Here is a 137,017-nt window from a genome sequence, read left to right on the forward strand (position 1 = left end):
TGTACAAATTCACTACTGGCATTTATGATCAACAGCAGCACAGACATTTTTCTGATATTATTTGTTTATGTTATTTAAAAGTACATTATGATAAATACTTTGATTGTTACATAATGTAAGAGATCGACTGAGCCAAGTTGAAGTGAGACGAACCCAAGTGCAGCTTTATTGAAATAAATTCAGAATGTGAACAAAACGATAACTAAACTGAAGATGAAACTCAGGAACAGCGGTAACAGGGAACAATATGAGACAAGAGATAATGGGAACATGAGGGCTATATAGACACATGGACTAATCACTAAACAATCACTAAACAAGATAGATGAGACACAATCAAGACAATATATTAATGACAACATAGGACACATTACCTGTCTAGCTAGGTATATTTATGCTAACCTAATAAAATACATAATTAAGTATGTATTGGCTTAAGTGATTGTTTCACACTTCAGAATTTCTATCAAGGGAACATAGGCTGCATCTGAAATGGCATATTTCCCTACTATATGGAAGGAAAACAGTATGTGACAAAAGTAGTATGTCTGAATTCACAGTACTACGAAGGCAGAGAGAGCTCAACGTGCTGCAACTGAAGAAAACACATGCAAATAGAAAAACACCCGCAAATACTCCAAATACTCACAACAGAACCAAATACAGAAACGTGCTGCAAAAGTTCTCAACACAACGGAAATGTTTCCAGAGGACCCCAATAAGTGACGTTTTCTTCAGTTGCAGCGCGTTGAGCTCTCTAGGCCACCGTACAGTAGGCTACTCATAAAAGAGTAGGCAAAAAATACTGCATGACCTACTATTTCTGGCAAGATTCTGAAGAGTGCATACTGGAGAGGATTTGTGAATGCCAGTGAAGCAACACAACATGATAAGGACAACATGGCAGATGTAGTATGTCATCCATACTACACACATTCATACTATATAGAACATAAGTACTTATTTAGAATAAGTACTTACTCAAGAGAGTATGCGATTGTGGAAGCAGCCATAGTAAGCATCGATGCTCTTGGTTTTCACAGCGCATTGTAGGACTTTTCAGGGAACGAAAGTTTCAGGGCACTGGAAGGATTTTGCCATTGAGACAGACTCCCTGATCAGTGCCCTGACTTTTGAATTAGGGAACTGATTGAGACGCACCCAACATACACTAGACTCATTAGGCTGTCAAACGGTATATTGGCCAGGTTAAATATAGTTCCAGTGACAAAGTAGCCTACTGTAGCCCTAACCATGGCCGCAAACAAGTGTGCTGCTGTTGTGCTCAGTACATCTCGTCCTGATCAACTTCTGTTGCTGTATTCCATTGAGTTTGATATAGAGTTTGATGTTCAATATTTTCATAATGTAGGTGTCACAGTAATGGTAATGCAGCCCGTTCTCATCCCAAGGCGTCATATACTGACGCTTTTGACATTTCGTCTACATCCAACGCACATGTCACCCTTTAGCGTCAATATGAGACGCAGATAGATATGGGCCAGAAGGCGCCTCCTAGTGGTCTAACCCTAACCCTAACCCTACCCCAGACCTAAACCTACCCATAACCGAACAAAGCTATCTGCGTCTTGTATTGACGCTAAAGGGTGTCATGTCAGTATATGACGCCCTAGGATGAGAATGCGTTGGAATGGAGCCTGTTTAAGAATTCCTAAAGCCTAGTTCACACTACATGATTTTAAGCCCGATTTAAGCCCGATTTGCAAATCGTTGAGCTTGCCGACAGGTCGGGGTGTTATCGCATGCAAATCGCGGGGGATTAGCGGGCGATGAACGCTCGCCAATCTGTTAGTATGAAAGAGCCAACAACGCATCAAAGACGCTCGCAGACGCCTCGCCTCGCCCAGAAAAATATCTAGCATGCTAGATATCCAGAGCTGTCGGCCGACTCAACCTCACTGATGTCATGAGCTACAGCCAATCAGAGCAAGGCATGGGTTGAGGTCACCGGGTAAATACGCGGTTTTCAAATAAACACAGAAGAAGAAGACGAGTTTACAGAAAGGATTTGGATTTCAGGATTTGGAGCAAAATTTAATTGAACTGTGGCAGGAGCATGAATGCCTTTATGATGTTGGACATGAGATGTACCACAACCGCTCCGAGAAAGAGAAAAGGTGGACGGAAATTACAAACGCTCTCAAACAGCCAGGTGAGCAAAATGTTATTTTTACATTATCTAAATGTTATAGGTTGAAATGTAAATTAAATCTTTTTACTGCGCTGTTTCGCGTAATTTCCGGTTCGTTTATCGCGTGATTTTTCGTGTGATGTGATTGTAGATTTTGCAAGTTCAACATGGGTTTTAGGTCGAAAGTTGAATGAACGAGTACTTATGTCGTTTTGATTTCTTACAGGTTGAGTTGTTGTTGCCCATAACACGCTAGCATTCTGCTAATGACGTCAGCATTCTGACGTCATTGACATTTTGAAAGACTTTTTTAAAGCAAATAAGTGACTCTAAAAAATCTAACACCCAGCAATGTGTAATTTCTTTGCATCTCCTTTCGAATACAACATTCAAATTACTAGACAAAAAATTATATCCTGAGAAAAGTGGATTTTGAGGGGTATACTGCCATTGACCTCCATTCATTCTGCACTCGTCCTGTGAGCGCCCTCATATGGAATCAGAGTGGAACTGCAACCAGTTCAGAAGCCGGAAGTGTAGTGAGAGTGAAACTTCTCGCCATATTAGACATTCTCTGATAGAATCGTTGGGTGACAGAATTGTTGTCAACTCGTGTAGTGCGTTACCTCCTGTTGTGGATCAATCACGTTGTGTCGTGTGGTGTGAACAGCTCAACAACTTGAACACTCCTGATTTCACAGAGAGCAAGTCATGTAGTATGAACTGCACAGTTCAGCCCGACGTTTTAAAGTCATGTAGTGTGAACTAGGCTTAATGTGTGTTTCTAATTCATTCTATGAATTCATTCTGTTCTGTCTTAATTATCTCGTTAGCTCCTTGGTTTGCCAGTGTATTTAAGTGTATTGTGGTTGTGTTTGTGGTTATTCTCCTGATCATTGTTTTGATTCTTGGACTAAGTATTTATTTTGAGTATTTCCTTCGTTGTGCACTTCATTACACAACATTTTTTTTGGGGATGTTTTTTAAAGCTTATACAAAAGAAAGTGACTATAATTTGTAATTTATACCATTTTAAATATTTAATGTGGGAAATATCCCTTATGAACCCTTATTTAACAACTATAAATATTTAAAATACTTAAAAATAAATATTTAGTTTATTAACATTTACATTTCTACAGGCTTATCGTATCTCATTCTCCAATATTTGGAATTTATTTCATGTGAACAAAAGTATACATACCAAACAATCACATCCTGTTCATTCTCGTGACTTTAAGTACACATTGAGTGACAGTAAAGTATAAAAGCAGGGCTCTTTTTGGAACTTCACAAAAACTTCCTCTGAGATTCAACTATCTTAAAATCAAGGTGAGTTTTTGGAACAGAAACCTACTGAATAACATTTTTAAAGTATCTTTTTGCTTTGTCTTTAAAATGCATTGAGAATCCACAGTGTTCAGCATATGAGTACAGACATTTAACCTTTCCTGCTTATTCATTTTAGGTTCATTTCAGGTTCATGATGGCAATGCTGAGAAGTCTAATTCTTCTTTTCATTATCTTCTCCATGGGAAATGCAGAAGGTAACCTTTACAACCTTAAACATTTAATTGTAAAACCCTTATAGGTAATAGAGCATTTTGGAAATGTACAACATTCCATTTACTATTATTTGCATGATTAATGAGGGATTTACAGTGTCAAAGTACAATTAATTTCAGCACATGATCACACAAACATAAAATAAGCTACATAAAATAATACAAATTAAAAACATTCTTTTCTGTGAGTATTACAAAAGCCCTATAACATTTATGTACTGGATGCACAGTTAATTTAGTTGAAAAATGCCCCTATGGATGGACAAATTTTGGACTCCGGTGCTACAAGTACTTCTCTCAGTCGGTTACCTGGATCACAGCAGAGGTAATGTATTAGTTACAACAAGGTGATGTGGACAACACTTTTTATTAGGTGTCTTTACATCTAAATAAATAAATAAATAGTTTGGTACAATGCACTTAATGTGTTGATGTAAAACACTTTTGCTGCTATTGAGGTGGGATATGGGTTAAGGACAGGTTAGGTTAGGGACAGGTTTGATGGTATGGTTAGGTTTAAGGTTGGGTTAAGGTGTAAGGGACGGATCAACAGTGTAATCATAGATCTAATTACAGAAATTAATTACAGCTGTATTAATTGGATGCAATTTTTTTAAATATAAGTACAATGCAAAAACATGTATGTACACAATAAGTGCACTGAAACAAATGATTATTTTAAATGTTAGTATTAGTTAAAGACACTTCATATAAAGATTTTTTTTTAAGTAAAACTTTCTTTTCTGCAAATAAATAATACAGAAAACTGATACTGATCAAATAATCAATCAGAGCAGACTTGTTTACTAAATTACTAAAATGTAGTTTAAAAGTTCACTTATGCTTTCTGCTAAAAAGATTATATTTTATATTGACAAAAAAAATCTTTCTCTTCAGAAAAACTGTCAAACTCTTGGTGCAAATCTTGCATCTGTGCATAGTAAACCGGAAAATGATTTCCTGCTGAGTCTGTTGCCTTCTTCTTCCACATTATTGTGGGTTGGTGGTCATGATGGTGTACAAGTAAGTTAAAGTGTGCCCTAAAGAGACCCATTTGTTTGTCTAAACTAAATTCCTGCTTGAAACAGTAAATGCAATGTTTCTAATGAAGATGGTTTGACTTCAAAGCCAAAGTTAATTAGCTTCTTAAGTCTGACTACAGTAGTGCACTTTTTGTATTCATTCTCTTCACTCATTAGGAGGGACAGTGGTTGTGGAGTGATGGAACTGTGAATGACTTTACCAACTGGTGCTCTGCAGAACCTAACAATGCCGGTGGTTCAGAGAACTGTTTGGAGATCAACTGGACCTGTGAGAATACACTGTTTTTTTTTTATTTAATATAATTTACAATTTGATATTATACGGTAACATGAAATGACTCATTTGGATTTCACAAAGTACTTTAAGTTGAACATTCTATTTTATTTTGATTCTAACACCACTATAATGATCAGAATAACTTATTTCATTATTCCACCCTACAGCTAACCGTTGCTGGAACGATGCAACCTGTTCAGGCTCAAAGAACTATATTTGTGTTGCGGACGTGTGAGATCATATGCAGTCATCCTGCTCCACATGTACTTTGATTGTACTACATTTACTTTTTCTGATCTTATATTTACAAAAATGTTATTCTGAAATCAAATCTCTTCTAAACTTTAATCTCTTCTCAATATTTTCTCTGTAACACTCCTCAGTTTAATAAAAGCATTGATAAAGCAAATCATGTGCATTGTGGACAATCAAATTAATGTATATAAAAATATAAGTATATTGCATAGCAAGGTTTGAGGATATGGTTAGTAGAATGGCATTAAATGAAGTCATCATCAGGATAGGGGTTAAAGCAAGCTGCACACAGCTGCTTCATCATTGACAAACACTAAAGACGTCTGTTTCCGACAATGAATTGTAAGCAAATTTGGACTTCATCCAGGGCTCTTTTTATTTTCTGTCTTATAAAATATCCCATTACTTACAATATCTCACAAAAGTGAGTACACCCCTCACATTTCAGCAAATATTTTAGTTTATCTTCTCAAGGGACAATACTATAGAAATAAAACTATATTTTAGAGTAGTCAATGTGCTGCTTGTAGCAGTATATATTTACTGTCCTCTGAAAATAACTCAACACATACAGCCATTATTGTCAAAATAGCTGAGAACAAAAGTGAGTTTTGTGTGTTTGTGTTTGTGTGTGTGTGTGTGTGTGTGTGTGTGTGCTCCAACGATTCAGTTTCAATTCAGTTCAGTTAATCTTTATTAATTTCGCGAAGGCAATTTGGTTGCAGCATACAAGCATGTCTCACAAGACAACACATACACACAATACAGGGGAAGAAAATAAAAAATAAAATAAATAAAAAAACATTTTCCTTACTAAAAAGAATTTTCCTTTAATATAAGAACTTTACAGCTAAGGGGATAAATGAATGTCTAAACCAATTTGTTTTACTATTAGGAGTTCTATACCAAATACCTGAAGGGAAGAGTTAAAACTCGTGATATGTGGGTTCGGAATCATCTAACAATATGCTCTGGGCTTTACCCAAAACCTGTTTGTGATATAGCTGGGCCATAGTCATTTGCTTCTTACCCGTTATTTCACTTTCCTGGTTTACAATCCTCTCAAGACAATTCTTGTTTTTCGCATTTAGAGAATTAAACCAGCATAACAGTGAAAAAGATAACAGCAACTCAATATAGGATCTGTTGAACATACACATCAGTGTTTTATCCACGTTAAATGACCTTAGTTTCCGCAAGCAATAGTCTTTGCTGCCCCTTCTTACACAAAGCTTCAGTATTTGGAAAAAAAGACAATCTGTTATCTAAGACAGTACCCAAATACTTGTACTGTTCAACACTCTCAATACCCACTCCATTAATACTTGTTTGCTTATACTGAATAGATTTCCTCCTAGAGCTAAAATCAATAGTCATCTACTATTAGATAGATTTTGATGCTATCATAGTCGTGCCCCTAGCACTCCCATTCAAAAGGCAATTTGACCGAAAACAAAAATATGGTCAAACTTAAAAGTGGCGTTTCCATTCTAATTATGCTTTATCTCAATCGATTTGGTACATTTCTCCAAACTCAGGTAACAGCTCTCAAAACAGTTAACACAGCAAACTAAACACACTCTTATGTTGGCGAAACAGTTAAAGGATTAGTTGACCCCAAAATGAAAATGTCCTAATAATTTACTCACCACAATACTATTTGAAGTACTATTCATATTCATCAGAATGTTATTCATATACTATTCATATTCACTGAATACTATTACTATATACACTCACCTAAAGGATTATTAGGAACACCATACTTATACTGTGTTTGACCCCCTTTCGCCTTCAGAACTGCCTTAATTCTACGTGGCATTGATTCAACAAGGTGCTGAAAGCATTCTTTAGAAATGTTGGCCCATATTGATAGTTATTGATAGCATCTTGCAGTTGATGGAGATTTGTGGGACGCACATCCAGGGCACGAAGCTCCCGTTCCACCACATCCCAAAGATGCTCTATTGGGTTGAGATCTGGTGACTGTGGGGGCCATTTTAGTACAGTGAACTCATTGTCATGTTCAAGAAACTAATTTGAAATGATTCGAGCTTTGTGACATGGTGCATTATCCTGCTGGAAGTAGCCATCAGAGGAAGGGTACATGGTGGTCATAAAGGGATGGACATGGTCAGAAACAATGCTCAGGTAGGCCGTGGCATTTAAATGATGCCCAATTGGCACTAAGGGGCCTAAAGTGTGCCAAGAAAACATCCTCCACACCATTACACCACCACCAGCAGCCTGCACAGTGGTAACAAGGCATGATGGATCCATGTTCTGATTCTGTTTACGCCAAATTCTGACTCTACCATCTGAACGTCTCAACAGAAATCGAGACTCATCAGACCAGGCAACATTTTTCCAGTCTTCAACTGTCCAATTTTGGTGAGCTTGTGCAAATTGTAGCTTCTTTTTCCTATTTGTAGTGGAGATGAGTGGTACCCGGTGGGGTCTTCTGCTGTTGTAACCCATCCGCCTCAAGGTTGTGCGTGTTGTGGCTTCACAAATGCTTTGCTGCATACTTCGGTTGTAACGAGTGGTTATTTCAGTCAAAGTTACTCTTCTATCAGCTTGAATCAGTCGGCCCATTCTCCTCTGACCTCTAGCATCAACAAGGCATTTTCGCCCACAGGACTGCCGCATACTGGATGTTTTTCCCTTTTCACACCATTCTTTGTAAACCCTAGAAATGGTTGTGCGTGAAAATCCCAGTAATTGAGCAGATTGTGAAATACTCAGACCGGCCCGTCTGGCACCAACAACCATGCCACGCTCAAAATTGCTTAAATCACCTTTCTTTCCCATTCTGTTTGGAGTTCAGGAGATTGTCTTGACCAGGACCACACCCCTAAATGCATTGAAGCAACTGCCATGTGATTGGTTGATTAGATAATTGCATTAATGAAAATTGAACAGGTGTTCCTAATAATCCTTTAGGTGAGTGTATATATAATAGCAAACAATACTATTTGAACTATCCTCCTACGTACGGTCGCATTGTAAACAGTGGGGCGGTACTTCTGCCGGCGCCGGCGTGACCTTTCAACGTGATGACGTAGTTCCCTGTCCGTTTGTTGATCAGCTCAATCCGAACTATTGAAGGTAAAAAGTCTATACATTTTTTTTTTTTTTTTTAAATGACCTATCGTTTCGCTAGATAACAACCTCTTCTTCAGCTGTGATCGCATAAAGCCCGTTTAAACACTTCAAAGACTTTTGAAACTGCATTGATTTGGACTTAAAAACAATGGTAACCAATGAAGTCCATTGTTAGAAGAAAAATCCAGAAATGTTTTCCTCAAAAAAACATAATTTCTGTCCCACTGAGGAAAGAAAGACATGGATATCTTGGACGGCATTGGGGTGAGTAAATTATTAGGAAAGTTTCATTTTGGGGTGAACTAATCCTTTACAGTTTTTCTCGATTGCTTAAACTCATTTCTTGAAACTATGCCTCGTATTCTCAAAACTATAAACACAAATCCATAACGTCTCACCCAATTCCCCAAACATCCTATTTTCAGGTCAAAATGAAGCTCTACACTCAAAACCATTCACTCTTGCTGAAAAACCAAACTTTGCCCTCAGACAGGAGGACACACAAGCCCTCAAAATCACACACACTACAACATTGTCTAAGACACTGGTGCAATAAATTCAAAACAACATTTCCAAAACTGGTAAGTTATGTTGCTTGTGGTTCCCCCCATCACAAACCTTTTCACATGATGAACACAAAAGACACAACCAATGGATACATTGGCACATTTTTATCCATTCATGTACTACACAGTACAAGACACACACACAATTTTTTTTTTTTCTGTTTTACTCTTTTTTTCTTCTTATATTTACGTACAGTAAGATGTGTGTGACCATCATATGACAGTAAAAGAGCACACACAAACCATATTCTAATATGGAATTGTATTGGAATGGTAAAGAGTGTTGTTACGTGACAGGAGTGCCTCCACTCAAGGAGACAATATGATGAACACGTCTAAGAATGTTCCACATATGGTTGAAATACCATCATTGGCCTAGAAAGATAACATTCTGGGAGTCAAGACTATACAGGATGAAGGATGCCCTCCCTTCACTGTCACACTCTGCAACCACTCTGTGTGACTGTACGACTGCTGACCTTTTCTTGCAAGAAAATACACCTCATCAAAGACTATTGGAAATGTTTGTCTCTTACAGTTTTTCTGAATTGCTAAAACACATTTCTTGAAACCATTACTCACTTTCTCAAAACCTTAAACACAAAACCAAATTTTCAAACCACATTCACAGAACCTCTGACTCTTCTGGCAAAATCAAACAATTGCCTCAAAACCATTTCATCTGTGCTCAAAATCAAACAATGCTCTCAGATCATACACACAGCGAGTCAAAATTATAAACACTACAGATCATTCATTAGACACTACATCAGAAAATGGAGAACACAGAATCCAAAGCATGCAATTACAGAAAAAAAAGTATATTGTAACAAAGTAAACAAATTTTGCAATTACGTAAAAAAAATAGTAATGACAACTTACAGTAGTAAGTTGAATAAATTGTATACTGTATTCACTGCAAGTATAGTATTGTACTGAATATTGAATAGTAGGCCTTATCGCATGTTTGTATATTCACCACTTGCAAACTGTGAAAATACTGTGACCCAGCTGCAAAAGCCAAAAAGGTTACAGTAAAAAACTCTAAATGAAAAGCATGTTACAGTAAAGTACACTCAGAAGAGTTGTGCAACTGCAAAATCAAGGTCAGTGAGAGAGATTTTATTCTGCTTCATGTCTTCATGTTGGTCCGGCCGGTGGAGTTTCTCCAAATCTCAGACAATGTCATCTCTGCAGGCAAAGGGGAAAACCCTAAAGCCAGATCCAGCCTTGACAACATTCTCCACACCTGCTCTTCCTCGTCCTCATCCTCCTCCTGCTTGTTCACCTCCTCTTCCTCATCCTCTTCCTTCTCTCCCTCTTATATTGTTTCCATCCATTGTTGGTATCAACATTCAGTGCAACATTTTGAGTAAATGTTGGGACTCTGAACTGACTTGTATTATGCACAGTTGGTTTGGTCACATTAGAAATAAGTGTGAACAATTTTGAGTCGTTGTGTGTAAACGATGACCACTGTGTTGCAGTTGTGCTTAACTTTCGCCTACCTGTGTTTAGCATTTTGAAACATAAGTGCATCACAGTGCAAAATGTGTTTTAGTGAGTGAGAATGTGTTTAGAGTTTTGAAAAAAAAGTGAATGAGATTTGCAAACAGTGTTGTAACTACCTGAACTTGTTTAATGTTTTACAGAAAGAGTGATTTATTCGACAAATTGGTTTAGACTATTGAGAATTTGGTTCAGAGAATGGGGTTTAGTGTTTTAGCAATTCAGAAAAACTGTATTCAGTGATAGAATTTTGTTTGCCACCACACCTCCCTGAAGGTTCTCGAGGTGACGGTAAAGTGACTCAAATTTGGCCTTACTTGTAGCCCAGCTTCCCTCATAGTCATACCATTGACAAAGACATGGGCAACTAGAGTGACTTGAATTTCATCTGAGACTGCTTGTCTTCTTGTCCTTGCCCTTCCTCCTCCTCATTCTTATCCCTCTTCCTTTATGTCTTTCTGGATCCATTGTTCCAAAACTCAATAAACTGATTTGGGCCCTTTTATATATCTATTGAAGGTTCTGATTGATGTGTGTTAAATTTTGACTCTTAGTGTTTCCACTTGGGTAATTGTGTGCTAACTGAGCTGAAGCTGGGCTGACTTGAGTGAACAATTTTGAATGCTAGTGCTGAGATGCTAGAGATGCTAGAGATGACAACGAGAGACAGCTGGGTAAACAGATTACAAACACCTGGGTGCAATAACACAGACTGGAATTGTGGGAAAGATAGTTCCTGTGAATGACACCGTGGGGGAAGGAGGACATCTAGTGGATACCCGGGGAAACACAACCAGACACTGTGACACTCATTGTGTAGCCTACTAAAGCACTAAAACATGTGTGAAATGTTTTCAAACTTGTCTATAATTGTTCAGACACTACAATCAAAAAACCTTAATCATAGAAATTTTACTTTGAAAGGGAAAAAACTGTTTTTTGCACTAAAATGTGCTTAACTCTCATGCCATGTGTCTCTCTTCTTTGGAGGATGAGTAAAAGTGATTGCTTTTCAAAATGATGTGGTCACATGACCAATTCTTCTATGGTTTTCCAGAAACAAGGGGTGGAACTACTTACCACCTGGCACAAATCACCCCACTCTCCCCTAAACAGTGAATACTGGTATAAGTATAATCAGCAAGGTTAAAGGGCATTGGAGAAATAAAGCAATATAATAATATACATATATATTCTCTATAAACGGACACGGGCACACAGCAGCCATTGTAAGTGAAGAATGATGAATGAAAGAATGAAAGAAAGTGAAAGAAAGAATGGGTAACATTTTATAATAACGTTCAGTTGTAAGTCATTTATAAGTGGTTAGTTAATGATGAACTTATCATTTCCAAAACATTCATAAATGATATACTAACATTTTAACAACAAAGTTATTAGTAAATAATTTACTAATTATTTACGAAACATGACTTTGCCTTTCATAAATGATTAATAAGTGATATGTTTATTATTGTATGTATGTTTTGTATATTCAGTTATAAGTCATTTACAATTGATTAGTTAATGATTAACTAATCATTTACAAAACATGAATATGCGTTTCATAAATGTTACATTTTTTTAATATATTTTTTTATATATGTAGCAATTAGAGGGTGCAGAAAGTGTTGTAAATGCCTTGTATACGTACAGATAATTTAAGTAACAGTGTTCAACACAATGATGTGTAAACGCATGAATAAATCATTTACAACACTTTCTGCATCCCCTAATCTAAAGTGTAAACTATTCATCACTTGTAAATGTGTTACACATCATTCGTAGATTACCACTTCAAGAATCAATAAGGCATAAGATCAACGAATGATGTGTAACACAATCAGAGCCGGACAGTAACGGAGTACATTTACTTGAGTACAGTACTTAAGTACAATTTTGAAGGATCTGTACTTTACTCGAGTATCATTTTTGGGGAGTACTCATGACTTTACTCAAGTACATTTGAGAGGCAAATATTGTACTCTTTACTCCACTACATTTCTATCCATAACTGTGAGTACCCGTTACTTCTTCAAAAAAAAAAAGGAAAAAAAAAAAAAAGGAAAAAAGAAACATCTCGGAAACCCTCTCAAATGTGATTGGATTGTGCAGGTGCCACTGATTGGGACAGCCTATCAGCAATCACCTTCAGCTTTCCGCCAAAGTCAACTCCATGGTCAGATTTAGATAAGAGACGAAACCATGGACGAAACAATGGATGAAGACGCAGCAGGTCCATCCCGGGAGCGATATTTTTTTTCCCAGGATGGTAGGGGAAGACCCCAGTGATGCTGTCACTGGGGTCTTCCCTGACCCCTACCATCCTGGGAAAAAAAATATCGCTCCCGGGATGGACCTGCTGCGTCTTCATCCATTATTTAGGGGCGGGGTTATGGAGGTCATAAGACCCCCAGTGATGGGTAGGTTTAGGGGTGGGGTTAGGGGTAGGTCATCAGACCAATCAGGGATGACTTCCCTAATGAATATTCATGAGTCTTCCCCTACCATCCTGGGAAAAAAAATATCGCATCCCGGGAATGTGCCAAACCGTGGCCCCATCTCGCCAGACTATTTCAATTTTCTGAACAAGTTAATGATAGTTTTCGCTTCAAGTGTTTGCTGTGTTTACCAATGTAAGCACTGTGGCAGCAGTAATGCAAATTTTAGAAAATGTACTCTTGTACTCTTGCACTTTTAAAAACAAGTACTTTAGTACTTTTACTTAAGTAGACATCTGACTGTAGTACTTTTACTTGTACTTGAGTAAAATTTAGCAAGGGGTATCTGTACTTTTACTCAAGTAATGTAGCTTTGTACTCTGTCCGCCTCTGAACACAATTACAAGTGATGAATAGTTTACACTTTAGATTAGGGGATGCAGAAAGTGTTGTAAACTAGATGTACCGCATGGCGGTACAAAATATGACCGCCGCTCAGGCCTGCACTGGCTTTCCATAAAAATAAATGACGTGGAGCAATTTGGCTGTATTGCGTGTTTATGTATATACCTAAAAAAAGTAGTAGTATGTGCATGTCTGTCTGTGTGTGTGTGTGTGTTTGTGTGTGCGCATGTGTGTTTGTGTGTGTGTGTCTGTGCATGTGGATTTGTATGTGTGTGTATGGGTGTGTGTCTGTGCGTGTGGATGTCAGTGTGTGTGCGTGCTTGTGTTTGTTTGTATTCCTGCACGTGTGTGTGTGACAGTATCATCCTAAACCAGCAACCCTTCGCTCAACAGCACCATCTACAGGCCGATGAGTGTACAGTCACTAAATGTGCACATAAATGAATTTATTTTTTACCCCCCCATGGATGAAATTCTACGAAACTTTGCATACCCCCAGAGGATGTCAAGTTAATCATACACATGAAATATGGTGCAGTTCTGAACATCTCCACTGAAGATAGGGGCGATTAAAGCAGAATAATATTGCATTTTCATTTTTTATGGGAGGGGCGCAAATCACAAATGAGTGATTATGGGCTAGGTTGATGTGGGCCCTTAAGACCAACATACCATAAAAATGTCTTCATCCTCGGTTCCACGGTTCAAGTAGTTATTTAGGAAAAACTGCATTTTTTGGGTTTGGGGGGGCCCAGCGCGGGGGGGGAGTGGCCCCCGGGGACCAAACGAAATTTTTCCGTAAAAGTCTAGTGGGGCTAAATGCTCACCAAATTTCATGTTCCCCGGTGTTTCAGTGTCCCTGGTATCGTTGACGGAAAATTCAGTAGATTGACAAAAAAAAAAAAAAAAAAAACTTTGACAATCCCTATATGACCGCTTTCGCTAGCGGCGGTCATAATGATTTATTCATGCGGTCACACATCTATTACAGGTGTTGAACACTGTAGTGTGTACTGCAGTGTAAGTGCTGACTGGTGAGGGTATAGACAGCTGTCTTGTCTGAAACACATGGAGTCTTTAACCAGTGTGCACCTGATGTGAGCAAAACATAATTTTTTTTTTAACAATTTATTAAACATTTATGAAACGCATAGTCATGTTTCATAAATGATTAATCATTTACTAATCATTTGTAAATGACTTGTAACAGAATTTACAAAACATACACAAAATGTTAGTATATAACTTGCTAATCATTTATGAATGTTTTGTAAATGATTAGTTCATCATTAACTAACCACTTATAAATGACTTACAACTGAACGTTATTATAAAGTGTTACCCCATAGAAGGCCAGAAACTTTGCGTGCCGACACATTTTGCAAATATTTAAACATCTGTTTTTAAACTGCCTGTAAACTATAACAATGTAATCTCTATTATCAGTGATTGTCATGGATCACACATAAAACAGGTTTTGTTTGTCTTGTGCACACCTTTTCTCAGTTCCCTTGTATTGTAAGAGAAAACACATCTCCAAACATATTTGTTTTTAGATTATATCATATAGCGGCAGCCAATAGCCGCTGAGAGGCTAAGCCTGTATAACATTTAAACTTAAGCTCTCTCTACCAGGTAGGGATACACCAAAATGAAAATTATTGGCCGAAGTCAAACCAAATATGATGAAACACTTTTTTGCAGAAATTATTTAACACTGAACTTCTTTTTTTTTTTTTACATTCCAGCAGACATTATACCAACAAAGCACAATATGACTTAAAATAAATAAATGAGTAAAATAAAAATATTTTTATTTGGCCATCTTCGAGTCCCCCTTCTTGAATAGCCTATATTGGGCCTATACCTGCTGAAAGAACGTAACTGTATAGGCCAACATTACAGTATTTATTAATCTTTGTTAATGTAAGTTAATGAAAATACAATTGTTCATTGTTAGTTCATGCTAGTATAAGTGCATTAACTAATGTTAAGATTCAACTTTTGATTTTAATATTGTATTAGTAAATGCTGAAATTAACATTAAGAGTAAGTTGGACATCTTTTTCACAGTGCACATTCTATAATTCTAATCTTGAAACAATACTACCCTTTTTTTTATGTTAACGATTCTTTTCTTTTATTCTTACCACTAATATTTTTGGACAGGAGACCTCAGAATTTGGGAAAAAGAACAAAAAATGTTTTCCGCAAAATAAACTGGAATGGTAAACAATTTGTTTTCAATTCCTGCTTTGAATTGTGTTCTAAGTCGCAGAAATCACAATCTATGTGCAAAGAAAATATTTTCATACGAAGAATGATCACTGAGCAACATGGGAATCATTCAGCTCCCTAGGTCATAAATTCAGGCACTAGTATTGACACTGACTCACTACACACTGGGAAACTGATGGCTCTATGTCCAGTGAAATGGCAATGTCCTCGTTGTACAAATTCACTACTGGCATTTATGATCAACAGCAGCACAGACATTTTTCTGATATTATTTGTTTATGTTATTTAAAAGTACATTATGATAAATACTTTGATTGTTACATAATGTAAGAGATCGACTGAGCCAAGTTGAAGTGAGACGAACCCAAGTGCAGCTTTATTGAAATAAATTCAGAATGTGAACAAAACGATAACTAAACTGAAGATGAAACTCAGGAACAGCGGTAACAGGGAACAATATGAGACAAGAGATAATGGGAACATGAGGGCTATATAGACACATGGACTAATCACTAAACAATCACTAAACAAGATAGATGAGACACAATCAAGACAATATATTAATGACAACATAGGACACATTACCTGTCTAGCTAGGTATATTTATGCTAACCTAATAAAATACATAATTAAGTATGTATTGGCTTAAGTGATTGTTTCACACTTCAGAATTTCTATCAAGGGAACATAGGCTGCATCTGAAATGGCATATTTCCCTACTATATGGAAGGAAAACAGTATGTGACAAAAGTAGTATGTCTGAATTCACAGTACTACGAAGGCAGAGAGAGCTCAACGTGCTGCAACTGAAGAAAACACATGCAAATAGAAAAACACCCGCAAATACTCCAAATACTCACAACAGAACCAAATACAGAAACGTGCTGCAAAAGTTCTCAACACAACGGAAATGTTTCCAGAGGACCCCAATAAGTGACGTTTTCTTCAGTTGCAGCGCGTTGAGCTCTCTAGGCCACCGTACAGTAGGCTACTCATAAAAGAGTAGGCAAAAAATACTGCATGACCTACTATTTCTGGCAAGATTCTGAAGAGTGCATACTGGAGAGGATTTGTGAATGCCAGTGAAGCAACACAACATGATAAGGACAACATGGCAGATGTAGTATGTCATCCATACTACACACATTCATACTATATAGAACATAAGTACTTATTTAGAATAAGTACTTACTCAAGAGAGTATGCGATTGTGGAAGCAGCCATAGTAAGCATCGATGCTCTTGGTTTTCACAGCGCATTGTAGGACTTTTCAGGGAACGAAAGTTTCAGGGCACTGGAAGGATTTTGCCATTGAGACAGACTCCCTGATCAGTGCCCTGACTTTTGAATTAGGGAACTGATTGAGACGCACCCAACATACACTAGACTCATTAGGCTGTCAAACGGTATATTGGCCAGGTTAAATATAGTTCCAGTGACAAAGTAGCCTACTGTAGCCCTAACCATGGCCGCAAACAAGTGTGCTGCTGTTGTGCTCAGTACATCTCGTCCTGATCAACTTCTGTTGCTGTATTCCATTGAGTTTGATATAGAGTTTGATGTTCAATATTTTCATAATGTAGGTGTCACAGTAATGGTAATGCAGCCCGTTCTCATCCCAAGGCGTCATATACTGACGCTTTTGACATTTCGTCTACATCCAACGCACATGTCACCCTTTAGCGTCAATATGAGACGCAGATAGATATGGGCCAGAAGGCGCCTCCTAGTGGTCTAACCCTAACCCTAACCCTACCCCAGACCTAAACCTACCCATAACCGAACAAAGCTATCTGCGTCTTGTATTGACGCTAAAGGGTGTCATGTCAGTATATGACGCCCTAGGATGAGAATGCGTTGGAATGGAGCCTGTTTAAGAATTCCTAAAGCCTAGTTCACACTACATGATTTTAAGCCCGATTTAAGCCCGATTTGCAAATCGTTGAGCTTGCCGACAGGTCGGGGTGTTATCGCATGCAAATCGCGGGGGATTAGCGGGCGATGAACGCTCGCCAATCTGTTAGTATGAAAGAGCCAACAACGCATCAAAGACGCTCGCAGACGCCTCGCCTCGCCCAGAAAAATATCTAGCATGCTAGATATCCAGAGCTGTCGGCCGACTCAACCTCACTGATGTCATGAGCTACAGCCAATCAGAGCAAGGCATGGGTTGAGGTCACCGGGTAAATACGCGGTTTTCAAATAAACACAGAAGAAGAAGACGAGTTTACAGAAAGGATTTGGATTTCAGGATTTGGAGCAAAATTTAATTGAACTGTGGCAGGAGCATGAATGCCTTTATGATGTTGGACATGAGATGTACCACAACCGCTCCGAGAAAGAGAAAAGGTGGACGGAAATTACAAACGCTCTCAAACAGCCAGGTGAGCAAAATGTTATTTTTACATTATCTAAATGTTATAGGTTGAAATGTAAATTAAATCTTTTTACTGCGCTGTTTCGCGTAATTTCCGGTTCGTTTATCGCGTGATTTTTCGTGTGATGTGATTGTAGATTTTGCAAGTTCAACATGGGTTTTAGGTCGAAAGTTGAATGAACGAGTACTTATGTCGTTTTGATTTCTTACAGGTTGAGTTGTTGTTGCCCATAACACGCTAGCATTCTGCTAATGACGTCAGCATTCTGACGTCATTGACATTTTGAAAGACTTTTTTAAAGCAAATAAGTGACTCTAAAAAATCTAACACCCAGCAATGTGTAATTTCTTTGCATCTCCTTTCGAATACAACATTCAAATTACTAGACAAAAAATTATATCCTGAGAAAAGTGGATTTTGAGGGGTATACTGCCATTGACCTCCATTCATTCTGCACTCGTCCTGTGAGCGCCCTCATATGGAATCAGAGTGGAACTGCAACCAGTTCAGAAGCCGGAAGTGTAGTGAGAGTGAAACTTCTCGCCATATTAGACATTCTCTGATAGAATCGTTGGGTGACAGAATTGTTGTCAACTCGTGTAGTGCGTTACCTCCTGTTGTGGATCAATCACGTTGTGTCGTGTGGTGTGAACAGCTCAACAACTTGAACACTCCTGATTTCACAGAGAGCAAGTCATGTAGTATGAACTGCACAGTTCAGCCCGACGTTTTAAAGTCATGTAGTGTGAACTAGGCTTAATGTGTGTTTCTAATTCATTCTATGAATTCATTCTGTTCTGTCTTAATTATCTCGTTAGCTCCTTGGTTTGCCAGTGTATTTAAGTGTATTGTGGTTGTGTTTGTGGTTATTCTCCTGATCATTGTTTTGATTCTTGGACTAAGTATTTATTTTGAGTATTTCCTTCGTTGTGCACTTCATTACACAACATTTTTTTTGGGGATGTTTTTTAAAGCTTATACAAAAGAAAGTGACTATAATTTGTAATTTATACCATTTTAAATATTTAATGTGGGAAATATCCCTTATGAACCCTTATTTAACAACTATAAATATTTAAAATACTTAAAAATAAATATTTAGTTTATTAACATTTACATTTCTACAGGCTTATCGTATCTCATTCTCCAATATTTGGAATTTATTTCATGTGAACAAAAGTATACATACCAAACAATCACATCCTGTTCATTCTCGTGACTTTAAGTACACATTGAGTGACAGTAAAGTATAAAAGCAGGGCTCTTTTTGGAACTTCACAAAAACTTCCTCTGAGATTCAACTATCTTAAAATCAAGGTGAGTTTTTGGAACAGAAACCTACTGAATAACATTTTTAAAGTATCTTTTTGCTTTGTCTTTAAAATGCATTGAGAATCCACAGTGTTCAGCATATGAGTACAGACATTTAACCTTTCCTGCTTATTCATTTTAGGTTCATTTCAGGTTCATGATGGCAATGCTGAGAAGTCTAATTCTTCTTTTCATTATCTTCTCCATGGGAAATGCAGAAGGTAACCTTTACAACCTTAAACATTTAATTGTAAAACCCTTATAGGTAATAGAGCATTTTGGAAATGTACAACATTCCATTTACTATTATTTGCATGATTAATGAGGGATTTACAGTGTCAAAGTACAATTAATTTCAGCACATGATCACACAAACATAAAATAAGCTACATAAAATAATACAAATTAAAAACATTCTTTTCTGTGAGTATTACAAAAGCCCTATAACATTTATGTACTGGATGCACAGTTAATTTAGTTGAAAAATGCCCCTATGGATGGACAAATTTTGGACTCCGGTGCTACAAGTACTTCTCTCAGTCGGTTACCTGGATCACAGCAGAGGTAATGTATTAGTTACAACAAGGTGATGTGGACAACACTTTTTATTAGGTGTCTTTACATCTAAATAAATAAATAAATAGTTTGGTACAATGCACTTAATGTGTTGATGTAAAACACTTTTGCTGCTATTGAGGTGGGATATGGGTTAAGGACAGGTTAGGTTAGGGACAGGTTTGATGGTATGGTTAGGTTTAAGGTTGGGTTAAGGTGTAAGGGACGGATCAACAGTGTAATCATAGATCTAATTACAGAAATTAATTACAGCTGTATTAATTGGATGCAATTTTTTTAAATATAAGTACAATGCAAAAACATGTATGTACACAATAAGTGCACTGAAACAAATGATTATTTTAAATGTTAGTATTAGTTAAAGACACTTCATATAAAGATTTTTTTTTAAGTAAAACTTTCTTTTCTGCAAATAAATAATACAGAAAACTGATACTGATCAAATAATCAATCAGAGCAGACTTGTTTACTAAATTACTAAAATGTAGTTTAAAAGTTCACTTATGCTTTCTGCTAAAAAGATTATATTTTATATTGACAAAAAAAATCTTTCTCTTCAGAAAAACTGTCAAACTCTTGGTGCAAATCTTGCATCTGTGCATAGTAAACCGGAAAATGATTTCCTGCTGAGTCTGTTGCCTTCTTCTTCCACATTATTGTGGGTTGGTGGTCATGATGGTGTACAAGTAAGTTAAAGTGTGCCCTAAAGAGACCCATTTGTTTGTCTAAACTAAATTCCTGCTTGAAACAGTAAATGCAATGTTTCTAATGAAGATGGTTTGACTTCAAAGCCAAAGTTAATTAGCTTCTTAAGTCTGACTACAGTAGTGCACTTTTTGTATTCATTCTCTTCACTCATTAGGAGGGACAGTGGTTGTGGAGTGATGGAACTGTGAATGACTTTACCAACTGGTGCTCTGCAGAACCTAACAATGCCGGTGGTTCAGAGAACTGTTTGGAGATCAACTGGACCTGTGAGAATACACTGTTTTTTTTTTATTTAATATAATTTACAATTTGATATTATACGGTAACATGAAATGACTCATTTGGATTTCACAAAGTACTTTAAGTTGAACATTCTATTTTATTTTGATTCTAACACCACTATAATGATCAGAATAACTTATTTCATTATTCCACCCTACAGCTAACCGTTGCTGGAACGATGCAACCTGTTCAGGCTCAAAGAACTATATTTGTGTTGCGGACGTGTGAGATCATATGCAGTCATCCTGCTCCACATGTACTTTGATTGTACTACATTTACTTTTTCTGATCTTATATTTACAAAAATGTTATTCTGAAATCAAATCTCTTCTAAACTTTAATCTCTTCTCAATATTTTCTCTGTAACACTCCTCAGTTTAATAAAAGCATTGATAAAGCAAATCATGTGCATTGTGGACAATCAAATTAATGTATATAAAAATATAAGTATATTGCATAGCAAGGTTTGAGGATATGGTTAGTAGAATGGCATTAAATGAAGTCATCATCAGGATAGGGGTTAAAGCAAGCTGCACACAGCTGCTTCATCATTGACAAACACTAAAGACGTCTGTTTCCGACAATGAATTGTAAGCAAATTTGGACTTCATCCAGGGCTCTTTTTATTTTCTGTCTTATAAAATATCCCATTACTTACAATATCTCACAAAAGTGAGTACACCCCTCACATTTCAGCAAATATTTTAGTTTATCTTCTCAAGGGACAATACTATAGAAATAAAACTATATTTTAGAGTAGTCAATGTGCTGCTTGTAGCAGTATATATTTACTGTCCTCTGAAAATAACTCAACACATACAGCCATTATTGTCAAAATAGCTGAGAACAAAAGTGAGTTTTGTGTGTTTGTGTTTGTGTGTGTGTGTGTGTGTGTGTGTGTGTGCTCCAACGATTCAGTTTCAATTCAGTTCAGTTAATCTTTATTAATTTCGCGAAGGCAATTTGGTTGCAGCATACAAGCATGTCTCACAAGACAACACATACACACAATACAGGGGAAGAAAATAAAAAATAAAATAAATAAAAAAACATTTTCCTTACTAAAAAGAATTTTCCTTTAATATAAGAACTTTACAGCTAAGGGGATAAATGAATGTCTAAACCAATTTGTTTTACTATTAGGAGTTCTATACCAAATACCTGAAGGGAAGAGTTAAAACTCGTGATATGTGGGTTCGGAATCATCTAACAATATGCTCTGGGCTTTACCCAAAACCTGTTTGTGATATAGCTGGGCCATAGTCATTTGCTTCTTACCCGTTATTTCACTTTCCTGGTTTACAATCCTCTCAAGACAATTCTTGTTTTTCGCATTTAGAGAATTAAACCAGCATAACAGTGAAAAAGATAACAGCAACTCAATATAGGATCTGTTGAACATACACATCAGTGTTTTATCCACGTTAAATGACCTTAGTTTCCGCAAGCAATAGTCTTTGCTGCCCCTTCTTACACAAAGCTTCAGTATTTGGAAAAAAAGACAATCTGTTATCTAAGACAGTACCCAAATACTTGTACTGTTCAACACTCTCAATACCCACTCCATTAATACTTGTTTGCTTATACTGAATAGATTTCCTCCTAGAGCTAAAATCAATAGTCATCTCCTTGGTTTTAAGAACATTAAAGGGTAACTCTCACCAAATTGCAACCTAGGCTATTTTTGTTAATCTACCCGAGTCAAACATTCGTGTAAAAGCATAATTAGAATGGAAACGCCACTTTTAAGATTGACCGTATTTTCGTTTTTCGGTCAAAATGCCTTTTGAATGGGAGTGCTAGGGGCACTACAGTCATAGCATCAAAAGCGCTATTTTTAAAACACTAAAGAGGCTCGACACAACATGAAACTGTGCTTGAAGTATCACCAGGGGCTCTACACATGAACTCGAGCATTCACGACATTGTTTGTGTACACAAAGTTTACTAAAAAGAAAGGTTTTGTACGAATCACTTTATCAGTTAGTGTTTCCGTCCGCCGGCATTTTGTCAGTCAAAATCGATCTCCGAATGCAACGTAACAGGGAGGAGAGTAAAGATGGAAAGCTCCTAAAGCTTAGTTCCATATAAATTCACGGATAATTAGTTGTTTTGTCGTTGAAGTGAAAATCAATATTGACCTTGTATTTGAAAAAGGATCCTCATATAAGAAACAATACTAAAATTCAGAGTCAGTTCATTCGCATTCATAGATCGACTATTTTTGACTGTCAAAATGCCGGCGGCTGGAAACAACAACAGTTGTTCAAAACCTTTATTTTTAGTAAACTCTGTGTACACAATGTTCTCAATGCTCGAGTTCATGTGTAGACTACGAGCAAAGTTTCATGTTGTGTCGAGCCTTCTTAGTGTTTTAAAAATAGATTTTGATGCTATCATAGGGGTGCCCCTAGCACTCCCATTCAAAAGGCAATTTGACCGAAAACAAAAATATGGTCAAACTTAAAAGTGGCGTTTCCATTCTAATTATGCTTTATCTCAATCGATTTGGTACATTTCTCCAAACTCAGGTAACAGCTCTCAAAACAGTTAACACAGCAAACTAAACACACTCTTATGTTGGCGAAACAGTTAAAGGATTAGTTGACCCCAAAATGAAAATGTCCTAATAATTTACTCACCACAATACTATTTGAAGTACTATTCATATTCATCAGAATGTTATTCATATACTATTCATATTCACTGAATACTATTACTATATTATCTCACCTAAAGGATTATTAGGAACACCATACTTATACTGTGTTTGACCCCCTTTCGCCTTCAGAACTGCCTTAATTCTACGTGGCATTGATTCAACAAGGTGCTGAAAGCATTCTTTAGAAATGTTGGCCCATATTGATAGTTATTGATAGCATCTTGCAGTTGATGGAGATTTGTGGGACGCACATCCAGGGCACGAAGCTCCCGTTCCACCACATCCCAAAGATGCTCTATTGGGTTGAGATCTGGTGACTGTGGGGGCCATTTTAGTACAGTGAACTCATTGTCATGTTCAAGAAACTAATTTGAAATGATTCGAGCTTTGTGACATGGTGCATTATCCTGCTGGAAGTAGCCATCAGAGGATGGGTACATGGTGGTCATAAAGGGATGGACATGGTCAGAAACAATGCTCAGGTAGGCCGTGGCATTTAAATGATGCCCAATTGGCACTAAGGGGCCTAAAGTGTGCCAAGAAAACATCCTCCACACCATTACACCACCACCAGCAGCCTGCACAGTGGTAACAAGGCATGATGGATCCATGTTCTGATTCTGTTTACGCCAAATTCTGACTCTACCATCTGAACGTCTCAACAGAAATCGAGACTCATCAGACCAGGCAACATTTTTCCAGTCTTCAACTGTCCAATTTTGGTGAGCTTGTGCAAATTGTAGCTTCTTTTTCCTATTTGTAGTGGAGATGAGTGGTACCCGGTGGGGTCTTCTGCTGTTGTAACCCATCCGCCTCAAGGTTGTGCGTGTTGTGGCTTCACAAATGCTTTGCTGCATACTTCGGTTGTAACGAGTGGTTATTTCAGTCAAAGTTACTCTTCTATCAGCTTGAATCAGTCGGCCCATTCTCCTCTGACCTCTAGCATCAACAAGGCATTTTCGCCCACAGGACTGCCGCATACTGGATGTTTTTCCCTTTTCACACCATTCTTTGTAAACCCTAGAAATGGTTGTGCGTGAAAATCCCAGTAATTGAGCAGATTGTGAAATACTCAGACCGGCCCGTCTGGCACCAACAACCATGCCACGCTCAAAATTGCTTAAATCACCTTTCTTTCCCATTCTGTTTGGAGTTCAGGAGATTGTCTTGACCAGGACCACACCCCTAAATGCATTGCAGCAACTGCCATGTGATTGGTTGATTAGATAATTGCATTAATGAAAATTGAACAGGTGTTCCTAATAATCCTTTAGGTGAGTGTATATATAATAGCAAACAATACTATTTGAACTATTCTCCTACGTACGGTCGCATTGTAAACAGTGGGGCGGTACTTCTGCCGGCGCCGGCGTGACCTTTCAACGTGATGACGTAGTTCCCTGTCCGTTTGTTGATCAGCTCAATCCGAACTATTGAAGGTAAAAAGTCTATACATTTTTTTTTTTTTTTTTAAATGACCTATCGTTTCGCTAGATAACAACCTCTTCTTCAGCTGTGATCGCATAAAGCCCGTTTAAACACTTCAAAGACTTTTGAAACTGCATTGATTTGGACTTAAAAACAATGGTAACCAATGAAGTCCATTGTTAGAAGAAAAATCCAGAAATGTTTTCCTCAAAAAAACATAATTTCTGTCCCACTGAGGAAAGAAAGACATGGATATCTTGGACGGCATTGGGGTGAGTAAATTATTAGGAAAGTTTCATTTTGGGGTGAACTAATCCTTTACAGTTTTTCTCGATTGCTTAAACTCATTTCTTGAAACTATGCCTCGTATTCTCAAAACTATAAACACAAATCCATAACGTCCCCAAACATCCTATTTTCAGGTCAAAATGAAGCTCTACACTCAAAACCATTCACTCTTGCTGAAAAACCAAACTTTGCCCTCAGACAGGAGGACACACAAGCCCTCAAAATCACACACACTACAACATTGTCTAAGACACTGGTGCAATAAATTCAAAACAACATTTCCAAAACTGGTAAGTTATGTTGCTTGTGGTTCCCCCCATCACAAACCTTTTCACATGATGAACACAAAAGACACAACCAATGGATACATTGGCACATTTTTATCCATTCATGTACTACACAGTACAAGACACACACACAATTTTTTTTTTTTCTGTTTTACTCTTTTTTTCTTCTTATATTTACGTACAGTAAGATGTGTGTGACCATCATATGACAGTAAAAGAGCACACACAAACCATATTCTAATATGGAATTGTATTGGAATGGTAAAGAGTGTTGTTACGTGACAGGAGTGCCTCCACTCAAGGAGACAATATGATGAACACGTCTAAGAATGTTCCACATATGGTTGAAATACCATCATTGGCCTAGAAAGATAACATTCTGGGAGTCAAGACTATACAGGATGAAGGATGCCCTCCCTTCACTGTCACACTCTGCAACCACTCTGTGTGACTGTACGACTGCTGACCTTTTCTTGCAAGAAAATACACCTCATCAAAGACTATTGGAAATGTTTGTCTCTTACAGTTTTTCTGAATTGCTAAAACACATTTCTTGAAACCATTACTCACTTTCTCAAAACCTTAAACACAAAACCAAATTTTCAAACCACATTCACAGAACCTCTGACTCTTCTGGCAAAATCAAACAATTGCCTCAAAACCATTTCATCTGTGCTCAAAATCAAACAATGCTCTCAGATCATACACACAGCGAGTCAAAATTATAAACACTACAGATCATTCATTAGACACTACATCAGAAAATGGAGAACACAGAATCCAAAGCATGCAATTACAGAAAAAAAAGTATATTGTAACAAAGTAAACAAATTTTGCAATTACGTAAAAAAAATAGTAATGACAACTTACAGTAGTAAGTTGAATAAATTGTATACTGTATTCACTGCAAGTATAGTATTGTACTGAATATTGAATAGTAGGCCTTATCGCATGTTTGTATATTCACCACTTGCAAACTGTGAAAATACTGTGACCCAGCTGCAAAAGCCAAAAAGGTTACAGTAAAAAACTCTAAATGAAAAGCATGTTACAGTAAAGTACACTCAGAAGAGTTGTGCAACTGCAAAATCAAGGTCAGTGAGAGAGATTTTATTCTGCTTCATGTCTTCATGTTGGTCCGGCCGGTGGAGTTTCTCCAAATCTCAGACAATGTCATCTCTGCAGGCAAAGGGGAAAACCCTAAAGCCAGATCCAGCCTTGACAACATTCTCCACACCTGCTCTTCCTCGTCCTCATCCTCCTCCTGCTTGTTCACCTCCTCTTCCTCATCCTCTTCCTTCTCTCCCTCTTATATTGTTTCCATCCATTGTTGGTATCAACATTCAGTGCAACATTTTGAGTAAATGTTGGGACTCTGAACTGACTTGTATTATGCACAGTTGGTTTGGTCACATTAGAAATAAGTGTGAACAATTTTGAGTCGTTGTGTGTAAACGATGACCACTGTGTTGCAGTTGTGCTTAACTTTCGCCTACCTGTGTTTAGCATTTTGAAACATAAGTGCATCACAGTGCAAAATGTGTTTTAGTGAGTGAGAATGTGTTTAGAGTTTTGAAAAAAAAGGTGAATGAGATTTGCAAACAGTGTTGTAACTGTTGTAGTTTTGATTTCTGTTTTAGTGTTTTCAGTGTTTCTGTTATCGTTTTCCTCTGTCTTCTGTTGATTTTGGTTTAGTCCTGTTTTTCCCGGTCTGTTTAGTTCATCATCAGTAGTTCAGTTCTGTCACCTGTGTTTAGTTAATTAGTCTTTGTTCATCATCACCGTCACCTGTCATCACTCGTTATCTTCTGTGTATTTAAGTTCCTGTCTTTCACCTTTCAGTTGTCGGTCAATGTTTATGTTATGCTTTCAGTCATGCTCTGAGCGCACGCTCCCTTTTTGTTTGTATTTGCTAATATTGAGAATTAAAACCTTTGCTTCTTCATCCTTGAGTTTGCCTCCTACTTCATTCACCCAGAAGCCTAACAGTAACTACCTGAACTTGTTTAATGTTTTACAGAAAGAGTGATTTATTCGACAAATTGGTTTGGACTATTGAGAATTTGGTTCAGAGAATGGGGTTTAGTGTTTTAGCAATTCAGAAAAACTGTATTCAGTGATAGAATTTTGTTTGCCACCACACCTCCCTGAAGGTTCTCGAGGTGACGGTAAAGTGACTCAAATTTGGCCTTACTTGTAGCCCAGCTTCCCTCATAGTCATACCATTGACAAAGACATGGGCAACTAGAGTGACTTGAATTTCATCTGAGACTGCTTGTCTTCTTGTCCTTGCCCTTCCTCCTCCTCATTCTTATCCCTCTTCCTTTATGTCTTTCTGGATCCATTGTTCCAAAACTCAATAAAGTGATTTGGGCCCTTTTATATATCTATTGAAGGTTCTGATTGATGTGTGTTAAATTTTGACTCTTAGTGTTTCCACTTGGGTAATTGTGTGCTAACTGAGCTGAAGCTGGGCTGACTTGAGTGAACAATTTTGAATGCTAGTGCTTTCTAAATGACAACATGGTCTAGGCAATGAGAAATGAAGGGATTTGTGTGTAAAGTTTTGCAGTGACAGTTCAACAAATCTGACTTATGTGTCAAAACAGGGAATAGTGTTTATAGTTTAGGGAAATGGGTGTGCTTTTTGATAAATGGCATTATGGTTTTGAAATTTTAGTTCAAAAGCCTGGTTATAGTGTTTAAGCAATCGAGAAAAACTAAGTATTCATTGCACAATGAAAACACAGCATTTTATTCTAGTAATGCATTTATTAAATTTCAATATTAACATCAAAACTAAAAGTGTGTTCTCTGTTGATTTGACAACAAATTCAGCTGAAGATACACAAAGAAATAAATGAAAATACTTGTTTTTCATTAAGTTCTTTAATGAAGAGTTCAGGGGCCCGTTCTTCGTACGTTGCGAACCTGTTGCTATGACAGCAAGTCCAGGATGAGCTTCGAAGAACCAAACAATCCAAGATCATGCCAAATCGCCAACAATCAAATCCAGCTAAGTGAGTTAGCGACGTACGAAGAACGGGCCCCAGGTGTATAACAATGAGTAGTCACCCCACAAAAAAAATATTATGCAAATAAGTACATAGGTAAATAAAAAAAAAATGTACTGCATTCATTGAATCAATTAATTTATTGATCATGCCTCTCAATTACACGTGGCCAGAGAATTTCATCAACATCACAGCAAATATTTTCACGAGTCATGCATCGTGGGAAAAAGTGCCTTGAATGCTGTATCCATCCTTGACATGCTTGTGCCCCAATATCTCCACAGGCCTCTTCCATCACTTGAAGACTTACTTGGTTGTAAGGGTTGCGATTACTTTCCATCTCCAAGAGGAGAGAATTCCTCAACTGGATTCAGGAAAGGAGAAAATGGTGGAAGGAACACCATCCTGAAATGTGGGTGATTCTCAAACCACTCTTACACTGAATGAATAAAAATATGCCAATGTATCCACTGGTTGTGTTCATCATGTGAAAAGGTTTGTGACGGGGGGAACCACAAGCAACATAACTTACCAGTTTTGGAAATGTTGTTTTGAATTTATTGCACCAGTGTGTTAGACTATGTTGTAGTGTGTGTGATTTCAAGGGCTTGTGTGTCCTGTCTGAGGGCAAAGTTTGTTTTTTTCAGCAAGAGTGAATGGTTTTGAGTGTATAGCTTCATTTTGACCTGAAAATAGGATGCCTGGGGAACTGGGTGAGACGTTATGGATTTGTGTTTACTGTTTTGAGAATACGAGGCATAGTTTCAAGAAACGTGTTTAAGCAATCGAGAAAAACTGTAAACAAAGGACCATGCATTGAGTCCTCCTCACCCAATAGGCTAACAATTACAGAATCATCAGCAAATTGTATAATATGCCCATTTCTAAAACTACACCTACAATCATTTGGGTTTTGTACATTTGTGTACAAGATAAATAATAAAAGGAGAGAGGACACATCCTTGAGGTTACCCAGTAGATGACACCAACCATTCAGAAAAACAGTAATTTACTTTAACTCTCTGCATTCTCTGCAAAACGAAATCTAAAATCCATCCTACAAGACTAAAATCCAACTTAAATTCATTGATGAGTTTCTGAACTAAAATATGTGGCTGAATGGTATTGAAAGCGGATGAATTTTTGTTTTGTTTTTGGCTTATCCGAATGCTGAAATGCTAGTGTAAGAATGTTACTACTGCACCTAGACCACACGCTCAATCTAACTTGTTGCATTTTCCTCGTTTTCTCAGGGATGAATGTAAACCATCGTAACATAATACTGAGGAAACTCCTGAGGCAAATACTGAGGCCTTAGCGCCACAGACAACAACTCTCAATTTCATGCACACTCTCCACTTGACAGACACAGATTTGCACCAGTTCTCTCCATGCGAACAAGCACTCCGAAATCATCTAGTCATTATAGCATTTGAATCCCCTTCGGAGAGGATTCGAAGTCTCGAAGTTCGAAGTCTCCGTGCGCACAATCCCACAAATGTTCCTGTAATAATGCTGGAATTTCACCATACTGTAGCTTGAAGCTCATCCGTTTTTTTTTTCCGAAAAGACTGCACATTTGCCAGAATAATTGTAGGAAGAGGAATTTTTAAAAGACTTAGATTTTTCAGTCTCTGGCAAACACCTCCTAATTTTAAATGTTAAAGCTGCATTCAGTAACTTCGGGATTTCTTCGCTGTATTCTCGCTTTTTGCTCGCAGGTTTCTCTCTAGAGCTCCCCCACAGCTTCGGAATAGATATTTGACAACACTGTTGTAAAAACTCGTTGGCTATTCTCAGACACCAGAGGCTAGTAGATCAACGACATCAAAGCAGATGGGACATTCTTTAAAACGTCTTCTTCATTCGGGTTCGAACAGCGTGAGGGAGCGCAAAAATGACAGCATTTTAGCAGATTTCTTTTGGCCGTAAAGCAATTGTTTACATCGCGAGACCTGATATCACGCGAGACTTCCTGAGGCGGCCCGCCGGCTCAAAGTTGCAAGTGCGAATTTTCCGCTCACGGGCACCAGGGGGGTGCGAAACGACCACCATTCAACTCGAAATAAGTAATATAACCATTCAATGACTCCGAAGCTGTTCAGTTAAGGTAAAAGGTTACTTAGTTCACCTTTAAATAATTTTGTCTAGAGCGATTTTATTTTTGCTTGAAAGGCGAAAAAGTTCCCAGATCAGGGTACAGACGTTCCACAGTTTGTTTCACGCTGTAGGGCTTATACCATTGTAACAGAAATTCTGAGAATATTGAATTCTTGCCGAGTCCTGAGGTGATTTGAACAAACACAAACTCAGTTGGATCACAGTCAATATAACAATTACCCCCCATTTTCTCCATTTACTCCCCTTTGAATTTCTTCCAGGTAGATATAAGGCAAATCTCCGCATTAAACAGTATTAAGAAAGTCTTTAAAGGTGCAATGTGTAATATTTCTGAGGATCTATTGACAGAAATGCAATATAAGTTTCATAACTATGTTTTCAGTGGTGTATAAAGACATTACTTAATGAACCGTTATGTTTTTATTACCTTAGAATAGTCATTTATATCTACATAACCGCAGGCACCCCCCTTCTATGAAGGTTGACATATTGTGACGTCATGTTTCATGTTTTGTGACGTCACAGCGCTACTGAGCGCGTTTCGTCACTAACTTGAATGAGAAGCAGCAGAAAAAGACGCAGCAGAATAATCAGGTTGTCCCTGACTCTGCAAACGTGGAGAAAAACATGCTGTCTGAACGACGCCTTGGACATCGTAACGTTAGCTATTTCCCCATACCTAGCTGCTTTGATGCTCTTATCCATAGCTCTTATCTTATACTAACTAGCATGGAAACAAGCTATGGTAAAGTCAGTGAATAAAAGACTAACACAATGATGAACAAGTAAAAATAACAATCGCAATAACATGTGGTTTTACTGAATAATTAAGTAAATATAATTTAATATAAAATATAATATAATATAAAGAAACCTCATTGCTTGACTTGCTACTCTCTGCTGACTCAGACGACGACATCTTCCAATCCTACGTTGCCCACCGTAGCTTCTCCTTCGAGTTTGCAAAGGGAGGGATAGGCAGTGAGTGACTGGCTGTTTGCAATTCGCAAATCTCACCACTAGATGCCGCTAAAAATTACACACTGCACCTTTAAAAGTCTTTAAAAAAAAAAAAAAAAAGCATGCCAACACCAGTAGATGCGAGTCGCCACTTGCGCAGCATTAATGGATCTTGTCTGTAAGACAAAGACTCAAAGTTAACAATATAAGTCTATCTCATCTGCTATTAACGATCTCAAGTATTGTGTTTCTGCCATAAATGCAAATAAGCCCACGTGTTCGAGTTTTACATCAGTTTTGGTCATTGCGTCCAAGCCTGAACGTGACAGTATCATGTAGTGGAACAATGTACTGTCTACACACTGCAGGACATACAGATAGTGCACAAAATTAAAAGGTGTAAAGTTGCTGTTCACTCTTTTATCTTTTCTGGTTCAGAGTATTGAATGGCTACAGGATGTCCGGTTAGAACATTACGTCTCACACCAGGGGGTACTTGTAGATAATTTATTGTGCAAATGTCATGTGGTACTGTAAACATAAAACAATATACAAAATATAAATAAACCTAATTGTACAAATCAAAGATCTATAGGGGAATATAGTCAGTTTTTACTCAGAGTGGCTTTAAAGTGAGGCCATGGCAGTAATGCTTTCAACTTAAGGATGTACATATATTTCAGGATGTGGTGCATCCCTGAGAACAATAACTTTGGATCTGAAATAAATTGTTTCAGAAATATAGCTTTTGGGAAAAAAGTGGTCTCATGGCACAACTTGCCCCTGGTGCGGGGGAAGTTGTGCCTTTGGGGGAATACATTGGGGTAAATTGTGCCAGTGATTTCTGAAGTAAAACAGAACATTTTAATGTTATGAACCGTAATGCTATATGAAAGCAAGATAAATTCAATACAAAATTACTCATTTAAGGTTTATTTACGTAGATATTGTCACCCTGGAATACCATAGCATGCGTTTTTCCTACTATGGTCAATTGCATAGGGATGTTTTATTGAACATAACTCTGGATTACAGTGTCATAGAGACAAGGGGGCGGGCTCATTTTACTCAGACGACCAATCAGTCTTTCAGGATCATTGTGAAGCTATCAAGCTACGCCCTAGCAACCATTTAGAGCACCATAGCAACAATATATGATATTTGTGAATCATTTCAGGCAAAAAGGCTTTGGCAATAGATGCCTGTTGACATAGCGCTGTCTGTCAGTTATGTAACATATAAGAATAAAGTGACTAGGCTAATTTCTAAACATCCTATTGTGACATATAGGCCACTTAAATACGGAATAAAACTTCCCTTTAATAACATAGTGCAAACTCAAAACTGAAATCAGTGTTAGCTAAATTAAACAAATAGAAGGCAGGCCTAAGTCAAACAATGATGAGGCATGCCCATCTCCTCACTTCTCAAGATTATCCCCTGCGTGAGTATGTAGGTCTAGGTGGTCTGGATCTGGCACAACTTAACCCAGGCCCTTTGGCACAAATCACCCCAGACCCACAAGTTTGAAAAACTAGCATGATCCAGCAGTTAAGAGCTAACATCATGCTAACTGTATAGACTCTCTGTCACGGTTCCGCTCAAGGAAGAGAGCGAGATGGATCCAAAGTGCAGTAAAGTGAGGTTTATTAAAGGGTAATCCAAAGTCGTGATCAAAAACAGGCAGGGTTCAATATCCAGTCAGGCAGTACAAAAACAATAAACAGGCTCAGGTAGGGAACACAGGAAACCAACGCAGTGTGACATTAACAACGATACACACAGAACATGGAACAAACAGGGCTTTAAATACATGAACATACGAGATGACAACGAGAGACAGCTGGGTAAACAGATTACAAACACCTGGGTGCAATAACACAGACTGGAATTGTGGGAAAGGTAGTTCCTGTGAATGACACCGTGGGGGAAGGAGGACATCTAGTGGATACCCGGGGAAACACAACCAGACACTGTGACACTCATTGTGTAGCCTACTAAAGCACTAAAACATGTGTGAAATGTTTTCAAACTTGTCTATAATTGTTCAGACACTACAATCAAAAAACCTTTATCATAGAAATTTTACTTTGAAAGGGAAAAAACTGTTTTTTGCACTAAAATGTGCTTAACTCTCATGCCATGTGTCTCTCTTCTTTGGAGGATGAGTAAAAGTGATTGCTTTTCAAAATGATGTGGTCACATGACCAATTCTTCTATGGTTTTCCAGAAACAAGGGGTGGAACTACTTACCACCTGGCACAAATCACCCCACTCTCCCCTAAACAGTGAATACTGGTATAAGTATAATCAGCAAGGTTAAAGGGCATTGGAGAAATAAAGCAATATAATAATATACATATATATTCTCTATAAACGGACACGGGCACACAGCAGCCATTGTAAGTGAAGAATGATGAATGAAAGAATGAAAGAAAGTGAAAGAAAGAATGGGTAACATTTTATAATAACGTTCAGTTGTAAGTCATTTATAAGTGGTTAGTTAATGATGAACTTATCATTTCCAAAACATTCATAAATGATATACTAACATTTTATGTATGTTTTGTAAATTCCGTTACAAGTCATTTACAAGTTATTAGTAAATAATTTACTAATTATTTACGAAACATGACTTTGCCTTTCATAAATGATTAATAAGTGATATGTTTATTATTTTATGTATGTTTTGTAAATTCAGTTATAAGTCATTTACAATTGATTAGTTAATGATTAACTAATCATTTACAAAACATGAATATGCGTTTCATAAATGTTACATTTTTTTAATATATTTTATTATATATGTAGCAATTAGAGGGTGCAGAAAGTGTTGTAAATGCCTTGTATACACGTACAGATAATTTAAGTAACAGTGTTCAACACAATGATGTGTAAACGCATGAATAAATCATTTACAACACTTTCTGCATCCCCTAATCTAAAGTGTAAACTATTTATCACTTGTAAATGTGTTACACATCATTCGTAGATTACCACTTCAAGAATCAATAAGGCATAAGATCAACGAATGATGTGTAACACAATTACAAGTGATGAATAGTTTACACTTTAGATTAGGGGATGCAGAAAGTGTTGTAAACTAGATGTACCGCATGGCGGTACAAAATATGACCGCCGCTCAGGCCTGCACTGGCTTTCCATAAAAATAAATGACGTGGAGCAATTGGGCTGTATTGCGTGTTTATGTATATACCTAAAAAAAGTAGTAGTATGTGCAGGTCTGTCTGTGTGTGTGTGTATGTGTGTGTGTTTGTGTGTGCGCATGTGTGTTTGTGTGTGTGTGTCTGTGCATGTGGATTTGTATGTGTGTGTATGGGTGTGTGTCTGTGCGTGTGGATGTCAGTGTGTGTGCGTGCTTGCGTTTGTTTGTATTCCTGCACGTGTGTGTGTGTGACAGTATCATCCTAAACCAGCAACCCTTCGCTCAACAGCACCATCTACAGGCCGATGAGTGTACAGTCACTAAATGTGCACATAAATGAATTTATTTTATACCCCCCCCATGGATGAAATTCTACGAAACTTAGCATACCCCCAGAGGATGTCAAGTTAATCATACACATGAAATATGGTGCAGTTCTGAACATCTCTACTGAAGATAGGGGCGATTAAAGCAGAATAATATTGCATTTTCATTTTTTATGGGAGGGGCACAAATCACAAATGAGTGATTATGGGCTAGGTTGATGTGGGCCCTTAAGACCAACATACCATAAAAATTTCTTCATCCTCGGTTCCACGGTTCAAGTAGTTATTTAGGAAAAACTGAATTTTTTGGGTTTGGGGGGGCCCAGCGGGGGGGGGGGGGGGGGGGGGGGGGGGGGGGGGGGGGGGGGAGTGGCCCCCGGGGACCAAACGAAATTTTTCCGTAAAAGTCTAGTGGGGCTACATGCCCACCAAATTTCATGTTCCCCGGTGTTTCGGTGTCCCTGGTATCGTTGACGGAAAATTCAGTAGATTGACGGGAAAAAAAAACGAAAAAACGTTGACAATCGATTATGGGCTAGGTTGATGTGGGCCCTTAAGACCAACATACTTTGCAAATTTCTTCATCCTCGGTGCCACGGTTCAGGTAGTTATTTAGGAAAAACTGCATTTTTTGGGTTTGGGGGGGCGGCCCCCGGGGACCAAACGAAATTTTTCCGTAAAAGTCTAGTGGGGCTACATGCTCACCAAATTTCATGTTCCCCGGTGTTTCAGTGTCCCTGGTATCGTTGACGGAAAATTCAGTAGATTGACGAAAAAAAAAGAAAAGAAAAACTTTGACAATCCCTATATGACCGCTTTCATAATGATTTATTCATGCGGTCACACATCTATTACAGGTGTTGAACACTGTAGTGTGTACTGCAGTGTAAGTGCTGACTGGTGAGGGTATAGACAGCTGTCTTCTCTGAAACACATGGAGTCTTTAACCAGTGTGCACCTGATGTGAGCAAAACATAATTTTTTTTTTTTTACAATTTATTAAACATTTATGAAACGCATAGTCATGTTTCATAAATGATTAATCATTTACTAATCATTTGTAAATGACTTTACAAAACATACACAAAATGTTAGTATATCACTTGCTAATCATTTATGAATGTTTTGTAAATGATTAGTTCATCATTAACTAACCACTTATAAATGACTTACAACTGAACGTTATTATAAAGTGTTACCCCATAGAAGGCCAGAAACTTTGCGTGCCGACACATTTTGCAAATATTTAAACATCTGTTTTTAAACTGCCTGTAAACTATAACAATGTAATCTCTATTATCAGTGATTGTCATGGATCACACATAAAACAGGTTTTGTTTGTCTTGTGCACACCTTTTCTCAGTTCCCTTGTATTGTAAGAGAAAACACATCTCCAAACATATTTGTTTTTAGATTATATCATATAGCGGCAGCCAATAGCCGCTGAGAGGCTAAGCCTGTATAACATTTAAACTTAAGCTCTCTCTACCAGGTAGGGATACACCAAAATGAAAATTATTGGCCGAAGTCAAACCAAATATGATGAAACACTTTTTTGCATTTTTTTTCTACAATTTAAAATAATTATTTAACACTGAACTTCTTTTTTTTTTTTTTTACATTCCAGCAGACATTATACCAACAAAGCACAATATGACTTAAAATAAATAAATGAGTAAAATAAAAATATTTTTATTTGGCCATCTTCGAGCCCCCCTTCTTGAATAGCCTATATTGGGCCTATACCTGCTGAAAGAACGTAAGTGTATAGGCCAACATTACAGTATTTATTAATCTTTGTTAATGTAAGTTAATGAAAATACAATTGTTCATTGTTAGTTCATGTTAGTATAAGTGCATTAACTAATGTTAAAGGTGCATTGCGCGAGAGTCTGAGTTTTCGCAGAACTACGCCCCCTCTGGCGGCAAGCGAAACTGCAACCAGAGGTGTGCACGCTCACGGACCACACGCACACGCACGCTTGCACGAGCTCGAGCTGGTCATAACCCAAGGAGCATCAGCCGCACAAATCTTTTGTTTACAATCATAATGTCTTCAGAGGTAATAAAGTTTTAAATCTGCAAGTAATTTAAAATATGTGAAAGGAAAGGCAATTGAGTAAATAACACACTTATGTGTGAGGGAAAAAATGGGGGTAGTAGAAAACTTCGTTTTTTATTCCCATCTATCTCCATGTTGAACTGTGTTATGTGTTTACTGTATCCACTTATGACTATTATTATGGAAACACGTTCATGAACAATATAACTTATAACTTTGTAAAAGCTCAAAATTGTAATCATGATACCATACCATACACAGTCGGTCAACAAAGTACACCCAAATGTCTCAAGGTAATAAACAATCAAGTGGCACTATGACGTTACCATAAAAGCCAAACAGGCTAATCCGCCGAAGATTTGCGGGGGTTTAGCCTGTTTTATTGATCAGCTAAGTAGCATATTCCAATAGCAATACATCGTAATTAAGCAGTAATTTGCTCAAAATTTGTGTCTAAGTATCTAACTTATATATCAGCATTTTATATCACAATCATTCTGAACCTGATCACTGACAATGGTAAGTTAGTAAAACCTATTCCGATTGTACATTTATCTAGCTTACGCTAAAGCATTACACATTTTATGGATCGTCATTTATTGTCATTATTGGCCGTATCAGACATTAGAGAATGGGATATATCTTACCTTTTTATCAAGAAAAAAGCCAACTGAGGATCCCGTTTGAGCCCTAGAGCAGACCGGAGATCTCTCCATTTGTTGAAAGCCTTCCCTATGTTTACTCTCGTCTTACCCCGACGCCTGTCTGACTCCAATTTGGACCTTTTGGTTGCACTAGACAAAAGTTCTCTCTTTTTTTTTATCTTACGTGGAGTTTGCGTTGGTGTTTGAAATGAACTACAAGCCGGTCTCTTAGAATCCATTTTCTACGGAGAATGGCGGCGTCGGCGCATACACAAACCTGCCAGACATATGAGCGTGCCGTGAACGCGCATGACGTCACGCCCAGTCTCAGATTCCGACCCGAATCCCTCTTATTTATTTTACTGTACAGGATTATAGAGGCAATCGCAGTGATCAGAGAAGGGCTCAGTCAGCCCATCAGGCAATTGTTTAAGCATGTATGGGTTAGAAAACGGGTATTTTTAACATGAAAAGTTGCGCAATGCACCTTTAAGATTCAACTTTTGATTTTAATATTGTATTAGTAAATGCTGAAATTAACATTAAGAGTAAGTTGGACATCTTTTTCACAGTGCACATTCTATAATTCTAATCTTGAAACAATACTACCCTTTTTTTTATGTTAACGATTCTTTTATTTTATTCTTACCACTAATATTTTTGGACAGGAGATCTCAGAATTTGGGAAAAAGAACAAAAAATGTTTTCCTCAAAATAAACTGGAATGATAAACAATTTGTTTTTAATTCCTGCTTTGAATTGTGTTCTAAGTCGCAGAAATCACAATCTATGTGCAAAGAAAATATTTTCATACGAAGAATGATCACTGAGCAACATGGGACTCATTCAGCTCCCTAGGTCATAAATTCAGGCACTAGTATTGACACTGACTCACTACACACTGGGACACTGATGGCTCTATGTCCAGTGAAATGGCAATGTCCTCGTTGTACAAATTCACTACTGGCATTTATGAACAACAGCAGCACAGACATCTTTCTGATATTATTTGTTTATGTTATTTAAAAGTACATTATGATAAATACTTTGATTGTTACATAATGTAAGAGATCCACTGAGCCAAGTTGAAGTGAGAAGAACCCAAGTGCAGCTTTATTGAAATAAATTCAGAATGTGAACAAAACGATAACTAAACTGAAGATGAAACTCACGAACAGCGGTAACAGGGAACAATACGAGACAAGAGATAATGCATGGGAACATGAGGGCTATATAGACACATGGACTAATCACTAAACAAGATAGATGAGACACAATCAAGACAATATATTAATGACAACATAGGACACATTACCTGTCTTGCTAGGTATGTTTATGCTAACCTAATAAAATACATAATTAAGTATGTATTGGCTTAAGTGATTGTTTCACACTTCAGAATTTCTATCAAGGGAACATAGGCTGCATCCGAAATTGCATATTTCCCTACTATGGAAGGAAAACAGTATGTGACAAAAGTAGTATGTCTGAATTCACAGTACTACGGAGGCCGAGAGAGCTCAACGTGCTGCAACTGAAGAAAACACATGCAAACAGAAAAACACCCGCAAATTAAGAAAACATCTTCATCAGTTTCACAACACATGTGTGCTCCAAATACAGAAATGTGCTGCAAAAGTTCACAACACAACGGAAATGTTTCCAGAGGACCCCAATAAGTGACGAACCCAGCTGGGACATGCTTATTGCTCGTGAGTATCCCTATGCCCTTCTACTCCCTAAGAAGGGCAGAGCCCTTGAAGTGGGGACTTTGGAGTGAACAGGGCACTTGTGTGCCATTATGTAGCCGTTTGGAATGCACTTGATGAAGGGAGCAACGAAAGACAACATAATCTCCTCATTATTTTCACCTGGGTTGTTCCCGTGACAACGCAGCATTGCTGTTAACATAACTGTTGCAAATAAATACATTTTATGTATATTTATGTATTTAATATATAAGTGTCTCAACTTTAAATCTTGCCGTCTCATCTTTGGACCCTGCGTTACCTAACATTTCTTATGAAACTTATTTAAACTTCACATGACAAAATTTGTACAGTGTAACTGATGTATAGATTAATACCTTTCCCTCATGTTTTTCTTCCTCTATCTTTTTTAGTTAGTTAGTTAGTTTTCAGCTCATTGTTCTTTTCTCATTTGTATTCTGATGACATTGAAGATATTATTAATATACTTTAGATATTGTACACAAAGTTGTATGTCATAAACATGTAATCTCTGTATGTTTTGCATAAATAATAAATAAATAAATAAAGTAGACATTGAGCTGTAAGCACATCCCAGCCAGGTAGTCACTTATTGGGGTTCGCTGGAAACATTTTCGTAGTGTATCTCTATTTGCAGCGTGTTTCTGTATTTGGTTGTGTTGTGAGTATTTGGAGCACACATGTGTTGTAAAACTAATGAATCTTAATTTCTTAATTCTTAATTTGCGGGTGTTTTTCTATTTGTATGTGTTTTTTTCAGTTGAGCTCTCTCGGCCACCGTACAGTACTCATAAAAGAGTAGGCAAAAAATACTGCATGATCTACTATTTCTGGCAAGATTCTGAAGAGTGCATACTGGAGAGGATTTGTGAATGGCAGTGAAGCAACACAACATAAAATACTCAAGAGAGTATGCGATTGTGGAAGCAGCCATAGTAAGCATTGATGCTCTTGGTTTTCACAGCGCATTGTAGAACTTTTCAAGGAGTGAAAGTTTCAGTGCACTGGAAGGATTTTTGACATTTAGACAGACTCCCTGATCAGTGCCCTGACTATTGAATTAGGGAACGGATTGAAACGCACCCAACATACACTGGTGGACTTGTTAGGTCATCAAATGGTATATTGGCCAGGTTAAATATCGCTCCAGTGACAAAGTAGCCTACTGTAGCCCTAACCATGGCTGCAAACAAGTGTGCTGTTGTTGTGCTCAGTACATCTCGTCCTGATCAACTTCTGTTGCTGTATTCCATTGTGTTTGATAGAGAGTTTGATGTTCAATATTTTCATAATGTAGGTGTCACGGTCGTGGCTGTAATGAAGTGCACGACGAAGGAAATACTCAAAATAAATCTTTAATCCAAGAATCAAAACAATGACCAGGAGAATAACCACAAACACAACCACAATACACTTAAATACACTGGCAAACCAAGGAGCTAATAAGAAAATTAAGACAGAACAGAATGAATTCATAGAATGAATTAGAAACACACATTAGGAATTCTTAAACAGGCTCCATTCACAAAAAAAGTTTTGGATGTTTTTAAAAGCTTATACAAAAGAAAGTGACTATACTTTGTAATTTATACCATATAAAAAATTTTATATGGGAAATATCCCTTATGAACCCTTATTTATCTACTATAAATATTTAAAATACTTAAAAATAAATATTTATTTTATTAACATTTACATTTCAACAGGCTTATCGTATCTCATTCTCCAATATTTGGAATTTATTTCATGTGAACAAAAGTATACATACCAAACAATCACATCCTGTTCATTCTCGTGACTTTAAGTACACATTGAGTGACATTTAAGTATAAAAGCAGGGCTCTTTTTGCAACTTCACAAACATTTCCTCTGAGATTCAACTATCTGAAAATCAAGGTGAGTTTTTGGAACAGAAACCTACTGAATAACATTTTTAAAGTATCTTTGTGCTTTGTCTTTAAAATGCATTGAGAATCCACAGTGTTCAGCATATGACAGACATTTAACCTTTCCTGCTTATTCATTTTAGGTTCATTTCAGGTTCATGATGGCAATGCTGAGAACTCTAATTCTTCTTTTCATTATCTTCTCCATGGGAAATGCAGAAGGTAACCTTTACAACCTTAAACATTTAACTGTAAAACCCTTTAATAGAGCATTTTGGAAATGTACAATATTCCATTTACTAATATCTGCATGATTAATGAGGGATTTACAGTGTCAAAGTACACTTAATTTCGGCACATAATCACACAAACATAAAATAAGCTACATAAAATAATAAAAAATAAAAACATTCTTTTCTGTGAGTATTACAAAAGCCCTATAACATTTATGTACTGGATGCACAGTTCATTTAGTTGAAAAATGCCCCTATGGATGGAAAGATTTTGGACTCCGGTGCTACAAGTACTTCCCTCAGTCGGTTACCTGGATCACAGCAGAGGTAATGTATTAGTTACAATAAGGTGATGTGGACAACACTTTTTATTAGGTGTCTTTAACTACATCTAAATAAATAAATAAATAGTTTGGTACAATGCACTTAATGTGTTGATGTAAAACACTTTTGCTGCTATTGAGGTGGGAAATGGTTAAGGTTAGGGACAGGTTTGATGGTATGGTTAGGTTTAAGGGTGGGTTAAGGTGTAAGGGACGGATCAACAGTGTAATCATAGATCTAATTACAGAAATTAATTACAGCTGTATTAATTGGATGTATTATATATATATATTTATAAGTACCACAATGCAAAAACATGTATGTACACAATAAGTGCACTGAATCAAATGATTCATTTAAATGTTAGTACATATTAGTTAAAGACACTTCATATAAAGTGGGAATGGTGATTTTTTTTTAAAAACTTTCTTTTCTGCAATACAGAAAACTGATACTGATCAAATAATCAATCAGAGCAGACTTTGTTTGCAAATGACTAAAATGTAGTTTAAAAAGTCACTTATGCTTTCTGCTAAAAAGATTATATTTTATATTGACAAAAAAAATCTTTCTCTTCAGAAAAACTGTCAAACTCTTGGTGCGAATCTTGCATCTGTGCATAGTAAACCGGAAAATGATTTCCTGCTGAGTCTGATGCCTTCTCCTTCCACAACATTGTGGGTTGGTGGTCATGATGGTGAACAAGTAAGTTAAAGTGTGCCCTAAAGAGACCCATTTGTTTGTCTAAACTAAATTCCTGCTTGAAACAGTAAAGGCAATGTGTCTAATGAAGATGGTTTGACTTCAAAGCCAAACTTAATTAGCTTCTTAAGTCTGACTACAGTAGTGCACTTTCTCTATTCATTCTCTTCACTCATTAGGAGGGACAGTGGTTGTGGAGTGATGGAACTGTGAATGACTTTTCCAACTGGTGCTCTGCAGAACCTAACAATTACGGTGGTCCCGAGAACTGTTTGGAGATCAACTGGAACTGTGAGAATGTTTTTTCAATTTTAATATAATTTACAATACTATAATTTCATATCATACAGTAACAGGAAATGACTCATTTGGATTTCACAAAGTGCCTTAAATTGAACATTTTGTTTTATTTTGATTCTAACACCATTATGATCAGAATAACTTATTTCATTATTCCACCCTACAGCTAACCGTTGCTGGAACGATGAGTCCTGTTCAGGCTCAAAGAACTATGTTTGTGTTGCGGACGTGTGAGATCATATGCAGTCATCCTGCTCCACTGTACAACATTTACTTTTTCTGCAAACTTTAATCTCCTCTCAATATTTTCTCTGTAACACTCCTCAAATTAATAAAAGCATTGATTAAGCAAATCATGTGCATTGTGGACAATCAAATTAGTGTATATAAAAATATAAGTATATTGCATAGCAAGGTTTGAGGATATGGTTAGTAGAATGGCATTAAATGAAGTCATCATCAGGGAAGGGGTTAAAGCAAGCTGCACACAGCTGCTTCATCATTGACAAACACTAAAGACGTCTGTTTCCGACAATGGAATGTAGCTGTAATAAAGTGATCCACTGGAGGCAAGTTGTAAAGAGAACCCAAGTGCAGCTTTATTTTAAACAAAACATGAAACAAACATGGCGTGGCATGAAAACTCAAAAACAAGACATGAACTTACAAACAGTGGTTACAGCCAACAATACTTGACAAAGACACATGGCAAACATGAGGGCTTAAATACACACAAGACTAATTACTAGACAAGGGACACTTGTGAACAATGATCAGACAATAAACCAATGACAAGACACATGGCAGGACCACATGACAAACAGGGAATCACATGACAGACATGGAAACATGACATAGAAACATGACAAGAACAAACACAAAAACAAAACCGTGACAGATCCCCCCCCTCTAAGGGCGGCTCCCGACACCCAACAAAACCCCCCAAAAAACAAAATTCCAGGAGGGTGGTGGAGCGGAGGCGGTCTTGGGGGAGGGATAGAGGGCCAGACAACGGCTCAGGAACAGAAATGACGTGAAAAGACGTGACGTGAACTTCAAATGTGTGCACCGACCACACACACCATATGGCTGTGCCCATAATGGTTAGTGTAGCCATCACTGAGGACTCAGGATTAGTGGCAGCCATCTTTGCCGAGGGCTCAAGTTTAGGCGTGGCGGCAGCCATCTCTGCTAAGGGCTCAGGTTCAGGCGTGGCGGCGGCCATCTCTGCTGAGGGCTCAGGCGACGTGATGGCGGCCATCTTGTCCGGAGACACTGGCTCGGCGGCAACCATCTTGTCCGGACACACTGGCTCGGCAGCAGATGTGGCGTGAACAGACTCAGACATGGCAGGCATGACGTGAAGTGGCTCAGGCTTGGCAAGTACTGTAGGGTTGCGGTGCTCCTCGTCCGCCAAACCCACAGTAAAAGTTGAGCCACTTAATAAAAGGGCATAGTCAATATACTGGGCCAGGGAAAAATTTGTTTTTCCCCCTGGCAATTGGGACCGCACCGGATCGTTCAGTCCAAAACGAAAAATGTCCTTGAGAGCCACATCATTAAATTTTACCTGGTGACAGAGTTCGCAAAAGTCCTTGACATAATCCTCTATGGTCTGGTTGTCCTGACGAAGACAAAGGAGGTCAACTGCTGGGTTCATGGTTTGAGGTCAAGTATTCTGTAATAAAGTGATCCACTGGAGGCAAGTTGTAAAGAGAACTCAAGTGCAGATTTATTTTAAACAAAACAAAAACATGGCATGAAAACTCAAAAACAAGCCATGAACTTGAACAGAACTTATAAACAGTGGTTCTTCTTCTTCTTCTTCTTGAATTTTTATTGGCGGTTGACAAACAACAAAATGGTGTATTTCCGCCACCAACTGGTATGGAGTGTGGATCAAGACGACTTCTTTTTTTTTTTTTTTTTAATTCTCTCCCACAAATTAGATTCCTCAAGAAACTGAAGAATAAAAATATAACACTCATTTCTCGAGTTATTTTGAAGAATATACTTTGGTATAAATTGCATTTTTATTTTTTTTAAATTATGAATTAACAACCTTCTTTCATTCTCATATTTCTGACAATGCATTAAAACATGTTCTACTGTTTCCTCTTGCCCACAATAATAACATCTTCCCGTATCATGTTTACCCATTTTAAAAAGTGTACTATTTAATCTTGTGTGTCCAAATCTCATCCTTGATATTACTATTTCTTCTCTCCTGTTTTTCCCTGCAATTCTCATCTCTCCCACTTTCCTTTGAATTCTATAGAACCACCGACCTTTTTTCTCCTTATCCCACTGTTTTTGCCACCTTTCCTTTAGTCTCTTCTTGATAATACTCTTAACTTCATTCTTACTTAAATTAACAATTAAATTAATGTCATTGTTTTTAACTGCTTCTTTTGCTTCTTTATCTGCAATTTCATTTCCTTGGACACCAACATGTGCAGGCACCCACAAAAATACTACTGTAATCCCCATCATTTGAATTCTGTACATTGTTTGCATAATCTCTATTAAAATATCTGGTCTACTTTCTGAATGACTGTATTGTAAACTAGCCAATGATGAACATGAGTCTGAACAAATAACTGATTTCACAGGTCTTATTTCTTCTATCCACTGTATTGCTAATAATAATGCAACCATTTCCCCTGTATAAACAGATAGCTCATCACTGATCCTTTTCCTTATTGATAGATGAAACTCTGGGACAGTAAATGCTACTCCTATCTTGTTGTCTGAACTCTTTGATGCATCTGTGTATATCTGAACATAACTGTAGTACTCATTAATATATGTCTGTACATTATATGAATTACATTCCTTACCCTTGTTTCTCTGTTCTAACAATGTAAAATCAACTATTGAATCTGGAAGTACCCAAGGTTTTATTACTGGTAATGGAACAGTAGGACTAACATTTAATTGATTAATTTTAAGTTCTGTTGCTTTCTGTATCACAGTCCATCCAAAACTTTTAGTTTTCCTCCTCTCTTTTTCCCAACATGGCTTTAACGTGTCTAGTGTTGGATGCTCTTGACTATGGCCTTGTAAATTAACCCAATAATTCAATGATAGCTGTACCCTTCTCATTTCCAAAGACATTTCCCCCATTTCCACCTGTAGTGCTGTAATTGGAGTAGTTTTTATAGCTCCTGTACATAGTCTAAATACCTGATTCTGTATATTATCTAACTTTTTAAGAGACGTTTCTGCAGCTGATCCATAAACCACACACCCATAATCTAACACAGATCTAATCATTCCATTATACATTGCCTTTAATGCCATCCTATCTGCCCCCCACTCACTACCAACTAAACATCTCATTGTATTTATTATTTTCTTACATTTATTTATTATATTCTGAATATGCACCGCCCACGTAACTCTTTCATCAAACCATATCCCCAAAAACTTAAAATATTTTACTCTTTCCAGTTCTTGATTATATAACTTTAGTTTCACCTCACTTCCAATTTTCTTCCTTGTAAACAACATTATTTTTGTTTTATCAACTGAAAATTTAAAACCCCACTTAAATGACCATTCTTCAACTATTGTAATAGCCTCCTGTAATTTTTTCATAATAAAATCAATATTCCTTCCCCTTTTCCAGATTGCCCCATCATCAGCGAAGAGTGAGAGGCCCAGCCCATTATCCAAATCTTCAAACACATCATTTATCATAATGGAAAATAATAAAGGACTTATTATACTTCCTTGTGGAGTACCATTTTCAATTGTAAACTTTTCTGAATAACTGTTTCCTATTCTCACTTTTAATGTTCTGTCTGATAAAAAATCCTTGATCCATCTATACATTTGACCTTTGATACCTAACTTATACAGTTTAATTAACAACCCTTCTCTCCACATCATGTCGTATGCTTTCTCTATGTCAAAAAAGACAGCCACTACACTTTCTCTATTTATTTGTGCTTTTCTTATCTCATGTTCTAAACACACAGCCGGATCCATTGTATTTCTCCCTCTCCTAAAACCACTCTGATATTTGGATAAGAATTTATTTATTTCTACATGATACATTAACCTTTCATTCACCATTTTTTCCATTATTTTGCCAATATTAGATGTCAACGCAATAGGTCTATAATTTCCTGGATTTGTACTATCCTTCCCCGGTTTATGTATTGGTACTATCACCGCCTCCTTCCACCTTTGTGGTAATTTTCCTTCTTCCCATGATTTATTGTACATATTTAATAAAATATCCTTAGATACTTCGCTAAGATGTCTTAGCATTAAATAACAAATCTGATCTATACCTGGAGCTGAATTTTTGGTTTTCCTAAGAGCTCGATTTAACTCTGCCTTTGTAAATATCATATTTAATTGTTCATTATTGTATTCCTCATTCTGTATTAAGTCTTTAAACTGTTCCAATGTCCTCTCCCTTCCTCTTTTACCCTCCTTACTAATATTATCTGCTTTATGTATTTTAACAAAACTTTTTGCAAGCATTTCTGCTTTCTCTTCATCTTTTATTGCTATTGTATCTCCATCTTTTAATACTGGATACCCAAATTCTCTTTTTATCCCATTCATTCTTTTTATCATATTCCATACTTGACCAATTCCAGTTTCCCTTCCCACTGTGTTACAAAACCTCCTCCAGAAGTCTTTTTTTGTATTTTTTATGATTCTCCTAACATTTGCTTGCCTCTTTTTATATTCAATGAAGTTCTGAAAACTATGATTATTTTTTAACATTTTAAACGCTTTATTTCGAGATTGAATTACCTTATCACATTCTTTTGTCCACCATGGCACAATCTTCTTTTCTTTTCTACCTCCCTTCCTTGGAATAGTCTGACTTGCTGATATCAATATAGCATTACAAATATCGTTATTAACCTTATCAATCCCTTCTTTAACTTTAATGTTTTTCATTTTTTGTTCACTAATACTCCTAAATTCCTCCCAATCTGCATTTTCAAAGAACCATTTGTCTATTCCTCTTGTATTACATTTTTCTACACTTAAATTTACCTCAATTGTTATAGGGTAATGATCACTTCCTATAGTTGTTTCTCTAATCACCTCCCATAAACATATACCCGCTAGTGAACTTGAAACAAGTGTAAGATCAATAGCTGATTCTATTCCTGTTCTCACATTAACCCTTGTTCCCCCACCATCATTTAAACATACTAATTCCTTTATCTCCATTAATTCTTCAATCACTATTCCATTTCCATCATTGCAATTGTCCCATAGTGTGCTATGAGCATTGAAATCTCCGCAACATATAACTTTTCCTTCTAAGTGCACAATTAGTTCACCCAACACCTCTAGTGATAGTCTTTTACAAGGATTATAAAAATTTAGAATTTTAACCTTTCCTTTTTCCCCCAAAATTTCTATTACTATAAACTCCAACAATTTTCCTTTTTCTATAACATTATATTGTACTCCTTGTTTTACAAATATTATACACCCTCCCCCAATATCTTCCTCTCTATCTCTACGTACACAATCATACCCTTTAATATTAAAATCCAACACTGGCTTAAGCCAGGTTTCCTGTATGCATACGATTTCTGGTTTCTTTCTAAGCTCTTTTATAAAACCTTTAAACTCTTGACCATTCGCTAACAAACTTCTTGCATTCCATTGCACAATATTCAAGTTGTCTTATCACCTGCACCTCCTGACTTCCCATCATCTTCCAGTCTTTTATTGATGTTTTCCCAGGATATATTGTTTATACCCAAAAACTTTTCAGCTCCCTTCACAATTATTTTTATTTTCTCTGTTTTGTGTCTAACTTGGTCCGTGCAATTAATTACATATGCCACAAACAAAATCAGTCTATCCACTGTCAGTGTTGTACCACTTTCCTCTGTTTGCCCAATCTCTTGATTTGAAATGTCTTTGTCAGTATCATCACTTCTCCTTTGCTCTTGTACCTTCTTTATTGCATCTGCATAGCTTATGTTATTTACAACTTTCACTTGCTCAATTTCCACAGCCCGCTTTCTTACGTTACATCCATTGTATGTTACCCGATGTTGCCCACCACAATTACAGCACTTGTCCTGTGCATTCTCTTCACAATTTTCAAATCTATGATCACCTCCACACTTAGGACATCTTTGTTTTCCTTTGCACACCGCTGCTATATGCCCATATCTTTGGCATCTATAACAGCAGAGTGGGGGAGGAATATATGGCCTCACTACAAAACTCATGTATCCAATCTTGATTTTTTCCGGAAGCACAGAGTCCTGAAACTCCAAAAGAATTGACAAACTGTCAACTCTTTCCCCATTCATTGTTTTTTGCAACCTTTTTATTCTACTTATTTCACCCCCAGACATACTTTGTTTTAGTCTTTCTAGATCCTCTTCAACTGGAATGCCTGTTATTACTCCCTGTTTCAGTCGTTTTTCTCCCAAGATCTTTCTTTCATTCACTTTTTTCTTACATACATTATCAATTTTTAGAGCTTTGTTTTTTTGCTCATCAGTTTTACATATCAACAACAGGCTTCCGTCTCTCAAAATCTTAGCCATGTCCACTTCTCCTAACTTTTTCTTCAGTTCTCTAGACAATGTTACTGGACTTAGGTTAACATGTTCATCTTCCTTTCTAAATTTAAGAATGACTTTATATTGCTCTTTTTCAATCTTTTTCCGGACAACCCTACTCTCTTCCTCTGAGCTGTTTTCTTCTAATCCTCTTTTACTGGATTGGCTATACACCAAACTAGTTTCATTTCGCCCACTCATTCTCTTTTCTTGCCCTTTCTTACTTACTAGATTCCAATCATCTGACTCCATTTCATCTTCCTCATTTACCCCAGAAAACATCTCAGTCACAAACCAGTTTATGTTGTTGAGGCAAAAACAAGTAACTAACAAAATAGCATCAGGCATAAGAGACATCAGGATTCAAATTGTCCTTAAAAGATATTTATTCTTGCAAGAATGTTCCCAGTCCATCCACAGTCCAGCTGCAGGTGGAGTGAGACTCAGAGCAGAGGTTGACCAGCTGCTTTATAGTGTTCTATTCAAAAGCTATCTCCTACAGCCCCCACTAAACAAAATAACAAAAGGGACCCCCCCCCTTGAACCCTTCACAGCACAAGGAACAAAAGGGACCCCCCTTGACCCCTCCCCAGCACGGGAATCTCCTTACCTCTGAAATCTCACACACACACACCCTGCAGCTGTATCAATATCATAAAAGAAACTCAAAATACAGCCAAAGAACGCATGGCATTCGTTTGTTAAATCGTTGAAAATAAAATACAAAGAAAAGATGAATTTTTCCACAACATTTCCTCCTCTTTATCATTCTCTGATAAACAACATAGAAAAATTCACTCTTGTTTTCTAATCAAACCCATTATACTATTAAATCTTTAAGAATAGAATTAATTCAAGTCTTAATTCAAGAACAGTTATACCCTTCATGTATATCAATACTAAGCCCTAATTTGATTCAATCAAATAAAATCGCAAAACTTTTCTTCAACCATTAATTGGTCAACATTTTCTCCAGATATGTTGATCATCTCGTTGCCTCATGGACGTTCCATCTTCACCAATATGATACTTTGTGTGCTGTTGAAATGGTCTTTTTCCAACGTTGGCAGGAGAGGTATGTTCTAGCGCATATCCTTGAGTCATTTACTGTCTACTGTCACCTGCGAATGGAGGCCTTAAGTGATTTTGTTAGTGACCGCTTGTCTTGTCGTCCCTTTGGTGTGACCTGTGGATTCAACAGCCTGAAACACTATTGTCACCAGATAATTTTTGCTCATTGAATAGCACTCAGGGTCCTTGTTCCCCTGAAAAAAACATTCAACCCATGTTGTTCATGTTAACAAAACAATACAGAATCAGTTCTGTTTGGTTCAATCCATCCTGACATCCTGCAAAATGAAAATTTTAAGTTAGGCATTACACAGGGTGAGGCACTGTTTCTTCACTTTGCTCATGCCATGCGCAAAAGTCTGCATCTTCTGTAAAGAAAAACAAATGTTGAGGTTATTGTCACATAGTTTTCTTTTGTCTGCTGTGCTGCCACTTCTGCTCCGGCATTTCCTGTCAAAACAATTCTTGTTATTAGCACACTTAAAATACAAACAATACACACAATTAAACCCAATGTCCTCCCAACATTTATCTTCCCACCTGTGCGATGGCTTTCAGCAAATGTGAACCCCTTAGTAAACCAGATCTAGCTGGTTAATACAAATAAAGTTCTTCAAATAAACCCCTCCTGGACTTTTACTGTCCTCATATACCGATGAGGTCAAAGCTAGATAACCTCTCAGCCTGCTGTGAAGACAATGGGTTTAGCCCTCCCCCCCTGGATTTACTGTTTTTCCCACCTGTGAGGCCGAAATGTCTTTGTTTGTGGCCTGAATACAAATTATCCATACTAAAAGTTCAAGGACTCATCTGACCACTTGTTTTACTGTGCGTTCTCTTGTTCCCGCCATGAGCATATTCATCCTCCTCTTGATGCCCAACACCCATCTCGTGCATAAATCTAACATAATAAAATTCTCTTACTTTTATCAGACGCTTTTATCCAAAGCGACTTACATTTCAAGGTACACATTTACATTCTTATCAATTCTTGCTTTCCCTCGGAAATTGAACCCATGACTTTGGCGTTACAAGCGCTAACGCTCTACTGTTTGAGCTATAGAAAACTGCAATATTTGTTAATATTTATTTGGTGACATTTGTTTGGATAAAGTTTGCTAACCCAAACGTTGTCCTTAAGCCAAATTTCTTTTAGACATCTTTCTCTGCCTCTGAAATAAAAATATTACTTAAAACCACAATTTCATCTTCTTATCAAATTGTTTTTTAAGGCAATGGCCCCTAAACCCTATTGTTTGGTCTCTTAATCAGCTGTCATCTACGAACATTCTCCAGGTCATCAATTGGTCAGGTCAGGTCGTGTACACTTTGTCAACGTCAGTACACTTCGTCAACGTCAGTCGAATAACAATCTTCCCCTTTTTACAATACATAACTGTTAAGGGCTCTCTGGATAATCTGATATTTACTTAGCCTACTGTACGTGTTTGTTGCTGTCAAATTTATAACTTTTTCTCAACACATGACTGACGGCTATCTACGACTTCACAATTCTAATTTATCAATACTTAAACCTGTCCAGAAAGTAATTCAAATCTACTGCACATCATGAATGACCAAAATAATAATTAATAGACAGAGCTCGATGATCAATCAACTTAAAGCTCATCCTGTTCTGTGTTGCCTTCTCATCAGATTGACTCACAATCCTCAGCTTTGTGAAATTTCAATTTCAAAATTTCAAATTTGTCATTCGCCTTAACCCATCTATAATGCTAAAACACTTTTTCCAGAGGTTAATGACAAATTTATACACACTATTCAGACAGAACAGTTGTCCTAAACTAACACATACTGTACAAAACATGAATTCACACTCACACTCTTCCCTGACTATGAACCGCTCATATTTCTTATTAATATCTTTTATCTAAAAGGATTCAAATTTTAAATGACATTTTAACCTTACATTTTCCTGTATCTTTTATCTAATGTTTTTATGGCCTCTTAACCAGTTTCAAAGCATGTCTGTTCATTATCCATCTGATTTTAGAAAAGTCAGCTGGATTGTTTTGGTTCATTATCTTATTTTGCTCCAGCTTTCTTTGGCTGACTGATAACAGAAGAACAGACAGAGTACCATCCCAAGCAGTCTCTTTCTCTCTCACTATAAGCAAATAATCTTTTCAACAGCCTCCTAGGACTGTAACTAAAATAATCATAGTCATATTCAATCGTTCTATGATCTTTTCTAAGGTTATCTTTAGTTTAAATACTCAATTTACCTAACCTTTGTTTTCCAGAAAATTCTCTTGAGTCATCTTTAGCCACCACCATGTCTTATAGTGGTCCTTTGTCATGTCTAAATGATCTACAGGAGTCAGAACTGACACATTAGTTCAGCATCAACACAAATCTCTGTGTTTTCCTTGCTCATCAGGCAACTAACATTACAACTTTTTTTTTTTTTTTTTTTTTTTTTTTTAAACTGTCTCCACAACAGATAACCACTAGTTCAATGGTCTCTGCTGGCTCCTGAATGCCCATTCAGATCAGCTCTTAACCTATAATTGTCTTTTCTTCGGGGTGTTGTCCCCTGGCATAGTTGCAGACACTTGTCAGAAAAACAAGCCATTCAATCAACGCGGTTTCTGGTGAGTGGTATATAGAGGAACTCACATTTTCTGGGTCAGACGGCCGTAACTTCTTACAGCTCATCTCGCCTCTCAATGGTTTGCTGATGCTGCTGGCCTCACAGTCACCGCTCAACTCTAATACCTTTCTCACATAAAAACACCTCCATCAGGAAATGCCCAGTGTTTTTGCGTGACCCTTCTGTCTTAGGTTGTCCTTTTGGCCTAAAAGATCGTACCCGTCGTTGAAGTAATCACTCGTACACACTGGTAACCGCTTTTTCCCATCACAGAATCTGTGACCGTTTTCTTCAACATAATCTGTTGTTTTCTGGAGCTTAGGAAAAGGCGCATTCAAGAGTCATCAGAGCCATTCTGACCTAATAGTGTTCACAGGGAGACAGGTTAATAACAACAGTATTTAATCACTTAAATTCATTAATCATCTTAAAGGTAGCAACCTGCTTAGATTATAGTCAGTGAATTTAGATCACAATCGTACATTCAGTGTACTGTTACTTCTGTAGCCGGAGCCATCAGCCCTGTTTTATGGTGGAGGCTAAAATCAGACAAAGAAGCGGTCCTAAAATAAACTAGTCAAAAATGTCACTTCTATCATTTAAGGTCTGCATTATTATTTTAAAGACTTCTTTAAAATCATTCAGTTTTACTTTTAAAACATTTACAAATTGTCCTCTAAATTTGTCAAATCTGAACTGCCTGTAGCATGATTTGTTTTAGCTCTTCCGCATCTATGAATCTGTTCAACTGAAACACTGTGCTTTACACAGCCTCAGACAACAGGTTTCAGCTGACATTGAATGAGAGAGAGACTCTTGAGGCATCAGGACTGGTACACTGCATTCTCATAAACCTTTAACTTCAGACTTTATCTGCCATCTTTTCTTTAACTGTAGCCCATCTTAAGGCATCTTTTCCATAAATTACATGTATTGTAATTTAGACATTACAAATATCCACTCCGAATGAGTCTCTGTTGCACTGAAACTGTGGCAGTTTCAGTTACAGCACATGCCAGATTCAGATAAGCAAACCTGTTTTGGCCAAATCACAATCTTATCTTTTAAAATCAACATTAACAAGCCTTTGTTTAATCAAATGCCTTTTACACATTTTACATTTAGCAACTGTTAATCCTGTAACACTGCTTCTGTTTATTTTATCTTAAAGAAATAATACGAATTATTCTAGTTCTTAATAACAATTTCATTTCAATTTTACTTCAATGTTTTCTCTAGGAGTTTATCAATCTGCTTCTATGATTCACTTTTGAGGCTGCTCCCTGCTTGTGATACATTTTTTGATTATCATTATAAATCATTCATTAGATTTGTCTCTCCATATCATCTAAAACCTTATCAAAGCATTTCATTCAAAACACAATCATCCTTTTAGTGACCGGTACTTTTAAAATATTTTGCAACTCATTTAGCTCATCTGTAATTTTACGTCCACCGGTACTTTTTATAGTTCTTTTCCTTTCAAAAGGAATTCCTTACACTTAATATCTTTCAATCTTCTTAACAACTTTCAAAAGTTTATCTATCAACTTTCTTTTCTCCCTCATCTACTTTTACAGTCATACAGTGCGCATACAGTCACTGAATGACCCAGCTGACTGCAATAAAACACTCTCTGTTATTCTGCCTTTTATCTTTCTAACAGCTTCACCCTATTTTGCACTTCTGAAACATTGTGTTGTATTCAGGAAATGCAAACAGAGCCACTGATAAGTTCTCTGCATTCTCCCCCACTGTCCCAGCTGCAAATTCAATTACAATAGCCGAATCACAATCTTCATCATATTAACACTGATCTACTTTCTAACTCATATTAACACAGACTTTTCTTTAAATTTGTGTCATTTTGGCACTTTCTTTCTTTGGAGCCAGTTAAGTTATTGTTTATCTTTCTAATTACAATCAAAACTTTTACTAAACATCATCTGCAAATCTCTTCAGAGCGTGAGCAGAACTGCTTACAGCATTTGCTCTCTTTTATCTCACTATTTATCAGGACTGTTCAGTTACTCTTCATACAGTATTAAAACTTCAACGTGTCATTAATTTCATCAACACTGGTTTTTAAAAGCTTATTCTTCTATCAAATGGTTAGTTTGCAGATTCAACTTAAATCACAAAATTGTATTATAATTATTCAGTCCCACTTATCTCTACTGTTTCACAGAAACCACAAGATTCTCTAAATCTTGTTCTCGGTCTCTAAATTACACACAGCTATCCTAGATGCTTGCACCTTCAACTCTTGTTACAAAAATATGGCAATCTATTCTTCAATACTCTGTTCTCTTTTCATAACATTAATACAATAAAGCACATTCACATCACTATTATTGGCAGAACATTAATTTTCATAAGCGACACGGAAAATCTAAATATTCTAAATGGGTTTCACAAAGTTTCTGATTAACTTTAGTCACACGTTTCTGGGGAAATTATCTCCAACCCATAATTTCCTTTATAAAACAATATATTTCCTTAAATGGCTTAATATCAACAAAATATCCAATCTCTGGACATTTTCTAATTTGATATTATCATCAACAACACATACAAAACAAGTATACATTTAACATTCAGAAGCTGGTTTGAACAAGCAAGCGCTGTTGCTGTACTCCCAGCATAGCTGGACCCTTTAGGTTCAAAAGACAATCGTTTTACTTAATGAAACATTCCTTATCCTTATATCATGCCAATCCCTGTTAATCATACTCAACGCCCCATTTTCCATCTAAAACTCACTTTTCGTACCATTTCAACTTAATTTGACTTAATCAGGCGTTCATAAATAGTTCCATGAACTCTATCTTCCCCTACATGTCAGTTCCTTCTGCATCGACTCTGTTCTCTTTTATCTGCTTCTTTCCTATCCAACAATTCACTGTCCGTTCACAGTTTTACACTCATGAACAAACTTCAACAACCCTTTCTGACTAGTAACGGATAAGTTAGCATTTCAGAAAACCCTGTAGGCTACCTTTGTACAATCTCATATGCTCATCATTCACAACACTGCTCAAATCATCAGTCATAACTTTGCTCAAAGTTTCATCAGCCACACATAAAGATTTCCAACCGTTTTTTTTTTTTTTTTTTTTTCATTGCAGGTAGCAGAAAGTAAATCAGCGTATGCATTCGTGTGTGCGTCCTTTACACACGTTTAACACACACATAACAACCATTCTGTTTTCCCTCGTTCTTTTCTATTGATTCTTTTACGACATTGAGTCTTATCTTACTCAAGGTTCCCACCTCGGGGAAATACATTTACATTTACCACCATCATTATTTCTCCTTTGACAGAAAATTGGTGTATAAAAATGATCTACTTTACTGTTAGATGACCCCATTTTTGGCTGAGTTCCTCTTTTCTGGATTTCACAATTCGACACGTGTCTTACAGAATCTGTCAAACGTCTTCGACAGACCCGATCTTTTACTCCGAGATCGGACGGACCTCTGCTTGTTTACGTTCCACTCAAAGTTTTCTCACGTGCGCTTATTCGCTCGCTCAATTCTTTTTACTTGATTAATTCAACCTGGTCTTGTAATTACGTTCCACTCAAAGTTCCCCCACGTGCGCTTATTCGCTTGACTCAATTCAATGTGGTAAAACTTCGAGTAGAGCACAATCACCCAGAAACTTCTTTTTTACTTGATTAATTCAACCTGGTCTTGTAATTACGTTCCACTCAAAGTTCCCCCACGTGCGCTTATTCGCTTGACTCAATTCAATGTGGTAAAACTTCGAGTAGAGCACAATCACCCAGAAACTTCTTAATCCTGTAACTTTCTCTAAGGTTTACATAAATTTCGAGTAGAACGTAATCATCTCAGCAGCTGTGATTTCTCTGAATCACCAGTGGATCCCCTGTCCACTAACGAGCTAAGTGAGGCAGAAACTGGTCTGCTTTGTCAGATCGATTTCTCCCCATAAAATTTGTGATTAACTCACCTTTCGCTCGTACCAAAAAGCAAAACTCAGCCAATATGGTTCACGTTCACTCACAATTATCAAAATAATTTAACTGTCTCTTACCCGAGATGCTTTTACTGCCTCCGAGTTCTTTCTGAATCCAGTGGGTTCCTCCTGGCCCTGATAGCAGTTTTGGCTCTTCTCTCTCAATTCGGCGAGGTAAGACTAAAGCCTTTTGTGCTTTAGGGTGATCAGTCCGTCAATACGCTTTCTCAGGGCCAGAAGAAACCTCATGGTTCGCACTTCTGACACCAACTTGTTGAGGCAAAAACAAGTAACTAACAAAATAGCATCAGGCATAAGAGACATCAGGATTCAAATTGTCCTTAAAAGATATTTATTCTTGCAAGAATGTTCCCAGTCCATCCACAGTCCAGCTGCAGGTGGAGTGAGACTCAGAGCAGAGGTTGACCAGCTGCTTTATAGTGTTCTATTCAAAAGCTATCTCCTACAGCCCCCACTAAACAAAATAACAAAAGGGACCCCCCCCCCTTGAACCCTTCACAGCACAAGGAACAAAAGGGACCCCCCTTGACCCCTCCCCAGCACGGGAATCTCCTTACCTCTGAAATCTCACACACACACACCCTGCAGCTGTATCAATATCATAAAAGAAACTCAAAATACAGCCAAAGAACGCATGGCATTCGTTTGTTAAATCGTTGAAAATAAAATACAAAGAAAAGATGAATTTTTCCACAACAATGTCAACCGCCGTAAACTCCAAACACAACTCTGAAATCTCCGTCCCGCGTCCACTTCCGCATCTGCCGCCTTCCAGCCCCCTCCTGCCAACATACTCTATAAACAGTGGTTACAGCCAACAATACTTGACAAAGACACATGGCAAACATGAGGGCTTAAATACACACAAGACTAATGACTAGACAAGGGACACTTGTGAACAATGATCAGACAATAAACCAATAACAAGACACATGGCAGGATCACATGACAAACAGGGAATCACATGACAGACATGGAAACATGACATAAGCTGTGTCCCAATATTGAAGGCTGCATCCTTCGAAGGACGCAGACTTCAAGGATGCAGCCTATGCGTCCTCTGAAGGACGCACCATGTAGCCTTCCTAGGATTTCCTAATTGTGCAACCAGGTGTTCCCGATCACCGCTCCTGGCGCCAAGCAACGGTGCGAGAGGACAGCTGCTATCCTGGGGTGCGTTTCCCGAAAGCATCGTTGGCCAACTATGGTCGCAAGTTCATCGCAATGTCCATTGAACTCTATTGGTAACGACGGAACTTGCGACCATAGTTGGCCAACGATGCTTTCGGGAAACGCACCCCTGATCATTCATTTTGATAACTGAGTAAACAGCTATGGAGCCAGAATTGACTATTGTCATTTTTATGTTTTATATTTTACTGGAGGTCATGGTGTGCCCCGGCGCTGCCGGATCATGTATTTTCGGTTTAGCCCTGTTTGAATACAAAACCCAATTTAATATAAAAAGTCCAGTATTTCTCGCGCTCGTCATCTGCAGCTGTCACGGTTGCCAGGCGACAAGAACAATCCTTCGTAGGCTAGACCGGTCCGAGCGCTTCAGATGCGCCCTTTGATATGGGACGCTGCTGTAGTTAGCAACAATTTGTTAATATTGTGACAATAAGCCTACATTTTGTTACTTTAATTTTCGGAACTGCATATTTCGTTAAGATTTCACTTACAAATGTGAAGTAACCTGAAGTACTTTTTTCCCTCACATCACAATGTGATTACATTACACTACACAAAAGTATATAGCCTAATGTAACAACCAGATATTACTGTATATTGAAAATATACAGAGGTAAAATGCAACATAGCCTACGCAGTAATGCAGTATTAGCCTAATATAAATGCAGTAGTTATTAAAAGTACTTTTTTCAGAAAGCCGTCGATTGAATCAGCCCTGCAAACCTGTTGGTAGACAACTTAGTGGATAGTGGAAATATGCACTTTAACACTCCCAGATGATGTCCCACCAGCAGGAGGCCTTACCAGGGGCAGCCCATCCCGGTCCAGCAGCTCAGCTCAATAGAGTCTACATCATTTTTTTCTTATTTTATGTATTGTAAAATTAAATGTTTATGTTGATTTTGATATGTTTAACGTATTTTGTAAATAGTTGGAAAAAGTACTTTAATGTAGCCTAAAGAACAAATGATTTTCATTTACCAATTTGATTTGAAAAAATAAAAAGGTATAGAATTTGTTTCATGCAGAAAGTATTACTGTCATTACAAAAATAAACAATGTCCAGAACAATTCATTCTCTTTTATTTACACAATTAAAGTTGCATAAAAATAAATAAAAAATAAAAGTGAAAAAAGTTAAACAAGAATATGTAGAAAATATATATATTTTTCAATCATTCTCTCAAGAAGAGAAAACAGCCTGTCCATCCTCTCCCTTCTTTCCTGTGCACTCCTCGCCTCTGCCTCCCTCTGTAGTTGCATTTCTTCTCTGATCAAGTCCAAAAACTCGTCCTGTCTCGCCGCCTTTGTGCTGGTGCTGCTGCCCCTGGCTCCTCCTCACTGTGGGCACCCACTGCTGAACTCGGCCCTGTGTGTCCTCAGGGATTGAGGCGATGAGGACAGGGGGGTTGGTGCAATGCCTCTGTCCCAACATCTCATCCATGAGGACAAACCAGGGCCAAGTTGCAGCAGTGTGTTTCCCACTCACACCCTCTCCTGTCCCAGGACACTTGCAATCCTAAAGGCAGAGCAAATGAACCATATTGTTAACAACAACAGGACAATACATTTCAGCAAAGATGTGTGTATTACTTTTCTTTATATATATATATATATATATATATATATATATATATATATATATATATATATATCCTATATATATATATATATATTAGGGCTGTGAAAAGATTAATTAAAAGTTTGTGTTTACAAAATATATGTGTGTGTACTGTGTATAATTATTTTGTATATATAAATACACACACATGCATGTATATATTTAAGAAATATTTGCATACATATACATATGACTAAGCTCACACTTACTATAGCTAAACAAAATAAATAAATAAATTGAAATTATGTCTGATTGTAGGCTATGTTTGAAATCTAGTGGCTTTTGTTAAAATTTCATGTTATTAAGTGTTAGTTTGTCCCGGAGATTGCAGCAATATTCCACTAGTGACTAGATTATGGCTCATTTTTCATGTTACCACCATGAATGAAACTAAGAATTGTACATCTTTACAGTGAATTTGACCTAACGTTGCTAGTAGGGTCTAATAATGAAATTAAGGCAAATAATTAAAAAATGGTTAGACTAAAAACATGAATGAAGTGAGTGATATTACATGTTTTAAAAATCATGATTTTGATTTTTTGAAAATCACATTTTACTGTCAGGTCCCCTTATGAAAAGAAAATATATTTCCCTATATATGAATGATCAATACATTGAATGGTTTAACAGTATATTTGAAAATATACTGAATAATATATTGTGTTAATATTAAAATATATTGAATAATACATAAAGAATTTTCATATATTTAAAAATGTGAGACATATATTTACTAATATATCACAATGTCAGGGTTGCCAACTTTTCAGTTTAGCTCGGAGTGAGACTTCTCCGACGGGGGGGGGCTAACTGGGGGGGGGGGGGGGGGTTAACTGGGGGGGGGGCCAGGCAGGGGCCACTTGTGCTTTTAGGGGGCACACCTTTAACATTCATCTTAACCTATTTTCAGTATTATTTCAAGTCATTTTTCACCATGTCATGCATGACTACAATCTCTAGAAAAAGCTAATAAATAATATTAGCTAAGCTAATAAAACAATTTCAATTCAAATGAATGTTTCATTATGTTTAATTGTAGTGTGATATAATGATCAATAATAACACATTTTTAGCATCTAAGCACATCTAGGCACTTTTTTACACCTGGGGTGGGCGATATGGCAATAATATCACAATTTTTGTTTGTTTTTTTTTCAGAAAAAATCACGATTTTATCATGATTCTTTTTCATGTTGGTTTTACTATTTTGCATGTGACTGAGCATTACAGCCAAACTAATGTCCCTACTTTAAAAACAAAGCCTTATAACAAAATATAGGTAACAAAATATAAAATAAAAAAGAATGGCAGACGTTTAGGTCAAAGTGGCGAAGATGAAATCTTTGTCACTATTTTCTTTGTTATTAAAAATTAAGAACAGAGATACATATTACACATACACAACTTAATATACAAATGAAATAAACAGTGCTTTATTTTTTCAGCTATAGGTGTATTTAACAGTAGAATTGAAGAAAGTAATTAAATGGACAAATATGAAAATAAAACACAACAGACTTAAAGTTCTCAGTCAAGAGCAGTGAATGATTTCCTCTGTGTGTTTTGTTGTTTTATTAACATTAACGGCATAGTTCTCCCCCCAAAAAGTCATAATTTACTCTCTTAAGTTGTTTTAAACCTGAATAAGTTTCTTTCTTCTGTTGAAAATAAACGTTATTTGAAAGAATGTCAGTAACCAAACAGTTGATGTACCCCTGTGACTTCCATAGTATATTTTTTTCCTACTATGTATGTCAATGGGGACCAGCAACTGTTTGGTTTTGGGTGAACTATCTCTTTAAGAACAAGCGGCAGCATGTTTATTATTAGGGCTACTGTCTCTTTAAGAACTGCACGCGACGCGTCTAATATACACGCATATATGACAAGCAGATTTTAATTAATTTTCTCTGTTTGCTTTCACTTTAGACATAACCAACTTGTTTATGTAAACATTGTCTGTATTTGACAGTATTAGCGCAATATAAGACTCAAAAGATAACTTTTAGTCCAGTGACAGGCTTTTAGTGCATATGCGCGTCGAGTGTACGCGCTCAGTAAAGCGCATATTTGAACCGCGCATCAGCAGCGAATGACATGTTTAACCGGCAAGGCTTTAAAGCACATGCAAATAATTAACTTTTGTGAACTGCAGTGTCCCGTTCCTCTGCGTTAACATTTGATGTGAATATACGTCGTGCTGCAGTGTAGCCTATAGATGAAGGCGCCGCAACTGATAAAATGCGCAGTTGTAAGACTTTCCCTCGCTGCCGTGCGTGCGCGCGCTATCGGTTGGACGACAGTCTCTGTCTCGCATGCGTGCTCGCTCTAGGTTCTGGGAGATTTTTAACTAATTTGCGCCATAACTAGTGGTCCATCCAGTAGTTAAGAGCCTGAATTGTTTATAGTAATTCTGAAACTTAGTGCACATGAGTGAAAAAAAAATACAGCACAGAAGAATGTCTATTTTTGCGTGAGATTTCTTTGTTGAGCGTGAGAGCGTGAGATTGAGGCTGAATGCGTGACTGTCACGCGAGATGCGTGAGAGTTGGCAACCCTGCAATGTATGTAATTTTATATTCAGTAATACACTTCATAATATATACAGGGATTAAAGTTCTCAGTCGCTACGAGAGTATACGACGGATTTCCGTCAGTATCAGGGTCCCCCCCCTGTCCTTCTATCTTAAATTCACTGTTCATAATTTTAATGCTGTAAATATGCTTGCATTTCTCAAATAGTGTAATAAATGTCTTAATTTTAGTTTGAATGGGAAAGACGAGGTGTATGCTATTCACCCTACTTAGGGGGATGTGGTCAAAGCCTGGAGTGGAGCAAAAGCATGTTCCTCTCTCCACTCTAAGCGTTCTGTTATCACTCCGCTCCTGATCCACCGCTCACGGAAAAACTGCTCCGTGTTCACTCATTTTTAAGAAAGTTACAGAAAACAACTTCTACAAACAATTTTAATTTGCCAACAGTTAATAATAATAAATAAAAGTGCATGACGTGCAAATCAGATAACAATCAAGTGCAATATAAACTTGTCAGGGCATCACTCCCGAACCGGCATCAACACTCCATTTTCAACATCTGCTTGCTCCTTCACACCACAGACACGTCTTTTTGCCGTCTGTGTCTGGCGTGATTTAACTTCTCCCCAGTTGTTCCATGAAAACCTGCAAAGCACGGCCTGCGGTGTAAGATATCTACGACCGGACTCTCGTAGACTCGTAAGTTACACGGACTTCATCCTCCGTGAAGTGCTTAACACACAAAAAAGTGCCCCTCTTCTCTCGGTATAGCCCAAATCCAGCGCTTTTTCAACATTTCGTCACAAGGAAAGCTGTGCAATTATAAATAGGGTTGTTTCTTCTGTGAGTGCAAACATAAAAAGGTACGCAACAGGACTGGCCGCTTTTAGTCTCCGCATTTGTCCTCCGACTGCTACTGCTAGCGCTTTCACCGGAAAAGAGTTTACCCTACTTCCGGTCTCGGCGGCCATTTTTGTGAAATAGGCCTATTGGCCAGCAGCGCGGACGAGACATCTAGCCTTTATATGATATCTATTCATGACATCTAGCTATTTATATGAGGCTATATGCCTATGCTCTATGCACGACTGCTTCCACGTTTTGTCTCAGCCCGCCCAGTTACATCCGGTGCTGCGTCGGAAGCAGTTTTTGCATTCGGTGGAGATAATGGTAAATTACACTCGCTGTTTACAAGAACTTCCAGCGGTTAACGTGAATGATGTTAACAATATTGTGAGGCAGTTAGCTGTCACACCTAAGAGTAAGAAAGCAAAGGGCTTTAAATTATATATTTCGAGCTACATCGACAACTTTGAGGGTGAGTATTCTCTCATATCATGGGAAATCCTACTAGCGAATCGGTTTCTAACATCGTTGTCTCCGTTTCTGAGAAAATTAATTTTATGAAAGGTTTGCCGCTGGTACACTTCGCTATAGAAATGGCGGCCCGCCTATTTCACTCAGGAAACTTGTCTATAGAACGCGCTACGCGGAAGTAAAGACGCTGGCTGAGATTCTACCGGAAATACGTCAACAGCGTTCGTGCATAGAGCGTATTCATTTCATTGACCCAGAGTAGACATAAAAGATTCAATAGCGTGCCGCACGAGTGCTATTTTTAGACCGCAAGGCCGCGTGACGTCAGCAACGTAAACCGGAAGGGGGTCAACATAGAAGCGCGCTCGCTTATGATTCATGCTAGTACTGCTTGTTTTCTGCCGGTTATCCCTCAAATAAGAACATGCCGAGTAAACACTGCTGCTATGGAACTTGCAGAAACGACTCCAGACACTATGACCGTCCACATATGAAGGATGTATTCTTTATTCGTTTCCCGAAGCCAAAAACCCAGAGGGATAAATGTGAACGATGGGTCAACTTGTGCGGACGTCCAAAAGACCAGTTCAATGCATTAAAACATTATTTTGAATGAATGAATAACTCTCTCTCTCTCTCTCTCTCTCTCTCTCTCTCTCTCTCTCTCTCTCTCTCTCTATATATATATATATATATATATATATAGTTACTTGTAGGTGCTACTACCCTGGTGAAAAAAAAATATGTTAAGTATACTTGAAGCCAGACTAATTATTAGTATACTTCAAGTGTGTTAATGATTAGTTAACTTAAAGTGTGCTATTTTGAAACAACTAATTTTGTACTAAGTATATTTTAGTAGTAATTAAGTTGTAGTAAAGCATAACTTTAAATGTATTTAGTGTACTTTACTAAATTGGAACAACTTTAAGTATATTTTAAGTATATGCCTGTGTAGGGACTAGTTACATACTTGATTAGTGTATTAAAGTGTACTTTATTTGTGTTACAAGTACATTACAAATTAATTACAAGTGTCTTCGAAACATACAAGAAATATACCGTAAATTTATTAAAAATATATACTAAGTATACTTGCAGCCACACTAATTATAAGTATACTTCAAGTGTGTTAAGGATTAGTTAACTTTAAGTGTGCTATTTTGAAACAACTAATTTTGTACTAAGTATATTTTAGTTGTATTTAAATTGTAGTAAAGCATAACTTTAAGTCTATTTAGTGTACTTTTGTGTGCTAAATTGGAACAACTTCAAGTATACTTAGTATACTTTAAGTATATGCCTGTGTAGGGACTATTTTCATACTTGATAAGTGATAATAAAGTGTACTTTATCTGTGTTACAAGTACATTACAAAATCATTACGAGCAATATACAAGTCTATTATTTTTGAGTAAAAATGATATTCTCCGTAATACCTTTGGCTTAATCCAAATACTACAAATAGCACACTTTGTCTTCAATAACAAATGCACATTAATAAACAAATATTACTTAGCTATACTTTGTACAATATACTTTAAAGCTATAGTAGGTAATGTTGGAGAGCTAGCAAGATTTGAAAGCGGCACCTCTTCTAAGCTCCACCCCCTCCCGTCAGTACTCCGTCCAAAGCTACGCCCCCACAAACATGAACGCGCATCCACAGTCGGAGTCAGCTGCAGGTCACAGGAAAGCAGAGTATTTTTGTCATGTTGGAATAAATATTTTGAAACGATAAATGCCTTTCCTTTACCATTTCAGCATAAACAAGCTATTACTTTTCTTACCTCCTTACATGCTAAATGAATAATGACAATGAATGTGGTATAACACTTTTTGTTTTATTTTTTAACAAAACGAACAAGAGAGACCTAAGAGAAATACTTTTTTACACAAGTATCTGTACTTTCGCTGCTTTTGATTGTCATAAACAATCTGTATTTACATATAATAAATAAGAAATAAATATATATAAGAAAAGGAGTGTCCAGGGATGGCTGACAGGTCAGGCTTTGCATGAGGCGTCGTCTGCTGTGGTGATCTACTCCTTTGGCAGTGATTTACCTTTAGGAAGAATATCACAATTACACATCTGACAATAATTACTGCATCTCAAAGACACACAAAGAATGACAACAAAACTTTGTTTCCATTTCACACAGTAACAAACATTTCTTCTCGTAGCTAACAAAACACATATGCCACATCACCACAGTTGTCCCGTTTATAAGCAATATTAACGTCATTTTATCACAATTATAATGCAGACACTTGCGACTATGGCTGTGCAATATGTTCAAAATGGCATGTCCTAAAAGTCAGATAAGCAGACCTGTAACGCAACTGGCTTACACCGACAGAGAAGCTAATGTTAGCATTGCTAGTTAGCACTAGCTACAAAAGTAGCTACGTGGCCTAACGTAACATATATCATGGAAATAACAAATCCCCCCGAAGCAAAACAAATAATTACCTGTTCAGCAGAAAGAACGCAACCTCGGCATCGCTTTTCATCACTTTTGCTCCCTCAGTTGTCTCCACCATTCAAATGCTGCAATGTTGACGCAAGTTTGTTCTCTGGCTTTATCCAGTGCCTGTTTCGTTGCAGCCTTTTCTGCCTCCGATTTTCTTTTTTTTAGGCTTTTTATCAGGTCGAGCAGTTACCAGCAAAGCTGGCATTGGTAGATTTTGCTGCATTTTCTCTTCCATTGTGCCGCAAACTCCTGCTTACTCGGTGTAGTGAGCTGAATGTTTCCGAGAACGGTGACATGTGATGAGTGCACGCAGGGCAGCGCACGCAGTGGGGCTCGGGCACGAGACATTGAAGGCATCTGATTGGTTCTTTACACTCGGACCGAGTGGCAGTGATTGGTCAGAGTTTTTACTGTCCTGCAGCTGCTACAGAGGTCTGATTTTTTTCATTCCTTTTTCTGAACACATAATGTATTGACTACTCTCAGGATGGAAGGACCATTTCACCCAGTATAAAAAAAAGTGTTTCTGAACAGGATTACCTACCCTAGTGAGTGAACTTCCATTTTTGGCCATGCAATATAGCCAGTGTTTACTTGGCTGCATGTTAAACGGCCACTTGTGACATCACAATCCAGTAGCTGCCACTTTCTGTACAGTAGAAAACACATTTTCTTGTGTGTTCCAATGGTGTGATTGTTGATGTAAAATTTGTAATGGATTTGTGTTTATTGTACATTGTGCCTATCTTTAACATTGTATATACTTAAATTAAAAATCCTTAAATCACAATTACAAAAGTAGCCATTTGTACACTGCATACTCAAATCTATTTTAAGTAGATCAACAAAAGTATGTTTTCTTTAAATACACAAAAACTTAAAAGGACTTGTAGTGTACTTTTTAGAAATATGTTAAAAGTGTGCTTGTTTTTAGCATATTTCTTAAAAGTGTAATTAAGCATATATTTATTACCAATGTACTTATAGTGCACTTGTTAGAAATATATTGAAAGTATGCTTGATTTTAGCATATTTCTTAAAAATGTAATTAAGCATATATTTATTACCAATGTACTTATAGTGCACTTGTTAGAAATATATTAAAAGTATGCTTGTTTTTAGCATATTTCTTAAAAGTGTAATTAAGCATATATTTATTACCAATGTACTTATAGTGCACTTGTTAGAAATATGTTAAAAGTATGCTTGCTTTTAAATATATTTTTAGAAAATATACTAAAGTACTATTATTTTAAAGTGTGTTAAAAGTTGTATTATAAAAATAGATAAAAAGCATGATGCTAATATACTTTTAAGATATTTAAAGATAGTATATTTTTTTTAAATATATTTGCAATGTACTATTGAAAAAGGGAATATATTTCAAATATAATAAAGTATACTTTTTTTTCACCAGGGTACTGCCTTGAATGACATGTATTTATCATAAAAGTCATATGTAGGCCTACTTTCTTAAAATACTCTTATTTAAATATGTAAGACATGTTCAGCCTCTGCCTTTTTCTAGCAAGCCTGGTCATGCTACAGGTAGGTCTAGGTCCTAGATCTGACAGATTTACTTTTTCTGTAGTAAGGAAACAGCTTTAGGGGGAGGGTAAAATAATTGAGAGAATTTAGATTTGATATTAATTAAAAATGAAGTGTTGTTGGTTGTGACCAAGTAGCATTAGCGATCGCTAAACAAAAAATAAATACACTAATAATAATAATATAAATTACCCCCAACAACTGTCAGACGTAAGACAACCAGAGGACATAGTATATATGACAGACAGGACATAGGGTGGTAAAAGATAGCTTGTTGAAACTGCAAAATGTCACTGTCAGTGGCGTAAGGCGATGTTTTTTGGGGGAGAAATTCTGTCGATAACAATCTACCTCTGGATCAGGTCGGCTCTTTTTCCCGTCTTTTTCAGCCCTCTACACTCAAGCCATCTCTTCAATTGAATATTTGTATGTTCTTCTACTTCTATACCAGTGAATTTGGCACCGGGGACATCATTCTCGGACAGAGTTAGCAGGTTTAGCTCAGTAGACATCTCGTCCGTAAACTGTTTACATGCGTCTAGCATGAGTGACACGCGCGAGTTTGACCCCCCTAGCAACCGTCGCTAGCTTAATGAATATTAATGAGAAAAGGTGACGTATATCGTGCGGTACGCTATTGGGACAGCCTTCATCGAGCCGCGGTGACGCAATCGGCCTACAAATGCGACCTTCCAAGGATGCAGCCTTTGAATTGGGACGTCCTTCGTCGCGCCGCGGTGACGCAATCGGCCTTCAAATACGGCCATCCGGCCTTCAAATACGGCCTTCGAAGGACGCAGCCTTCACTTTGGGACACAGCTATAGAAACATGACAAGAACAAACCCAAAAACAAAACCTTGACAGTAGGCAAATTTGGACTTCATCCAGGGCTCTTTTTGTTTTCTGTCTTTTAAAATATCCCATTACTGGTATAGTATCTCACAAAAGTGATTACACCCCTCACATTTCAGAAAACATTTGAGTATATCTTCTTAAGGGACAATACTATAGAAATGAAACTTGGATATATTTTAGAGTAGTCAATGTGCTGCTTGTATAGCAGTAGCCTATACATTTACTGTCCTCTGAAAATAACTCAACATACAGCCATTATTGTCAAAATAGCTGGCAACAAAAATGAGTACATTACACAAATTAAAAGGTGTAAAGTTGTTGTAAAACCTGCTGTTCACTCTTTTATCTTTTCTGGTTCAGACTCAGAGTATTGAATGGCTACAGGATGTCCGGTTAGAACATTACGTCTCACACCAGGGGGTACTTGTAGATTAATTATTGTGCAAATGTCATGTGGTTCTGTAAACATAAAACAATATACAAAATATAAATAAACCTAATTGTACAAATCAAAGATCTATACACAGTACTAGAATACTGGAATACGTATAATCAGCAAGGTTAAAGGGCATTAGAGAAATAAAGCAATATAATAATATACATATATATTCTCTATAAACGGACACGGGCACACGGCAGCCATTGTAAGTCCACAAGAATGAAAGAAAGTGCATATGAAGTGTGCCATTTCGGACAGGGTCAAAAGCAGTTTATTCAACGTAGTGAAGCATCTCTTCCATTGACATCCATAAAAAAGGTTGCAGCCGGCTTGCCTTGATGCCTTCTAAGTGGCTTTGATCAACAACAAAAAAAGTGGTCACGCAGCCATTCTCCACATAATACAACAACTCCCCCTAGTGGGCATTTAAGTGAACACATCACATAGCAGGTGAAATTGGCACATTAAACTATGGTTGTTTGACCATCCATAAATATATTTTAGATGGTCACAATTGTATTTTGACTAGTCATAATTATAATTTGACTAGTCAGAATGATGATTAGAGATATCTGCAATTGTAATTGGACTAGTAAATTTTTTTATTATTCGAGATTTCTCTATACTTTTTGACTGGTCTTCCTAATCAAGATATCTGCAACTGACATATCATACATACACAATAGTAATTAGAGACATCCCTAATTTATTTTTGACTAGTCAAAATGATATTTTCAGATATCTGTGCCTGCTCCTGTAGAAACTGCTGTTGTGGCAGACGGAATTGACATTAAATTAAACTTCACTTAAATCTCCTCTCAATACCTATTCTGAAACTTCTCAAATCAATAAAAGCATTGATAAAGCAAATCATGTGCATTGTGGAGTTGAAGCAAAATCATACAGCCGTGGCCAAAAGTATTGGCAGTGACATAAATTTGTGTTTCACAACGTTTTTTGCTTCAGTATTTGTAGATTATTTTTTCCACATTTCTATGGTATAATGGAAAACAATGATAAGCATTTAATAAGTTTTAAAAGCTTTTACTTGCAAAAACATTCAATATGCAGGGTCAATATTTACAGTGTTGACCCTTTTTCTTCATGACCTCTGACATAGCATGCTGGATATCAGCTTCTGGGCCAAATCCTGACTGGTGGCGATCCATTCTTACCTTATTTTTTTGTGGGCTTCTGCTTGGCCACTCACCTTTTGAGGATTGACCACAGGTTCTCTATGGGATTAAAGGGCCCCTGTTATGGATTTTTGAAAATGACCTTTCATGTAGTGTGTAACATAGCTCTCTAAGTGAATGAAAACATCCTGCAAAGTTTTAAATCTGAAAGTGCACCGTATATAAAGTTATTGTCTTTCAAAAGTAAGAGTCGACTCTGAGTCAGTGAAATGAATCGTTTTTCAAACGAGTCATAAGCCATTTCGTTGTGACGTCAAGATGAAACATTATCTTATTGCGTGTGCAGACACCAGGGAAAACTTGAACCTCAAACACTGCAGCTGATTCCTGTGGATACTAGATGGCATCATGTCGAGAATACGCTGTGAAGCGTCTATAGAAGGACAAGGACAAGCATGTGAAGATTTGGTGGTTAAAATTCATTTTTTACCACGATTCCACAGCAGTATAATCCTAAACTTTAGCTGTGTTCCCTTTATTTTACTAACGACTGCTTCTCAAATCTCGGAGTTTAATGCAGGATTCGCAAACCGCTTGCTCTTGAAAGACGGTGTTCAAAATACTTCGTTTTGAGTTTTATATTGTGTAGGTCTCCTGCTAACTGGTTAGCTCACATTATTACTGTCTTACTGAAATACTTCTGCTGATCTGCTGTGGGCCACTATTACCTAAAACTGTGTCTATTAAAGGGATGGTTCAGAGTAATTTCAACCCAGGTCATTTGCACCATGACCTCGAGCCAAACACCCTTTTCCTTGCTGGACATTCTGAGGCCATGTCCACACTAATACGTTTTCGTTTGAAAACGCATCTTTTTCTCTCCGTTTTGGCCTTCCGTCCACACTGAGACAGCGTTTTTATAAATGAAAACGAAGCTTTTTGAAAACGCACTCCAAAGCGTATACATTTGAAAACGCCGTTTTTGCGTTGTAGTGTGGACTGTGAAACCGGAGGGATTTAAAAACGATGACGTAAATTTAGTCATGTGACGCATATTGTACCAATAGATGTTCATGTTTATACCAGTATTGTGCCAGTTATGTGCTATTCACTTTCACACTGTTGCTAAAAATATTCTACATTGCACACTCTTCATATCACAGTCCTGCAAAGATGACAGAATGTATTCACATTTGCTGTCCTGCGGTAATACATAGTCGCGTTTTAGACCAAACATGTGGTGACTGCGTGTGACCTGGACGCATCAGTGAATGGTGAGATATTTTACTGAATAAAATTATCTTGTCAGAAGAATTGCGCGATAACTTCATTATTTATTTTTCCATCTGAATCATATCAGTGAGATTTTGTGGGGTTTTACACATGCGCAGTAAAGGTGAATTTAGCGTTTTCAGGCGTTTTTCAAAAGTTTCTCATCCACACTGAAACGTCCGAAAACGCCTGAAAACGCTAGTGTGGACGGAGAGTGAGACATCCTAAAGCATTCTTCACTGCACTCAAACCTCTCTCCTTGAAGTTCCTGATGATCTGGTAAATTGTTCTTTCAGGTGCAATATTCTTTGCAGTGATTTCCTTGCAAAACAGTCAAAGGCTGTGTCTGAAAGCTGATAAATTGTGCCTTCGGAGGACGCATTCCAAGATCAGACGGCATCAAGTGTCCGAATGCAATGTTAGTTTCACTTCCTGTCTCATGAGATACCTTCATCTTGATTTTTGAAGGCAGCATAGATGTATCCTTTGCTGTATTTGGTATCCCACAATCCTGTGCTTTCCATTCTGTGACAGAGCTAGAAAAATAAAGATGGTGTTTGAAAGTTGCGGCTGGTCGTCAGTTTGTGGAGCCTACATGTAGCCTACATTTTTGATTAACGGTTTTCACTTATGATGTAATTTCTAGCGAAATTTCTATTGTAGTCATTAAATATTCACTTAGTTTTTGTCAAACCCCTCTTTATTTGCTGTAGATCATTAAACTGTTACGCTACCTTACAAGTCTGTCCGAAATCAGTTTTGTGAGGTACCTGTACCTTTGTGCACAAATGTTGCCTGCAAAGCCATTGCCTGATAGGGCTGCCTACGTTTTCGGACACAGCCAAGATCTCCAGAAGCACTTGATAATTACAGGCATGTGTGTTGGATCAGGGTTGGATTTGAACTCTGCAGGAATAAATCTCCAGAGCCCAGTTGTTCAAAAGTAATCTGATCAGATTTCGGCTATCGGATTGGGTCAAATCTTGGATCAAAATGGGTTGTTCAAAAGAGAAAAAGGATTCTGAAATCAGATTAGATTACAAAATGCAATTTTGGTTCAAATCATCACTTTTTAGTAGGATTGGGATACCTTTGATCTAAAAAAAATCTGAATTATACTGATCCCAGCAAAAAGGTCAAATCAACAATGTCAGAATGTAAATGCTTAAACATGTTTCACTTGACAGGATGTTAATGGATTAGACAGTTTGCTAAAATTATAGCACTGCTGTTAATACTGTAGATAAAATATACTTTAAAGATTTGTTGTTAACTAGCCTGTTTCAGTCAGCTATTTATAACAAAGATGGCTCTAGTGCAAATGGCAGGACCAACATTATATTTAGGACATGAACTAAAAAGCATACTAAAAATAAATATGCTTAGCCTCAATTGTTCATTGACCATAACAATGACAATCAGCATGTGACAAATGAAAGGGCTGCTCAATTATTCATCAGAATCAGAACATAAATTTGCCTTCTTGCTCCTTTGTCTCTGAGTCCATTTCAGACATATCTAGACAATCCATTTGAATGCAATTCAACTGTCCAAAAAGGTTTTATATTTTTATATCCACAGTGGAAATTATGGTGATTACAGTAATAAAACATATGCACATGCAGAGGTGTACACAAAAATGATTGTAAACTACATACACTAATAAATAAATATATACATATAGTACAGTTTTAATACATGAAATATTCCATATTTATATATACATACATATATATATATACAGGTTACAACTCTAAAGACAACAACAAATTCCAGTTTGAAAGTGACTAAGAATCCACCACAAATCATGAACATTATCTTGCTGAACATATAATGTAAGAAATACCCAACATGTTTGTCCAATATGAAACGTTTTACAATCAGGAACTTTGGAGGATTTGATTTGATTTGATTTAAGTCTTAGGCCAGAAAACAGTGCCACTATTCATTACAGCAAAGAGCAAAACACAGAAATGTATATTTGAAAGGGGGAACCTTGTTTTAAACATTTTTGCCCAAAGCATTTTTTTTCCCCTGGCTCCTCCAAAGGCTTTGATTTACATTGACACAATGAGGCAAAGCATTGACTCTGTGACTCTTCTTTAAAGATAATTTGACATTTCAAAACTTCTGAGATGTGCAACAAATATAACACTGTGAAAAGGATCAAAATTGTTCATGTTTTATATTAAACTTTCAGATGAAAAAATTATGCTTCTACTGTTGTTTGAGAGGAACTGAGAGAACCTCTTTTAATAAAACCAGGATCTTCAGGAAAATAAATCTGCGATATTTCTCCTTAAAAAATGTAACACTGATGAGAAATATTTGAAACACTGATTTTTGATTCGTAATGGGTTATGGCATAGATTGTTGTGCTTTATCATAACTAATTTCTGACAAACTGAATTAGATGGGTTTATATGATCAGATAGGACAGAACTGACAATACACAATGGGAAAATATATGCTGTAGCAGCTATAAAATGTAGAAATAATATAAAACATAGAAAAGAAATCATATATTATCCTTATTGGAAAACATCACTAGAGCAGTAGAAAAAAAAAGGCATGACAGGTTTATTTTTTCTTCCTGCTATATAAGCAAAGAAATTTCAAGCTTGAACAAAAACACAGTCAAGAGCAAGGTTTATAAATGTGTTAGGCAGCATTAATGGGCGTGTATTTCATAAACACAAGTCGTTGCTTTATCGATAATGCATTACGCACGATCAAAAATAAATTAAATGTAAAAATACCGTATTACCACAATAAAAGAGGTGAACTACAAATCACAATTTATTCATCACACAGGAAAGGCTGTTTTCTTCAATATATTACCCCTTTTTATCCAAACATAAAACAATTGTTGAAATCAAGCAGGCTGAAAATGATTTTGTATGTTTGGCTTTCATGCCACTATTATGGCATTGACAATTCCAACTCCCTAACTGATGTTTCTGACCTTACCACAATCTCATGGAATTCCAACATGATGCTAATTTATGTTTCAGTCAATTGAAAAAAACATACATGCCCCAGAAAAATAGATATGATCAACAATATCTACTTGCAAAAAGCTCAACTTTATCCATGATGCCTCGGTCTGGTGCTTATCAGAGTACGTAATTAACATTTGCTCTTTGCAAAAAAGTAACATACAAAGCAGCACAAACACACAATCAAACCAGTCAGCACTAGGTAATCGGATACATACAATACAGGTATACGTTTTTTTCCTCTTCTGTTCTTGGCAGTAACAAATATTGTATCAAAATACATCCAATATTATAAACTGTGAAAAAGTGAAAAAGAATTTCAACCAAAATAGTACTAGTCCAAAATTTACAAGCGTAGAAAACCATATGGACAAAAGCAACTGAATCCATCAGACGGAAGTCTCGGACTGTAGCTGTAGTACAAACTTGTGGGACTTGGGGTGGACGTACTCCTCACTGAGTTTGAGGTGAGGGATAGCTTTGCTTGTGACCACTAAGCTGAAGTCAGACGATTTGAGCTGGAACTCAGAGCCGTGATGGAGGGGACTGGTGACAGACGCCTCGCTGACCAGCGTCCACTGCCGGGTCTGCCAGCACTCTCTCCCGTACTGCAGCGTAGGCCCAGCCATCAGATAGCTCTCCAGAAACGCCTAACAGAGAACAGCAGCATCATTTCTCTTCAGTGATATCTGCTAGTACTGTACAGTGAGCTGATTTGATTAGAAGTTGTGTAGTATTTTAAAATCGATTAGATTTGTCCTAAAACATCAGTAAAAATGTTTGAGTAAATAATTCAATAGCGAGACAGAGAGATTGACAGTAATATGCAGTACAGACAGATCAGTTTAATTGAGAAAGAAAAGACCAATCACAATTCAGTGTGTGCAACTACGGTAAATACGGTCGTCACTTCTCTTCTGAGTGTGTCAGTTTTAACTGCGGTTGAAGTTTCAAACATTTATTGGAGAAATTGTGAGTGGAAATCATTTACATTTCTATTGATTTCATACACAAGAATGGGAAATATGATGAAAAACTAAATTCATGACATAAAATCATAGACTGTAAAAAAATATGGACGTAGTGTCCATATTCACCCCCAGTAAAAATTCACCCCCCTCACAGTTGTCTTGAAGTGCAAAATTAGCTATACAGACCAAAACCACTTTTTGTACCAGGCTGTAAACATATTTTTTTCTGCTGTAAACATGAATTGACTCTCTTTTGCACCCTCTAGCGACCAGTCGATGAATTGCAGTTTAAGTCACTTACGTGTTGGTTCTGTCAGGACCACTATCGTCAAATGCAATTGACAATTAGCATACAGTTAGGATTGGCGGTATGGTTATGTTCTGGGCAAGAACTCCCTGCACATCCATGCAGCTTAGCATGGATAAGAGCAGGGAGAGCAGCAATAACCCCCCTTAGGGTAAACAGAACAGAACCAACAAAAATGTAGCATTAATGTCAATATTTTAATGTAGAACAATGAGAATTTAGTCTGATACAAGGGGAATCAGAATGCCATACTGAATGGACGAGAGGAGGAGCTGGGGATGGAGGAGGGTAATTAGCTCCTGAGAAACGCGATAGCTGCTGGTAATACTAGCAATGATAGGCGTTGTATTCCTATAGGTAGACGTGGATCAGCTGAGAGTCACTGATGCGAGCTTGACTAACGTGACCTGCCAGAACTGACCCTACGCTTGATTTTCAAGAGAGAGACAGGAAGGTTGCCGCTTGCATAAAATAAATACTATGCCTTTAAATATGTCAAAATATATATACATATTTATTATTAAGGAAATGTATGTAAAATTAATAGTAAATCAAATAATTTTACACATAAACTAAATTATTTAATTTATATTTTTTGTTTTGAAACTAGGCAAGCACAACTGGTTCATATAATAACACAGGGCAAGTAAAAATTCACAAATTGCTGAAAATATAGTAGCTGGTGAATTTATAATTTTTTGTTAAAATGGGTGTCCTGCTGAAGATAAACAGTCAACAGCTCAGTTATTTGCATACTACTGCTCTCATAAAAAAAAAAAAATCTATTTCATTCCAAATGTTATTCCTGATCGGAGGCTTCTGAAAATATTCAGTTTATATGTGAGGTTACAATTAGTGCTACAATGCACTAAGTGTATGTTGTTGTTATAACTTTAGTTAATAAGTCATTCACATCTGCCCATTTACACAGATGTGAATGGCTTAAAATCAATACAACCCTCTCACTCATATCGATTGTGTGCAAGTGCTCCTGTTACAGACATTGGGGTGGTGTCAAATGGGAGAAGTCTAGATTAATGTCACCCACTTTTGTGAGAAAGCGTGTCAAAGTCTCACCTTTGGGGTCATGTTGTTTGTAATGCAGAACGCCAGGTGGGCCTGAATGCTGTCCATGCTGTGGCAGTGCTGCTGGCGGGTGGTGCGCAGGTATTTCTGCAGTGCTCGAGCCATGGATGGGAAGATGGCCTGTGCTGCCTCACGTGGATCCATCTCATCTCCCGGCGGCTTCTTTTTCTCCTCCTCCTGCAGCCGTCTAACATGTGTGAACGCCTCCTCTACGGCCACAACCAGCCTGGAAAACGTTGCATATTAAGTTGCAGTAGTTTCATTAAAACCACAACTCTATTTTAAATGTTTTTACTGTATATCACAATTTAACTGCATGCTCTGGTATCACTTTCATACTTGTTGTTCCACAAACTCTGCCACTCTATTGTTTCTCTTACCGTGCTTTGCGCTTTCGGACTCTTCGATCATGCTCAGCTTCCTCGTAGTACAGCTCATTGTGGCTGGTGTCTCTCTGTCGAGCGGCAGCTGCTATTTTAGCTCGAGACTGAGCTGTTGCAGCATCGCTTCCAGCACCTGGAAAGACAAAAATCAACATTATGAGAGAGAGAGAACAGATACGAGTACAATTCAATATACTAAAAAACGAATAAAATTCATCTTGACATTGTTCCATATCGCAAGAAAAACGGATACCTTTCACAAACTGACCCATTGCGAAGTCTGTCAAGCTTTTATAGTGTTACCAAAAGTTATCCTTCTGATGTCATGCAAATTCCTATCAAACTTGGACCCCAAGGCCAAGGGATTGTAATGCCTGATCAAAAATACATGCCTTCATACTGTTGCAGATTATCATATAAATTGTAATTTAACAGCTGTGTTAATTTAAAAGCACTTTCATGAGGGTAATATAGTATGTCTTTTAAACAGTCTGAATATTAAACTAAATGAGAAAACAGTTTCTTTGTTTGACAATATTGATGGCAGAAAAAAAGAAAAGAAAAGGCTAATTTAAATCACCAATATTTTTTTTTTACATCCAGTCATCATTCAGTTTATTTTCCATCAGGCTAAGACAGGTCATATACACTACCATAAAAAGGTTGGGGTCAGTGTGAAATTAATATTTGTATTCAGCAAGGAAGCATTAAATAGATCAAAAGTGACAGTCAAGACATTTATAATGTTACAAAAGATCTCTGTTTTAAATAAACGCTTTTCTTTCTATTCATTAAAGAATAAAAACTATCATGGTTTGTTCAAAACAATTAAGCAGCACACGTTTACATCATTGGTAGTAAGAAATGTTTCTTGAGCAGCAAATCATATTAGAATCATTTCTGAAAGATCATGCGACACTAAAGACTGGAGTAATGATGCTGAAATTTCAGATTTGCCATCACAGGAATAAATTAGATTTTAAAATATGTTAAAATAAAAAACAGTTATTTTAAATTGAAATTTTTATTACCGTTTATATAACTTCTTTCAAAACATTAAAAAAACAAAACAACCCCAAACTTTTTAAAAGTATTGTATATCTACTGCAAAAAGCCCACTGGCAGTCAAGTAAATCTTTATGTGGAATCAGGTTATGATGATTATACGTAATGCATATTAGCTGAGTGTGCATAGTAATGTGGTGAACAGGATAATTTATGCATATTTATCCATATTCAGGTCACAGATATGGTTAATAATGCATGTCAAGGGCAGCTCGACTCTCCTCTGTAGCAGGGCAGGTCTGTGATCCGTACTATAACTCAATTAATCACCTCCAGAAATTACATTTTTGTGAATGACATGACAAAGACAAAAAAAAAAAAAAAAAAAAACATACAAACACCAACACCAAGGAAAACCATTAAGAGAAATAAGATACAACAATAATTATACCCACAGACAAAAACAAGTATTCAGAAGGCTTTCAAAACTGGGAAAAAGGAGATGTGGAATTTTTTTTCAGGGGAGAATCTTTTTTTCCTAGTGATGCATTATTAATACTCTGGCAATCCGTGCAAAGCACAAAAAGAGCTACGCACTGCTGTTTTTTATATACGTGCACACTCACACTCATACACACACATTCCTGGCCTGGTTCGATAGCCACAGGCATGAAGAAGGCTTGAGTGCTTAAGGGGGTATCTTGATCCCAAGTATGCATCTCCGGATCATGGTGTGTGTATTTCTTGTGCTGACAGCACATCATAAATGTCAAACAGTGACAGGGAAAGAGAGAGAGAGACTGGGTGTGTTTGAGATCTGGGATGAGAAAGTAGTTATTTAATTTTTTTTTCTTTTTCATATTTTTACAGCTTAGTAAGTGCAGAGATGAGAGTCTTCTTCATGGCAATTGAGACATGTAGAAGGATTTCTCAATACATTTCTCGATTGTTTTTTGGATGAGTCTGTGACCTTGTGCACGGTGTACAATGACTGCATGCACAAGCAAATAACCAAGACATGTGGAGCACTTGACAATTCATTGTTTCTGTGAAAGTATTTTTGAATGCATTACACGGTCCGAACTTACAATCGAAAAGATAGCTTTTCAGTTTGGCTTTAAACTCTGCAGAAAGAAACAATCACAGAAGATTTATTAGATGTTGGTGGCGATTTACACGGTCACGTATCTATATTAGAAGAAGTGTGCATGAGTGTTTGTTTTTTAGTCCAAGTTCATCTATCTTGATCTCAAGTATCAACTTAGTCTCAAATGTTTCTATTAAAATTCCTCATGAGGGATACAAATAGATACCCTGGTAATCCAGAGTTCTCGCGAGAGCACAAGTTGAATTTGCCAGCGAGTTACTCTGGTGTCGAGTAATGATGCTCATTAAATATGCCCCTCTATCTGAGCTGCACCAATCACATCGGGTTATCTGATATAGGCGGGCCAGAGGCGAGATGACGACAGCGCTGCGAAGTCGAAGTCATTAGTAAACATTGCAAGATGGCTATGGATGAACACCATTTGTTTGAAACGGCTTTGGCCGCTACAATGAAAGATTTAGACTTTTTCTCTAAAAGAGGAACAGAAGACGGCGCTCAAATCATTCATTTGCAAGAAGGACGTTTTTGCTGTTTCGACCGGATCCGGTAAGAGTCTAATCTACCAGTTAGCTCCGCTGGTAGCTATTAGCTAAGCGATAACTTGTTGTGATTGGTCGTAGTGTTATCCAATTGCGTGCAGTGAGATTTTCAAATGCATGCTTGGTGCCGCCCTTCGAGCTTGGCGATTTTCATTAGTCGACGCCAGACCATTACTCTTTTAGATTTAGGTCTGGATTTCCAGGCTAACAAATAGATACAAATGAGACAATTGTTGATATCATTGGTGAAGAGCAAAGGTGGTCATATACAAAACTACAGAGCCCCTAAAGTAACATGGTGAAGGAAAAGAATATGAGATGGAGAAAAAAAAAATTGTCAATGCTTTTGCATTCTCTTGCAAATGTTTTGCATTCCATCGCAAAAACCTTTGGTGTTCCACTGAGAAACTCAACTAAGAGCTCAAAAGGTTTTGCGAGCGAACACGAAGTTTCTCGGGGGAACGCAAAGTTTCTCAGGGGAACGCAAAACATTTGTGAGAGGATGCAAAAGCATTGACTTATTTTCCCTCATATCTCTTTTTTTTTGCCACAACTATGTCCCTTTAGGGGCTCTGTACAAAACAAATAGTTTCTTTAAAAATAAAAAAGATAACCAAAATAGATTTTTGATATAATGCTCTGTTATGTGTATACTGCAAGTAATTTAGTAACACTTTTCATTCGTTTCATTTGTTAACATTAGTTAACTACATTAGATAACACGAAATAACAATGAACAATACTTCTACAGCATTTATTAATCTTAGTTCATGTTCATTTCGACATTTACTAAATGTCTGTTATCTGTTTATCTGTTAACATAAGTCAATGCACTGTGAAATAACATGAACTTTTAGCATTTACAAAGGATAATAAATGCTGTAAAACCATATTGGTCATTGTTAGTTCATGTTAGTTAATGCATTAATTAATGTTAATAAGTGAGACCTTATTGTAAAGTGTACCAGTAATTCTTATGCATATTGATATACAAAGTCAAAAAAAGTTAATGTAATATGGATTATGAATGTAAGCAATGCATGCTTTTAAAATGGCATTTACATTTCATGTGGATAGCATTTCTCAGATAATTTGATGTTGTAAGAACATGAGAATGTTTCATGTTGAAATAACACACTTTCAATTTGCAGTTTGTGACAGATTAATAGGACAGATATAGTCTATTACTCAGAACAATAGCCTGTGAAGTAGGAGACATAGGTTCTCATTGCTATCTAGGATACATATTTTGATGCCTTTCCTATAAGCATTCCAAAATGAATCATTCAGAATTTCTTGGTCAAGAGAACAATAAGCATCAAGTCAGAAAACAGGCAGTGATTCTGCACAGATTAAACTCACCATCCACATTATAGACTTTCAGCCCAGCCAGATGTTTAGCTGCCCTGGACTTAGCAGCCGTTAGCAGGGCAGGGTTGTGAACTGAGAAATCCTTATAATAGTGTTGAAGAATTACCAGGGCTGCCCGCTGAATGCTACAGAGGGAGAGAGAGAGACAGACAGACCGATCAACGTTGTAAAAAAAAAAGAAAAAAGAAAAAAAAAACTTGTCATGTTCATTGGTAATAGGGATTTGGGTGTCTCTTAAAACACAGGAACAGACAATTCCATAATATATTTCATTAAACAGACGTCAGATACTAATAGATTTCACTCTGCTATTGTGTGTGTGCTGCCACTTGACTCTGCAGTAGCGCTGGATCACAAATGTCCAACCAATGAAACAATGAGAGCAAGAACAAAGGAGAGCGTTGGGCAGGAGAGAGGAAGGGAGAGGGGAAGTAACGCAGGGCAAAGTAGGGAGTGCCTGTAATGGGGTGATTAATGGACCTTTTTCCCTTGGCCCAACCTCAACTCGTTATTAATGCATTAAACAGTGCACACACACACACACACAGTTTTGTGTATACAGAAAAGCACATATAATATCTGAGCAATAAAGCAGCTCAGCCATAAAATCAGTGCAATTACAGAGGCAAAACAATATTATTTTTTTTACATGTTAATATGCATAGTTGGTTTGCAGATTTGATGCATAGAACACTATTAAAAATAAAGGGTCTTCAATAGCTCTCGGGTTTCAATGAAGAACCCACTATTAAAAAAACAATTCACTGCAAATGGATCCTTTGATCTGCTTAATTGTTTCTAAGCTCTTGGACACATATTTACATAGATGGTCTTCTAAAGAACTAGTTAACTATGTTAAACTTTTGGTTCTAATTAGAAACTTTTATTTTGAAGTGTGACTAGTGAGTTCCTATTTATTTTGCCTTTTAACTAAAGAGCATGTAACAGACAGTTAAAGAGCATATTGTAGTTATTTTATTCAATGTTTTGGTTATCAGCTGGCACCTGAGTTGTCCCAGGTTGTAATGGTGAGTCTCTCCATCAGTGGAGCGTACGACACAGAGCGAAAAGCAGGGCTGCAGATGCCGGATCTCCAGCAGAACCACTGCCAGGTAATGGATGAACAGCAGAGCATCGACCAATGACACTGCAAACTGCACTATGCCGTGGTAGTTCTCTTCCTGTTAAGCACAGAAAGTAAAGCAATAAACCAAGGGGGTCAAAATGACATGCACTGAATTTGTTTTGAAGGGGTTAATAATTAAATAAAAAAAATCATAATTTGATCATACACAATTGCTTAAATGCTTCAAAATAGTTCATTAGTTCACTTCCCCATTTACATATACAATAAAAATAGTGATTAAAATAAAATCTTTTTTTTCTGAACCTATAAATAAATACAGACCAATATTTAAATGCTGCTGAGAATTACATAGAAGATTTATGAGGAACATGAAGTGTTGAACAAACAATGACATGATTTTAGTGAAAAAACATTCCAAAATATTCCAATTTAACCCTTATGATGATGATGATGATAATAATAAGTAGCCTAACATTGAAGTCATTAGCCTAAATGTAAGTTACAATTGAAGTGTGTAATTTCAGCGCCACTAGCATCATCAAATGGAATTGCAAAAACAATGATCCATGGTCACAGGTGTACATATATAATTGTATATGTGGTTTTGAACATGGCTTATCCAATAAGATATTATAGCTGAATCTAACAATATTATTAAAAGAAACGTTAAACAAATGCAATTCCACAGATCTCAACATGTTTCTCTTGACTCTTTTTGGTGCCCACACACATTTGCCCATACCTGTGAGTCCAAGATGCGCACTCCAAAGAACAGCCAATAGGAGAGCAGCAGGAGGAGTGTGAGCAACCCCAGCAGGGCGCGGAACACTGCTATCCGGGGCAGGGAGGCTCGCGTCGGTCGCACAAACAGCGCCCAGCCAGCCAGCAAGAGAATGAGGAGCTTGAAAGCTAGTGAGAGAAACAAGCCCTCACAGGCAGTACCACAAGCCTGAAGGCGCTCCGGCCACAGAACCTGGGGCAGCACCAGGAAGGACAGGGGGGTGACCAGGACCAGCAGGCCCAGGAGGAGGGTGAGGGCCAAAGGAATGAAGCGTATACAGTTCAATTTCTCTACTGGACCATCCGTCTCCTTCCCGAAGCCAGCCAAGTCCTCTTGAGACAAGCTGTGGTCTGATGTTCCGGTGACCGCTGTGGTGGTCTCGCCCCAGTTGTCATCCTGTCAAGAGGTGGGAGAGGAACAGCATTGTATCATGCACATAAAAAATTCAACATACTCCTAAAAGCCCCATTATCTTAGAGGCCTAACATCCAAGCACAGCACTCAGGATCAATAATACAGAAGACAAAAACAAATTTACAGCTTTTGATTTGCTCCCCTTTCCCTCCCTGTTTGTGAGATGACAAATCTGCTTCAAAGCTAATTTAGACAGACAGTATGGAAGTACCTAGGTCTCCCTCATCAGCATATATTAATGGCAAATACCCAAAACTCACATACATCTACATATAAATGAGATTGAGAACTGAGAGACACACTAACAACAATTGAGAACTTTCTAACAGAAGGACGTCTGAACCAGCGCCACTAGAATGTGAAATGCAGTGCAGATTAGAATTCCATTAAACATTATTCATCTGCAACTATTTATATATTTATTTATGGATTTGTCTGCTTATTTGTATGAATAGAGGCTGTATTTTGTATGGTAATGTAGTTTAGCCAATTTAATCTGAATCGAGAAACTTTTCATTTCATGTAAATGACAGCAATATTATTATCATAATAATAATAGACACAAAATACAGCCACATGCAGCAAATACTGGGCCAACTATTGAACATATTCACTAAGTTCAATGCAAAGAGTTTAAGAAAAACACTGATGCAACTTTGCAACATGACCGAGTCCAACCTTGCAAAACCTGGTATTGATGGACTCCACGTGAACCAAAGAACCCAGATTCTTAGACAACTAATAAATACAATAGGGGTTATTCACATATGCGACAAAAGAAAAATGGAGGGATTACTGGTAATTGAGAAGAATAGTGACAAATTAAAAGTGAGTTGTTTACTTTGGTAATGGTTTGAGCTCATTTGACAATTTTAAAAAAAGAAAGAAAGAAAAGAAATGTCCTTTCCGTTCTACACAGTTTAGAGCTTGCGGCAACCCTTGTGCAAAAATAACTTTACGGGTGATCATCAGAAGTGAGGAAATGGCAGATGGAAAAGGTTAAAGAAGCATATTGTGTTGTAAAAGGTGGTGGAAACACAAACACAGATGCACATAAGATTTATTATTTAAAAAATGGAGCCCATTGGATGAGGTCTCAGGGTCAACATCCAAAAGCGTTTGGCTAGCACCAGAGGCAGCTACTGCTGTAAAAAACACATTTACACTTAAATTTGTAAGCACTGAAGTCTTAACAAAGCATCTGTTACTCACACATAAAATTCACATCAAGGAAAACTTTTGAAAATGACCATCTACACTTAAATACCAAAATAATATACAGTAGTTTTACTTTACAATTTTCCACCTCCTCTCTGATACCTAAAATTAAACCGTTTTTGCTACTGTAACTTAACATTTTTCAAAAACAACATTTGAAATGAATGGCTCTAAACATGTAAAATAAAATAATAACAATGCCTACTAGCGGGTTGCATCTTTAAATGGCAGTCTCTTTGCAAAGTTTCACACAACAAGCTGGGCCGAACTGTGCTGTACATATTGTTTGATGCTTTACATGCATCAGAGGTTAAAAAAACAAAACTTTAATTTACTCATAATATACATTGCACATCACCCAATTTCTCAAACAGTCTAAAACCGGTTCATTCAAAGATTCAGTCTCTCTAAACCCTTAATTTCCGAGAGCCTACTCTGCTCTGATTGGTCAAATAGCCTAGTCTGTTGTGATTGGTCTATGGCTTACAGCGCATGACGGAAACCAATTTTTTACTGTATCAATTCCAGAGTGAGTCTTTATCCTTTTGAAGTAGATGCAAAGAGGATTTGCAATGCTGAAAACAGCGTCTTCTCAACATGTCAACAACACGAACCAAACTCTTCCAGGCCTCAGCTACAACTACAGTGTTTGAGGGCGGGTCAAAGCAGACGTTATTCACAGGCAGCCAATCATAGCGGGCATTGTGCAAATTTGTTACATTGTTATGCAAGTATGTACCAGGAAGTGAGACTGGAATTCCTGACAACTCCAGAATTGATTCTTTCTTTTAGGAGACAATAACTTTATTTGTTGTGCACTTTGATTGTTACAATTTTTCAGACCTTTTACATTCACCTACAGCTAAATTACACACTACATGAAAGGTAATATTTGAAAACGCACACCACGGGCACTTTAAAGAAATCAGTTGAACCAGTTAAAGCATTGTTTAATATCAATGCAAATTACATTTGGGTTCTAAATGACTTCATGAGCTGAATCTTGGCTGCAACAAACTGAAGTGGCCCACATGAAAGGACAAGAAACATTCTTATTAATCGGTTAAACATAAACAGCAATATGTGCCTAATAAAAGCTGAACTCCAAAGCTGGACTATTTATAACTTGACAATACTTAGAAAGCATGTGTTAATACGCCAACAATTTGAAATGAGATCCCCGTTTTAAAAAGATTCAGGATATTTCACATTATTTATGATATTCAAGTTTGATTTTCAAGTTTAAATAGTCATCGATACGAGGGTGAATAAATGAGAGAATTTTCTTTTTGGTTAACACAAACACAACAATTTTATTTATATTTTATTCAAGTACAATTCCATAAAAACATCTTTAAAAATGAGGTCTTTGTGACCAGAGGGAAGGCTATTGTACAGGACTGTGGTTTGATCTGTTCCATTTTTCCTACAGTCCACATTGCTGAATGTGCTTCCCCCACTGAGACAGACAAAAGAAGCACACAACCCAGCTAATAGTGTGTGTGCGTGTGAGTGTGTGTGTGTGTGTGTGTGTGTGTGTGTGCGCGTGCGCGTGCGCATGTGTTTTAGTGTTCTGCTTGACTCGTGTACAGCTCATTTCCGTCACGGAGCCACAGTCCACAGAAAGAAAAGCAGGAAGAGAGGGAGTGGTAAACAAGTGTGAGAAACTCCTGCACCTCTCTCCTCTCCACCCTCCATCCTTTTCCTCTCATTTTTTTCCAAAATAAACCCGCATAGGCATTTTGCTCCGATTTACAACTCTAAATTGAAAGGAACATAAAGGATACAGACATTATTATAGAATTACAGACATGAGAACACTAAGAGCATAATGATTTAAAATGATACACAGTAGTACTTGACAGATACTGTCGATGGTGCATTTTTCTTGATTCTGAAATAAATTGTATTGAACCCAGGACATTGTAGCTGACTTTGAAAGGTTAGAAGCGGCCTTTGACAGGTAAGATTTATGTATGTCATTATGACCCTGGGCTAGTAACTATGAGAGGCGAGAGGAATCAAACTCAAGCAGTCTTTTGATTCAAGCAGTGAATCTGGGGTGAAGGGGGAGGGACTAAAATAGACATCTGTCATTGGTGATGAGGCTCTGCCAATAGAGTGCTGCAGGGATAAAGTTTTTTTGTAGGCAAAACCCAGAAACGAGTTAGTATTTTAGCACGTCTGGTTCCATCGTCCTGAAATCAATGTTTTTTTGTTTTGTTTTGTTTTTAATGAGTTTTTGACTAAATGCCTGGAACAAGGTCTGTCGATAACATTAGTTCAAGAAACTCATCTACTCACTAGTCCAGTTTTATAGCCTCGTTGTGTTTATAATTGTGCTCTTGCAAACTATTCTGTTAGGGAAAATGTTTTTTTTAAATAAAAAATGAGAGAGTTGTTGGAAGCTTAATGGTGGTGACGTTTGTTTGTAGCCTATGCTTAACTTTTTACTCCTGGCAATTGTATTTAGGCTTCAAAATGTATTTAAAATACTAACAAAAATATGTCATAACTGCAGTATTAGAGAGGCAAAGAGGCATTCGATTATCAGACAATATCACCACGTGCCTTAATTTAAGGTTGAAGCAATGGATATATCTATGTAGCCTTTGATAATCATCGAATCAAATAACAGAGCTAGATCTATCATTTTATAAATAAAAATGACACTAGCAAGAAAGACACACTCAAAGGGCACAACAAACATAAACACAGGCCCTTTCTTAGCACGCCAGTTATGACTTACATGCTTGCTATTCCAAGTCATTCTGTTCACTAACGTCTAAAGTTTCCTCACTGGAGACAACATTCCAGAGGCCCAGGCTGAATGACAGGAAGACGAAAGAAGATCAGAGCCAACATGATGAAATTACACAGGGAAGAATAGTCCTGACAGCCGTTCAAGGGCACGGCATTAACCTGTTAGCAGTGCCAGGGGCTTTCCTCGGTTTAGTATGATATTTTTATCAAATAAACCAGTGCGCATTTGCTTCTTTTTATATCAAGAGATCTGCCATTGTAATTTAAATGATCTATGAAAAGATGAAACCTACCTATTGTTTAACAATTTTGAAATGGTGCTATTGGAAGGTTCATGTTCGTTTGCATATACACAACTGTTCAAAAAAAAAATTTAACGGCTGCATTTAGTTGATCAAAAATACAGTAAAAACAGCAACATTGTGAAATATTATTAAATAACTGTTTTCTATTTTAATGTTTTAAAATGTAATTTATTCATATAATGTAATGTATTATTTATTATATATAAATAATATAATATGTATCATTTTCAGCAGCCTTCACTTCACACTTCAGTGTCACATGATCCTTCAGAAATCATTCTAATATGCTCATTTGGTGCCCCAAAAAAATATTTCTTATTATTAAAAATTTATTAATAAATTATTTATTAAAAATAACAAAAGTCTTTACTGTCACTTTTGATCAATTTAAAGCATTCTTTCTGAATAAAAGTTTTCTGAATCAAAAGAGACTTCGATCTTACCCCAAACTTCTTAATGGTAGTGCACGCATATATACACACACACACACACACACACACACACACACACACACATATATATATTTCTATTCAGTTTGATCCAAAAAAATCTAATGCACTAAAATTTCAGAACTAGGTCTGTTCAATCAGAATTCTTCCATATCCTAAAGTCCTTTCAAGAGAAATGTACAGTGTTTACACACACACACACACACACACACACACACACACACACACACACACACAAACACACAAACACACAAATTCATGTAGACAGGCATGAGGACCTATACAAACTTTGTGTGCCTTTTGCCCCTGAGGGCGAGCCAAGTAGGTCAGAATAACTGAGACCCTGTAGGAAGTACAAAGCGACGTCCCTTCATACTGAGATGTGTGTCGCTCCGATTTTCCATATCTGCCTACACACACAAAAACTCCTCATTACACACACACACACTTTACACTCGATTCTGTAATCGTTGTCTCTCTAATAAGTATTCCAGTATAATCACTTATAATCACTATGCCAGTGTGAATGAGGTTATTGTTTCATCACAATAACCACACACTTAAAAACGTTGGGTTATTTTTTTAACCCAACCGTTGGTGTATGCATGTTGGGTCATTATGTTGGGTTATATTAAAATTTGTTGGGTTATTTGTTTATGCCGTTGGGTTATTTTCAGTGATAACCTAACCGTTGGGTTAAATACGTTCGCGCTTCGATGGTTCAAATATTAACGGACCAGTCAGTGACAGACAGACAGCCAACGGACATCACCGACAGCCTGACTGTGAAAGGTAAGTAATATGAGCTTTTATGATGTATATAACTTTATAACATGAAATAATGTGTACTGAAACGTTAAATATATCTTAGAACTATTTTTTTTATGTTATCGTTCACTTTTGTCTTTTTTTTTTTATTCTCCGGATCAGAGCGATTGTTGTTAGCTATCCCAGTTTTCTCGCTAGCATTAATAACATCATTAAAACATTAGATGAAAGATTAGCGAAACCGTTTAGAAATGTAACGTATTACCTAACGTTAATAAAAATGCCTGGTGAAATGTATACAGATAAACTAAAGTAACTTTAGGTACGTTATCAGCTCGGACCGGCACATAACTGCGCAGCTCTAACGTTATATCAGCTCACACCTCAATCACATGACGGACACCACAACAATGCTGTGAGATTTAGTGAGAAACATTTGATTCACTGAATTCTCTACAAAAAACCCAGACGAAAGCGCCGCAGCTGTAAATCTGCTCTTTCCACGGATTTTCGTACCAACGCCACACCACTCAAACATACATATATTGTTAGCTATAACAGACGTTTGTGGGTTCAGGTCAGTTAACCATCATGTTTGTATAGGTAAGTTAGTCAGTTTACCATCAGAAAGAGTTTGCAACTGATGTTTCAAGGTAAACGTACAGCTGCTTTAATATATTAATGCATGTTGTATTAAATGTATTACAGGAGTAAGTTAATGGAATAGCATCTAATTATAGTATACATTATGCTATGACAATTTTGCATTTGTATTAAATGTTTTGTACTAAACGTGTTTATACTTATGTTTTAGATAAATGGATTCATTTGTTAGGGACAAACTAACACAGTGGAACCTCTGCAATTTAATAGAAACATTTCAAGGTAAGTTAATCTATTTAATTTAGTGATGCATGGTTATATATATATATATATATATATTTAAGTTTTTGTTTGTTAATGGTAGTGAACTGTTTCCCTCTTGCTCGGACATTTGCCCAAGTCACTGATATATATTCTAGGCAACACTATACAGTATGGCTTGATCTAAATTCAGAGGATACTGTCATATTGCCCAGCCTTAAAATCCTGCTCTATTGTAAATCATTATTAACATAACATTATTGCTCTGTTTCAGGGACACGGATTAAAGGAGAAGTTCACTTTTAAAAAAACTTTTGCTGATTATTTACTCACCCCCATGTCATCCAAGATGTCCATGTCTTTCTTTCTTCAGTCGAAAAGAAATTAAGGTTTTTGATGAAAACATTCCAGGATTTTTTCACATATTATGGATTCCATTGGGACCCAAACGGTTCAAGGTCCAAATGACAGTTTCATTGCAGCTTCAAAGGGCTTTAAACGATACCAGACGATGAATAAGGGTCTTATCTAGCGAAACGATCGGTCATTTAAAAAATAAAATAAAAAGTTTACGTTTTATAAGCACAAATGTTCGCCTTGCTCTGTTCTGTGATGCGCGTTCGTGACGTCAAGTAATACGCAATTACGTTGAAAAGGTCACGCTTGAAAAATTGAAGAAAATGTTCTTTTTGGCTTTTTAATATTAAAACACTCAGGATGCGCACACGAAATGGGCATTTTAAACGATAAACTGACACAAATACATTTGAAAATGTTTATATGGTCCTCCTTCCGCACATTTGTAAACACATCAAACTTGACCTTTTCAACGTAATTGCGTATTACGTGACGTCACGAACGCGCATCACAGAACAGAGCAAGGCGAACATTTGTGCTTATAAAACTTAAACTTTTTTATTTATTTTTGAAATGACCGATCGTTTCGCTAGATAAGACCCTTATTCATCGTCTGGTATCGTTTAAAGCCCTTTGAAGCGGCAATGAAACTGTCATTTGGACCTTGAACCGTTTGGGTCCCAATGGAATCCATAATATGTGGAAAAATCCTGGAATGTTTTCATCAAAAACCTTAATTTCTTTTCGACTGAAGAAAGAAAGACATGGACATCTTGGATGACATGGGGGTGAGTAAATTATCAGCAAAAGTTTTTTCAAAAGTGAACTTCTCCTTTAAGCCTAGTCCCAGACTAAAATCTTAATCTGTGTCTGTGAAACTGAGTCTATGACTTTCTGCAAATCTGCATTGAAACAATATAAATTATGAAAAAGCACTATACAAATTAATTTGTTTAATATAAAAAAAAAATAATTAAAGACTAGTTTACTTTTCAAGGACTAAATTATTCTTTTTCTGCTTCATTTTAACACAGAGGAAGAAGTCGATGAAGATAGCTTTATGCTACTGGATGACGCGAGCATTGCTGCGCTAATTCCGCGAATTGGTCTCAGGGTTAAATTCAAGAAATTTCATTCGGAATATTTGGGAGTAAGTTTACACTAGCTAAACAATGACTGTGTGTTTGCTGACATGTTTTAAGTGCAATAAGGCAATTTCAGGGAAAACAAAAGATCTTTTTGCACATTTTAGATTGATTCATGGCATTAACAGTGCTAGCTCCTACTTCAGATGTAGTGGAAATGGCTGTAACAGAACATTCAATTACTTATGGTCATATAAGAGACACATATTAAAAGAACACATTTGTCAAACAGTATCATCTACAACAGATACAGATTTGCACAACCAACATATTCCAACACTCTCACCATCAGAAAACATGCCTATATCAACAACACTTGATGATTCTGGGGTTGATGAGGAAACCGAGGACTGGGATGATTTAGCAGAGGAAGATATAACCTTCTTTATTTAAGCATTCTTTCTGTAAATTTGTCGTTCAAGATGTTCGTGGTGAAGTTGCCTTTAAAACCCTTCCTGCTGTTCTGCCATCATCACCATACCGCACAGATGGGAAAATGGTCCGTCCAACTTATGCTGAAATAAAGCGCAGCTTCATTGACCTTAAACCAGTAAGTTAAAGCAACACTGCAACATCATCTGTTAACTGGCTTTTTTATATATGTATTAGGGGTGGCACGGTTCACAAAACCCACGGTTCGGTTTGTATCACGGTTTTAGGGTCACGGTTTTCGGTTCTGTACGGTTCTTGTTGTTATTTTTTCTTTTAATCTTTAACACTCCAAAAATTTACTTCAGCATATGATATATAGCTTAATTATCTATTTATTTATTTCATAAATGGGGCGTGTTTGCAAAACGCAGCTTCTCATTTCCCATTTCGAAGTAATATAGTGAGCGGTCACCGTGAGGAAACGTTCAGTGGCCCTGGAGGTCCATCCATCTGTAGTGAGAGCTACGTGGGCTGTGTCGGACAGTTCTTGTGTCTCGTCATCATAGGCGTAATTTGCGGGTGGGACATGTCCCCACCACTTTTTGCCAGGGTCGATATTGTCCCCACCACTTTTGAAACATCTCGCGGCACGGATGTACCAATACAAATAAATAAAACATCTCCAGTTAACTAGCAAATTATTTGTTTCTTTCGTTTGTTAAATAAGAAGCAATCTAGCGCTGAAATTAGTTTTTTTAAATCAAGTGATCAAAGTGCTCGTTGCCGCTGTGATCAGTGGCACGGCACGGATACTGTGTTCTCTTGTGGCTCGCGCACACGCCGCACAATCTTCACTCGGACGCGCGCTTCTATCCGTTGAGGAGACTCTCTATTCGTTCCGGTGAAATCACGAAACAAAATTCACACAAATCTGTCCCTGCTTGATATACAACCACTGATAAACATAATCTGTTTTGATGAAAAAAAAAAAAATATATATATATATATATATATACGAGTGCGGATTAGAACTCAGAACCTATGACACGCTTGGCAAAAGTTCTGCCAATGGACCATTAAAGTACATTTGTGAAACAGTCGATCTATGTATTTATTCACGTGAAAAAACAACATATAGTGGAGTAGATCTCATTAAATGTCTAAGTAAACCCAGTGCACTATTTAAATCGATTGCTGGACATCATAATGTTATTCTGCATCTCATTTATGATTTAGCATTGTATTAGCACGGGCACGAGGCTACATTGTGCATGCGTCGAACCGTGCGACGCACACACCCACCGAACCGAGACAAGCGAACCGAACGTTTCGGATGTTTTTTCATGTACCGTGCCACCCCTAATATATATATAATTTTTTTTCATATATATATATATATATATATATATATATTATTTGAGGTTAATTTATATTGTTGATATAAAATTTTGCACAAGAATGTAATGCTTTGGATAAAAACGTCTGCTAAATGATTAAATGTAATGTATTCACAAAACAAATTATTAGTATGTTTTGCCTCATTTGCAAAACAATCTGCAGTTAAATGTTCTGAACAAACATAATCTTTTGATTAACCAGAATGATGTGCAGAAACACAAACATGCTGTTTATTATGTCAAAGCGCATGTTTCAAAAAAAGATCAGCTCTTTTCCAGGAGCACATCAGAAAATAGAATGTGGCATCGGTCTACAATCTAAATCCAGAGTGTGTTCATTGTTGCGTTTTATTTGCTTTTGACATGACGCCAAACTCCTACGGTGTAGAAAGGTGTTTGCTGGCAGGTGCAAATATGTGACATAGTAACATAGTAAAGTCACAGAACTAATGACAGGACTATAAATGAGGTGTTTTAGGCAGTTCAGGAACAGTGTTTTCTGTTAAATAGAAAGTCCTTTGGCATGGACTTTATACTTTGTAACTTTACAAATAGTTTACGTGCACAAACAGCTGTGTTACTTAATATATAATAATACATAATACGTAATTACTTAAAATCCAAAAAAGCACTGTATAGGCCCATTAAAGGGATACTCCACCGTTTTTTTCATATTAAACTATGTTATTCCCTTAACTAAGACGAGTTGATACATACCTCTCTCGTCTCAGTGCGTGCACTCAATCGCTCTGGTGCGCGGCGACACTTTGATAGCACTTAGCTTAGCCCAGTATATTCAATGGTATCTAACAGCAATGAATTTAGAAGTGACCAAACACATTTACAGTTACACGAGTAGTTATACAACCAAGTATGGTATTACAAAATAAAACGTGGCGCTTTTCTAAGCGGGTTAAAAAGGATAACTATAATGTATGGCGGAATAGCACTTTTGGGAGTACTTCGACTCGGCGCAGTAAAAAGTCACGCCTGATCCACTTCCTCTCACTTCTGTCAAAAGGAAGAGGATCAGGCGTGACTTTTTACAGGCGTGACTTTTTACTGTTTTTAAATAGGGAAAATGTGGATGTGTTTGGTCACTTCTAAATTCATTATTGTTAGATACCATTGAATATACTGGGCTAAGCTAAGTGGATCAAAGTGTCACCGCGCGCCAGAGCGATAAAGTGCACGCACTGAGAAGAGAGAGGTATGTATCAACTCGTCTTAGTTAATAAGGGAATAACACAGTTTAATATGAAAAAAACGGTGGAGTATCCCTTTAAATTGCATTGCTCTGTATACATATATTCTTTCCTTCAGTGATTTGGTTATCCACAGCACAGGTGTCATGACTAACCATGAGTTAACCTACTTTAATTATAGGGTTAGTTCACCCATAAATGAAAATTCAGTCATTAATTCATCATTATAACTAACCCTTTAACTACAATACTGCTTCAGTGTTACTTTTACACAGTAAATGCTGCTGATTTTTTTTGCAATTCATTTGTAAATAAATATATTGTATCTATGGAATTTTCGTCACTATATATGCCAACTAAAGTATATTTATCTTTTAAGGTTGGAACTAATATGGTGCATTACCTAATTAGTGAGACAAGCCAGGATCCACACATCTTGGTGCTTGGGGACAAAGAGAAGTCCTCCCAAGTTTTCATCATTTTCAACGGGGAGGCAATTGAAAAAGAGACCTTACTTCAAGCAGTGGATGTATGCTTCAAAATATTCTACATCTATGAAATTAACTACCCAAAGCCTTCTGCTCCCATTTGGGAGTTTTTACAGCATGCTGTCTATAATATTCCTGGAGGAGTTCCTTCAATGCATTGCAACCTCCTTAAAAGCTTTGTTTTCAATACTGATCATCAGTAGGTCCAGTAGCCAAACACCATATTAAGGTGTTTATAACACAATGCATAAAGTGTACAGTATAGCCTTTTTTTAATAAGTATGTTTATTTATTTTTATTGTGGCACATCTGTGTATGTTTTTAATTTATGTACTGTATGTGCACGCATGTTTTAAAATTAATATGTATATTTTAATATTTGCACATCATAATTGTTTGTTCTATTTATTATACATGTGTATATTTACATACTAGGCTCAATAATATTTATTACATTCATAATTTAATAGTTAAAACATGTTAAAAACATATTTATTGTGTTTATAATCAAATAAAAAAATTATATTTGAAAACAATGTCTATTTTATTTATTAAAATAAGGTCATAAATAAAAATAAAAAAATAACTTAACTGTTGGGTTATTTTAACCCAACTGGTATTTAACCCAATGCATTGGGTTAAAATAACCCACAGTTGGGAAGGTGCTATACCACCCCACAGTTGGGTTATTCGTTGGGTTATTTTTAACCCAACAGTTTTAAGTGAGCAATATCACAGGAAAACAGATGTATAAATATTAAAAGGCAGCAAATATTCATTTTGCCAGTAAAGTTTCATCGCTAAGCCTATTTTTACAACTCGTAGTGTGCTGAACTCAGTAGAAAATCAATTGAAAACAACACGATGAACGATTTTATTAACACAATGTTGCCATTTGACAAAAAATATATATATCTGCCTTAATGCAATTTACACACACACCCGAACACTGCAAATCAGTAAATCCAATTGAACCCAGATCCTTTAAAATGTTTATTATCTTTGGGGTTTGGATTCTATTGTGGATTAATTGCTGTTTGGATGTAAATGGGATCATGCAGCTCACATTCGTAATAATAATTCTCAACTGCTCACTCCCAATACTCATTGTGGTAACCCAGAAATCACTTTTCTGTGTAAAGCTCCAGCTCTTTCATCCAACAGAAACGATGTTAGTTCGAAAACACAATTCGAGCCTGCTATTGCACTTAAGCTGCAGCACCGCTTGCATGCTGTTTATGCATGAGGTGTGAAACAGCATGAAACGCATCTGTGGCTTGCTCTTACAATGGGCAATAGCAGGCAAGCGGAAAAATAGCACAAATGTGAAGCTTGTAATTTTGATAAAGAACTATATCAATTAATAATATTTCTTAGTTGAGCTGTAAATGTGTCTAAATTGTCCTTTTGAGGTGGGACTACATTTCTTTGAGGTTTAAGTTCTGAATATTCCTTTAATTTAATCTGGCATAACACTGAGCACTTCACACATGAATTACTCTGGCAGCAAAGAACATTCAATAAAAAAAAAATTCATTTTTCTGTTTTCTGGAGCATGTCACTGTCTGAAATCCCTGTTATCCTCTTTAACTATGGCCAGTGTTTGCTGAGGTACAGCTCAGAGTTCAATAGATGACAGATGCCCACGTTTGACATCACATACAGTTTCATCACACATATATTCTGCACAAATGCATATGCAAAGCAGCATTAAATTCAACAAGAATGTTTGTATTGTTCATATACACTATATATATTCATGATGTGCATGTGTGGCTATTTTTATTGTACGTTTGGAATGAGCGTAATAAGTGAAATAAGGATTAGACAATTATAAAAATTTAAAAAAATACAGTATATATACACAGTACCGTTCGAACGTTTTAGGGTTGACAATGTTTATAATAGAAGCATCTTTTTATCAATGCATAATTACTGAATAAAAGGTTGTTTTTTTAAAAAGTATTGAGTCCAATTATTTGAAAGGTCGTGTAATATAATTTTTTTATTAAAAAATATAATGGATATTATATACAATTATACGGTTTAAAAAAACATGCTTTGATTTGCTAAAATATGTTTAGTATTAAAACATTAATTCCAATATGATCTTTTTTTTTTTTTTTTTTTTAGCTTAAGTTCCTCTGGAGTAAGTTAAGGGATCTACATCAAGGGCACAATGGTGATTATCTATCCACACACTATCACACTGATTCTCTCAAATATATCCAGTGTCTGACTCACCTGGGCATCTGTGGGGGCGGAGCCTTGATCCGGCTGCTGTGGCTGGGCTGACGATGCACTGATGGTGACATTTTTGTCTGAGCGGCTGCTGCTGTCACGGCTGTGTGATTTGTGCCGATCCCTGCTGCTGCGTTCACTGCACGAGAGAGACACACACAGCGACGGAGGTGAGGGAAACGCTGTCGCCATGGCGATGGGAGCAGGGAAACACACTCACACTAATGACAGGATAACCACCATCATCATTCTCCCTCTTCATCCTCTCACTGACACGTGCTGGCTTCCTCTAGCGTCGTCTCGTCCATGCCCTAGCTGGAGCATCTGGTGCAAACTGGGTTAGAGGCAGTGAGCTGTGACGACCCTAATCCAAGCACAGCTTTCTCTCCCTCTCTCTCTCTGGCTCATTCCTGTCTTTTTAGTCATAGCTAATGTCTGGTAAGCCTTAGAATAAAACAAAACTGATAAACACAAACAAATACAGCACTATTGCACACAGACGCTCTCTCTCACACACACACATTCTATCAAACAGAAGCAGGAATAGACGTCTCGCTCCGAGTAAATCTTGACATCAGCAACTATCTGCAAATATCTGCAAAGATCTCACGCTGTCTGTGTTTAACAATAAACAGCAATGAGGCATGAAAATGATATTGTTACAGCAACTGATGCTCGTTTCACAACCTAGCATCCTAACGGTCATAGAACCTCACAAAATAATGATTTGGAACACTACATGTGCAACAACAATCCCCACAAAAAAGTGCTGCACATGGAAAATTTGAGTTTGACGTTGGCATATTGATAAGCTAATGCAGCTAAACTAGGTTTTGGAGACGTCAGAAGATGCGCTTGGGATTTTAATATTTTGACTGGAGAAAAATAAACTATACCAGTGGTTCTCACCTTTTTAGCTAATAATTCACAACACAAAACAAACTGTATCATGATACTTTTTTTTTTAAAGTTATTAATTTTACCATTGTAAAAAAACACTATGGCCCGGTTTCACAGACAGGGCTTAGACTAAGCCAGGATTAGACCATAGATCAATTAGGACATTTAAGTAATTTTTATAAACATGCTTAGAAAAAAAACATTACCGATGTGCATCTTAAAACTAAAAAGGCACTAATATATTTTTAAGATCAGTCAGTGCAAGTTTATTTCAGTGGAAACAGCTCAGACTTACATTTTAGTCTAGGACTAGTCTTAAGCCCTGTCTGTGAAACCAGGGGTATTAGTGTTATTTTAATATCATTGATATACTATTATAGGTTTGTTAATATTTTGATTAAGATATAAATTTTACATTTTTTGTTTTCATTTACATTTCAACATTTTAGTTATTGTTTTGTTTAAAAAAATATGTATACCTGTATAGGTTTTAAGTTTTAGTTTATTTAGAGAAAGTTATTTAATGATCAAATTTGCCTTGGCAACTAGCTGAAATAAAATGTTTAAGCTTTTTTATATTTTATTTTATTTCAGTTAATGTTTTTTTTTTTTAAGACTTGTTGTGTTTTTGGTTTTTATGGTTTTAGTTTTAGTATACTATACTTGAACTGCACAAGAGTAGTACAAATTTGAAGTAAGCATTTTTTTTTTTTGTGTCTGTGATAGGGTGACCAAATTGGGAGCTTTGTCCCGCGTCCAGGAAGACGTAAGCTGTGTCCCATCTTTGTATTGTTTTTCTTCCCTTACAATACTACAATAAGAAATACTAAAAATAAGATAGGCTTCTATCCATGTGCGCAGCTGTATGTTCAAGCTAGAGCGGGAAATTGATCAACCAACACATTAGTAGAGAAGGATTTTTCCACTGCTGACAACTAGACTGAGCAAAGGATTTAGTGTGGACCTCATAAAAACTTGTTAAATACAGCTACACCAGCCAGGACTTCATCAAGACACATTCTGGATAAGAACATCCTGATTAAACCTGCCAGATCCAACAAAAAAAACTGGTTCAAGATGCACTGAATCCGGTAAAACTCCTTTAATGTTTGCATAGTCTAATAAAGTTGCAACTTAAGGAAATTTATTTTAGTATAAAAATGTGCTTTTTACCTGTTGCTTAGTTTATTATATTTAGCAGACTGAATAGGTTCTGTAGAGTAAATAGGCTATATTGTTTCACTCGAAACAGAGTGCCAGTCATTTTATCTCTCACACACGTGTCCTGCATTGTCCCGCAAAATCACATACTGTCCTGCAACAGAGCAATAACCAGGTGGTCACCCTAGTCCGTGACCCTATCAGAACAGATATGCGACCCACCAGCTGAGAACCACTCAACTACACTTTTATAAAGTGACTCTCTGATTATAGATCAGTGAGTATGTATAAAGAGAATGCATTATGAGGATTAGAGAATTGCTTTTGTCTTACAATGACTTCTAACTGTTACGTTTGGAAGCTGGTTGACAGTTTATAAAAGTACATGTTTTGATTAGCTAAAATAACTTATATTAAAACATTAATTCCAATACAACCCTTAAAATGCTCCTGTCCTTTTACAGCAAGTCAGCACAGACCCCGACCCCCCTGTTGCTTAACTCTAATCCTGGACGCCTGGGCATAGCGGGAACGAGATTGTGTCGTATTATAGAACATCTACAGCTGAGCCTGAGGGACTAAGCCAAACAGCTGCTACAACATTCAACAAAGTACAAAGTTCAAGATTTGTGGACAGCCATGTATATGAACAATCAATTATTAAAAAACTCTATTTGTTTACCACTACTCTGAATTTTGGGGAGAAAGCATCCACCACTGGTTGTCCACCAATGTCTACGGTGGGTACTTTGGGTATGATGTGGGAAAATATATGAATTAAAAAATATATAAGTTCTCCAGTAATATTTTCATATTTTTTATACATTTAAAAAAAAATGTTTAAACAATTTAAATAGTTTAATAATAATAATAATTCAAAATAATATATTTAAATTTTTTTTTTTTTTTTTATGAAAACTTTAACCTCAAACAGATCTTTAACTGCTACATCACACCATATTCTCTAATTGTTCTCCCTTCATGGCTTCAAGACTAAACTTATTTATATTTGCTTTTAACAGTGCTAAAGGTCTTGGCACTGAATTCCCAAATAGATTCTTTAAAAATGTAATCAATGAATAAACCACCAAAGCCCCTTTTCCCAACAGTGCAGATCTACACAACTTTGTGTGTATTGCAGTATTGTAAATACCCTGCAGGAAGCATGGGAATGTAATTAGAAGTTATATAAACTGGGTGTTGAGGCTTAATGGGAGAGGCAGTATGATAGCCCCTGGTGACACACTGAGGTGTCCGTCCCCACCCAGGCATTATAAATGTGTGTTGATGTCAAATGTGGAGCTCAGCTTCGTTTGGAAATTGGACAGAAAAAATGTAATCCTGCCCACTGAGCCAAGGGGAAGTGGCCAGATCAGTGCATGCTATAGACATAGACAGAGAGAAATAGACAGTCTGAAACTGGTGTGTGAAAAATAAAGTGAATATGTTTTAATAATCACTGTTTTAACTATCATTTGCACATCTTTCATGGACCATTTTTGCCATGCAAAAGATTGAAACCAGACTGAGTCCTAAACAGGCACGATTACCGTAAGATATGAAGATGATAGATGATAGAATTCATCCAAAAATAGTTAGTGACTGATAGGAGTATTAACGAAGGAAAGAGAGATACACAAGTAAAAAGTGGCAGGACGTTTGAAAGCCAACAGAAAGAGGACATGCATTTGTGGCTTTCTCATTGAAGATGCATTGAAGAAAGCATGCATACATTCTCTGCTTTCATGCTGGAATTCCACAGGCCTGTTTGGGCCTTTCACTTGAGTTTTTTATAGGAAACCAAACAATAGTGAAGCTCAATAAATAACTTCCTAATTACAGTGGGTGGGGTCAAAACAGTCCAAATCTGTGAGCAAAAAGTCATACAAGCATTAACAGTTATTTATGATAGGAAAATCTCACAATTGTTGCACAGCCAAACAAAAATCTTGAAGTTCAACCTAACAGGCCTTATTTTGTTTGTTTAAATGTATCTAGAATTACACAAATAGAGTCTTCATCTAATGTGAGCATATTTCATATTAATTATATTTGTGAGACTAGTATTTATTTTTAATGAAGAAAAATGACTGAGTGACCCTTTAACCAAGAATATTTCTTTAATGTGTTATGACACTGATTACATTTTCAAAGTAATAATTTAGAATCATCAGAGGCAAATTCTCAATAATTTAATCTGAAAGTAATTAAAGACATCCCGTCACTAATGAGCAACAGAATCATTCCACAGACAAATTCACTTAATTTCGTTAATACACTTGAAGCTTGAAATAAATGCAAAATCTTTTCATGATGATAATATACATTTTCTGCATGAATAAATCTGGAAAAGAAACCAAGAGAGGAGAAAGAGAGTATGATGTGTACTGTATGCATGTGCATATGAATGCACATGAGGCAGTTCAGCCCTTTACCTCTGTTTGTTTGACCCTCGTGACCTATTGGAGTGGTGGGAATAACCAGAGTGGATGGAATCCGTGTCCATGGCAATACTGTCTGTGCTGTGATTGGTTTAACACAGCAGAGGGAGGAATGCAGAGACAGTGAAAGTGCAGACGATGATCAGGACATACATGAAGTTGCGCAAGTTGACAGGATCGTCTCTAGGGGCTTTCTGTTATCAAGCATTAACCTAAAGAGAGAAAGAGAAAGGAAGAGATTTTTTAACAAACTCATACCTTATACCATAAATACATCAAATACAATATAATCATGTCATAATAATGTACATTATTGAATTCAGAGCTCTTAAAAAGGTCAAGGTTATATCAAGTCAGTAAAAAAGTACTGCAATACAGCGCAGTAGTCTGGTTCCAGAAATAAAAATACGATTCATTTTCTTCATAGAATAATAATTTATTAACAATAATGTATTGTTAAGACTGCCACTGCCGTGAAAGACAGCAAATTATCAAGTTAGTCTTCCTACACTCTCAACCTACTTATATATTTATCTTTAAAAATGCACTAAACTATCAAAAAAAAATTTGTTTTAGATTCACTGCTGCATCGCTAAAGTAGAATTTTTTTATTTAATAATAAAAAATCTTCGCATTTGTTAACCACAAAAAAAACGTACAACGCAACCTAACAGCCCACATTTCGTTCTTCTTTTTACATTGCTTTTCTCCAATACAGTGATAACAAATACATTCAGAACAGAAACAACAAGCAGAAAAGCCTAAAGCACTGTAAAGCACCTCTGCTGGCATCAACAAGCTCAAGGTGCATTTGGTTCAGGACTGCACAACTTTAGCCAGTTCAGAAGCCAAACTAAATTTATTTTGCTTGCAAAAAAACACATTTCCCTTCCGCTTCCTCCATCCTAGCTGGAATATATCTGCAAGTGATAAATTATTAAAGAATGGAAGGTATGATCCTTAGGATATCTACTGTAGTTCATTACTATTCAGATATTCCTTTTCATTACTATGCCCCCATTGCCCGCTCACTTGAACTCTTGCGGAAGCTATTTTTCTTAGTCGTTCTGTTCTGTTTGAGCCTTTTTGGTCCTCAGTTCTTCACCTTCAGGGAATTCTGCACTGACTGTTGGGTGCTCGGTTTCACGGCGTTGCTTTAAAATTGATCTTTGAAATTGCGACACTACACCATCGCAAAGCAGACATATGCATTTTCCCACAAAATCACGTTTAGCCTAAGCCAGCATGCTGGCCTGGTAATGTTACTCATAAGCCCTGAACAAAAACATAAGCAGTTATTCTGGAGGAAAAAACTTTTAACATCACACTGTCATTATCATGAGGCTAGCAAGCCAAGAGTATCAAGGCTCTATACTGAGACTTCCACCACAGACCTTGTGCATTGATTTATCCACTCATAAATTACTCATTTGGAGTGCACACAAGCTCTAGTGCCACCTGCCATCTCAAAGAAAGCAACCAACACATCAACACACACACACATACACACTTAAGAGGATTTACAAGTCTAAAAATGTGATCACAGCATGGCACAGCAAATTTATTCAATCACAAGTCACTTGAATTAAACCATCATGATGGAATTAAATTCTGCATTATACTTTCTTCCTCTCACATTTCCTGCCATTTCCTGTTTGGCATGGTAATGGATATTACAATGTTGATGTGGCAAGCAGGGTGGGGCTGAGAGCCATGGGAACGGAGTGATTCCGGTGGCACGGGTGCTAATGAGCGTCACCTGCGAGGAGATACGGAAGGATAAAAGGAAGAGTGAAGACAGTGCAAGACGAGAGAGGACCAGGCCTGGATTGTATGTTGTTGTTAATTTATGAGGCAGTCATCTGTGATGGGCTGCCACTTTACTTTCATTTTGTTGTTTGCTTATTTGTCTAAGTTTGTTGAACGATCGCTGGCTCCCACCTCATTCTTCCCTGAGCCTTAAACCTTGCTCCAGTTTGGTCTTGGTAGAATAGATTTGCTACGCTACAGCTGTTATTGCTGCTGCTGCTGCTGCTGCTGCAGAGTAAGTACGGATCTTGCTATTGCCAATACATACCCAACACGCTGCTGTGAGCAAGTAAGAGTTGCTGCTGCTGAACAATATAGCATACATGTGTTACCCATAACAGATCTATACAGGTGGAGCTGGGGAAGTTGGAGGATTTCTGAAGGTGCTGCAACTGCTATAGCAAATGCTCACCAAGTATTTGAAAATTGAACAGCGAGCTCATTGGCAACTGATACATCAGCTGTGCTCTATAGAGGATTGCAAGCAGATTGAGTTAAGGACCTATCAGCCAGTGCCATCTAGATTTTCATGACAGAACATGTCAGTCTCTCGTGACACTTTGCAGACTCTGCTCTGGCTGTGTGCGTTTATGTGTTTTGGAGGAGGCGTGGCTTTGAAGAGCACTCTGAAGGGAGGTTGGGATCGAATGCTTTTAAAGCTAGCTTGCTATTGCTATAGCCTCCCCGAAATTGCCTAGCCTACATTTAATACATTTAGTCCAACAAAAAATTCACTGTGCTATTCACTACAAAAAATATTTCCTCTAACTGCATTCTTCAAGCCTATCAACATCTGTATATTTTATAGGTATTTATACCATCCTCTTGAAATCAGAAGAGAATGAAAGTAAACTTTGTACTGTACAAAAAAACAATTGTTTTGATCATGTGGTTTACCTTAAATGAGATGATAATCTCAATTGCTGGTTTATCTAAGAATTTACAGGTAATTTACGGATAAACTATATATGTTTCTGATCAATGTGTGGTATGTGAGTTTGCCAAGATACCACTGACCACTTTCAAGTCTTCATTTCTCTTATCAATGGGAGAAATCTGACCTGGACAAGCACACATTGCATTCCTCTGGGGTTACCTCATAGTGCCCTGAAAACACACACACACACACACACACACACACACAAAGAATTCCTCTAAAGTTACTCCATGTACACTCATATGCACTAACAGAAAGTGTATCAGGTTAGGGAAGCTGGGGGCTTAGCATTTGCAAGTTATTATTATATCCTATCATAAAGGAGAAGAAAGCAATTACAGCCAAATGTTTAACAACTTCAGACAAGTTTCACTCTTCTTATCTCATTTTTAACACTGTGTGTCGATCCATTACTATTCTGGAGACAATTCAAGGGTTGCTGCATGTTTCACAGGGCAGCATAGGCCAAGTAAATCTCTTTTGTAAAAAGCAGGAATGCAAGGTTTTGAAGACTTTGATACGTGATCTGTCTAGATGAACTGTCTAGGCTGTTGAAATCTGAAATCTGGGATACACAGATTCCTAATTCAGAATGAATAGTTTTACCAGGCTTGCTCTATTGACTTTAATCAGTTTTCAGAGTTCAGATAAACAATAAATGGGAGAAACGAACAGTAGGCATGTTCAGTTTTTTTTTTCCCAAACAAATCTTGAGCATATTCTTTTTTTTTCTGTGCTTTTTAATGTTTTTTTTTTTTTAATTGAGATGCAAAATTAGATAAACATTCATCACTTGTATTTCAGATACTGTGTATTTACCACACATCTCAGATTCGTATTTATCAGAAATTCAAATTCGCACATAGAAAAGAACAGAAAAAACAAAAGGGAAAAAAATGTGTACATAGGAAGTGATTTTTCTGTATATTGTAAGACTGTACATTGATTTGTGAAAATAAAATATCTCTGTGCTTTTATTTATTATAAAGGGATAGTTCACCCAAAACAAACATTCTGTCATCATTTACTCATCCTCATGTCTCATCCCAATGACTTTCCCCCCTGTGGAACACAAAACAAAACAAAAAAAAACACCCATCTATTTTTGTCTGTACAATGAAAGCCAAAGGGGTTTGATGTTGTTTTGCACCCCACTGACTTTCATTGCATGGGCAAAAACGGTTAAAACATTCTTCAAAATATCTTTTGTCTGGGCTCAGTTCTCAAATCGTAATATTAGTCTAAATCTGGGCCTCAGCTTATGGTCTCATAAATGGGCATAGTATCTTCACCATTAAATTCACAAGAATTTCATGGCTCTGAAAAATCTACTTAGTGTTTGAAGCGAATGCTGCAATAAATGTAAAAATGTTCCTTCAATGACCAGTGACCTTCAATTTCAGCCTGTCTGTCACACATTGCTATCTATTGTATGGCTTCACAAGACTTGAGTCACGTTTATAACATTTTTGTGCCCTTCAAAATCTCCATTCCCTATTCATTGTCATTTTATTGGAAATGAGCAACCATCATTATTTAAAAAAATCCTTTTGTGTTCTGCAGAAGAAAGTAAGTCATACGCTGCAGAAACAGTGGCACATTTTAATGTGAGCTGATGGACAGTTGCTACTAGAGCATATAGTCAGAATGTAGTGCTAACTGGAGCAGGAGAGTCCCTGGAGGCCTTTACATTTAGCCATCAAAACTCAGATTTTCACAGCCATTACACCTACAGCGCTAAGACACATCATTTGACAGAGAGGCCCACTCAGCCAACATAGCCTTTAACATATGTTCAAAGCGCTGAGTAATGCATATCACATACACACATGTAGAAACACACATGCACACAGAAGACTTTCACATTTGCCCTAGAGGCAGTCATGGATGATCAAAGGCAGAACAATAACATTTCTTCACCTTACTAAACAAGAATATAAGACAGGCAGAAAGACAGAATCAGAGAGCAGAAAGAACGAGAGCGAAGGGGGGAGGGACAGTGAGAGTGAAAGGTACAGAAGCAGAGAAAAAAATACACTGTATTCTTCAGATTGAGCAAGCGTGACTGACACATAAAAGCAAACACACATAAACTGACATATATTAATGAAGATAGAAATAAAACAGGATATGCGTGTATGTATGTACGCATGTATATACACAGATATATTATATACATATCTGCAAATATCAGCTAGTCTTAAATTCACCATAAAAATCTAAATTGACAATTCTTATTTTTTATGGAATATTTAAGTGTTTATTATAAATTATTTATCCGTGCACATCTTTTTTTTTTTTTATTCATGTTCGCTCTTAATCTTTAATCAAAATAACTTCCCCTCCCTCTCGCAATGACATCTCTTCTCTTTACATGTTTTTCGGCATGAGGGCGGGACAACCAATCACTCGCATGAAATCACTGCAATAGCAAACCACAACTGACGATCCAATCAATCCCGATGGACAAAATCATGTCCCGCCCTTTATTTTTCCCGCATCACTCAGACATCACAATAGGGAAGAAAAAACTTTAGCATTGCATGCTTACTTTAAATTTAGTATTGTCTACTTCAAAAAATGTCAAAATGCTTGAAGCTATTCTGCACAGGTTCGATTCCGGCCTGCAATATGTACGAATACCATTTCTCCCCTTTCTTAATCATTTCCTACCAAGTCTCTCCCGTCATGTCTTCAACACACACTCTTCTCCAAGACTACTGGAGGTTTCTCTAAGGAATTCATATCACAGAAAATGTAAATAATATGTTTGTGTGTGTATATTATGGTGAAATGGACAGAGAAAGAGAGTAAGACTAGGAAATAGAAAAATTGCATTATAGAGCCTTCCTTACTTTAATCTGGGCGTTGAGGCCAGATGGAAATTAAATAATTGTGTCAGAAACATTGGTAGCTCTATATTTAACCAGCACAATCCACAGAACAGCTCTCTCTTTCTCAAACTGTGAGTGCAGTCTGTCTCTAAGGAGTAGATGTGGGGAAACCACCACACACACACACACACACACACACACACACACACACACAAATAGTAGACAAAAACATCACAAAAGCTGCTGTTAGTGACTGTGTAGTCCTCATTTACTCCATGGGTTTTCATTCATATGTTCCTAATGCATTTCATTCATGTGCTTGTGAAACATCCAACTCTCAATATTAAAATATTAATCATGCCATATAAACCAGCATTATACTGTATACAAATACTGCACTTATTGTCCAGAGTGACAGTTAGTATAAAACTGTTCATACACTCTTAAAAATAAAGATTATATTAGCATTGAATGTTTCAAGTAGAACCTTAACCATCAATGAGTTAATAAAAATGAATAAACCATCAATCTTTAGATTAGAATGATCTTCACACTAAGAAGAAACTAGCTATTTTAAGAACAGATTAAAAGGTTCTTCTGTAGCATCACTGCAAAATAAATAAATACAAATAAATAAATAAATAAATATTTTTTTAAGAGTGCTAACTACTGTCCATGCCTGAAAGGCCACTGACGCTGGCTGGATAGCCCATCGTCTTTCCCATCGCTCTTCATATCACTGTAAAAACACCACATGCTTGTGTGGTTAGCATAGTGATTGCAGCTCAGGCCAACACATGAGCTTTTGAGGCATTTTACAGCAAGGCTTCCCTGTCATAAGTGCTGTTAACGCTCCTGGGTGCTGTTTGAAGAAGCCTTTGCTAGAAGTGTTACCAGGTCAACATATGTTGTGGTGGACAGTATAAGATACTATGAAATTAAAACTGAATGTGTGTAAGTGGGTTTCTGAATTTCTTATCAAGTCCAACATTTTCAGACTCCATGCCTTTCCGTGTTCTTCCTTGGAATACTTTTTAAACAATGAAACCTAAGCAAAAATGAAACACTGAAGTATTAAACATAAGAAATGATCCCATTTAAAAGACGTGTGTGTGGCAAATGTGTGTGTAGCAATATAAAGATGGTTTATAAATACATTCCAGGTACTCAAACAACAATGTGGGAGACCTGTTTCTTTGCGGTGTTCTTGAGATAAAGTTTAGTGTTATTTTAGTGCATGTGAACATCAAACTTTTAGATAGGCCAATGCATAATTCATGCGCTGTCAGATATAAAATGCAAGAGTTGAACTGACAGATTAAAAGCCAGCGTTTGCAAGTGAGTGTTGTGTTGTTTTCTGATGTGCAAAAGACAAAAAAAAAAGTCTGCTTTACAAGAAAGACTGCCTCATTGCTTATTTCTAGTGCTTTAAGAGGAGAAACACGCAAATCCACTGCTTATCAGACAGAACAACACAGTATGCAAAACGTTTCAGAAATGCACATGCTCTGTTAAAATACCTGTATGCTACCTAAGTTTAAGTAGCCTACTTTTTTAGGTTTCACAATTCATTGATATGAGGGTCCAACATCATTATCTGGCCTAGTTTAGCTGGCAGTAGTTTCCTTAAGAAAGAGACCAAGAAGCACAAGGAAGTCCTGAGATGGGAATTTACGTCAGATGTGAGCAGTGTGATTCTATAGTGACCGAACGTGATTTCACCAGGTACAACATTCCAACCAACCAATCAGATTTGAGGGACACGTTTACAGTGTATGTCAAATGTAGGCTTACATCAAGGGTTAGGTGCTTCTACATCTGTGTTATTCACATACCACTTACCTCTGATTTCAGGGATAAGTTATGAGTAGTGTTAGGTTTAGGGGCAGGGTTAGGACTAAATATTTGCACAGGAATGTTGTTCCAGGATCAACAAAATATGTTGACCTAGGAACATGTCTTACTTGGCAAAATCACAGTGACAGTATATACTCAATGCAATAGACATGTCACTTGATAAACAAGTCAAGATAAGGAGCATGTCACAGACCACATTTTACAATAACAACTTGCAGTAAGTAAGGACACCTGTATCTGAAGAAAACTGTAGCCTATGTGTATACCCAATAAAATGAATTCACATCATCTTAATTTTGGAGAGATGCTCTGACTAAACATTATAACAAACATTTGTTATTCCACACTTAATAATAGAGAACAAAGTCAGAGAATAATGTGAACTTAAATAGTAAACTCAGCCACCAGCAATCATAATAAGCAGCACATCCACAAGTGTTTGTAGCCTATGTAAAAAAGGAGATAGATTAATAGCCTACTGCAGACCCATGCACCCTTTTAAAGATAATCAGCCCCACCCCTTTTTTGTCATGATTATATTATTTATACCTTATAAACAAAAGAAAGGAAATCAGAATAGTCAGAATTAAAGTTAAACATAAGCATCAATTTACCCTCTGGCGGCACCTAATCCAACGCAATTCTTTACGCAACGTAAAAAAGGCACAATGATCTGTTTCATTCCTGCAAAGCCGTTCGTTGTCTCCATGCGCACCACGCATTCAAAACAAAAATGATCCGCTTTTATATTGAACATATATTCGTTTCATTTTGCAATAATAATTTCGAGTGCAACCTCTCAGCCGAAGAACACTCTGTGATGAAGAAAAGAAACGGGAACCACAAGAGGTCATAAATCGCATACAGCTCATGGGCGTAAATTACAGCGTTGGGAAGACCGGTTCATTTGAAAGAATCGGTTCGTTCGGACGGTTCATTTCCAATAGGCAGGTTGAAAGGAGATTCACCGATTCGTTTCATAGCTCATAGTGCTCCAGAAGCAGTAGCATTAGGGGGGGGGGGTCTAATACAATAATTAGAAAATATAATAATAAAAGTAATAAAAAAATAAGAATAAAACAATAAAATGTTTATAAAAACACTACATTATTTAAGATTTAAAATAATGTATACAATTTTGGACGCTTATTTTAGCTGATATGGGGTACGTTTCCCAAAATCATCGTCAGCCAATATGGTCGCAAATTCCATTCATCTCTGTTGGTAATGGAACTAGTTGCTTTTAGGAAATACACCCCAGGTTGGTTTTAGCTAGTCAAGCTGGGAGACCAGCTGAACACCAGCTAAACACCAGTTTGGCCAGGCTGGAAGACCATCTTGACCAGCCTAGGAGACCATATTAATCCAGCTACTTCCAGTTTAAACCAACTAAAACCAGACAACCAGCCTAGGCTGGTTTTAACCGTCTTTTTTTTCTTTTTCTTTTTTTTTTCATATGATTTTTATTTTTTAATTCCGTGGTCATTCCTTGGTTAGATGTTATCATTATATCACTTTCCCCAGCTGTAAAACTATATTTAGTTCTGTCTTGAAATGTTTTGTCAATCCTTTACTCTGCTGCTTCGAGAATTGGTTCCACAGAAAGGTTCAAATGACTCGGCTCAAAAGAACATTTCTATTGCGAATCGGACATAGTCATGGATACACCACCCAAGTCAATGGAATGCCAACCATGTGCTTTAAAAAGGGGAATCACTGCCTCTAATACATCCGATAAAACAACAAAAAAATATATTTAACAAGCACTCTACGGTGCGAGCGTGATCCACCCAGAGGCATTTTTAGAGGCGACTCGATGCCACGAGACACGAGATTAATGATCATACTAAGAAGTCAGCCCACTGCACAATAAGAAAATGTGTTTTTATTATTAGAGGAAATGTTACAGAAATGCATCACATGCTTCTATATTAGCCTCAAGTGTAATGTATCGATAGTGTTATTAGTATTTTTTTTCACAGTGAATTTTACGGGTTAATTCGTCTAGTCAGGATGGAATCATCAATAATGATTTTCGTTGTAACCCTGTCATAAGGACTATAATCAATACTCTGTATTAACAGTGACTTAAATCTGTCATTTTAAAGACACCAGCTGGGCGTGAGAACTTTAACATCATGCATTCCAGTGTCTTCTAACGCCAAAAGGTGATCACTTGTATTTAGATCAATGCAGTGAGCACAAAAGAATAGACAATAGGTAGGCTATAGTAGAAACTTACCTATAGGGGCCACGCCAACATCCCCGATAAAATGATCCGATGATCAATAATACTCTGTACCCAGATTTACCCACTTTCATGCATTGCGACCAATCTGACGGCAGTAAAGATAGTATCCTTTACAGGCGGAGCATACAGATGATACACTTTGGCAGAAGAGGTGGAGGGACTGAGACTCATTACAGTGTGCAGCGCTAGGGGGAGTTATCGCCCTGTCATAAGCACACACTGGTACCACACACACACACACACACACACACACACACACACACACACAGAGACACAGAAACAGACACACACACACACACACACACACACACACACACACACACACACACACACACACACACATATATATAGCCTATGTTATGTGTGTGTGTGTGTGTGTGTGTGTGTGTGTGTGTGTGTGTGTGTGTGTGTGTGTGTGTGTTCACGTATACGTTATTATATATATATATATATATATATATATATATATATATATATATATATATATATATATATATATATATATATATATATATATATTAATTATTGTATTTTACACTATTTCAGTATCAGTATGCATTTGTGGGGGATTTACCAGGAAGTGACTCTTCCTGCAATGCACACAGTTCCACCAGTAGGTGGCGACAAGTGAATTTCTTTAAGAGTGAGTCATTGACCCATTGATTCAAGCGATTTGTTCAAACTCACTTCTTAAAGGGTTAGTTCACCCAAAAGTTTTGTAATAATTTACCTGCACCCTCATGTCGTTCCAAACCCATACGACTTTCATTCATCTTCGGAACACAAATGAAGATACTGGAAAATAAATCTTGAGATTTCTGTCCCATTGACAAGAGATCGTAAAACTACAATTTTCTGAAGAAACACAATCACTTTATATGATCAACAGATTTAATTTAGGCTTTTATTCAAATATTTAGGCTACATTACATTTACATTTAATCATTTAACTTACAAATGAGAGCAATAGAAGCAATCAAACTAACAATAGGGCAACAATATGCAAGTGGGACGTGACCAGTCCCAGTTAGTCCAGCACAGTAGGCCTACACGTAGAAAGGTTTTTATATGTATGTAAATGTAGCTATGTATGTATATGTATATGTATATGTATGAATATAGAATAGTAGCCTAAGTGTTAGTAATAATGGGTCAAGTTTTGCCGAAAAAGATTTGCCGTTTCTTGAAGATGGCTAAAGACTCAGCAGCTCGGGTTGAGATGGGCAGGTTATTCCACCAGCAGAGAACAGTCCAGGTAAAGGTCTGTGAGTGATTTTGTGCCTCTTTGGTATGGCACCACAACAAGGCGCCGTTCACTTGCAGAACGCAAGCTTCTGGATGGTACGTAGGTCTGGAGTAATAGGGGTGCAGACTAGTGGTTGTTCTGTGGGCAAACATCAGTGCTTTGAATTTGATGCGAGCGGCAATTGGAAAACCAGTGCAGCTGATCCTCCTAATGTTGTATAAGGCAAATCTGCAGGACCGGGCAGTTCTAGCAGTGTGGTCTGTGAAGTTCAACTGATCATCAGTCATAACTCCAAGGATGATGAAACACATCAGATTTGGTAAACGGAAGCATGTTCGCTTGACTTGACTTGACTTGATATAGCTTCTGTTTATGTTTGCTGATCAAATTTCATAAAAATATCTTCATTTGAGTTCCAAAGATGAACAAAACTCTCACGGGTTTGGAACGACATGAGGGTGAGTATGAGGAGTATGTTAGGCATACATGTTAAATGTTTAATTTTTTGGTAAATTACCCCTTTAATCCGGGGACAAACAAACGAAACACCTGTGAATTGCTCTGATGGTTCTGATTCTGCATTGACTGTTTTCGTCTGCGCCATGGGGGAAAACCAAAAAATTAAATGGCAATTGTGTCTAAAATGTAAGTTACTCAACTGCTTGTTTATTGAACTGTTGAATAAAAGCAGTGGCACATTCGGCAATCCTAACCTCGATTTGATTACCCGCGGCCTAAGGTGTTATACGTGCAGCAACAGCACTCAATTGCTTTTGTTAAACAGGTCCAATGATATATTAATCTTATATCCACATCTACAAACCTCTGTCTGTCTCACTTTCTCTGTTTCCTTTACATCTCTCTGTCTGCAATCTTTACTGACTACAGCTATCATACATAGGCTACCCCATTAAACCGATGAAGCGAGAGAGATGCATAGAGAGCTTTCTGCAGCTCCATCCCCCACATATTCCATCCACAGTCCCTGCCACTTAAAGCTTTTTTTCCAGTGTTCGTTCACAGTGGTCTCCAAAATAAGGTTGTTAGGTTATGATAATTGTTGTCATAACAAAACAAAGGGACCAATATTTTAAAGAATAGCTGGAGATAATAAAATACAGCATATTCATTCAATATAGGCCTACTTAAGAATATCCCTACAAATACACATAGGCCTATTAGCCTATTTTGGTACTGTACATTGTCAAATAGGCCTATTATGTAAATATATTTGTTATCTGAGTTGAGTTATTCTGTAATAGTCACTTTTATGAACGTATCCGCTAAATGTATCTGCTAAATGACTGCTAATAATCGTGTACTGACAAGCTGATTTTGATACTGAGAAACCATTTAGAGTGATATAAAAGTCATTCTTTCTTTTCTGGCAATACGCACAGGTATCTTTGCTTTTGACATGTAGCTGAATATGGTTGCTTTATTTTTGGCTGGTTAGAAAGACACAGTTTTTGTTTTTGTTTAAATCAATCCTTGCAATATTTTGCTAAATTAATTTATTAAATCATTTTATAAAATGTAATTACAAATAATAGGCCTGTCAGCATAACAATTTAAGTTACAAGTATTAAATTCACAATGTCACCGGTTTGCTTATTTAATAAATGACCTATAATTAAAGGTTTAAAAACTCAAATGTGTTTTTATATATCAAGATGTCGATTTTATTAAAACATGACTGTATTTTACACTTAAGAGACAGTGTACACTTAAAAACAAAACAAAAAACTTTTTACTGCTCCTCACTGACCAATAGGGGGCGGCAAAGACTTGTATTACAGTATTGTACTATTGGAAGTCAGACTTGGACTTCTCTTAGGCAATTTGAAACAAAAACACTGTAGTTGTTGGTTGAGAGATAAAGAGATCATATTTGTCTGTGAACACACACACAGTTATAGCCTATTTATTAAATATTTCCATGTGACATTATTATTACTAATATTAGTAGTACTAGTAGCAGTAGTAATAAAATAGGCCTACATGTGACGTTCTTAGTCATCTTTATTATTCTACAGACCTACCAGATAAATGGTTTATCCAAGTGACGCTATGTGAACAGCTCACACAAAGTTTATGCATCGCATAAACCCACAATTTTTCTATTATTTGACCCGTTCAACTCAGTGGAGCTCTCTGCTAATGAGCTGGTGATCTCAGGGGTGTTACTGAAAATGAAAGAAAAGAGACGTACAAAACCTCTTGCAGTGCCCCAAGACCAAAATTAAATGGAAGGATATTTTTGTCTGTTTTATTGTTTATACTGGCCCAAAAATTATTTTAACATTCATGAATATAAAGAGAGAGTTAGGAGAACTTAGGCTACATATTACAAAATGTGTGAATGATTTTGTTCTTCGTAAGATGTAGTGCACCAAACACTAGGTGCACATGATTGTTTTTTATTTGTTGTTTGTTTTTATTATTGTCGTCGTTTCAGGTTTCTGTAAAAATTCAATTCTGTTATTATGAGTGACATCCAAAGTGTTTTGATGGGTGTCAATATTTGTCAATAAAATATGCATTTTTATTTAGGCCTATATATTTTTTTAAGAGATAGGCCTAATGTGTCAAGTTGCATGCTGGTAAAATATATGCAATTAGATTTGATTAATAGTGTTCATACATTTACCAAATATCTTTTGGAATTACTGTTGGCCTGTAGCGCAACAGCAACTTAATTGTGTGTGAAAAAGTAATTTTCCCCTTCAAGCTCTTACAAAATCCTAGTAGCCTTAATGTGGGTGTTGTGCAAATATCTGAAGGAAGGTTATAAATCTGTAGCCTTACTCTTCAATGCACGTATCTACAAATGCATGCGCCGACTAGGCCTATGTCCGTATGTCATTGTGTGATGAAAATCGGATCATTGTATGTCTGACGCGTGCACAGATGGTCCGGGAAGGCGCGCGCAGCCTGGTCGCATTGTTCTGAGTGTGACACTTTCTATGCGCGAGCTAATGAGAACAGACTGACTCTCGTTTTATCCTCTAAGCAGTTTTTTTTTCTATTATTTTCTTTATAAACACCCTTAATATCATCTGTCTCTCATCCGTCCGTTTCCATCTGGCTCCAAAATAATTTAACCAATGGAAGGATTGACCCGGGACATAGATAGATAGATAGATAGATAGATAGATAGATAGATAGATAGATAGATAGATAGATAGATAGATAGATAGATAGATAGATAGATAGATAGATAGATAGATAGATAGATTTTTAAACAGAGGGAGATAGATAGCTTATTATACGTCGTTTGATTAAATATACGCCCGGTACGCCGTTTTGTTTTTAATGAATATTATGTAAGACACATTTAGAGACGACAGATTGGCTCTTTGCATGAAGGGTCAGCGTCTAATCTGGCTACCTGAGTTTAAGGCTAATGTATTCGACCCTTCTCCGTGACATACTCTCAGACATATGGTATACAGCGGGACTGATGGCCATTCATTACAAAGGTAATCCTTTAAGGCCTGTTCACTTCCAGCATGTAACACACAAACTTATCAGCCTGTTTGCTTGTGCGAGGAGCTTTATGCTGCACTTCCTGGGATATGTTTAATTTTCAAATTTAAGATATTTATCTTTTCCTAAACTGAGCCATTTTTTTCTGATTGAGTGACTCAAGTTGAGTTCGACGGTATATAATTTAAAAGTTGCAGCATCATCAGCTGAGCAAAGTTATGATCATTAATGTGAATCAAGAATTGGAAACGTTCACACACGCGCGAGCACACACATGCTATCTTGCTTTTTCCCACGGGACGCAGCAGACGGGTCGTAATTTGGTTGCCTTGGCCCGTCTGGACAAGCACCTGTCTCCTCTCTGGGGAGAAAGTCGCCTTTGGGCCGAGAGCAGAGCGGACTGTGAATGTGTGACAGCATGAAAAAGGTATTTTTTCATCTTCTTTAAAACAGTAAAATAATGGTAACGGCAGTGAATTTTATAATGTCAAGCCATAGTTCATTATTTCAATGCAGTTGTCGTCTGAAATGACAAGCGTAAAAGCTGTTAAAGAAGATAGAGAACATCTTATTGGTACAATATCTTTAATTTCATATTGTTTTATACAAAAACTACAACAGACGAATCGGCGTTGAATTAATATTTTCTTTTACTATTTATTCTAAAATAGTTATGAAAAACTGCGATACAAACCAGTGTAGGCTACTGGCTATTCCACTACAAAATGACGGACAAAACCCCGAATTAACAGGGTAATCTTTGGATATGAGGCAGATGTGAGATAATTTTTTCACTATAAAATTTCCAAAAGGTTCACAAGACTCACGTAAACAAATAATCTCTATAAATAGTTTCTAAAAGAAAAAAATAAACTACTTTGAGATCATTTTTGGTCGCAGCAGAGAGAGCGTCTATGGGTAGCTCACAGACTTGGATGGGAATCAAGCAACTCGTTATGTATTATACCAAATTATTTATCTGACATTGATTATTATGTATTTAATTTAATCTAATGGTACTTTTAATTCATCACAAGTCATCTGGTACCCATAAAGCGCTATCTATGAGCACTTTGTAAACAAAATAAACAATACAGTACAGCAATAGATCCTATCCGATGGGAAGTGCTTCTTGTTATCATAGGACAGGACATCAACAGCAACACCATTATAATAACCGTAGTGCACACACAGCGAAGGCCCTCCTACTCCTAAGAAAACTGCCAATGAAAAGTGCAAATGAAAAGCAACAGTAAACCCCAAACTCTGCGACATCAATAATAATAAAACATTAAATATTTACATGTACGTAAACACTTTGTATGCTATTTTAAGAACACTCACATAACTTACTTAATAAATAAAATAAACCCCAAAAAATGTAAAAAGAAAATAAGAAATAAATTGACAACAAGGTTACGATTTGTTCCAGCACAGATGTAGCCTATACATTTATTCCGCCCAGACGGATGGCAGCCTATAAAATCCGCTTGATTTATATCAAGATTGCGAAAGGTATTGTTATTTGTTTCGCTTAGGCCAATGATGTATGAAGATCGAGTCCAAGTCAAATCTCTCCACAACAATTGAGCTTATGATTTTATGTGTTGAACAGGATAGCTACTCTTTGAATGGCTATCCTCAACTCTTGTTATAGTGTCAAAACCAACAAGCTTCATTTATTGCAACACGTAAAACTCTTTATAGTAACCTTCATCAAGGCTAAATAGCCGTGTTTTGTGGTTACTGAAACGTTTGAAAACACTGTCTAACAGAATACATACATGACTTCCTTCTATCTTTTTTGTTCTTTTGGGTATCTTAAGGTCAATTCAATACCAATACATAGGCCTATTACTGAATTATAAAGTGTTACCCTTTTCTCTAAATATTTGTGTGTTGTCACGTCAATAAAAGTAGCCTAGGTATTCTTCACCTGTAGGATTTTGTTTCAAAATGCTGTATAATGTGCTGAAAGTTAGTCTAAACGTCCAAAACGTGGTTAAGATAAGAAATGTAACAGATAGCAAGACGAAGTATTTCTATCTTGGACAGCTTCTTGTCGGGTGGAAGTGTTGGTAGCAGCTTCCTAAGCTCAGCGAATGCTACGTTGAACGCTTCCACTCTGATGCGCTCGCGCGTGGCATGCGCAGAGCGGTACTTCGCAGTCGCGCGCCTCCTCCGTCTCTTCTCCTCTCTAGTGAGCCCGGCTGGCACGAGTGCGCGAGTCTTGCCATCTTCGGCCTCAAAGGGCTCACGAGGCACACATTCCACCTTCATGATGTTCAGACATTCCGTGTCCGGCTGTGCCCAGGTGAGGTCCGGATCCGTCTGATCGGGGCTCAGCATCATTTTCAGATCCGTTTGATAAAAGCTTCAAAAGTGCACTAATTGTTATTTGCCCTGGTGATTAGACACAAAGGATTTATGTTTTTCACATGTGAATAGTAATCTGTACATATTAAAATAAATGTAATGCTGGCATTTCACCTCTAGCAATTTTAAGGGTAACACTGTTTGCATGCAGCTTCATGCTATTCGTTTGTGTGACTTTAAAAACATTTTAGTAGGTCCTAAATGTTTGTAAAATGTTTGTCGTGTGCATTTTGCAATTGAGCTTATTCAGCACACATTACCATCAGTAGATGGGATATTCACTGGTTCCATGCAAAAGTTAATTGAAATCAATTACTGTCACAAAACCAAAGTCATAGAAGACCATCTGTCGCAAATGCAAATGCAAAGCCTATAGCTCCAGATGACACAAGTGTGCATGATACAAGTCATGGTGGATCATAAATATATAGGCTATATATATATAAAAAAAAAAATTGTTATAAGATGGTTGAATGTTTTTTATATTTTTTATATAGGCCTAGCCTATATATTTTTTTATAACGCCACGAAGATTTGTTGAGTATACTGTACATTAAAATGTTACTATGTTATTATCTGAGGGAAATGGAAATGAACTAACACCATAACAAATTCAGTGCATTACAACTGAAAACGTACTTTTAATTGCTGTCTTAAATTTTAAAGAAACAATCAAAGCTGTGCCAAAGTGACAGCCTGCAGATTAGTTCATTGCACTTTTTCCAAACACTTTAATTACTGATGAAGATCGAGCTGAAATTCTGAAAACTCATAAAGTAGAAATGGCTAGGTTTAAGTAGACATAATTGCGACAGTTTAAACTAATTAAAATTAAGATATTGTTATGATAAAACGATGAAAATATAGGCTACAATATCAATGTACATAATTATTTTGCGGAACTGCCCATAATTAGGCCATAGACTGTTTATAGCTAATGATTAAATAGTGCAATTTAATGCATGTAACATTAACACTAATGTGAAGTGTTTAAAATAACCACAACATTTTATGAAATTGATTTGAAACTCACCTCTATTGATGATGAATAGGACGAGAGTTTATTCCCCCAAATCTCCTTTATCAAATCTGTTTTAGTGTTTCATGTTCATCTGTCCATTGTGCTTTTTGAATTTTTATTTTAACATCAGCAACAGCATTTCTCAGCCTACTATTTTCCTCGCCACTAATTCCACTTATAACGCAGCCGGTAAGGTAGGATTTGTGTTGTTGTATGATGAAATTTCCGTGAGCGTCTAACAGAATGGATATTATAATAACAGGACCGGTAACGCACGCTCTGAGATGTATTGCCCTCTGACCCGTGCGCGGATAACAATGGACACGCGTCCTCAGATAAGATCGATGCGACAAGAAAGTGTCGTCTTCGGCTGTCCTCCTTTCTGTTCCCCGCGGATTAGGATAATATTGCTCCAGCCATCCTTACAACCACGCGTGCTTGTCCTCGTGCCTCTGATGATTTGAGAGATAACATTCCACTGGCTCTCTATAAAGTCTCTCTCTCTCTCTCTCTCTCTCTCTCTCTCTCTCTCTCTCTCTCTCTCGCTCCCTCTTACAAATCATTCACTTTATGCACTTATCCACGACAGTCACACCTCCGTCCCACCCCCTCTTTTCTCTCTCCTTCCACTCAGCGAGTTCTTTCTCGACCAGATTGAAAGGAGAGCGCCTGAGGCTAGAGTTTGGCAGAAACGCATGGGTTGCACGCCTGTGTTTAAGAGGTGCAATTGTTTGTAAAAGTTTCAGCTAAAATAACAAAATTAAATGTTCCGCTATGATATTTGAAGAAAATCACTTTTAATATGACGTCGGATTACAGCATTTCCTGCAGTCTCTAAAAATTGTATAAATCAAGCTATGTTTGTTGTTGTTGTTGTTGTTGTTGTTGTTGTTTTATTTGTTTTACAGATATTGAGATAAATATTTGACAAAATACTAAACAAATTAGTAATATTACAGGCCAATATTACAAACACTGTAATACATCAGGGCTATTGAAAGTGAACAGCAAAACAGCTAAAAGATCATTAAAAATGGTGCAAAGTTTAAGTGGAATGGTAACCAGCATTAAAAATGCAGCCTCCTTTATACATACATTTTAATCTAAAAATGGTGGTTGAAAACATTTTACATCCATGTTTTTTGTCAAGTACCTGTTTACAATATTGCTAGGATTTTGTACTTCAGCACCAAAAGAAAGTGAACTATTCCTTTTGTTTGCCTTGTAAAATGTACATGGTCACAAGTTCATTCTACACATTTTAAAAACTTTTCACCAAATCTAAGCTCTCCAAAAGTCACAATAATGACTTATTACAAGAATTGATGGGACGAGTACGTAAGAAATTATTATTCATCAACCCATGATCTTGCAAAGATCAATCCTTCTATTATACAGTAAAAAAAAAAAAAAAAAGAAATCCAAATGATTTGTTGTAAAATGCAAGATTCTGCTTGTGTGATTATAAAGAGGACAGTCTTGGAAAGCTTTTCTCTTCTCAACGAGAGACAGAATTTTAATAGGATATTTCTAATAAAAGATAAAAGGGACATGGGTGGTAAAACAGAGGGAATGTATTGCCAAAGTTCACATAAAGACCTTTTAATAGACATGTCGATGACAAATAGATCTTTCCAGACTGTGCAAATGATTTAAAAAGACAGTTGTAATATAATCAGTAAAATGAATGTATAGTTCGATACCAAGTTTGATGAGAAAAAATGTCTTTAATATAAAATGAAATCATTGGAATTCTTCGGGATCCACATATCATCCTTATACTGATTATGTTTAGACTATTATTGATCATGGCTGATGAGATGTGTTAGATTCCATTAAAACCCTCTTATTCCTGCCCTCTGTTTGTGAACAAAGTCAGCTGGCCCGCTATTTCCAGCAAAACACCCCTCTCCTCCTCTCACATACACACATAAATACACAGAGTCAAATGTGAGAAAGAGGCATATGGCTTCCAGAGTCACCCATCCCCCCTCTGCTGCCCTTTTTTGCCTGGTGCATGTGTTCAGATCTGGGCATAGCTTTGGGAAGGGGGCAAGGACCTCACTGACTGAATTAAGGTCTGCTCTATGTGTGTGTGTGTGTCTGTGTATGTGTGTGTTGGGGCAGCTGGCTGATGTTGCTGGAAGGATGGAAAGATGGATGGGTAGATGGAGAGATGGATGGAGGCAGGATGTCTGACCCAGGGCCAGTGGAGGGGTATGAAAATAGTAAGACCTAGAGAGAGAAAAACAATAGAGGGAAGGACATGGATGCAGAAGACAACTGGGCATAAAGAGGGAAAAAGACAATGGGATGGAGTATTTTGACTGGAAAGAGACAAGTAAAGATTATATGCCTTTTGGCCAATATTATTGGTATTATTTTATGTCCGGGCATGGATCTGTTAATAAAGGGTTTATGTTTGTATAATTTGGTTTAGTCAGAATATGCCAACTCTGAAGGGAACATGTGTTGTCCTGTGTGCTTGGTTTTAGGAAGGCTGGTGGAGATCATAATTATTGATCTCTGTTGTTCATGGTGAAAGAACAATGGATTGCAGCTCATTTCACGGCTTAATTCAGTCCAAGTACGCGGTCAATAAGAAGACCTTCTGCCGGGCCAAGCTTTGATTCATGTTCATTTAAATCAACAAATTTCCAATGCTTTATTTTGATGTGGAATACAAAATATTCACCAAGTCATCCACTTTGTCTCCAGATTTTATGTTTACAAAAAATCCAATAGACTGCATAGCTGATACAAACTGTGGTTCTGCCTAATTTCGGTTTAGTCTTACAGATATGCATGTGTATGCATTAAGACTGTGTGCCATTAGAACTGAATTGAGAATGCCTTTTAAATTCCAGTAAAAGTCCTGAATTTGAATTAAGGTGACATGTATGAATGTAAAGAAGAATAGAATTAAAGTGAATTTCAAATCAAATACATTCAAATAGGAGAGTAGAAAGTCTTGAAAAAAGTTGAAAAACCTTTGATGTTGTTTGGTGGCTTACAGGCCTGAAAAGTCCCATTTGATGTTATAACTGAATTCAGAATAGCAAATTTGAGAACTAGACTTATGTATAATGTGGGATTCATTTCTTTGTTTTTGGAATTCATTGGGAATCCTACACCTAATTAAGCAAATGATTACATGCCTATTCATAGAATTGCAGTGATCACAATAACTTGTCATGGAGGACACATTAATTTAAATGGAACCGTTTAATTCAGAAATCATTTAATAGGATAGTTCACACAAAAATGGAAATTCTGCTATCATTTACTCATCCATATGAGAACATGATTCATTTTTTCAATGCCATTATAACCCTTTTCAGATCTGTTAAGTTTTTGGTTACCCGGGCTCACGATGGAGGGACAAAAACCTCTCAGGTTTCGTTAAAAAATCTTAATTTGTGTTTTGAAGATTGACGATTAAAGTCTTATGGGTTTTAATGACTTGCCTCGTTAAGTACAGTTCATAACTTCTATACTTTTAGAAGGCTGAATGAGCTTGAACACGGATTGTTAAACTGAGGGTAGTCGAAACTCAGCTGCATGACTGACCCAGGCACTGGATAGCACCCATTACAGCTCCAATGAGAGCCAGCTGCAGCTCATCAGCACAGGACACCTGAGCTCAGCCTTGGTTGGACATACTGCCCTTTACACACAATAAAACTCATGCACACAGATGCACAATGCTATACGAACATGCACATGCATGCATATGATTCTCAAAGACACTATCTAATGTGGTTTTGGGTGTTATTGTTGGCATTAATCTGACAGGAACACAAAGAATTACTATCCTTGTGTGTGTGAGAGAGAGAGAATTTATTTGTTTATTTATTTTTATTGTGATATATTTATGTATAATATGGAAATGTTTTTTCCCCCCTTTTATTTATCTATATGTTTGTATATGTCTTTTGCTTTGGCAATATTGTGCTATTTTACACAGTCATTCCAATAAAGCTCATTTGAAATTGAAAGAGAGAGAGAGAGAGAGAGAGAGAGAGAGAGAGACGAGAAAAGATGAGCGATGGCATATATTTTGTTCTCTCTCACCTCTCCAGGGTGAGCTCAGATCAGAACACCTCCTCCTCCCCCATGAATTGGGATCAGGTGGGGATCAGCTGGACCTTCGAGAAGGGGGGCAGAGGGTTTATGTGTGTGTGTTTTGGTAGTGGTGCTGATGAGCAGGAGGGTAGGGTGCCAGGCCGGCCGGGGGCCAATGTTGCACCTGTGAGAGATCCTGGAGGCAAATCTGGGTGTAGAAGCATGGATATGATTGGAAAGGTCCATCTTTGCACCTGCACACAGGCGATGGAAGAGTTTGACAAGCCCAGAAATGAAAAAAAAAAAATGAAAAAAAAGAAGCAACAACCTAACTTTGGCTTTTTGGATACATCTAAGAAGCCCAATGCGGGAGATGTCTGTGTGTGTGTTGCATGCGTATGTGAGGATGCACTCCTGGGCGGAAAGAACGAATTGGTCAGCCCTTTCCCCCGAGGACAATCTTTGAGGTGTAAATAACTGAGACAAAGAGGGAGTTAAGAGAGTACCCAACATCTTTCTCCCTTTTTGCTTTTCTCTGTCTCTCTCTTTTTCCCTCCCACTTCGTCTCCAGGGACTGTACCAGCCTGGCTTGAACTGGACACCATCTGCTATAATGTGACAGAATGGAACCCCCAAATACTTTCATTTAATTCTGCTTTGTATGTGTGAGTGTGTGTTTGTTTGTGTGCACATGTGAAGAGAGCTATTATCTTCTTTTTTTTTTTTAATACAGCTTTGTTTCTGTAAATATATAAACTTGTATACATACACACACACACCGGTACATGTGCATTAAAGCTGCATGGGTCATGTCTGCACCCAGAATTTGTTCCCTTGAGTCCTTTGTTGAATTTAAAGACCATCTGTTTTTCTCTAACAAGCTTTCTCTTTTTCTCTTTGTTATTTTAGCTGTGTTTCTTTGCGTTTTATTTGTTTAAAGTTTCTGTGTGATCCAAATTAAAGTGTTTTAGGCCTGTGAGGTTAAGAGAAATGTGGGAAATTCAGTACCATGGACAGTGCTGGAGAAAGGCATTGCCATAATGAAATAATTATAATTATTATATATTAAGTATGCATATGCTGAATTTCATAGGAGCACAAAAGACAGTATCAGATTTCATAGAACTTTCAGTAGGTATGAATCAAATGCAAATGCAAAATATTTTCTATTAAATGCTAATTATTCAATTGAATAATTTATTAGCTTCAAAGCTGCTAGAGGGTACGGGAAATTGACAAACGCATTTAAATTATGTCTGATAAAATGTGCCAATTTATTATATTCTAAAGCCAGATTTTCTGCTTATCTGTGCTATTTGTTTAATTCAATAAAGAGAGTGTGGAATGAAAATGAAATATTTTAATCTAGCATTTTTAGTTGTAGTGTTGTCATTGGCATGTGTAGAGAGAGACATTAGAGGGGTTATTTTAATGTCCCATCAAGACCCAATCTAAGAGATGAATTACTGAGGATCACTTTTTCAACCCTAAAGACAGTGTTTTGTCTTGTTATCTTGATTATGATGAAAGCATAATGCCCTACCCACAACCCTGCGAGGACTTTCGCCTATTGCTCGTATTAATAAAGACACCCAACTATTTCTACTTCCTCACCCAACTTAACATTAAATAATATTTTTAAGGACACAGTATTTGTTTGATGCATTTCCTGATTCAGAGTCTTCTCTTTGATACATCTAAATGAACTAGCCTATCAAAAGTTTGAAGAAAAGTTTAGGAAATTAAAGAATAAAGTTTTGATCAAAACTAAAAAAGATTGCAACAGATTGCACAAAAAAAAAAAAAAGAAAGAAAAAAAGTTCATGGATTGCAATCTGTTGTAATCTTTTTCAGTTTTGATCAAAACTTTATTCTTGCTGAATAAAATAAGAAGCAGCACAACTGTTTTCAACACTGATAATAAGAAATGTTTCTTGAGCAGCAAATCAGCATATCAGAATGATTTCTGAAGGATCACGTGACACTGAAGACTGGAGTAATGATGCTGAAAATTCAGCTTTGTCATCACAGGAATAAATTAATAAATTACATTTTAAAATATATTAAAATAGAACAAAAGTTACTTTAATTCTCAACATTACTGTTATTTTTGATCAAATAAATACAGGCTTGGTCGGTACAATCTTCCTGACCCCAAACTTTTCAGTGGTAAAATACATATTTGTTATGGTCACAAACTCTGCCAGGCGGGCTGGTCGCCATCGACTGCAATATTCTTCCTTGAGTTTGAAATATGACTGCATCCTATCGATCAGATATGGTGTCATGGTGACTAAGCAAGGGAGGTAGAATATAGGCTTGCAAAACGTGAACTGAAGGAAAAACAACTGCAGTGGTCATGGTGAGAAACTAACAGACAGATCACAAGTGAAAGGTTCACAAGGACAGATCCATGTTATTTTAAGGCAAAGTGACAGATTCCTACAGGCATATACATAAACTTGTACTGATGTGCCTGTGCCTCAATACCTGTGTTATCGTTGAGTATGTGATGTGGACTCGACCTCATCTGCTTTGTCCATGAGACTGTTAGTTTTCCCTCTGCATTCACATCATGTCTCGTCTCTGTCATGTCTGTGCGGCCGTGTGTGTTTGTGGATGATGGGAGTGGAGTGGACACATGGATATGAGGAACTGGTATCTTGCCTGAGGAGAGCTGTAATAGCAGCTGCCCGTGTGACTTTCTTTCTTTCTTTCTTTCTTTCTTTCTTTCTTTCTTTCTTTCTTTCTTTCTTTCTTTCTTTCTTTCTTTCTTTCTTTTCTTTCCATCCATCCATCCATCCATCCATCCATCCATCCATCCATCCATCCATCCATCCATCCATCCATCCATCCATCCATCCATCCATCTATCTATCTATCTATCTATCTATCTATCTATCTATCTATCTATCTATCTATCTATCTATCTATCTATCTACAGCATCCTTTCTTGATAAATAGATATATCTCTCTGTGTCCATCCATCCATCTGTCCTTTTTTTATCTTTCTTTTTTCTTCCTATAAATATTGACAAATCTCTCTCTGTCTGTCTGTCTGTCTGTCTGTCTCTATAGTATTCATCTATCTATCTTTCTTTCTTTTTCTTACTTTTTTATAGATACATCTGTCTCATCCATCCATCTTTTTTTCCTTAGTTTTCTTTCTGTTCTTTATTCTTCCCTTTTTCTTTCTTTCTTTCTTTCTTTCTTTCTTTCTTTCTTTCTTTCTTTCTTTCTTTCTTTCTTTCTTTCTTTCTTTCTTTCTTTCTCATAGATAGATATGTCTCTCTATCCATCAAATTTCTTTCTTTCTTTCCTTCTTTTTCTTCCTATAGATAGATATAGACAGATCTCTCTGTCTGTCTGTGTGTAGTATTCACCCATCATTCTTTCTTTCTTTCTTTCTTTCTTTCTTTCTTTCTTTCTTTCTTTCTTTCATTCATTTTTTTCTCAATTCATTTGCCTCTTTCACCTAAAAAAAAAATCACACTATTTCCCTTGGGCCTTTCCTCTACGACCATAATCATCCCTCTAATGAAGAATGGCAATCCCTATGATGAAGGCCCTTCCCCCTCGTCTCTCTCTCTCTCTTTCTCTCCCCAACCCCAATTTTACTGTCTGTCCACTTTTTTTTTTACAGGTGACTGGGTGTTTTGATTGGGTGCTGCTTTCTTCTAGTTTGCGATATAATATGGATGAGCTGTCACGTGATTGGTTTGCATTGGCCTAGAGTATCTTTTCTACTTTTACATGGCTATTTCCCTGTAGTTTAGACACCCTCGAGGGATGTGCCACAACTGAAACACTGTGTGAATGTGTGTGGTGTGTATTTATGATGGAAATATATGAGTCTTGTTTTCTTTTGTCTCTGAGGGGACAGGTTGCCGTGGTAATGATGCCTAAGGGAGAGGGGTAAGATGTAAATTGGGTGATCATCACAGAATGTAAAGTGAAATCTGCAATGTACCCCGGGAGTCTGAGTAAGAGAGACAGATCGAGTGAAAGAAAGAGAGGGGTCATGTCCTGCAGGCGCTCAGGGTCTAAGATGCTGAATTTCCCAGATGAAAGAGAAAACATGGCCTGTGTTTGTTGTGTGAGTGTGTATGTGTGTCTATGATACAGATCAGACTATACGGCATGTCTGGACATGACTGCTCAAAGTCCATAATCTTAATTGGCTCTCTCTTGAGATTATGAGTGCTGGTTAATTGGAAAAACACCCTCACTTTCATTTATACTTATTTATTTGCTCAGAAAAACCCCCCATTGCTTTTCGTATATAGAAATGTAAAAATATAAAATATTACCGGACATATACCAGATAATGTCTTTTTATTTATTTTGTTCTTTATTATGTTGGCATAAAACACTTTAAGTGACCACAAAATGTGCAATATAGTCTATCAAAAAATGGATAGATAGATAGATAGATAGATAGATAGATAGATAGATAGATAGATAGATAGATAGATAGATAGATAGATAGATAGATAGATAGATAGATAGATAGATAGATAGATAGATAGATAGATAGATAGATAGATAGATAGATAGATAGATGCAATGGGCCCCAGCTTGTGTGTTCGGAGAGCTTTTCTATTCACTGAGGCTTCAGGCAACATGTGTACCTAACAAAGAAGCTGCAATTTCTAGCATAACTAAACATGCACCAGTGGATATGAACAGCACTAAATACTGTATTGCCTTTTTAAGAGGGTAGAAACATGGGGAAGAGGAAAAGAATGTAAAAAAAATTACACATACATGCTCATGTAGAGTATTGACATTTTAAATAAGATAGGATAGGATGATTTGCAGTGCACCTTGGCGATAAAGTGTTAGACAACATAAACAACAACACTGTTATGTGACAAACTGCACATGTAACACAGACATTTAAATCTGCCTCGTTTCATTGGAAGAAATGTCAGCAAGAGAAGGTTATCATGAAACAGAAAGGTCATTTCTATGTACTTACTTTTCTGTCTCCCACTCTGTTTCTTTTTTTTCTCTAACCAGCCAATGTTAGCTCAATGTTTTATTTTTTCTTCCTCTTCCTCTTCCTGAGCTTGTCCAGTTGCCAGGTAACCCTGGGTCACATCTGGGGTCTAAATCGAGCACTTTCTCTTCCTAGTTATCAGAGAGATGGGCTGTAATTTATTAGTTTGATAAAAAAGAGAAAGGTATTATACAGCGCCGCCAATCTCCACAGAGCTTGTTTGGAATTCATGCCCTATCCTATTTCCGGTGCATTCCTAGCGGCATCTCTGAGCCATTCATCTTTAAATTGACCACCTGAGCCAGGTTTCTGCATATTCAGTTGGAAAGAAATGCACTAGGCTTGGATAGCAGCCCTGTAGATTCAACATGTGCTGCAGCTTAATGGAATTAGATATTTTTTAAAGGATTTTTGAAGCAATTTTTTATTAATTTGAACAATTATATAATGTTTGCTATCTAAAACATTTTTTAATTCACTATACCATACCAAGCTTCAAATTCAAAATTTGAGTATCAGACCATGTTGTTACAGAACAGAGACTCTGTTTTCCCTGTCTGGGTTTGAGTCATTTGGCTTCAGAGGTATTGGAGATTTTTGTGGTCGTGAGTACTGTGAATTCTTCCTTCGCACCCTCCAACCAGTGTCTCCACTCCTCCAATGCGAGCTTGATCGCCAGTAGCTCTTGGTTACCAATGTCGTAATTGATCTCCGCCAGGGATAACTTTTTGGAAAAGAAGACGCATTGATGGAGACGTGATGGATTCCCTGCTGCTGACATAGCACCGCTCCTACCCCGGTGGTGGAGGCGTCGACCTCGATGGACGGCCTGTTGGGATCTGGGTGGATTAGGAGCGGCGCATTGGTGAAAGAGTCCTTGAGGCTCTGGAAAGCCTGGGTGGCAGCAGGTGTCCAGGACAGAGACTTGGGCTTATTCTTAAGGAGATTGGTTAACGGAGAGGTGATGGAGCTGTTGTTGTGAATGAACCGGCGATAGAAATTTGCGAAGTTCCTTGATGGTAGAAGGGGTTGGCCAGTTCCGAACCGCTTCCACCTTCCTCTCGTCCATCTGGAGGCCATGTTCACTGATGTTGTAACAGAGAAATTGGATGGTAGACTGATGTAATGAGCATTTCTCGGCTTTAAGGAAGAGCTGATGTTCTCGGAGGCGTTGGAGGACCTCCGCAACGTGGTGGCGATGTTAGGCCAGGCTCCGGGAATATATCAGAATGTCATCGATGTAGACGTTCACAGTACGATGGAGGAATTCCCGGAGCACCTCGTGCATAAAGTCCTGGAATACGGAGGGGGCATTTACCAGGCCGTACGGCATGACCAAGTATTCGTAGTGTCCAGTTGGGGTCTTCCACTCGTCCCCCTCACGTATCCGGACGAGGTTAAAAGCGCTGCGGAGGTCCAACTTAGTGAACATGGCTGCTCCACGGAGTTGTTCCAGGGCTGCTGGGACGAGAGGAAGTGGGTATCGGAACCTGACTGTTATATTGTTGAGGGCTCGGTAATCGATGCAGGGCCGCAAGCCTCCGCCTTTTTTCGCCACAAAGAAAAAACTCGAAGCTGCAGGGGAGGTGGAAGGGCGGATGTAACCTTGCTGGAGGGCCTCTTCCACGGACTCCTCCATGGCCTTCTGTTCGGGAAGAGACAGAGGATAGATTTTACCGTCAAGGTAAAACCATCTGGACCATCCGGAAGGAGGTCAATGGCACAGTCCCATGGCCGATGTGGCAGCAACAATGAAGCCCGTTTGGGGCAGAAGACGTCACAGAAGGGGGCGTAGCAGGTTGGAATGTCGATAGACTGCTGTTCTACAGGGCTCTCGATGGAAGTGGAGTGGATCGGAAGGGAAATCACCGGTTGAGGAAGATGTGGAAAGCAGCTATCGCCCCACTTCAGGATTTCTCCCGTTACCCAGGAGAGAACGGGATCATGTTGCACTAACCACGGGCACCCTAGTATGATACCAGCGGTGGAATTCTCCAGAACCAGTAGAGAGATGGATTCAGTATGCAGCTGTCCCACTTGCAGTTGGAGAGGTCCCACGGAGAAACGTACGTTCTTCTTATTGAGAGGTTTACCTATTATCGAGTGAACCTGATAATGGGTTTCAGTGGGCCTTTTCTGGAGATTGAGCTGGCGGCAGAGGGAATCGGAGATGAAGTTTCCAGCTGACCCAGAGTCGAGGAGGGCGTGTACTGGAAGAGAGACATGTGAGGCAGTAAGGATAACTTCAGTGGTGAGAGGTTTCATGTTGACTGAGGAAGAATGGATGACACTCACCATAGGAAAATGGTGGACGGATGGGACATGCTGTAATGATATGTCCACCAGCGTCGCAGTACAAGCAAAGACCCTGGGTCAGCCTCCTCTGCTGCTCAGTGATTGTGAGACGAGCGTTATCCACATGCATGGGGACTGGTTCTGGAGTGCTGGTATACTCTGGTTGGCGAGGTGGGAAATGTGACGGCTGACCCTGTAGGTCTTCCAAGCAGGGCTGCATACAACGATGGGGGCGGATGACGAGCTGAATGAACCGTTCTAAACCCACGGTGTCATCGTATGCATCGAGATGCAGTTGCAGATGCCGATTTAGTCCCTGCCGATAGGTGGTGAGGAGCAAGTTCTTATTTCATCCACTGGCGCCCGCTAGGGTCCGGAACTTGAGGGTATAATCAGAAACAGAATTTTTCTCTTGATGAAGATGGTATAACTGCTCACCGACTGATGAATCGCCATCTGGAATCCCAAAAACGTCACGAAAGTGAGAGGTGAAGTTGCTCAGAGACTGTGTAACGACAGTATTTTGGTTCCAGATGGTCTGGGCCCAATGGTGCGCTTGCCCCATCAGCAGGGAAATAATAAAAGCCACCTTCGTTCTCTCGGTGGGGAAGCGGGGCGACTGCATCTCCAGGGCCAGCAAACACTGAAGGAGAAATCCGTCGCAATCCTCCGCCAAACCAGAGTAGGGCGCTGGATTGGCCACGGGACTGGGGGCCACTGGTGGTGAAGGAGAGAAGGTGACGGGTGATGCGGAAATGGATCCGGTGAATGCTCGCTTGAGTGCATCCACGCCCTCCTGGAATGGATCATGGGAACTTATTCTCAACGGTGTTGGTCTTGTCTTCTGTTACGTAACACAGACTCCAAACAAAATGGTAGAGGTGAGAAACAGGTTTATTGACATAATGAAGCAAATAGCAGTAGCGGGAAACTTTAAAGGTAAATGTCTATGAGTAATGATGAACGGAGATACTGACAGTCTTTTCTGTTTAGATGGTTGAGGAGGTCGTGAATGATGGAGCGCAGGATGGTGGAAGCACACACCGGCGCAGGAAGAGAGGTAAGTGATTGCAAGACGACGAAGAAGAGGCGAAGAAGAAGGCGAAGAAGAAGGCGACGACGGCGGCGACGATGGCGACGAAGAACTGGAGACTAGGAGACACTCTCTGGGAGACGAAGATACTTTGCCAATGCATGGAAGGTAGGAGAAGACAATGAGGTGAGTTCTTACTCATGTACATGTGCCAGAGTGAGGTGTGTGCTTATAAGTGTTTGTGGTGATGAGCAGATGGCGTGCAGGTGCTGGTGATTAATACTCAGGTGATAGTGATCGTTGTGATTAAATGGTAATGGAGCCTGGCTGATCCCTGACACATGTTGCAAAGCAAAGCAAAGCAAAGCACATTTTCTATGTCTTTATAAAATATGACAATTTGTTAAGCTGATATTTTCTAAAATCATGTACTCATGATCAAAAGAAATTGTCAGTCTAATGTGCATTTCAGCCTGACAAATATTTTGAACTAAAACAATGTTTATGGATATTTTGAATGTTCCCCATTCAAGTAGAGGGGTATGGAAGCCAATTTCTGCCATATATAAAAAAAAAGAAGTGCTTTGGTTGATTATAATTGTGACAGAAGTTATAATCATGACATGAAAAGTAAGACATGTCAACATTTTTATTCCATAATTATGACTTTAAGCCACAATTAACATTATGACTTTTTAATAATTATGACATTTGTATAATACATTTGACTTAAAAAAAAATTATTATGACATCACATAATCTTTACTGTCATAACTGTGATTTAATCTCAATTGCAACATAAATCTTTTTATGTTAAAAACCCAACCCATACGTTTATGTACATAAAAGTTTTGACTATTTGTGCCATAATTATGACTTTTTATTATGATTTACCAAAGCATGATTTTTTTCCCCTATATGTGGTGGGAATATGTTTCCATGAAGAGAATCTGTACTTGCCCAGAAAGAAAAAAAAACTGCCCGCCGGGGTGTTGCCAAAATGGCTGCCGAGTGAACTGACTTGCCTTAATAGGGACTTTGGAATTCATATTGCATCACCAACAGTTCCTGTCGATCATGTCGCCATAAACCGCCAACTTTCATTGAAAATGAATGACTTCCGGTCACTGCAAATCGCTGTATGTGTGGATGCTCCGTGAAAGTGTGCCAAGGATCTGGAAGCAGCATGGTTGTGAAATGCCAGAAAGACACATACTCTGGCATTTGGGAAGGTGCACAGATGTAGTCTGTGAGTGTTGAAGGTGACAGACAGCCAAGCAGAGAAGCACAGGGATTTGTTTAAAAGCTTCTGTCATCCTCCCCTGAGTGTCAGTTGCGTGTCCCTTAGATAATTAATTACTGGGAAATGCCGTGGAACCAGTTATACATAACAAAACTTACAAGCCATTACAAATGGTAAACAAGCAGACAAATATATGATATGACAATGTTCATTCACCACCAAACGGTAAAACACTGTTCCTGAATTTAGTGAGACCAAGTCCAGAAAAGTTTTTTCCTCCTATCTGCCTTAGCAGCAGACACACATCCACACACTTGCCAATCAGTTCAGAACTACACATTTATAAATGAAATTATAGAACATATTACACCACTAAAGCTGTGTGTATGCTGGGTAAAATTAATTTTGAAGCATTTGCACACCTGCTCCATTGTAGCTCTGGCTGCTGTTATGATCACAACTTGCAATTGGCTATTTATAGGTATCTCCTCCTCCAATCTGAGGAACAGATGATGCATCTATCACAGAGAGGTGTTTGTGGAGAGGGTTAACCTTCCCTGGTTTGCCCACAATTCCCTAGTATAAGTGGAGCATGGATTGACGTCCCTCGGTGTGAATTATGACGCTCTAAACTGACAGTTTTCCAATGATCATGGCAATACTTTGATTAGAGAGAAAGATAAACAAAAACAAACGCACCTGTATTTTCCCACGAGACCTGTAAAATGGACGCCCCGTTTCCACCTCAAGGCAATTATGTGCCATCTGCTCAAGTCTGATTTGCGCAGGGCCGCTTTGTTTTTCGGGTTGTTGATGTAGAATTACGCGCTTTAAATTGACATAATCCATGACAGATTGTGATTGACAGGCGAAAAATTAATAATATGGCTAAAGCGAGTGGTCAGTTACTTTCAGAGAGTAAAATGAACACCTGGAGAGCATACCATCAGCCAAAAGTGCAAAGTTGAGGACACAACATGATATAATGTGATGGTCTCTATTATTTCTATTCTTTGCATTACACATTTTGCACATTAATGCAAGACAGAGAACATCAGATTTTCTTTTCTGATATTCTTTTCCATGGATTTGCGTCTTCCGCTGTAATTGTAGTTTTATTGGATATCAAGCCTCTTTTGGCAGAGAACATCTGGGCATCTAAAGCAATAATAGCAACATTTACACTTGTATCTCAAACACCTGCGAAATTTCACTGAGATGTATGAATGGAATATATTGAATTTATCTCATTTGAATATGTAATTCTTTTCCTTTTTGGTGCGGGAAGAAGTGCAAATAGATTCTTAGTGTTATGTTATAAATGTTGTTGTTGTTGTTGTACAAAAGTCATTCATTATATATAGACCTTATGTAACCCCGTCCCTTTTCATGCTGTCTTCTGTTTTGTATTTCCACAGCATGAAGGAAACTTCAAACTGAACTTTTGTATTTCCACAGCATGAAGGATACTTCAAACTGAAAACCTTCGAATTTCAAGCTTTTCAAACTGACCTGAAACTTTCTGGTCAGGCTTTCTGACCTTTCCAACCTCAAAGTTTGTTGTGACAAACTTTTTTTTATCTACTGCAAAAATGGAAGTTCACACAAAAAATTCTAAAGATGGCTGTGCGCTTGTTTCTCTGAAGCATAAGGTCTAGAGTGGTGCAGGGATGACATCAAAACCCGGAAGAGTAATTCGCCAGTGGTTCTTTCGAGATGGGTTTGTAAAATGGGTATTGAGTAAAATAAGGTCTGTGGTAAACATATGTTGATGATACTTGGACATTTTGTTCTACAATGTAAACTGCACACTACGAACATTCTTATCTTGTTACTTATTAGAAACATACTTTATTAAAATGATTTTTTGATATGGGTGTGTGTAATTTATGTTGTAGAACAAAACGTCCAAGTATCGCTGACTTATGTTCGCCTGTCACAAACTGATCTGAAACACGGGTTGAGGATCCTAACACAGCTTTTATTAGGGGTAATCCACAATCATAACTCATATGACAGGCAAGGTTCAAAACCACAGGGAAGACAATCCAAAACAAACAACAGGGTAAAAAGCATAGGAAAACAGGGGAATCCAGGAAATCAGGCAGAAGGTTAGAACCAAAAGAGGAGACAAAAGAGAGCGCTCAAAAATGCAGTGTGACCCATACAAGACTTCGCAACGAGTGACTGAATAAACCATGGGAAACAGGATTGCAGTAATCAGAATATAATGAGTCCAGGCAAAGTTTTATGGGAAATGTAGTTCATGATTGAATGGCAAAGGACAAGGGAGGAGTGCCCTCTGGTGGAAATCAAGGGCACTCCAGCTGGTGGGTGTGACATTACCACATATTAATAAATAAAAAATAAAAAAAACATTATAAAAAACCCATAGGAAAATCTCAAGGGAATCTTTTCTTTGAATGTGCAAGATTTCTGATTCATTAGCCACTATAGGTAAATAACAAGAAGAATAACAAAGTGCAATACAAACTATTTGTGCTACAAACCATTGTGTTTATGATTACGATAATAAATTAAAATAACATAATAACAAATATCAGTTTGCAATATCAGGCAGCATAACAGACTGTTTTTGTACAGGTAAAATAACTGGAAGCAAATTACACCAGAAGACTTGCACATTCAAGTTAGCCATGCCTGCTCTTACTTAAAAATAAGGTGGATAGCTGAGTGCTGTTATTCATTTCCTCTTAATCTTGACCTCTAATTTAATTTTTTCAGTTATATGAGAACTATAGGCTCCCATTTAGCTGTTTGTGCAGTTATATTTTTAAGAGACTAACCTGAGGACACTAGGCGATCGGCACTAGTGGGTAGCGCTATGCACCCAGTGGTAAGGCCAGTAATTTGCTACCACAGCAGGACTCTGCGCAGGAGTGTAGTTGTGACAGGCCCCTGATACACCACCACCGCACAGAGAAACAAACATGAGGAGAGAGAAGAATAGCTGTTTCTGAATTTGATTTCACTTGATTTGTTATTAAGCAAGATAAGACATGCACATGCTCTGTAATGTGTTCAAAACAAACACAGAGAGTACCTCTGATTTCATCGCAGTGTGTCAGCCCAAAGCAGGAGTGCGAGAATGAACCAAGTTAAAAGTCATGTCAATACTAACAATTTAAATAGATAATACACATAACATAGTTAGGCATGCATAAGAATTAGCTTGAGCCAACGCAATTAGTATTCTTAATTTGTTGCTTAATTGAAGAAGAACATCATCAGACTTGCTTAATTAAGAGGGTGCGACTATTAGAATAAACTGCACTGCAGTATATTGATTGCTGACTGCAGCTTTCCCTTTTCCAATGGAGTTTGCAATCACAGAAGCACACTGAGCAAAGATAACCCAGTTCAACACTGATTACACAGAATCCAGATTTCCTACATTTTTATAATTTTCTTCACCAATGAACAATAAAGTGGAAAGAAACCTAACAAACAATGAACTCTGCATGGTAGGAAATTTTACACCATGAGAACCTGGCTGACATGTAAGGTGGGCCGTACAGTTACTGGAGTTCCCTCCATGGCCCCTCTGTAGAGGTGTTATTTAATAAAAAAAAAAAAAAAAAACTGTTTTCAATAAATCTCAATTCCTTTAGAAACTGCATGAGACATTTGCTTCCAATTCCAAACTGATGCCCTCTGGTTTCATGTTTTTATCAAAATAACTGTGAAACTGGAGTATGTGCTGCCACCTAGCGTCTGAATGGAGCTTAGCAACGCTATTAGTGGGATCATGTAATGTAGCTTTGATTTCCATATATATATATATATATATATATATTCAATTAAAATTATATATAATATA

At 37.3% G+C, this 137,017-nt stretch overlaps 5 protein-coding genes and 2 long non-coding RNA genes across 11 annotated transcripts; 4 read left to right on the plus strand and 3 right to left on the minus strand.

Annotated features, from left to right (window-relative positions):
- The first annotated feature begins 3,394 nt into the window (after window positions 1–3,394).
- On the plus strand, window positions 3,395–5,454 carry LOC311298994 (ladderlectin-like). Of its 2 annotated transcripts, none has more exons than XM_084422377.1 (6): window positions 3,395–3,484; window positions 3,621–3,699; window positions 3,948–4,042; window positions 4,615–4,740; window positions 4,917–5,028; window positions 5,205–5,454. In XM_084422377.1, the coding sequence occupies exons 2-6, from the start codon at window positions 3,636–3,638 to the stop codon at window positions 5,270–5,272; spliced, it is 465 nt and encodes a 154-aa protein (XP_084278503.1). In that variant the 5' UTR covers window positions 3,395–3,484; window positions 3,621–3,635; the 3' UTR covers window positions 5,273–5,454. The 2 variants fall into 2 exon arrangements, with proteins under 2 accessions (XP_084278503.1, XP_084278504.1); XM_084422378.1 differs by having other exon boundaries at window positions 3,445–3,484; window positions 3,632–3,699.
- Window positions 5,455–19,161: 13,707 nt separating this feature from the next.
- LOC311298776 (ladderlectin-like) lies at window positions 19,162–21,221 on the plus strand. Of its 2 annotated transcripts, none has more exons than XM_084422008.1 (6): window positions 19,162–19,251; window positions 19,388–19,466; window positions 19,715–19,809; window positions 20,382–20,507; window positions 20,684–20,795; window positions 20,972–21,221. In XM_084422008.1, exons 2-6 carry the CDS (start codon window positions 19,403–19,405, stop codon window positions 21,037–21,039), a joined length of 465 nt encoding a protein of 154 aa, XP_084278134.1. In that variant the 5' UTR covers window positions 19,162–19,251; window positions 19,388–19,402; the 3' UTR covers window positions 21,040–21,221. The 2 variants fall into 2 exon arrangements, with proteins under 2 accessions (XP_084278134.1, XP_084278135.1); XM_084422009.1 differs by having other exon boundaries at window positions 19,212–19,251; window positions 19,399–19,466.
- A 20,084-nt stretch (window positions 21,222–41,305) lies between these two features.
- LOC311298254 (ladderlectin-like) lies at window positions 41,306–43,522 on the plus strand. The gene is made up of 6 exons (XM_084421016.1): window positions 41,306–41,395; window positions 41,529–41,607; window positions 41,851–41,945; window positions 42,522–42,647; window positions 42,824–42,935; window positions 43,111–43,522. Exons 2-6 carry the CDS (start codon window positions 41,544–41,546, stop codon window positions 43,176–43,178), a joined length of 465 nt encoding a protein of 154 aa, XP_084277142.1. The 5' UTR covers window positions 41,306–41,395; window positions 41,529–41,543; the 3' UTR covers window positions 43,179–43,522.
- A 22,166-nt stretch (window positions 43,523–65,688) lies between these two features.
- On the minus strand, window positions 65,689–67,076 carry LOC311298913. The gene is made up of 2 exons (XR_014629017.1): window positions 66,342–67,076; window positions 65,689–65,932 (listed from the first exon to the last, which is right to left on the minus strand). It is a non-coding gene; the product is annotated as an uncharacterized lncRNA (long non-coding RNA).
- A 6,080-nt stretch (window positions 67,077–73,156) lies between these two features.
- On the minus strand, window positions 73,157–111,544 carry vangl1 (VANGL planar cell polarity protein 1). Of its 3 annotated transcripts, none has more exons than XM_084421444.1 (10): window positions 111,398–111,544; window positions 101,713–101,930; window positions 97,220–97,355; window positions 83,192–83,626; window positions 82,368–82,543; window positions 81,354–81,487; window positions 79,433–79,468; window positions 77,337–77,472; window positions 76,948–77,182; window positions 73,157–75,242 (listed from the first exon to the last, which is right to left on the minus strand). In XM_084421444.1, the coding sequence occupies exons 2-10, from the start codon at window positions 101,781–101,783 to the stop codon at window positions 74,982–74,984; spliced, it is 1,620 nt and encodes a 539-aa protein (XP_084277570.1). In that variant the 5' UTR covers window positions 101,784–101,930; window positions 111,398–111,544; the 3' UTR covers window positions 73,157–74,981. The 3 variants fall into 3 exon arrangements, with proteins under 3 accessions (XP_084277570.1, XP_084277571.1, XP_084277572.1); XM_084421445.1 differs by lacking the exon at window positions 111,398–111,544 and adding an exon at window positions 109,770–110,025; XM_084421446.1 differs by lacking the exon at window positions 79,433–79,468.
- Window positions 91,416–95,004, plus strand: LOC311298479. The gene is made up of 3 exons (XR_014628965.1): window positions 91,416–91,518; window positions 91,936–92,063; window positions 94,867–95,004. It is a non-coding gene; the product is annotated as an uncharacterized lncRNA (long non-coding RNA).
- A 5,229-nt stretch (window positions 111,545–116,773) lies between the features above and the next one.
- nhlh2 (nescient helix loop helix 2) lies at window positions 116,774–120,015 on the minus strand. Its single transcript, XM_084422459.1, has 2 exons — window positions 119,551–120,015; window positions 116,774–118,544 (listed from the first exon to the last, which is right to left on the minus strand). The coding sequence occupies exon 2, from the start codon at window positions 118,491–118,493 to the stop codon at window positions 118,125–118,127; it is 369 nt and encodes a 122-aa protein (XP_084278585.1). The 5' UTR covers window positions 118,494–118,544; window positions 119,551–120,015; the 3' UTR covers window positions 116,774–118,124.
- Between the last annotated feature and the right edge of the window lie 17,002 nt (window positions 120,016–137,017).

The sequence above is a fragment of the Rutilus rutilus genome (genome assembly GCF_951802725.1).
Source record: "Rutilus rutilus genome assembly, chromosome: 10".
In the NCBI taxonomy this organism is placed as follows: Eukaryota; Metazoa; Chordata; class Actinopteri; order Cypriniformes; family Leuciscidae; genus Rutilus; species Rutilus rutilus.

Excerpts from the sequence above, each read along its gene's own strand:
- LOC311298254 (XM_084421016.1), top strand. The coding sequence starts at position 41,544 with ATGATGGCAATGCTGAGAACTCTAATTCTTCTTTTCATTATCTTCTCC. Across the intron at positions 41,946-42,521 it reads TTACCTGGATCACAGCAGAG|AAAAACTGTCAAACTCTTGG; the intron begins GTAATGTATTAG and ends CTTTCTCTTCAG. Across the intron at positions 42,648-42,823 it reads GTGGTCATGATGGTGAACAA|GAGGGACAGTGGTTGTGGAG; the intron begins GTAAGTTAAAGT and ends TTCACTCATTAG.
- nhlh2 (XM_084422459.1), bottom strand. The coding sequence starts at position 118,493 with ATGATGCTGAGCCCCGATCAGACGGATCCGGACCTCACCTGGGCACAG.
- LOC311298776 (XM_084422008.1), top strand. The coding sequence starts at position 19,403 with ATGATGGCAATGCTGAGAAGTCTAATTCTTCTTTTCATTATCTTCTCC. Across the intron at positions 19,810-20,381 it reads TTACCTGGATCACAGCAGAG|AAAAACTGTCAAACTCTTGG; the intron begins GTAATGTATTAG and ends CTTTCTCTTCAG. Across the intron at positions 20,796-20,971 it reads TTTGGAGATCAACTGGACCT|CTAACCGTTGCTGGAACGAT; the intron begins GTGAGAATACAC and ends TCCACCCTACAG.
- LOC311298994 (XM_084422377.1), top strand. The coding sequence starts at position 3,636 with ATGATGGCAATGCTGAGAAGTCTAATTCTTCTTTTCATTATCTTCTCC. Across the intron at positions 3,700-3,947 it reads CTCCATGGGAAATGCAGAAG|TTAATTTAGTTGAAAAATGC; the intron begins GTAACCTTTACA and ends CTGGATGCACAG. Across the intron at positions 4,741-4,916 it reads GTGGTCATGATGGTGTACAA|GAGGGACAGTGGTTGTGGAG; the intron begins GTAAGTTAAAGT and ends TTCACTCATTAG.
- vangl1 (XM_084421444.1), bottom strand. The coding sequence starts at position 101,783 with ATGGACACGGATTCCATCCACTCTGGTTATTCCCACCACTCCAATAGG. Across the intron at positions 81,488-82,367 it reads TACAACCTGGGACAACTCAG|CATTCAGCGGGCAGCCCTGG; the intron begins GTGCCAGCTGAT and ends CTCCCTCTGTAG. Across the intron at positions 79,469-81,353 it reads GAAAGTCTATAATGTGGATG|AGTTTAAAGCCAAACTGAAA; the intron begins GTGAGTTTAATC and ends TTCTTTCTGCAG.